Here is a 107,782-nt window from a genome sequence, read left to right on the forward strand (position 1 = left end):
TGTTTAGCTCTTTGTTAACTTGAATGCGGATGCTGGATTCAGACTTTCTCAACTGTTATCACACCAACCACTTTAAACTGTTACAGCGAAATAATAGCTTTTACTGTGGTTGTGAAGCTCAAAACTGTAACGACTATTTTACAGCAGCCTCTTTTACGCCGAAAGCCCGTGGAATATTCCAGAAGCAGAAGGGTTCCTCCGCCGCTAATAGCCGCAAATGACCTAGAACAGGCTTCAGATCTACTAATCGATCCAAATCACCTCCAAAATTAATCACCTAATTCAATCAAAATACATGCATTACTTTTTTAGATTTCCTGCTAATAAACACACATGGATGGTCACATGACCTCAGCAGAGGCGGCATTGAGGCTTCTCCATCTGGCTTTTACTCTGTGAATGAGCCATCAAGTCTGCTGTTAATATGATCTGTTATTATCTGTTCAACTGGAGGATCTTCCTGCTGTAGCTTAAGTGAAAGCAGCTGCCAGACTTAACTGATTTGACCTCAACAACCAAGTAGTTGACCTCATCAATGCTTATGACTGATCACAAATATCACACGACTCTCTCAGTGACCTGCAAGGTCAGTTATATTTTAAAGGCATTCAGTGTCACGGAAGACTGATGAAGCTGACCATAGCAATCCTATCCAGCCCAGAATCAATATTTGTGTTAGTCCATGGCTCTCAGACTGATCACGGCATTGACGAGCTTATTTGGGACCAATAAGACATGAGACCAAACACTTATTTTGATTGCGATATTGCTGACCTTTGACATTCCTCTCTAAGGGAATTGTACAGCACAACCCCTCACAAATGTCCCCGTTGTGGGATCAATAAAGTTCCATCTATCCCTCTTCAACACGTATTTCTCTTGATGAATAATTAAAATAAGAAGGGGTTTTGATATTAACTTTTGATTGGACATGTGATCTTTCTCACTATCTTCAAGTACATCTGGTGTGCTGTCAGACTGCGGGGTCCTTGAATGTTTTATGAACGTGGGTGTAGTTCAGTGAGGAATTTGAATCACATTATCCATTCTCTCTCGCTCGTGTCAGGTTCTCCAGCGTGACGCTTGTAAAAGGCTGCAGTTCGCTCCGAGAAGGGTAAAAGTTTGCCGTCCAGACATCCTGTCCGAGGTAGCGCATTCATAAAAAACAGGCTTGCTTCCTCTTCAAAGAAGAAAATCCTTTCCCAGATCACACAGTGGTGTTGAGTTGTGCCCTTGATATCATCCAGTATTCAAGAATTCAGAGATATAACGTGATGATTTTAGTTGAGCAAACCAGCAAAACTTTATTTATAGTACATTTCATTGCAGGTAGAAGCACATTGTGGTTGCAGCATCAAAGTTAAATTGGACGATCATCCATCGTCATCTTCCGCTTATTCCTACACATTAAGGGTCGCGGGGGGGCTGGAGCCTATCCCAGCGTCAACGGGCGAGAGGCGGGGTTCACCCTGGACAGGTCGCCAGTCCATCGCAGGGCCAACATAGAGACAGACAACCATTCACACTCACAGTCACACCTACGGTCAATTTAGAGTATCAATCAGCCTCGTCCCCTCTTGATGTCTTTGGCCTGTGGGAGGAAGCTGGAGTACCAGAGAGAACCCACACAGGTACAGGGAGAACATGGAGACTCCACACTGAAAGATCCCGTGCCCGAGCCAGGACTGGAACCCGGAACCTTCTTGCTGTGAGGCCACAGTGCTAACCACTGCACCACCGTACAGCCCTAAATTGGGGTGTGTACATTATAAATATTAGCTGTATGAAATAATAATCATTAAAAAAACAAAAACAAACGTAAAATGTAAATTAAAACCCGTGTAGAAAGCAGAAATAAAATCTAATTAGAAAAAGCACTGTCCACTGACCAGTGAATACTCAAAAAACTGTACCTGGAATCACTGTCTCCAATGAAACAAAAATGACATGATATGAAAGGAGAATTGTATTATAATAGGAATAAAATAACAAGTGTCACATGCGCTCAGTTTTTCTTCCTGAGATGGTACGAATCCAATTCCCAAAATGTTCTTTTACAGCCTAAAATAATATACCTCGCTCATCTTTTGATGACATTTTTAGTCATATAATCAACAAAGAAGATCATTTATGGTGTAAAACGGTCAGTAAAACTGCAAACAGAAATCTGCCTATGAGTCCGTTGGATTTGCTGCTGCAGAGACATGCAACCATTGGTTTGCATGTAACGCCACCTTATGGAGAAGATCCTAATTGGTTAGAGGCTGTTTTCAATCACGCTCATTGGTAATATGGGTATTATGTAACAAATATCCTGCACATTTTATTCAGTGGTTAATCCCCATGTATCATGTTAGCATGGGGGGGGGGGGGGGGGCTTGTGGTTTTAGTTCTGTGTGCATCTTATTTCATTTTGTGCAACGTTTAACTCGGTACAGCAGCAGGAATCACTGGCTTTGATTGAGCTGTAATGGACCTTGAGAAACCTGCAACCATCGATCACATGTCAGGAAGGGTTGTTAATAGGGATGATTGATGCCATAAAGGTCACATCTTGTCATTCCTGTGTAAAATCAAGACGTGTGTGTGTGTGAGTGTGTGTGTGTGTGTGTGTGTGTGTGAGGGGGCGTAATACAGCTGAGATGATGACATTTGACCTGATGGGTTTATCTTGCGGGAGGAATGAGTTGCTTGTTTTCACAAAGACGATGGAGGAAGCAGATCGAGAAGATACCACATGGTGTATTATTGATCAGGACTCAGATATTTGCAAGGGTTTATATGAGGATTGTATCAAATCTGCTTCCTCTCTAATTCAAACGTGAGGAGACTCCAGAGGAACCAAGATGATCCTGCATTCCTCACAATGCGCCTGAGAGAAGTAGGTTGGACCACAGAATCACAATTTTTTTTTTCCTGAGATGAAGTTGCTTTGAAAAATAACACAACTTGACTTGGTTTGAGGCAGTATTGAAAATTGAATTTTTATTGCTGTTAAAACACATACGGGTATTCTTATTTCATTTTATAATACAATCTGTCTTGCGTCCTTGAATTTTTAAGAAAATTTTGCCATGACACTTGACCTGGGCATTTATTTGTGTCAAAATGAATTTTTTTTTTTGGTAAAATTAAAATTTCCTCCAGTATGTTTGTATCTCAGTGTGATCAATTACGATCATTTAATGTAATTTGTTGTAATAATAGAATTAAAAATTGCTTTCTTACAGTATTCAGCAACTACATTTGTGATTGTCTTAAGATCCACTATTAATTGGTTTTATTTCAGTATTTTCTTTCATCACATGATTTGTTTTGCTTTCTAGCAGTATTAAAGAACTGTACACCAAAAGGAAACTGTAATTTCCATAAAGGATTATTTCATTTGTACTTTACGTGTGAGACGAATCTGCTCTTCCGTGATTCATCACTTGTCACCTGTCGCTCCGTGTGGCGAAAGTGCCAGCCCGGAGCGACAGCCCGGTTTACGTACATCCGGTGATTTCATCATTCTCCTCAACTCGTATTACGGTGGTCCATGCTTCTTCGCAGCGCAGCATCAGCCCTGCTGAGGACCAGCACTGAGATTCCCTCCCTTTGTCCGGTGTTACAGGTCCGTTTTGTTCGTCTGTCGCTCCGCTACACATCCCGAAGCAGGCCGTTTTCAACATCAGCCCGCTTGTGTAAGAAGAACAAGAAAAGCCTGTGGCTGCAGCTTGCGCAAGGACAAACCATGGACGGAAACATTGAAGAGGTTCTCGCCCCTTTGAGGCTTGCAGTTAAAGAACAGGTAAACACTCGCGACTTGGTTTATTTGGGTTTGTTGTGTCAGACACAGCCGGGGGAGCTCGGTGGGCTAACCGGCTAACCTGCCCGGCAGCTAAACAGCTGTCAATGAATGAGGGCAGCATTAGCTAGCTGCTAGCACTAGCTGCCAGGCATGTCTGCGCCCTTTGCCACGTTTCAGTGTGCTGATGCTGGCTTTGTGAGCAGGGTGCGGTTAAGAGAAGGGGCCCAGCCAGTGATGATGTTTAAAATGAAACCCAACCACGATCTGCTTGCTTTGTAAACGGAGATCGAGGCTTTTCTCGAGCTGCGTTCTAAGTCTGGGAACCTGTGTTTCAGGGGGACCTGGTGCGCAATATGAAACAGGATGGCGCTCCTGACGTGGACGTCAATAAAGCTGTGGCTGAACTGAAAGCAAGAAAGAGAACTCTGGAGGCCAAGGTAAGGCCGTGCAGATTCCATGCAAATTTCAAAAAGATCTGAGGCAGAGTCCAACGGTGAAGGCTCCTGAATTAATCAGAGTGGTCATGAGCAACAGAATCTAACATGATGCCGTATATGAGATTTGCTGCAGTCAGTTTTATTGCCCCACGTGTCAAGTAACACTGGCTGTAATTGCAGGAGCTGGCATTGCAACCCAAAGATGACATCGTTGACAGAAGCAAGATGGAGGACACCCTGAAGAGGCGATTCTTCTACGATCAGGCCTTCGCCATCTATGGAGGTTAGATTATTTGACGGCTTGATTGTTGGAGTTGGGCTTTTGGTTGGTGCATTAACCATCACACACATAGTCTTTAAGCACTCTGTTACCATGCAGTAATGCTCCTCAGGGGTGAGCGGCCTGTACGACTTCGGCCCTGTGGGCTGTGCTTTGAAGAACAACATCCTGCAGGCCTGGAGGCAGCACTTCATCCAGGAGGAGCAGATCCTGGAGATCGACTGCACCATGCTGACCCCTGAGCCCGTCCTCAAGTAGGTGCACTCATGCCTTCAGCCCAATATTGTTTTTATGAAAGAAGAAAGTGCCTGGTGGTTCCTAGAGTCGGCTCCGAAGTGCCGAACTGTGGGTTTTGTTTAACAGGCAAATACGAATTCTGCGATTTTATGCATGGAAGCTGTCACTATAGCAGATTTCCATAGCCCGGTTGCAGGTACATGTTTGTCTCGACAGGATTGTTTTATGAGAATGGAAGCAGTCCTGACAGATTTGCTGTATTCTTTTCCTTCTAGGACATCAGGACATGTGGACAAGTTTGCTGACTACATGGTGAAAGATGTCAAGAACGGCGAGTGCTTCAGGGCTGACCACCTCCTCAAAGGTAACATCCCCCTGCTCTCCTTGACGACTCTAGAGCGGTCCGCTTCCACTATGATGTCATCGCGGCACAGACTTGTGTTGACAGTGTCTCAAAGTATCCCATTTGTGCCTGAGGGGGAGTGGAAGTGGTCGGACCAGCAGAAATCACAAAGAGATTTCGTGGAACAACAAGCTGCCTGGGTCAGGCGGGAGTTGAGCCAACAGCTGGGAGCTCAAACCAGATGAGAGAACCTGTCAGGCCCTGAGAGACTAATTAGCTCGGAATACCAATTGAAGCTGACATGCCGAAACGTGTCAATGGCAGTCAAAATGTCAAGTCATGCTCTGATTTTATGAAGTTATTATTTAGCAGGGCCAGGACAGTTCGTCGACACCTCCACCATCATTAGAAAGTGAAACTAGTAATCAAATGTTGTTCCTTTTTCCATCCTGTCAGGCCTGATCCTGGATCAGCGCCATACATATGTGACATTGTGATCACAGACATTGTTACCTTCTTAAAATAATTGCCTAAGTCATGTTTTGACAAAACTTTTTTTTTTGTTCCTTATGATGTTTTGTCTCCAGTTTTTGTGTGTGTGTGTTTTCTGAAAAACTTGAAAAAATGACGGGCGATTATTTTGAGACGGCGACGACCTGTGAATAAATACCTCCAACATGTTGACTTCACATCTAAAGAGTCTGAACTCTGTGTCCCGCAGCTCATCTCCAGAAGCTGATGTCTGATAAGAAGTGCGCTGCGGAGAAGAAGGCAGAGATGGAGGGGGTCATTACTCAGGTCAGCGCTGACTGACTGAAAAACGTGCTTTTGTCCCTGACGAAGCTGCGAAGCATTGATTACGTTTTATTTTAATATTATTTTCAGATGGACAACTACACTCAGCAAGAGCTGACCGACCTCTTTGTGAAATACAACGTCAAGTCGCCCATCACAGGGAATGACCTCACCCCTCCAATTTCCTTCAACCTGATGTTTCAGACGTCCATTGGACCAGGGGGGAACATGACAGGGTAAAAAATACAAAAACAACACCCACCAACCTACTCGTCGTGTTGAATTTCTTGACTCGTGACTGAACAAATCTTCTCTTTCTAGCTATCTGAGGCCTGAAACCGCTCAGGGAATCTTCCTCAACTTTAAGCGTCTATTGGAGTTCAACCAGGGAAAGCTTCCCTTCGCTGCTGCTCAGATAGGAAACTCATTCAGGAATGAAATCTCTCCACGCTCTGGACTCATCCGTGTTCGGTGAGCAATCCACTCGCACGCATTTTTCCCAAAGTACTTCAGATCACCTCTTGAGATCTATAATTTTGCCCCCACAGCGAGTTCACCATGGCTGAGATTGAGCACTTTGTGGATCCTTGTGAGAAGGTCCACCCAAAATTTTCCAATGTAGCTGACCTGGATATCATCTTATACTCTTCGAAAGCCCAAACCAGCGGCCAGTCTGCACGGGTCATGAGGCTGGGTGATGCAGTGGAACAGGTAGGAACCTTTTTGTTTTTACATTTAAAGTGGAGCTTGTCTGGTCTTTAATTGAAATGTTGCCTCATGTAGGGTTTGGCTCAAAAAGAAGCGTTAGCTCACTGTTGCTAAAGCAGGAACTGGTGAGGTCAGGTCAAGGCCTCTTTGGAGATGATGGCAGAGAAAGACGGAGTACGAGTAGCTGGCAGCTGTAATGGAAGACTTTAGCATTGCATTGTGTTGGTCTTACGTTTGAACTCTGTGGTTAAGCACCCTTAAGTTCGACACAGTTGTATATCTGGATACATATGGATTCTTCCTCAGCACACAACAAGCGTGTGCTGAACAAATTTCCCTGTTGCAAGATTAAAGAATAGCTTCGACTCAGCAACAGTTTAAGTGTTTTGTTTTTTTTCCTCATCTAACCAGAACTTCGAGCCTCTTGGGACAATCAGTGTGTCTGTCTTCATAATTTTTCCACCACAGCAGCAAAACGATGTTCTGATGGCGACACGTCCTCTGTGTGCACGCGGTCGGTTTACTTTGGTTCCAAAGTGCTGGAACTGACTTCTTAGACATTGCAAATTAAATGCTTACAACTGCAGCAGAGTGATTCCCTTAAGGCCCATTCACGCTCAATGTAAAATACACATACGGACATGGACGGAGCCTTTTGTCCGTACCCTGCTTTTATTTCTGCACATTTCCATGAAGCTAATGGATAACGGAGCAGTACCACCAGAAATTATGGGGGCAGTGCTGCTGTCACTACCCGATGTGTTGCTCTAGCGCGACGCAAAGAAGAAATGGCAATGGCGGAACTTTTTGAGGAGAGATTGTGCGAGTTTATGTCTCATTATTGTTTCTGTTTATGTCTTTTGTGCAAGACAAACATTAGCAATTCCTCCTCCAGTCGCCACGTTTGTTTTTGTGTTTGTCATCTTAAACTTTTGACTGTGGGCTTCGCCCTGGCTGATGTATTTGTTAACATCCATGCCACTGTCAAGGATGCATGGAGGTATGTGAGCGGTGACGCTGACATCATTTGAAATGGACGCGTTCATATTCGTACGTACACTGAGCATAAATGGGCCTTTAACGTTGTTTTGTGGCGCACATGAAGTGAGAGACAGTAATGATTGTAGTGATTTTGGCTTTTTGATATGAATGCGTTTACATGTAAACTGTGAGTGAAATAAGGTCTTCGAACACATTTCAAATGGCTGGCAGGTTAGAATTCAACAATGCACCAATTTTATGGGAATCAGGTGAATTACGCCGGTCATCATGTTAAATCAACCGGTGCCAAATTCTGGCACCTGAGACAGTAACTTAGTGGGAAGTGAGAAAGATGGAGAGAGGGAGTCAGGCATCATTCAGCTTGATGAGCGCGGAGCAGACGTGACTTTACAGGGAGTGATGTTCACACGCTCCTCTCAGCGCTGTCCTCGCCCCGTCAGCATTTACGCACAGAGAGAGTGAGGGAATCAATGTGCTGCACGTAGCTTTGCTGTAACACAGGAACCTGAGCGATGCAATTGCACATCGGCTGATATTGATAATGAAGAGGGCATCAGCGCTCAAGATGACAGCGCTCGATGTTTGTGTGTTGGTGTGAAGTTAAAGGTGACGGAGAACTGATTTTGTCCTCCAAGATATTGTGACAAAGGGCTACAAGACTTAACATGCTTTGATTTTTTTGTTTGTTTGTTTATTTCCTGGACCCTAAAGTGGAATTAAGATAAAAACAGCATGAAAATGTAATTAAGCACATCAGTATGAGCAGGTATTGGTCCTATTTTTCTGTAAATATATCGATATCTATACAGCCCCGTGTCTTTTTCTGGCCCCAACATCAATGATGGGCTTTTTCAAATGTTTTAGAATGGAAGAGACTTTTCAAATTTACAGTTTGAATGTCATATTAACCTTGTTTGCTACAGAATATATTGCCGCTGGGAATTACTGGCTGGATCAGTTGTAAATGTTATCGGCAATCAATCCAACATCACGCGCCCCCATGGTGACCAGTAACAAGTGGTCACTATACCAGTACACATTGGCCAGCTGTAATGAAGTTAGTAGTGGTTTTGACGTGGCAGGAAGGTTTTACTACTAAATATCCAATCAAAACTGTTACACTGAAACTCCTCTTTTCTCCTAGGGAGTGATCAATAACTCCGTCCTGGGATATTTCATCGGGAGGATCTACCTCTACCTTACTAAAGTTGGTATTGCCAAAGACAAGCTTCGCTTCCGTCAGCACATGGACAATGAGATGGCCCACTACGCCTGTGACTGCTGGGATGCCGAAGCCAAAACGTCCTATGTATGTTCCCTGGCAGTGGTTCTTCACATTCTAGAGCTCCATTGGTTCTCAGGCTGTGGCTGATGAATGAATTATTTGTCCCTCGCAGGGTTGGATTGAGATCGTGGGGTGTGCTGACCGGTCTTGCTATGACCTGAAATGCCACGCCCGAGCTACAAAGGTCCCTCTGGTTGCTGAGAAGCCTTTAAAAGAACCCATATCCTTAAATGTTTGCTGCTCTACCTTTGCAAAATAAATTATTTGATCCGTCACAAAACAAAGACAGCTACTGGTCAGTCAAACTCCTTAATTTCCCCATACAAAGTTGTAAATGTCGTCCAGTTTGAGCCCAACAAAGGAGCTATTGGGAAGGCATATAAAAAAGATGCCAAACTAGCCATGGAGTATTTGTCTGTTTGTGACGAATGCTTCATTTCAGAACAGGAACAACTGCTCAGTGAGACTGGGTGAGTGCTGAGAGCAGACTGGGCGTGTCTTAGAAAAGAATTACGGTGTCTGTGACGAATGATGTGTTTTATTTTGTTCTATTTTTTGAACTCTTCAGAGAGTTCACCATTGAGACGGAAGGAAAAACATTCAAACTCACCAAGGACATGGTCAGCGTGAAGCGGTTCCAGAAGACACTGCATGGTGAGCTTCATCCTTCCGAGACATAATTGATGACGCTCCTGCTCAGAGCGATGAATTTTGAAAGCTCGCTCGTCTGTTCTTGTTGTCCATAGTGGAGGAGGTTGTTCCGAATGTAATTGAGCCTTCGTTCGGCATCGGGAGGATCATGTACACCATCTTTGAACACACATTCCATGTCAGGGAAGGTGATGAACAAAGAACGGTGAGTTCCTCGTCTTTCAGAACTCGCTCACTAGCGCTCTGAAATACCATGGGTACGTTCTCATAATTAATGGAGTCGGTCCTAACATTCTCTTATGACAAAGGCTCGATGAACCACTCCTGAAAATGACAGACTCCTCAAAGTCCAGGTCCTTCCATATTGTTTAATTTTCCATTTTTTTAAAGCTTGCTGTTGTGTTTCTTTCCCTACAGTACTTTAGCTTCCCTGCTACTGTAGCTCCATACAAGTGTTCCGTCCTTCCTCTGAGTCAGAACCAGGAATTCATGCCCTTCGTGAGAGACTTATGTAAGTACCCACATAATGACAAAGTGCCATTTTTAACCGAAGAGAAGTAATGATAGACTCTGCTCCTCTTCACACTGTTTGTGCTCTTCTTGCTCTTAGCGGAGGCGATGACCAAAAACGGTGTGTCTCATAAGGTGGACGACTCCTCGGGATCAATCGGGAGGCGCTACGCCAGGACAGATGAGATCGGGGTGGCCTTCGGCATCACCATCGACTTTGACACTGTGAACAAGACGCCTCACACAGCCACCCTGAGGGACCGTGACTCTATGAGGCAGATCAGGGCCGAGGTAGAGCGCAAGTTTCTTTTACCTTTTCCTCCCCTCTAGCAAGGTCCAGTAGTGTCACACTGCATCAAGTCACATTTGCAACTGCAAACCCGAACAATGACCTTGTGATAGAAAATGTACGGGATGGTCATTTTAGATTTCGGACTTTTAAAATGGTGTGACATACAAGAACTGCATTGGCTCTGGTTTGTCTTTAGGAAGCAGGGCTGTGAACTGCTGGATGACATTGCTCACTGGTTGTGTGTCCAAACTGACTCTTTCTCCAAGCCCCCACACCAGCAGCAAAGTGACTCGCGTTGCCAATGTCCATATTTGTCATTGCTCCTTACGTGACACATCCGTGTGACTGTATCCTGACAATGGGGGGAGGGTTCACACCTGCAGTCTGTCCACGTTTGTCAGAATCAGTCAGCGACTCACTATGTTACGTTTTAATCCGGCCCAATTGGGACTTTCTGTATTTTTTGGGATCCTCATTTGTAAGCATGATGCGTCATCCGTCCATGTCTGTGAGGCTCTATGCACCTTGTCCAAAAAGAAGGAACAAAGTCTGCTAATGTGCACCATCCAGGATTGCTCAAGTAAACATTAAAGAAGCACGAATCAAGGCTCTATGCTGTATGAGGAAGCTGGTGTGTATTGACCATGTGGTTTTACACAGGTGATGACATCAGACCTGTCAAAACCTGTCTAACCAGCTTTGCCTTTTAACAATAAATTCACTTTAACTTGACCACTTCTACCAACACTCTGAGAAATTAATTTGCTGGGGTTGCCCCAAAAAGATTTGTTCAGTCTTAACTGATCCACACCATTTAAATTGAGTAAATCTGTCCTCAGGTCAGTGAGCTGCCTGTGATTGTTCGGGATTTGGCAAACGGCACGTTGACCTGGGCGGAAATGGAGAGCAAATATCCCATCTTTGAAGGACAGGAGACCAGCAAGAGGGACACGGTGGAGGAGTAAAGTCACCCATCATGGAACCCCACGGACTTAGTGCGTTACGCATCACCAGGAAGATTGTTGCAACTGTTTTGTGATCTACAGTGGACAGTTCAGTCACTAAAATGTCATGTACTCATCATATCTAACGGCTGACAAAAACTTGCACAGGACTTGAGCACCATTTCATCCATGTACGGTCATGTCAGTGTGTGAGGGGCAAACTGTAATCAGGTAGTTGGGTCTTCAGCAAAAGGAGGATTCCGCCATTCTGCTTTTCAGGCAGCTTGGATTGAGATAACTTAACAATTTCAATAAAAACAGCCAGCACTTACTGGGCACGAGTATCCCACATGCAGTGTTTTCTCTTTGAACATGGTCACTCCAACAATCCCAATGCTAAAAAAATTTAAAAAAATACAATTCTTCTCAATGCTGTCCCCCAAAATTTACTGGGTTCTTTCGGGGACTGTGTTACACGGCTTTACCAGGTTTGGTGAAATTCAGCTGCATGGTTTTTGAGTAGATTTGGTAAAAAGTGTGGCTGCGCGACACAACTTTCACGGTCCTCGCAATTATGAAAAAACTGGGAGTTGCACGAAATTGACCGCCGTTTTACGGCTGCCGAAAAACTGGGGCTGCCGCATTTATCAACTGGGCCAGGTGAGGGATCATACACTATCAGACCACTAGATGGCACTGGATGCTCCATTATCAGTAAAAAAGAAGAGTCTCCTCCTGTGCTGGAGCCCTGAGCAAGGCACCAAGCTCCACCCGCTGTAATTAAATGTTGTGTGTGACCAACTGAGGTTTGAGATTTGAACCAAAAGGAAAACACCCTAAGCTGGACATGTTCTATATGAAGTGGGGTGTGAAGATTAAATGCCCTTCTGCAGTTTAAGTTCTGTTGCAAAAGCACGCCAATGAGCAGGTTTTGTTGTCGGGTGTATTTTTGCACAACTGTAATTGCTCTTCATCAGATGAACAATAATGCTACTAAAAGTTGGATGATCAAAAGGTTCCCAGCAGTTGGATTCAGCCTGTGCCCCCTCATTGAGTCGGTCCGCCCCTGCCACCCTCTCCCCAGTTTGTAATCTCTATTGAGAAGTGAAACCTTCATTGTCTTTGTTGGGAATGTAGTGAATGTAACACTGAGCTTCCTGGATGATGCAACTCAAAGCCTCGGTTTCAAACAGCATTGCCGGTTAGTGAGTAGAAGCAAGCACCTCCCCTTCTACTCCTTCTCCCTCTACTTGAGGACAACACAGGCAGAGCTGCACAGCTGGCAGCCAGGAGAGACCTCTCATATTCGTGTCACCATGGAAGAAGTGCTGGCGCCTCTGAGGGAGGCTGTGAAGGTCCAGGTGAGTCTACCTGAATACACACCAGCATAGTCATAGGGATTAATTAGTGTCTTTGACATGGAGGTAACACTGTTGGGAGTTCATTTAAGTGACTTTATCATTAAAATTAAAAAAAAAAAAAATTCTCAACTGCAGATGTTTCAGAGGTATTTTGCAGGAACTAGGGCTGCACAACTTAAATGTATGAAATGACATGTTTTATTTTGTTGAACAAAATTAATTGTTAATTAGTGGCTCTGTGGTGCAGTGGTTAGCACTGTCGCCTCACAGCAAGAAGGCACTGGGTTTGAGCACAGGATCTTTCAGTGTGGAGTCTCCATGTTCTCCCTGTTCCTGTGTGGGTTCTCTCTGGTACTCCAGTTTCCTCCCACAGTCCAAAGACATCAAGAGGGGACGATGCTGATTGATACTCTAAATTGACTGTAGGTGTGACTGTGAGAGTGAATGGTTGTCTGTCTCTATGTGTTGGCCCTGCGATGGACTGGTGACCTGTCCAGGGTGAACCCCGCCTCTTGCCAGAAGGCTGCTGGGATAGGCTCCACCCACCCCCACACCCACCCCGCGACCCTTCATAGGATAAGCAGGAGAAAATGGATGGATGGACATTGATAGATCACATCAAAAATCACACACTATTCAAAACATTCATATTCAAAGATGTTTTCTGAAGTATTGAGAGGATGATTTATGGGCAGGATGTCACTGTAGCACCACAATATTTAAGTTTAATAGGTATTTTATAATATTTATTCTAGGAGCTACTTCCTATAACCCCTATCTAGGAGTTTAAGACTCAGGCTTGGTCAGTCCCCACAGTAACATACAGCTAATGCACAGAGATTTAAAACCAAATTGTCTCATTGTTTGGATGTGTTGTTGCAGAAAGACATTCAGGACTGTTTCGTATTTGAATGCAGGCTGAAGGTCTTGATGGTAAAAGCAGAGCCAAACATGCTAAACCGAAACTGCAACCTTTTGCTGCACCTTGGTAGCTCTTTCCAGGGTGAGTCAGTCCCCCTTGGGTTTGGGCATGTTTAAAGAATAAAATTTAAAAAAAAAAAAACAACAACAACAACAAAAAACACCTGACTATTAAAGCACATGCGGCTCGGTGGCTCACTGTGCATGTTTCTGTTGTATCGTCATTGTGTGTAATCAGTGTGACTGGGATCCAAACGTGTGTGTGTGTGCGCAGGGTAACTTGGTGCATCAGTTGAGGGGACAGGGCGCCTCAGAGCTGGAGCTGAACAAAGCTGTTGCAGAGCTGAAAGCACGCAAGAAAGCTCTTGAAGCAAAGGTCAGATTTCATATTATCCTGATGATCTTCACTTTCAAGAGGACTGTTTTCTTCTTGTAAGTGAATAAGAAAACTGTGCGATCCTCCCCTGGCTTGTAGGAGCTGTCCCTGCAGCCTAAAGATGACACAGTTGACCGGGTGAAGATGGAGGACACCTTGAAGAGGAGGTTCTTTTATGATCAAGCTTTTTCCATATATGGAGGTAAATTACCATAACTGGCCATGTAGAGAGGAAAGACAAAGCACCGAAAAGTCTTAGGAGTAAAGTTCCAGACTTGAATACAAGATGTGATGGTGACCAGGCTGTGTGTGTGTCTCAGGGGTGAGCGGTCTGTACGACTTCGGCCCTGTGGGCTGCTCTCTCAAGAACAACATCCTGCAAGTGTGGAGGCAGCACTTCATCCAGGAGGAGCAGATCCTGGAGATCGACTGCACCATGCTGACCCCTGAGCCCGTCCTCAAGTAGGTGGCTCCTCAACACCAACACCGGTATCCGTCGTTTAATCCAGACTGAGAAAATAAGGATTAAAGCCCAAAAAATCTTCCTTCCAGGACGTCGGGGCATGTGGACAAATTTGCTGACTACATGGTGAAAGATGCCAAGACAGGAGAGTGCTACCGCGCCGATCACCTCCTAAAAGGTGAACTCAGTCAGAGAATTTAAATAAGCCCCGAGCAACTTGTTCATTTATTTCGCAGCAAGGTGTCAAATTCATTTGTCAGAGCAAGGATGACCGCAACACTTCCTCTAAAATAATTAGCATCTGAGCTGTGAGGTGCCACAGACACACTTCTGGGTTGTTCTTTTTTTTTCTGTGCAGAGCAAATTAAGAGAGAATATTTTAGAGAATTTTTAAGGACAGGCTTTAACCTGCCTGACGCAGTGTGTCCCTGAGGAGAGGTCTGGGTGGGGCTCAAATTCTTTTGCTGAACTGGGTTTTCAAGCGTTTCTTGTCGAAATTTTTGTCTTCACAAGATTCAATTAAGAAGAAGCCTGAAATAAATCACTGTCAGAGTGGATTTTTGCAGTTATTAACATTTACTGTCCATGTTTACTTCCATTTCTGAACCATTTAAGATGTAATGTCTTGTAAGAATAAGTCAGCAAATTAGAAAATATCTGTTCGGTAAATCACCCGTCCAGGGTGAACCCCGCCTCTCGCCGGAAGGCAGCTGGGATAGGCTGCAGGCCCCCCCCCCCCCCCCCCCACGACCCTGAACAGGAGATAAGGGGCAGAAAATGGATGGATAGCAGATTCCTTTTCCTAATTTCCTAATATAGCTGAACAAATAGCATGTTCAGCGCTGAACAAAACAGACCGAATTTGTTTCATCCCTGAGTGAGCGTACAAACTGAGTTTGTGGAAAACCCAAAAGCTCCCTCACGTGGCTCATTCGGGTACTGCAAAAATAATTCAAACTATATATTGTAATGTTTTATTAAACTGAACTCTGGAAAGAAGTTCTGCGTATTTATTTAGCAACCCAAACACCCAGTTTTTTTTAAAAGATTAAAATTTAAAAACAAATTGAACATTTGGTCTTTAAAATTTGAATAAATGTTATTTGAAAATACAATTTTTAAAAAGAAGAAAATATAACTCGTATTTTTAGATTTTTTTAATGCACATAATGCTAAAATGTTTGTATTTGTTTACATTCTTGACACTCATTGTCTTACTGTTTTTTGCGCAAATTCATTCAAGAAGTTCTTGCACTGAAATGAAGCTGCTGCTCACAAAATGAACATCGTGTCTTCAGAGGCAAATCTCCTCGTAGAAGCTGCTAAATCAGATGTTTGTCTCCTCGCAGCTCACTTGAAAAAACTGACGTCTGACGAGAACTCAGCAGAGAAGGTCGCTGAGATGGATGACGTCATCACTCAGGTGTGCGTCCGACATTTCACGCGCTCCTTTGGTTGATGAGGAAACTGACGCCTGCTGGCTGAGTTCAAGGCTGCTGTCTGTGTTTCAGATGGACAACTACACCCAGCAGGAGTTGGCCGATCTGTTTATCAAGTACAACGTCAAGGCTCCCTCCACAGGAAATGACCTCACACCCCCCATCTCCTTCAACCTGATGTTTCAGACGTCTATCGGGCCTGGAGGTAACATGCCTGGGTAAGGATCAACATCTGGGATTGAAGTGTTCATGTGTAAGAAATATTTGTTTGAAGTAAAATGATTGGACTTCTCAGGTACCTGAGGCCTGAAACCGCACAGGGAATGTTTCTGAACTTTAAGCGTCTGCTGGAATTTAACCAGGGAAAGCTTCCCTTTGCCGCCGCTCAGATAGGAAACTCCTTCAGGAATGAAATCTCTCCTCGCTCGGGACTCATCCGTGTTCGGTAGGATGAAACTCCTTTAAATCAATCATCAGTAAATGAGGATGAACGCACGGTGAGGTCGTTAACTTCTCCTGCCTGCAGAGAGTTCACCATGGCTGAGATCGAACACTTTGTGGATCCAAATGAGAAGAATCACCCTAAATTCCATCACGTGGCTGATCTGGAGATCCTCTTGTTCTCCTCCAAGGCTCAAACGAGCGGACAGTCGGCTCAGATCATGAGGCTGGGCGATGCTGTGCAGCAGGTAGGAATCTTTTGTTACTTTGTGTGTTTGTGGGCACTGATGCTCTCCTAGAGGAGCTGCTTTTCCTGTTCCATGCAATGTGACTTTTTTTTGTTAATTAATCAATGCATGAACAGAAGAAAGTTATAAGTTACATGCAGATTTTGTGGAGTCTCCATGTTCTCCCTGGTCCTGTGTGGGTTCTCTCTGGTACTCCAGCTTCCTCCCACAGTCCAAAGACATCAAGAGGGGACGAGGCTGATTGATACTCTAAATTGACCGTAGGTGTGACTGTGAGTGTGAATGGTTGTCTGTCTCTACGTGTTGACCCTGTGATGGACTGGTGACCTGTCCAGGGTGAACCCCACCTCTCGCCTGAAGGATCATGAGAGAGGCACCAGCCCCCCCCCCCCTCCCCCCCTTTGGTTACATCATTTATTAGGGCCTGAGCCTGAAGGTACTTCAGGCGAAGACCCTGTTATGTTTGTTACTATTCTTATATTTCCACTTATTTCTCTTTTCCTCATGCTTTTATTTCTGTTTATGTCTCTATATATAACATTTTGCTACTCCTTTGCTGCTGTGAATACCACAGGTTTCCCTTTAGTGGGGCTAAGAAACAATTACCTCAACAAATTGAGTAGAAAGAGTAAAAAGTAATGATACATTTGTGTGTGTGTGTGTGTGTGTGTGTGTGTGTGTGTGTGTGGGGTCTGCTGAAGGGAGTCATCAACAACTCTGTGCTGGGTTACTTCATTGGAAGAATCTACTTGTACCTGATTAAAGTTGGTCTGTCCAAAGACAAAGTTCGTTTCCGTCAGCACATGGAGAACGAGATGGCTCACTATGCCTGCGACTGCTGGGACGCCGAGTCCAAAACTTCCTATGTAAGTCCTTCAGTTCTATTCTCTCTCTCTCGTTGAGGAAGGAACAGTCAGGAACAGTTCTTGGTTGTTTTCTCCTTCAGGGGTGGATCGAGATTGTGGGCTGTGCTGACCGCTCCTGCTTTGACCTCTCGTGTCACTCCAGAGCCACCAAGGTTCCTCTGGTGGCAGAAAAGCCCCTGAAGGAACCCATATCCTCCTAATCTGTTAGAGCCTGAGATTTCGTATTCCTACTGTTACTTGTTGTTTGTTCGGCAACACAAAATGACTAAATGTGAGCCACTAGGATGATTTTCATGGTGCACAAATCTTCCCCACACTGCGGTCAGTGTTGTGGTCTGCTGCCTCTGTCTGGGTACCCCAGCCTAACCTTCCTCTTTGTTTTGAGTTTAGTCTTTTGTTTTGTCTCTCATGGTTAATAGCTTCAATACGAGAGGATGGAACACAAACCAAAACCCAAACCAAATGTCTCATTTCAACTTTTATACACTCGTACCACTAATAAAAAGATAAGTCTAAGGGCCTGGGCTTGGGTGAGCAGCTGGGAGGTTTGGGGGAATGCGCTTGCTGATGTAAAAGCTTTATCAGAGAGCAAATGTCGTGTATCGCAGTGCAAAATTATAACTTTGCTCCACCTCAAGAACTGCAGTGAAGGGAAAGGTCCATTATGTTAAACTATTGACGTGGCTTTTCTCCATATCAGAATTGTATATCACATGGTTTGTTGTGGCAGGAGAAAAATTGCAATCATTCTATATTTGTAAGTTGCTGCTCCGTGTAATATTAGGTTTGGTTTGGACATTCATCACTTTACACTTGAAATTTTTATTCAGAAACTGAAAGTAAAAGAGTGAGGTTTATTTATTTTTTACCAACAGTACCTGTCAGTCACATTCTGTGTCACTGGTTTCCACTGGCTCCCCCTTGTATTGTGACCAGGGTCAAGTGAAAGTCAAGGTGATGCCTGTGATGCCTGTGAAGTTGTGAAATCCCTCTGAAAGGGTCCTGTGATCTGTGCTTGATGTCTGTTGCTGGAGAAAGGAGGCAGTGACTGGCTGATGGCAGTTTGTTTTCAGTTACAACGACGTCATCACGACGAATCATTAACGTGGAAGAGGATGAGTTATTTCTGAGGCCTAAATGAGTCTCTTTGCAAAGTAAGGACGCCTGAGTACCACATGATGACATCAAATGTTTGCTTGGTAGTGGTTAAACATTTTTGGTAGAAAATAAAGGAGGTACAGTGCTGTGCCATCAGTGTCTGATTTATTAAAGTTAAACAACTAACAGCAATGATTTGCTAGCGTTGGCTAATTGCGCCCCGCAAAAAAACACAGTGCCTTGGGTGCCTACTTCCGGTACTTCGTCAGCTCTGGTTCCGACTTCTTTTTCACTAGTTTCTCGGTGTTTTCAGCTGCATTGCTGCTGCGCTTTAGCCACATCTCCATCGTTACAGTGTGTCGTCATGGCAGGTTATTGACGAGTGATGCTGGATCAATGGGTAAAACTAACTTGGTTTTGGGAGAGTCCGTTTTTTTTAAGGATATTAAAATTGAACACTGAGAAAATACAAATGTATGTTCATACACTGAATTTTATATTGAAACATTTTAAAATATAATTATTTCTCGAGACTTAATTATTATTTGGATTACTGCTTTTTTAAAAATATATATATTTTTGTAAAGCTTCATGTACCCCCTGGAGTACCTCCACGTACCCCCATTTGAGAACTAGTGAAATAGGCTGTCAATACACAACATATTCCTCCCCCTTCCCCTTTACTTTGACATTCCCTTAAACAAAATATGCATATGCATGTAACCTTAACTACGGAGAGAGGGTAGACTACCTCAATCCGGACTGAACCCTGGGGATTATTCTGCCCCAATGATGATGGGTTAGTCGCTACACTATCATACCAGTTGCATGTAACCTTAACTACGGAGAGAGGGTAGACTACCTCAATCCGGACTGAACCCTGGGGATTATTCTGCCCCAATGATGATGGGTTAGTCGCTACACTATCATGCCAGTTGCATGTAACCTTAACTACGGAGAGAGGGTGGACTACCTCAATCCGGACTGAACCCTGGGGATTATTCTGCCCCAATGATGATGGGTTAGTCGCTACACTATCATGCCAGTTGCATGTAACCTTAACTACGGAGAGAGGGTGGACTACCTCAATCCGGACTGAACCCTGGGGATTATTCTGCCCCAATGATGATGGGTTAGTCGCTACACTATCATGCCAGTTGCATATAACCTTAACTACGGAGAGAGGGTGGACTACCTCAATCCGGACTGAACCCTGGGGATTATTCTGCCCCAATGATGATGGGTTAGTCGCTACACTATCATGCCAGTTGCATGTAACCTTAACTACGGAGAGAGGGTGGACTACCTCAATCCGGACTGAACCCTGGGGATTATTCTGCCCCAATGATGATGGGTTAGTCGCTACACTATCATGCCAGTTGCGTGTAACCTTAACTACGGAGAGAGGGTGGACTACCTCAATCCGGACTGAACCCTGGGGATTATTCTGCCCCAATGATGATGGGTTAGTCGCTACACTACAATGACAGTTTTTCAGGAGGTCGTCCGGCCTTGTCATCAGTGCAGGCCTTGGTGAGCCTGGAACAGTGTCGGCTTCTGCAGGTTGCTTCTGCGGCACTTCTGTTGATTGATGTTGTTCCTGAAAGGAAGTGGATTTCTGTTTGCATGTTGTTGATGATGGTGAAGCAGAGAGGTCTTATACATCCCCTGTAGTTTCAGTCATTGTGGAACTTGATTGGGATCCCAGAACCCTGATCTCATTCAGAACTGGATGATCAAAGACAGGACGACTGAAGTCTGTGATGGCTGTGCAGGTCATGACTCAGAATTGGTGTGATGTCAGGAGCTCCAGTGGTGGCTGCTACCATGTGGTCCTTCTGAGTACAGCTTCTGTTTTTTTTAACGTTTAAATTTGCTCTCAGGCTTAAATAGTGGGGTTTCTACAAATTGTATTCTGAACTACGTTGACACTTTTGTTTTCCTTTTTTTATTACGGGTCCAATGGCTTGGGACAGGGAAAAAAGCCAAAACTTGGAAAAGAGTTGCCATTTTTGGAGAACTGGTTCCCTAATGCATAAAATACATTAATTCCCACACATATGACATTGGAAGCCCTGCTGTGTTTTAAAATGGTGGTTGCTAAGAAGGGGCTGAATTGAACACTGAATATAAAATTCAGTGTATGAACATACATTTGTATTTTCTCAAACATTTTAAAATATAATTATTTCTCAAGACTTAATTATTATTAGGATTACTGCTTTTTTAAAAATATATATATTTTTGTAAAGCTTCATGTACCCCCTGGAGTACCTCCACGTACCCCCATTTGAGAACTAGTGAAATAGGCTATCAATACACAACATATTCCTCCCCCTTCCCCTTTACTTTGACATTCCCTAAAACAAAATATGCATATGCATGTAACCTTAACTACGGAGAGAGGGTAGACTACCTCAATCCGGACTGAACCCTGGGGATTATTCTGCCCCAATGATGATGGGTTAGTCGCTACACTATCATGCCAGTTGCATGTAACCTTAACTACGGAGAGAGGGTGGACTACCTCAATCCGGACTGAACCCTGGGGATTATTCTGCCCCAATGATGATGGGTTAGTCGCTACACTATCATGCCAGTTGCATGTAACTTTAACTACGGAGAGAGGGTGGACTACCTCAATCCGGACTGAACCCTGGGGATTATTCTGCCCCAATGATGATGGGTTAGTCGCTACACTATCATGCCAGTTGCATATAACCTTAACTACGGAGAGAGGGTGGACTGCCTCAATCCGGACTGAACCCTGGGGATTATTCTGCCCCAATGATGATGGGTTAGTCGCTACACTATCATGCCAGTTGCATATAACCTTAACTACGGAGAGAGGGTGGACTACCTCAATCCGGACTGAACCCTGGGGATTATTCTGCCCCAATGATGATGGGTTAGTCGCTACACTATCATGCCAGTTGCATGTAACCTTAACTACGGAGAGAGGGTGGACTACCTCAATCCGGACTGAACCCTGGGGATTATTCTGCCCCAATGATGATGGGTTAGTCGCTACACTATCATGCCAGTTGCATATAACCTTAACTACGGAGAGAGGGTGGACTACCTCAATCCGGACTGAACCCTGGGGATTATTCTGCCCCAATGATGATGGGTTAGTCGCTACACTACAATGACAGTTTTTCAGGAGGTCGTCCGGCCTTGTCATCAGTGCAGGCCTTGGTGAGCCTGGAACAGTGTCGGCTTCTGCAGGTTGCTTCTGCGGCACTTCTGTTGATTGATGTTGTTCCTGAAAGGAAGTGGATTTCTGTTTGCATGTTGTTGATGATGGTGAAGCAGAGAGGTCTTATACATCCCCTGTAGTTTCAGTCATTGTGGAACTTGATTGGGATCCCAGAACCCTGACCTCATTCAGAACTGGATGATCAAAGACAGGACGACTGAAGTCTGTGATGGCTGTGCAGGTCATGACTCAGAATTGGTGTGATGTCAGGAGCTCCAGTGGTGGCTGCTACCATGTGGTCCTTCTGAGTACAGCTTCTGTTTTTTTTAACGTTTAAATTTGCTCTCAGGCTTAAATAGTGTGGTTTCTACAAATTGTATTCTGAACTACGTTGACACTTTTGTTTTCCTTTTTCTATTACGGGTCCAATGGCTTGGGACAGGGAAAAAAGCCAAAACTTGGAAAAGAGTTGCCATTTTTGAAGAACTGGTTCCCTAATGCATAAAATACATTAATTCCCACACATATGACATTGGAAGCCCTGCTGTGTTTTAAAATGGTGGTTGCTAAGAAGGGGCTGAATTGAACACTGAATATAAAATTCAGTGTATGAACATACATTTGTATTTTCTCAAACATTTTAAAATATAATTATTTCTCAAGACTTAATTATTATTAGGATTACTGCTTTTTTAAAAATATATATATTTTTGTAAAGCTTCATGTACCCCCTGGAGTACCTCCACGTACCCCCATTTGAGAACTAGTGAAATAGGCTATCAATACACAACATATTCCTCCCCCTTCCCCTTTACTTTTGACATTCCCTTAAACAAAATATGCATATGCATGTAACCTTAACTACGGAGAGAGGGTAGACTACCTCAATCCGGACTGAACCCTGGGGATTATTCTGCCCCAATGATGATGGGTTAGTCGCTACACTATCATGCCAGTTGCATGTAACCTTAACTACGGAGAGAGGGTGGACTACCTCAATCCGGACTGAACCCTGGGGATTATTCTGCCCCAATGACGATGGGTTAGTCGCTACACTATCATGCCAGTTGCATATAACCTTAACTACGGAGAGAGGGTAGACTACCTCAATCCGGACTGAACCCTGGGGATTATTCTGCCCCAATGATGATGGGTTAGTCGCTACACTATCATGCCAGTTGCATGTAACCTTAACTACGGAGAGAGGGTGGACTTCCTCAATCCGGACTGAACCCTGGGGATTATTCTGCCCCAATGATGATGGGTTAGTCGCTACACTATCATGCCAGTTGCATATAACCTTAACTACGGAGAGAGGGTGGACTACCTCAATCCGGACTGAACCCTGGGGATTATTCTGCCCCAATGACGATGGGTTAGTCGCTACACTATCATGCCAGTTGCATGTAACCTTAACTACGGAGAGAGGGTGGACTACCTCAATCCGGACTGAACCCTGGGGATTATTCTGCCCCAATGACGATGGGTTAGTCGCTACACTATCATGCCAGTTGCATATAACCTTAACTACGGAGAGAGGGTAGACTACCTCAATCCAGACTGAACCCTGGGGATTATTCTGCCCCAATGATGATGGGTTAGTCGCTACACTATCATGCCAGTTGCATGTAACCTTAACTACGGAGAGAGGGTGGACTTCCTCAATCCGGACTGAACCCTGGGGATTATTCTGCCCCAATGACGATGGGTTAGTCGCTACACTATCATGCCAGTTGCATGTAACCTTAACTACGGAGAGAGGGTGGACTACCTCAATCCGGACTGAACCCTGGGGATTATTCTGCCCCAATGACGATGGGTTAGTCGCTACACTATCATGCCAGTTGCATGTAACCTTAACTACGGAGAGAGGGTGGACTACCTCAATCCGGACTGAACCCTGGGGATTATTCTGCCCCAATGATGATGGGTTAGTCGCTACACTATCATGCCAGTTGCATATAACCTTAACTATGGAGAGAGGGTGGACTACCTCAATCCGGACTGAACCCTGGGGATTATTCTGCCCCAATGATGATGGGTTAGTCGCTACACTATCATGCCAGTTGCATGTAACCTTAACTACGGAGAGAGGGTGGACTACCTCAATCCGGACTGAACCCTGGGGATTATTCTGCCCCAATGATGATGGGTTAGTCGCTACACTACAATGACAGTTTTTCAGGAGGTCGTCCGGCCTTGTCATCAGTGCAGGCCTTGGTGAGCCTGGAACAGTGTCGGCTTCTGCAGGTTGCTTCTGCGGCACTTCTGTTGATTGATGTTGTTCCTGAAAGGAAGTGGATTTCTGTTTGCATGTTGTTGATGATGGTGAAGCAGAGAGGTCTTATACATCCCCTGTAGTTTCAGTCATTGTGGAACTTGATTGGGATCCCAGAACCCTGATCTCATTCAGAACTGGATTATCAAAGACAGGACGACTGAAGTCTGTGATGGCTGTGCAGGTCATGACTCAGAATTGGTGTGATGTCAGGAGCTCCAGTGGTGGCTGCTACCATGTGGTCCTTCTGAGTACAGCTTCTGTTTTTTTTAACGTTTAAATTTGCTCTCAGGCTTAAATAGTGGGGTTTCTACAAATTGTATTCTGAATTACGTTGACACTTTTGTTTTCCTTTATCTATTACGAGTCCAATGGCTTGGGACAGGGAAAAAAGCCAAAACTTGGAAAAGAGTTGCCATTTTTGAAGAACTGGTTCCCTAATGCATAAAATACATTAATTCCCACACATATGACATTGGAAGCCCTGCTGTGTTTTAAAATGGTGGTTGCTAAGAAGGGGCTGAATTGAACACTGAATATAAAATTCAGTGTATGAACATACATTTGTATTTTCTCAAACATTTTAAAATATAATTATTTCTCAAGACTTAATTATTATTAGGATTACTGCTTTTTTAAAAATATATATATTTTTGTAAAGCTTCATGTACCCCCTGGAGTACCTCCACGTACCCCCATTTGAGAACTAGTGAAATAGGCTATCAATACACAACATATTCCTCCCCCTTCCCCTTTACTTTTGACATTCCCATAAACAAAGTATGCATATGCATGTAACCTTAACTACGGAGAGAGGGTGGACTACCTCAATCCGGACTGAACCCTGGGGATTATTCTGCCCCAATGATGATGGGTTAGTCGCTACACTATCATGCCAGTTGCATGTAACCTTAACTACGGAGAGAGGGTGGACTACCTCAATCCGGACTGAACCCTGGGGATTATTCTGCCCCAATGATGATGGGTTAGTCGCTACACTATCATGCCAGTTGCATGTAACCTTAACTACGGAGAGAGGGTGGACTACCTCAATCCGGACTGAACCCTGGCGATTATTCTGCCCCAATGATGATGGGTTAGTCGCTACACTATCATGCCAGTTGCATGTAACCTTAACTACGGAGAGAGGGTGGACTACCTCAATCCGGACTGAACCCTGGGGATTATTCTGCCCCAATGATGATGGGTTAGTCGCTACACTATCATGCCAGTTGCATGTAACCTTAACTACGGAGAGAGGGTGGACTACCTCAATCCGGACTGAACCCTGGGGATTATTCTGCCCCAATGATGATGGGTTAGTCGCTACACTATCATGCCAGTTGCATATAACCTTAACTACGGAGAGAGGGTGGACTACCTCAATCCGGACTGAACCCTGGGGATTATTCTGCCCCAATGATGATGGGTTAGTCGCTACACTATCATGCCAGTTGCATATAACCTTAACTACGGAGAGAGGGTGGACTACCTCAATCCGGACTGAACCCTGGGGATTATTCTGCCCCAATGATGATGGGTTAGTCGCTACACTATCATGCCAGTTGCATATAACCTTAACTACGGAGAGAGGGTGGACTACCTCAATCCGGACTGAACCCTGGGGATTATTCTGCCCCAATGATGATGGGTTAGTCGCTACACTATCATGCCAGTTGCATGTAACCTTAACTACGGAGAGAGGGTGGACTACCTCAATCCGGACTGAACCCTGGGGATTATTCTGCCCCAATGATGATGGGTTAGTCGCTACACTATCATGCCAGTTGCATGTAACCTTAACTACGGAGAGAGGGTGGACTACCTCAATCCGGACTGAACCCTGGGGATTATTCTGCCCCAATGATGATGGGTTAGTCGCTACACTATCATGCCAGTTGCATGTAACCTTAACTACGGAGAGAGGGTGGACTACCTCAATCCGGACTGAACCCTGGGGATTATTCTGCCCCAATGATGATGGGTTAGTCGCTACACTATCATGCCAGTTGCATGTAACCTTAACTACGGAGAGAGGGTGGACTACCTCAATCCGGACTGAACCCTGGGGATTATTCTGCCCCAATGATGATGGGTTAGTCGCTACACTATCATGCCAGTTGCATATAACCTTAACTACGGAGAGAGGGTAGACTACCTCAATCCGGACTGAACCCTGGGGATTATTCTGCCCCAATGATGATGGGTTAGTCGCTACACTATCATGCCAGTTGCATATAACCTTAACTACGGAGAGAGGGTAGACTACCTCAATCCGGACTGAACCCTGGGGATTATTCTGCCCCAATGATGATGGGTTAGTCGCTACACTATCATGCCAGTTGCATATAACCTTAACTACGGAGAGAGGGTAGACTACCTCAATCCGGACTGAACCCTGGGGATTATTCTGCCCCAATGATGATGGGTTAGTCGCTACACTATCATGCCAGTTGCGTGTAACCTTAACTACGGAGAGAGGGTGGACTACCTCAATCCGGACTGAACCCTGGGGATTATTCTGCCCCAATGATGATGGGTTAGTCGCTACACTATCATGCCAGTTGCGTGTAACCTTAACTACGGAGAGAGGGTGGACTACCTCAATCCGGACTGAACCCTGGGGATTATTCTGCCCCAATGATGATGGGTTAGTCGCTACACTACAATGACAGTTTTTCAGGAGGTCGTCCGGCCTTGTCATCAGTGCAGGCCTTGGTGAGCCTGGAACAGTGTCGGCTTCTGCAGGTTGCTTCTGCGGCACTCCTGTTGATTGATGTTGTTCCTGAAAGGAAGTGGATTTCTGTTTGCATGTTGTTGATGATGGTGAAGCAGAGAGGTCTTATACATCCCCTGTAGTTTCAGTCATTGTGGAACTTGATTGGGATCCCAGAACCCTGACCTCATTCAGAACTGGGACGTCAAAGACGGGACGACTGAAGTCTGTGATGGCTGTGCAGGTCATGACTCAGAATTGGTGTGATGTCAGGAGCTCCAGTGGTGGCTGCTACCATGTGGTCCTTCTGAGTACAGCTTCTGTTTTTTTTAACGTTTAAATTTGCTCTCAGGCTTAAATAGTGGGGTTTCTACAAATTGTATTCTGAACTACGTTGACACTTTTGTTTTCCTTTTTCTATTACGGGTCCAATGGCTTGGGACAGGGAAAAAAGTCAAAACTTGGAAAAGAGTTGCCATTTTTAAAGAACTGGTTCCCTAATGCATAAAATACATTAATTCCCACACATATGACATTGGAAGCCCTGCTGTGTTTTAAAATGGTGGTTGCTAAGAAGCGGCTGAATGAGAATGCAGAGGCTTATATTGTGTAGTGCAAAAAAGTGGAGCATTGTATTGCATTCTCTGATATGACCACTGGGTGTCGTCAAAGTCAGTATTGTGGATACTAAAGTACAAAATCACTGGGCAAAATGTTGCCTACTTGAAATGTTTTCAGCCCTTCATGAAGACTAAACTTCAACTAAGGACACTGCAAATGCGACTGTAGGAATAGTTGGCTTTTATGCTTTCTTTATCTGCTTCAACTGTAAAAAAGAATCTACATTTTTCTGAAAATGCTCGATGTGAGCCTTTACTCACAGGTTCTTTATCACTGTCAGCAGAACACATTTATGCTGTTACCCCCTCCTGCTTTATTCCTTAATGCCTTTACACAAAGTAGTCAATGTTGTCAAGTTTGAGCCCAACAAAGGAGCCATCGGAATGGCATTCAAAAAGGAAGCCAAGTTGGTTCTGGAATACCTGGAAGTCTGTGATGAATGTTACATCAGTGAGCAGGAGAAGCGTCTCAATGAAGCTGGGTAAGTTTGAGCTGGTAACGACAGGAACAAAAAAAGAATTCAGCTCATTTTATTGAACGGGATTTTGTCTGCAGAGAGTTCCAGATCGAGACCGAAGGCAAAACATTCCGACTGACCGCGGACATGGTCAGTGTGAAGAGGTTCCAGAAAACGTTGCATGGTAAGAGCCTGGTTCAGAGCGGAACGGTTGAGTCTGTGTGTCATTCTTCAGGGAAAAATATTCATCTCTGTTTCCCCACAGTGGAGGAGATCGTTCCTAATGTGATTGAGCCGTCGTTTGGCATCGGTAGAATCATGTACTCCATCTTTGAGCACTCCTTCCACACCCGGCAGGGGGACGAACAGCGGACAGTAAGACAGTTTCAAGAAACAAATCTTTTTTTTACCCCAACTGAGTCATAAATATTGACTGCAATTGTGTTTTCTATTAATGAAGATGATTTATTTCCTGTCCAGTATTTCAGTTTTCCTGCCGCAGTAGCTCCTTATAAATGTTCCATTCTTCCTTTGAGCCAAAACCAGGAGTTTATGCCATTTGTCCAACAACTATGTGAGTATGCTCCTGACTTTCACATTTCAATACGAAAACATTGAGTATAAAAGCGAGAAGATGAAACTTTTTGTATTACAGTGTCTATAAAGCTACACTTATGTTAGATATTTGGAGAGTTGCATTGATTCAGATGTTTCCAACGGTGTTTGCACTCTGAGAAATCTGTACCGCGTGTTTGATTTGGTTTCTTGTCCAACTTGTTCTATCCTCGTGGCCTCTTCAAGTTGCTAACACGTTCAACATGCTAATAACACTGTTAGAAGGATGGTTTTGACTCCACAATTTAATTTGCCACATATGTAGATTAAGTACTTCTTACTTTACACAATTTAACAATATTCAATAATGTTTTCATACCGGTAATTCTCTTCATGGGCTCAAGGTGTGAATGGAGGGCTGAAGGGGTGACACCAGGCTTCTCGTCCTGCTCTGTCACACATAAACAACACAGCAGTGCTCTCTTGTGGGAAAAACATGTAACTGCATGTCTAAACGACAATACAAGTGTTTCCATCCATCCATCCATCCATTTTCTACTGCTTATCCTGTTAGGGGTCGCGGGGGGGGGGGGGGGGGGGGCTGAGAGGCGGGGTTCACCCTAATTTATTCTTTAAAACATCCCCAAACCGAAGGGGGGCCTGAATCATCTTGGAAAAAAAACTAAGGAGGTGCAGCAAAAGGTTGCAGTGTCGGTTTAGCAGTGCTTCGGTTTAGCTCTGCTTTTACCATCAAGACCTTCAGCCTGCATTCAAATACGAAACAGTCCTGAATGTCTTTCTGCAACATCACATCCAAACAATGAGACAATTTGGTTTTAAATCTCTGCACAGTCGCTGTATGTTACTGTGGGGATTGATCAAGCCTGAGTCTTGAACTACCAGATAGGGTTTATAGGAAATCGCAATATTTGTTAAAGTCTATAGCTGGAGCCTATCCCAGCAGCCTTTGGGTGAGAGGCGGGGTTCACCCTGGACGGGTCACCAGTCCATCACAGGACCAACACATAGAGACAAACAACCATTCACACTCACAGCCACACCTACAGTCAGTTTAGAGTGTCAATCAGCCTCATCCTCTCTTGATGTCTTTGGACTGTGGGAGGAAGCTGGAGTACCAGAGAGAACCCACACAGGAACAGGGAGAACATGGAGACTCACACAGACAGATCCCGTGCTGGAGCCGGGGCTTGAACCAGGAACCTTCTTGCTGTGAGGGGACAGTGCTGACCACTGCACCACTGTGCCGCCCAAAACATGTTTAATAACATAATATTTCATGTGGATTACACTAGCATTGCACGTTAAATAGGACTACAAATAAAACATACTTATTAATTACTTCCACATCATTTCCTCCTCTGTGAACATTTTTTCTGCTTGGGGTGCGTCATACATTAGAGTCAGCCATGATCCTCTTTGACAAGGTCAAAGGTCAGGAATCTCAATGATTGTATGCGGTTATACGTGTGAAGATGCCCCCTAGTGGCAGAAATGAGATAACATTTTTGTTGTTCTTCCTCTCTCTGTTAAGCTGAGGCGATGACCAAAAACGGTGTGTCTCATAAGGTGGACGACTCCTCTGGATCCATCGGGAGGCGCTACGCCAGGACAGATGAGGTCGGGGTGGCCTTCGGCATCACCATCGACTTTGACACCGTGAACAAGTCGCCTCACACAGCCACCCTGAGGGACCGTGACTCTATGAGGCAGATCAGGGCCGAGGTAGGGCGTTAAATCACATTCCTTCACATTCCTCTGTTTTTGTTTGGACAATAATTCACATCATTCTACCGCAGGTCACCGAGTTGCCAGGGCTGATTCGAGACCTGGCTAACAGCAGCTCGACCTGGGCTGAGGTGGAGTGCAGGTACCCCATCTTTGAAGGACAGGAGACCAGCAAGAAGGACTAACTAAACTGGGAATCCACGACACCAATTAAGATTTAACGTGAAGTGAAGTGATTTCCTCAAATATCACTTTAGGTATCTTATATTTTAAATTCAGGAAATTCTTTGTGGATTATTTCTGAGGATAAACATAGGCTTGTTCAGGGACTGTATCTTCATCAGACATTTATTCTAGTGCATATTTTAATACTCTGTGATTGCTTGACCTTTTTCAATAATACACATGTGCTTCTACAATCTGGGCTTGAGCTGCGTTGTGTTTTCAGCTGCAGTGTTAATGATGTATTTCACTGTGACGTATCTTTCGACTGTATTGTTTTGCTGCTCAGTTTTCATGGCAGAATGCGAAGCATGGACGTCTGGCTTCAGCTCTAAATTGCAACAGGCTTAGACCCTCTCCCAAAACAGACCTGGAAGCCGGGATTATGGAAAATAACAATGAGAGTACAAGACAGAGGGTACTTAAATTTGAAAATCACAAATAAGAAAAAGAAAGTCATCATTTGCTGCTCAAACCCCATTTAATTCGTCGGGTGACGTAAAAAAAGAACAATGCAGACAAATGTAAGAGTTTCTTTGGTAGGTTTGCTTTTTTCTTTTTCTTTTTTTTTTAGGGAAGCAGAACATGTCTAAACACTCCAAGTGATCCTAATAAACCTAGAATGTTGAGTGCATTGTGGTTGAATCACACTGATTCAACAGCCCTCCTGTGCCGCCCCTTTTTGTCAGTTGTCAAAGTATAAATACATCAAGTCACCTTTAACCAGTGGCAGCTCCCTCTCAGGGAGTCAGAGGGACCTGCAGCCCACTGTTCACGTGCAGCAGATATACTTTTTATTTTTCTTCTTACATTTTTTTTTTTTTTTTGTAAAGTGACATCTGAATTTGCAATCTTCTTCTTCTTCTTTTTTTTTTTTAAACCTTGAAAAGTTTTGTTTCACGACGTCTTCGCGCTTCCAACTGCTGCGCTCAAGGTCAGTATCACAACAGGTGCCGCAGAGGACAAACCGCCGGGCATGACAGTGTGGTATTTGTACTGAGGGCATCTCAGTCAGCCGTGGGAAAAAAGAAAAAGACCATTTTTAAAATTTTGGAAATAAAAATATCAAATAGTTCACTTTTAATCGCGGGTAAGTGGAATCCTTCAAAACTTAAAAAACCATAAATGCCTTTGGTCTGTCAGGGAGCACACGAGCGATTCGAACAAACCCAGTGGAGAGAAGCAGTTTAGTTAAAAATAGCGAGCAGCTGTACTTTGTTGATGTCTTCACTTCTCATCAGTGGAGACTTGCCACGCCACTGTTCTCCTCCTGATACATGCTGAATGTGTCCGGCCAGATAAAACTCCTCAGTGATAGATGAAGAAAATCTACAGACGCCGAAGAGGGAGCAGGCTGAAAGATGTGTTCCAGAACAGCTCATATGACAGCCAGCTTGTGCAGTTTGAATCACCAAAGATATGAATAATTGACTCAAATGCACATTAATTCTTCGTACAAGTTTCGTGTGTTCGACTTGAGTTATTGTATCTCATGTAAAGTGTGTTTTTCTTTTCACTCCACAAACTTATTAAAAAAAAGTTTCTGTTGCTTTTTTAATTGCCGATTTGCTTTATAAGGCGAAAGAATCTGAGAGCGAGAGGAGGAGGGTTTTTTCTTTTGTATGTCAAGAGTAAAGCGTGATTGGGTTTATCGTCAAAATTGTGACTTCATTCTCAAAATCTCTGAATATTGTTAGCAATATGATAACATAACACAATGACAGTACAAAACATTTATTTTGGCTTTTTTTCTTCAATATTTCCACTCAAAATTCCACGTCGCGTCACTTAATACAGCTTCCATCGCCTCATTTTCCCCCTCCAGATAAACGATACCAAAAGAACCAGACTTTAAAAAGTGTTCTGCATTAAACTACCTTTGTAAGAATGTGGAAGACATTTTCAGTTACAGATGCAAACTTAACATGCTGCCTGCACATGAATGCTAGAAATTATGATCCGACACTGTTAAAGTTTCCCCTTTAATCAAATAAATGATGCGTCCCAGCGCAATCAGCAGCCAAACCTTCACGATGTCTTAGTGATGACCTTCTCCATAGAAACATAATTGCAGTAAAAAGCAAAGTCCCAGAGAGAGAAAAGTTAGTGCAGTTGGTTTTCACTCAAGTTCACACATGACCTGAATTAAACAAGACGGACAGGTTGAGAAGTCTATCTTTAGTTAGGGTTGGAACAGATGTCTATCATTCAATTACTGAAATAGAAAGGTTACACCTTCCTTTCTTCTGTACAGCTGCTGCTGCAGGACAGCGTGCTAATATTTATCATGGTGGCTTAAGGAGCCCGATGGAGAAGGTCACAATCAGACCTGATAAAAGTTCACGGAGGTGATGATGGTGACCATGTCAAGATAGGTCGCCCTGATCTGGAAATAGGAAGGCTGCTGCCTCGTGTCACTTTAGAAGTGAAACCTGTTTTACACTCAAAGAGAGGGGTTGTGTGTGTTCAGGTAGCCTCCTGAGCTCTTCCTGTTTCTGTCGCCATGGGGATCAAAGCTGCACTTCCCAAGTATGAGATATATCTGTACAACACGGTGCTGTGTCTGGCCATGCTGTGGGCCACCAGCTGGATTGTGGAGGTGTCCAGTTGTGAGTATGAGAGGACACACACACACACACACACACACACACACACACACGCTGAAGCTGAAGGATTGTTTATCCTGGTTTTTAAATGAATCAGTCTAACAATAAATGTCCTGCGTTGAAAACTACTCATGGAAAAAAGGGCTAAATCAAATCATTTGATAAGATAAGATACTCCTTTATCAGTCCCACGATGGGGAAATTCACAATGTTGCAGCAGCAAAGTGGATTAATTAACAATACAGACACTAACAATAAGAAGATGAAGAATATGGCTTTAACATTTACCAAAATAAAAATACATGGAACAGACAAACTCACTAATCAAGTGAGCCACCTCAGAGGTACAGCGTGGCTGAAACCTGGTTGGTGAGTTCCTCTGCGCTGATCAAGGAATCACTTTGTTGAACGCCGACATGTTCCTTCGTTGCAGTGAATGCTTCAGTTAAACTTCACGCCCTGAAATGGGCTTCAATCCACAACTGAAAGCCCTCCACACAGTACATTTTGGCTGTGTTTGAATTCTAATGAATATAATAATAGTTTAATAGCATTTATCAAAACCAGGGGTTTTTACTCTGATGTAATAAAATAGGCAGACACCATAAAAGAGAGAAAAAAAAAACTATTTGAAAAATTCACAAGTAGAAACTTGCAATTTTACTGCAGTGATAAACTATAACGTGAGAGTGAGGCCCCGAATTATAAAGCTTCATTATGAGTTTAAGCTCACTGTTTAGTTGTCTGGTTGCAACTTTATTGTTGCTTTTGACTCTCATATTGTTGTTTTATTGTTGCTGTTATTAAAGAAACTTCCCTCAAAACCAAGAATACTCTAGGCTAACTGGTTAGCTGCAAACACGCACTGTTAGCAAATTGCTAGTTAACCTATTTGTCAATGGTTAAGCAAATAAAATACTGATATTCATCAGCTGACCAAAAATATGATTCAAATAAATGCATGATAGGCTAATGTTGCTCTGTGACTGCTGGAGATGTAAATAAGTACGTAAAATAACAGTGCGCTAACAGGTTTTCCATCATCTGAACAAGTTTAAGCTTGTTCATGATGCCCCCATGTGGCCAATAAAACAATAACTCAATGCAAATATACTTTGTGCTGAAAAATACAGTATATCGACGTTACAAGAAGTGAATTGCCAACTTAGAAGTTAACAATATGTTGATAAAGTGTTCAGTTATTCGTGGCTGCCAGTGGCCACAACCCCTTTCACATGTCACCTCTCCTTACCTGATACTAACTGGTGAGGTTGAATCCAGTGCTAATATTTGTCACGCAAATGTTACACGTCAAACAAACTCGTCTTATAGACGTTTGAGGTTGAATCCAGTGCTAATATTTGGCGTGCAAGTGTTATATGGCAGTGTGCTTGTCACATAGATGTTTCAGTTTAAAACCAGTGAACATTTAATCTCTCAATTATCCGGTTGTGTAAATCAGTCATAAAAAAAATTCCTGCTTGTTACGTAAGAAGAAAACTAATTCACCATTAATTGACGAAAACATCGATTAAGTCTCTTTTTGATCGTAAGTTAGTTCACCTTTATTTGTTCAGGGAGGGCCAGCTGAGGGCAAGCTGTCTTTTCCAAGGACGCCCTGATCACAACGTAGAACATTAGGAGTAAATAACAATTTTTGGGGACAGAAAATTACATTTTAAGAGGGTGTAAAAATGATCAGCTCAAAGCCCACGAACACTGCCATAGCGTAAAATTGTACCGAAGGGATTTAAAATGATGAAAATGAATCCGACTGTAATTTTAGAACATTTTGCAGGCATTATATGTGGGGGTGTAACATTTAAAAGCATTTTTTTCCACCTTCAGTGCTAATGAAATGAAATATTAAAAAAACAACAACAACAAAAACCGCTTTGCTTTTGCAACTCTACACAAATTCATTTCATGAAGTCAACATGAGTCAAGGAGAATTGCAATGAAGACAAAAACATTTGTTAACTCATAAAAGCTTTCGTTTCCCCTGACACAGGCTGATTTGAGAAAGTCTTATTATGCCTTCTAGGGTGGAGACACACACACACACACACACACACTTAGAGGCAATGTCACACATTTCTGAGAGGTGAAGAGTTGAAGTCATGCAGACCACGCAGAGATCAGGTGTCAGTATTAATACCACGGAGCGGAGGAGGAAAATAGGCCCTGCATTTATTGTCAGTGTCACTGTCACAAAAGATTTTCAAGGGCAAAGTAAAGACAATAGAATATGAACTGAAAAGAAAGTAATAATGTTTGTGTACTGATGCCGAATGAAAGAAATATGCTTATGTATTTCATCTGATCTTCCTTGATTTGTTCGTGTTCCAGCCAATGCGAACAGAAAGACCTTCAGAAGCAGCGTGAAGCCAGGATGGTACTATTTTGGAAGAAAAATGGTGAGAGCACATTCGTCAGTGCATCAAGACGTACAGCAGGTTGTTGATGCGCTCGTTTGCCTTCTCCTTTTCCCTCTCTCTGATTTACAGGATACGGCTGATTTTGAGTGGGTGATGTGGTTTTCCAAGTTCAGGGAGCACATCCTGTTCGCTCTCTCCGGACACGTGCTGTTCGCAAAGATCTGCTCCATGTTGGCGCCGCAGGTGCTTCTACCAACACGTCCACGTCCTCATCGTCTGATTGATCATAATTAGAGTGATTTCCTGCTCACTATGCGACTTTACAATGGTTTTGTGATTTTTACTCACTAAAAACCTTTAAATTTCACACACAGTTTCTTCTGAAAAAAATGAACGAAGTGAAATTTTTGATAAATTCTTTATTCTGAACATCTAAAAAGAATAAATACAAACAAGAATAGAAGAAAGGGGAAACTTAAGAGTTACACAATAAGCACAAAAAAAATTACCTCATCAACAAAACAAACAAATGCTACTCGTTTGAAAAGGAGAAGGAAGTATTTTCATTTATTCCTACTCCTTTTTCAACCCCTTATCAACTATAAACTCATATACATACGGAAGTTATACAGCAGTTCTATTTATAAAAAACCCATCCAGTTTCTAAATATACACAACTATCCCACTTCTATAGCCACCCTATTACCATTTATAAATATCAGTGGCAGATGAGGACTTGCACCAGGTGGGATGAAGAAGAAAGAGGAGGAGGAGTCAAAAGAATAAGAGCGCCACAAATATCAATGTTCTATATTTAGTACGATTATTTCTGCCGCTTCAGTTAACGCCGTTGAACCAAATGTCATGCGTCAGGAGAGTCTCGGGGTAAACGGACATTTTAGAGCAGCACTGGTTTCCCGGTGTAGCCTGCGTTGATGCTACAATACACTCGTTGCCCCGGGGTTCCAAAAGTTCTTGTTGTTACTCCGAAATGAGGTAAAGCTTCATGTAAATGTGGTATTTTGACCCTAAATTCCAAAAATGTAATGGAAAACTTATTGCAATGAGATGGAATGAAAGTCACTGAAAGGGCGCAACACAAAATTTGGTGATATACAGGATGTGCTTTGTCTTATAAGCAATCATTGGAGGAACAAAAACTCAGATAAAGTTTAAGAAATAAAAGGAACATTTGATGAGGAGGTCTGTGTTGACCCCCCCTGTGTCTCTGCCCTACAGTACAGGTCCCTGGTGTACATGGTGTACGGCGTCCTGGCCGTGTGGACCAGTATGGGCTGGACCTACGTCACTCTCATCCTGTCGCACTGTATTCTGCTCTACAGCATCTCTTTGGTGAAAATCCGCTGGCTGTGCTTCGTCACTGGTTTTTGTACCCTCGCTACGTTCAAGTGTGAACCTTTCGTGTCCTGGCAGGTAAACCGACAGCGCAAGGTCATTGTTTTTAGTCAAATACGCTCGCTTTCTTTGATGCGTTGATTTTCTTCCCCGTTCAGGCAGGATTTGTGGAGGGGGATTTTGAGCTGCGCCACGTTCTGTTCTACGGAGGTTGTGGGTTTACCATCATGCGCTGTATGAGCTTTGCTCTGGAGAACTGTGAAAGAAAAGATGGGAACTTCAACATCCTGGAGCTGCTCAAGTACAACTTCTACCTCCCTTTCTTCTATTTCGGGCCCATCATGACATTTGATAAATTCTGTGTTCAGGTCAGTCAAACCGCCAGCAGCTCCGTCATCGCTGTTCTTGATTACTGACTTTTATATTTGCTGTTCATAACTAGTCACCAGCTGTGTGTAGTAGTGGGTCATGACCAGACCAACTGAACACTTGAGTGAAATAGAATAATCAAAATTTTCTTGATTAAAAAAAAAAACCAAAAAGCAAAATTTGGTAGAGATAAACCTTTAAGGGAGACCACATAGTCGCCCTGTTGTTTCTGGAGTCTGGGAACATCTCAGAGCTTTAAAGTCTTGTGTCTGCTGCCCTCTGCAGGCCAACAAGTCAGACCTGACCAGGAAAGAACGTGAGATGTGGAACATCAACGTGCAGGGCCTGGTCCACCTGAGCGTCGTCCTTGTCGTGGATGTCCTCCTCCACTTCATGTACATCATCACCCTCCCAACGGACATGAAGCTGCTGAAGCACCTCTCCGACTGGGCTCTCGGTCAGCATAGTTTTTTTCTTTCGTTCTCTTTCATATTAAGGAAAAACTCAAAAAGAGTGAACTGAAATTGGTTTGACAAAGACAGACCGACTCCATTAGACAGAAAAAGTATTTCTCTTTAATCTCTCTAATCCTTGTCTCCAGTGGGTCTGGCCTACCTGAACCTGCTGTACGACTGGGTAAAAGCTGCTGTCATGTTTGGCGTCATAAACATGGTATCCAGACTGGATCACCTGGACCCACCCAAGCCACCAAAATGCATCACTCTGCTCTATGTGTTTTCTGAAACGTGAGCTCCTTGTTTTTCTGTTGGCAGATACTCTACAGGTTTCATTCTACGATGCTAAACTTGCTCTTATTCTCATTTCTTAGCCATTTTGACAGAGGAATCAATGACTGGCTGTGCAAGTGAGTATCTTGTTCAGCAGTATTCTTGTCAGCCCTTAATCCAGGTAACAACTACTCTCCCCCCTAAATAGAGAGCACAGGGATTAGAGGGCAATGTAACTGTAATAGAGCCACCGCTGCTGTGCAGCTAAAGACCAGGGGAACTTAACAACCCAATCTAACGAGTTCCTGAGCAGGTAGAGCAGGAGAGAGAACTCGGGGTCAAAGGTCAACAGAATACATCAAGCAGGGAGGAAAATGATGGTTGAGACAACAGGGGAGTCAAGTCTTTGTGTGATTCACACAAGAACCAAGACACAGGGATGTTTCCTCAGCTCTGTCAAAGAGACAATGAGCCACCAGAGCGCTGGCTCATTGGGTTTTCTGGAACCTTCCCACACCTGAACCTGATCTTGGTGATCAGACTCACCTGCCTCTCATCAGGAGTCATCAGTCCACGGAGCCGACTGCAGTCCGTCTGAACCAGATTCAGGGGACCCCCACTGGTAGTTCGTGTTGGCCACAAACCGCAGTTGAATTCCCATCCAGCAACCCTGTATGCAGTGCACGCAAACTCCCGAACACACGAGTAAACCTGTATGTGTGTGCTTATCGTTACCATACAGCTTCAACAAGGTGAAAGTACATCAGCTGTTCTCCAACAAGACCAAACAATCACAGCAACACATCATTTTAAATCTTAACTTCATTAAACTCTTTTTCAGTAAGCTGGTGTATTGTTAGACAACTACTGACAATGATGAAGGTATTATTTAAACAGTTCTTTTTAAGAGCATTCTTTTACTCATTTTTATTATTGCGTGGGAGTTCAATGACCTTTCTAATAAGCTATAATAACATTAGTAAGCTGTTATATTCAGTTCTGATCTGGTGATTTTATCGACAGGTACGTGTATAATTACCTGGGTGGAAAGCATGACAATGTTCTTGAGGAGCTGGTGGCCACGCTCTGCACCTTCGCCGTCACCACCCTCTGGTTGGGACCCTGCAAAGTGGTCCTGATCTGGGCTTTCTTTAACTGTTTCGGCCTCAACTTCGAACTGTGGGCTGCCAAGCTCTTCTGCATGGAGCCTTTTGCTTCTTTTGAGGTTAGTTAAGAAGCGTCTTCATGCTTCAAAGGGGATTTTAACACAGAATGCTGTTTGATTACTGAGTATTTGTTGACAGATGGCGATGTCGGAAGCAATGTCCCGCCGGATTAGAGCCATTTTCAATACTTTCAACTTCTGGAGCATCGTCTTGTTCAACATCCTGGCTTTGAACAGTTTGGACTTTGCTAAGTTGGTCGCCAAACGTCTGCTTCTCAAAGGTGACTGTTTTTTTCAACCATGAAAATGATTTAGCTTTTTAAAAACTGTATTAACAGCAGCGTCGCCTCTTCTCATCAGGCTTCCCTATAACCACCATCATCGTCATGTTTGTGACCTACTGCCTGATCCAAGTAATCAAGGAGAGAGAGAGAAGACAGGCTCTCATTGACGATCCGGACCCTCTACCGCCTGCTCCCCCTCCAACTACCACCACCACCACCACCACCGCTACCACCACCAGCAGCAGCAGCCCGCCCAGCCCTGCAGCTGCACCTGCTCAGCCAATCGTAGATCCCAGCAAGCAGAAAGCAGAGTAGATGCTCTGAGTGAATGACGATAAAACCAAGTAGTATTATCAAAACATCAGTCTTGATTTTATAATGTGACTCATAGATGCTGTTTCTTTTCATGTGTAAAACAGCATTAACTGTAAATAAAGATGAACATCATTTAACTGTGTTTACATATAACGAGCACAAACAAACCTTCAAGACAAAATGACATCTTTCTGAAACCTCCACAGAAAGAATTCTTCAATGTTTTCTGTGTTTATGAAGCGTTTTGGACCTTTCTGATGCTTGTGATTGAAGAGAGGGGCTGCTGAACCACGTCAGCCCGTCGCATCGTGAGGGGTATCTCTGTTTGGTTACGTCTTAATTCCCGTTTAATGCTGGAACGTTCTGTGCAGGGTGACGGTTCTGCTGCGGTTGCACCTTACCAGTGTGAAAAATTGTATTTAGTGACAGGTATTTAGGTTTAAACGCAAAAGCAGTATTCAATGTTCACTGCAAACACATCTACCTACATGTATACAAACTTCAACAGATAGATTTTGCCCATGCAGGTAGATTTACCAGAAAAACAATTACATTCTTGGGCTTTAAAGTTACTTAGTCAGGTCCGCGGAAAAAAACAAAAAAAAAGCCCAGTGATGTAATCACAGGTTTGGCACGGCTGTGGTAAGCTAACAGTTTTTGGTACACTCTCCAGCCATGATAATGAATGCAACAGGATGGCTACATAAACACAGCTCTTCAACCATTCCATGGCCTTTGACTTCACTTTTGTGGGGAAATTTCAAACTTTGGGGTTTGATAAGCGAAAGCTAGTTAGCTTAGCTTTGCAATAAGAAAGAGGGAAGAGCTGGCTTGGTTGTGCCAGATACTACCTACAATTTTACACAGTTCTGTTGAGTGGGTAGTTTGAAAGACATGTTAACAAACGTTTATTCGGTTGGACAATAGAAATGAACTAATCAATCGTTTCTTTCAACTTGACCTGTAACCAATGCTAAATGCTATGATAGCACACTCCTTTAAAAGTTGTCCTTCTCTAATTCATAAGCTACATCAGTGCCATCACTCATTTATTGAAATAGTGCTCTTCCATGAACGATAGTTTTATATTTGTGGAATCACATCATGTCAGTCGAGTATATCTTGCTGTGCCTCCAAAAACTCAAGGGCACAAGTTAAGCTCCTCAACTGCATCTCTTAGCTATGACAATCTAAAATTAATATAGTTGTAATATCATAGAAATATTGTAATGTGCAAAATTACACCGTGATGTCGTTGCTGTGATGACTCAGAGGGGGCAGCCTCCTGTATGGTCTATTCTGTGCCCCCCCCATGACTCATGAGGGGCATATTTCCTAGGAACCAATGTGTCAGCTGTCTAAGAGTGGGTGGATGTGGTTATGGAGTGGCAAGGGAGGGACTATAGGGGGTAGTGGTGGGGTTATATTGCATTTCATGTTCCAGAGTGGAGCCCATAGCTTCGCATCAAGCACACAGACTATAAATAACCCACCAGTTGGAGCTGGGCTGAAGGGTCATGACAGCTGAGGAAGCAGGCTGTCCCAGGGTTCAGCTGGTGGGGGCTAATAACAGGCTGGCCACACTCCTTCCTCCTCTAGCCTGACTAACTTTATTGAAGAGAGAAGATCCAAAAATTTGATTTTAATTTGCCAGGAAGGCTGTCCAACCTCCTCTCAGCCAGGAACAATGGCTCTACCGATCAACCCCATGGACGAGCCCAGGATGTACCAGCAGACGCTGCTCCAGGACGGCCTGTATGACCTGCTGGAGAACGAGAAGCTGGTTGACTGCGTTCTGAAGATCAAAGACAAGGAGTTCCCTTGCCACCGGCTGGTTCTATGTGCATGCAGCTCGTATTTCCGCTCCATTTTTCTATCTGACCTAGAGGAGAGCAAAAAGCAAGAGATCGTCTTAGAGGACGTGGAGCCAGGTGTCATGGGACTTGTCCTCAAGTACCTATACACCTCCAAAATCAACGTGACGGAGCAGAACGTTCAGGACATTTTTGCAGTGGCTAATGTTTACCAGATCCCCTCTATTTTCACTGTATGTGTGTCTTTCCTACAGAAGCGCCTGAGCCTCAGCAACTGTTTGGCTATTTTCAGGCTCGGCTTGATGCTAGACTGTCCCAGGTTGGCAATTTCTGCCCGAAACTACGCCTGCGAGCGCTTCCAGCTCATCTCCAGAGATGAGGACTTCCTCCAGCTGCTCCCCAGCGAGCTGGCAGCCATTTTATCAAACGACAATTTGAATGTAGACACAGAGGAGGCAGTATTTGAGACTTTGATGAACTGGGTGTCCCAAGACCCAGAGAACAGAGAGAAAGAACTGCCAAGTTTGCTGGACTGTGTTCGCTTGCGTCTGGTTGCAGAGGATTACCTGCAAGAAAAAGTGGAGAAACATAAACTGATCTCTTCCAATCCTGAGTTACAGGAGAAACTCCAGATGGTTAGGGATGCTCATGCTGGGAAAATTCCCGAGGTTAAAAAAAGCAAAAGCAAGAAAGAAGAGGGTGGAGAGGAGAAAGATGGCAAAAATGAGGAGACCGAGGAAGAGGAAAATCTTCTTCCTGGCATCTTGAATGATAACCTGAGATTCGGAATGTTCATCAGGGAGCTGATCCTGATGGTGAATGACTCGGGTGCGGTGGCCTACGACCCAACAGGGAATGACTGCTTCCTGGCGTCGCTTTCCACACAAATTCCAAAGAACCACGTCAGTCTGGTCACCAAGGAGAACCAAATATTTGTTGCTGGAGGACTATTCTATGATGAACAGAACAAGGAAGACCCACTGAGCTCTTACTTTCTCCAGGTAGGAGAGACGTGAGAAAAAGCTTTCAGGATGTAACAAAACAAATATGGGTTAACTTTAGGCTAGGATCATGGTTTGGGTTCAGTTACAGTTAAGGGTTAATCAGGTATACCACCAACAGACCCTTGGCGTTTGCTCAAGTTTAAGTCTCCTTTTTGTAAAGTTTACTTCCACAAACAGTTCCCGTCTTGCATTTTAGCTGCATAGCTAATTAGTTGACTAGCTTAGATCATGGTAATGTAAAAAAAAACATTTATTGATCCAATTAGATGTTTTGACTATGACCTGAAGCTCAGTCTACTTACCGACCAGCGCTCTAGTAGCCTGCTAGCTGATGTCCTGGCAACTGTCCTTTTAGCATGGATGTGGGCCAAATAAAAAGCAAATATGTGGACCCAATGTGGAGGTAATAGCGGGCCTAGAATCTGGCAAAGGGCACCATTGTGAAGGTATGGTGAAATTTTCTTTTGATTCTGCAATTACAGGTTTGTATGACTTTAAAAATCCATCCTTTCGATGAAATTTGGCCACGATTGACTTCCAAACAAGGGTTTCAATTTGATGTTAAAAATTTTTGACTGTAAAATGACATCACAAAATGGCATTTCAGATGGACTTTAAACCAAATTCACCCATTGGCAAACTGGTCCTTTGTGGTCAACAACAGAACTTAAGGCCAAATTATAGTTGAGATGCAGAAGTTCCCAAAGAATAAATCTACACGTGTTTCTCTGGATGTACTTAAGTGTATCAACCTCAGGAGGTGTCGCCTTCACCGTAGTGTGACTAATTCTTGACTCCTGTGACCATCAGTACGACCCGGTCAGTGCCGACTGGTTGGGAATGCCGCCGCTGCCGTCTCCTCGCTTCTTGTTTGGGCTCGCCGAGGCTGAGAACTCTATCTTTGTGTTGGGAGGGAGAGAACTGAAGGAGCAGGAGTGCACGCTGGACTCCGTGTTGGTCTACGACAGACAGTAAGTACAGCAGGTTTATCAAGTTCCTCAAATGAGAAACAGACAAAGAGAGTTGCTGTGATTTCCCCTTCACAGATCTTTCAAGTGGGGCGAGTCGGAGCCTCTCCCTTCCCCAGTCTATGGACATGCCACGGTATCCTACAATGATGTGGTCTATGTGATCGGTGGAAAGGGAGACGACAAGTGAGTGCACGGTGCTACAACATACTAGGATTCACCTGGATAAAGTTTCAAATTATAACCCCAGTTATACCTTTGGTGAAGGCATTGTGCGAATGTCACCTAAACAGTCTGTGTTTCTGGTGTGAAAAAGGACCTGCCTGAACAAGATGTGCGCCTACAACGCCAAGAGGTTTGAATGGAAGGAGCTCGCCCCCATGAAGACCGCACGCTCTTTAGCTGGAGCGACAGTTCACAAGAACAAAATATACGTGGCAGGAGGAGTCACCGACAGTGGCCTGACGGACTCTTTGGAGGTGTACGACATCACAACCAACAAGTGAGCAAATGTATATTTGACCAAAAATGTCATCAATAATCCAAGTTGAGGACCTCAAGATGATTTGAAGAATACAAAAGGCCTGACGCTGACACGCTCGTGCAGTCATTCCTTTGCGAACGCCATCTGGAGATAACAAATTGATTTGTGTTCTCTTGACATCACCGCACTTGATTTCTTGTGATAAGGGGATTAGTTTTTGCTTATGAACTTATTTTTGCCTCGAATTAGCAAAAAAAAATGTTATTATTTAGTCAAAACAAGTCATTTTCTTGAGATAACAAAACCCAAACATAACCCCGACCCTTAATTAACCTGCTTTCATGAGAAAGTGAGCGTTTTTATCTTGAGGTACCACAATAATTAATTTGTAATGGCAAGATAACGCCACAACTGGTTTCCTGGATTGATGTGTTTTTTCTGCAGTTGATTTATTCGCAGGTAGTTTGTTTTTTTTTTTGGTTTTTTTGTTTGGTTTTTTAAATATAGGCTATCAAATCACTGTATATTTGTGTGTGTATTTCCACTTTACAGGTGGTCGGACTTCGGAGTGTTTCCCCAGGAACGTAGCTCCATGAGCTTGGTGTCATCAGCTGGCTCGCTCTATGCTGTCGGAGGCTTCGCCATGATGCCTTTGGAGGACAGTGAGGACTTTGCCCCCAAAGAGATGAACGACATTTGGAGGTGGGTCATAATCACGCTCATAATTCTGTTATTACAAATTTATTTTTCACCCATAGAACCCCAGGTACTTCTTCTAAATCAACTGCTGAAGTGATGGTCAGGCAGTAGCTGCTATTTTCATGTACTTTTACTAGCAGTAGTCAGATTTAGTCCCTCTGTGTTAAATCAGTCACTGTACTAAATGATACTTGAACCGTGTGTTATGATACGATAGGTTATAAATCACGTCTGTTGACCTCATCAGGTATAATGACACGGAGAAGACGTGGAACGGGATCCTCAGAGAGATCCAGTACGCTGCAGGGGCCACTATCCTGGGGGTTCGACTCAACACGCTGCGACTCACCAGGATGTAACGTCGAACCTACGCCTGTAAACGGCTTTGACAACAGTAGCTCACAGCGGTCCAGGTTACCGTGACGATGAATATTTATGTTGGTGTCGTTTTCTATGACACAATAGTTTCAGTTCTGAAGCTGAATAGGTGTTTGTTGTTTTAACCTTTTTTCTTATGGGTTCCAATGTTTTAACCCGATTGGTTGATATTATAAGACAATCATTAGCCCGTTGACTTTTTTTTTTTTAAACAATTGCAATGTCTGGAATAAATTTAACACCAAAAAAAAAAAAAAAAAAAAAAGCTCAAAGTGCACTTGCAAAACCACGATACTGAGACCATGAAATAGTTTTCCGTAAAGATTATTTTTTACAATGTTTACACACAGAAACAAAAATAATTGCAATCATATGTCTTTGAATTATTTTCTGCTTTTTTCCAGTCAAATAATATAGAAATACAGTACAAACGTATGAGCTACATTTGAATAAATGTTGTGCATTCCTGCAATAAAGTATAAATGAAACCGAAACAAAAACACAACACACAGGCCAATGTGCAATAATATATCTATACTGTTTAATATTGAAATGATTTCATTATGCTCTGCTGTGATACAGACAGTACACACTAGTCAATAATACAATAAAAGACAGAAAATACAGTCTAATGTTATTAGCACCTCTAGACACTATTGTCCTTGTACTGTTTTAGTATTGTAATATAGCTGAACTGGACAACTACTGCCTACACATGGTTTTTGTACACCAGTTAACTAAGACATAGTGTTTACATTATAAAGTAGAGGATCAGTAAGTAACAGTACACGTTATGATCTCTTAAACACAGCTGAAGTATGAGTAAGTATGGGAAATGTCGAGGGTACGTGAAGAATCTAGCTCAGAATTATTGGTGCCTGGTTATTGTCACATTTCTTTGCCCAAAAACTGGATTGAACAAAAGTTAGCTAAACATGCAAAATAACCAACAACACTCGTTTTAGCCCCCAAAAAGAGGGCAGATACAAAAATTCTCCTCCACTCTTTATAAAACAAACAAACTCATGTTTCTTTCATTGCTTCTACAATAACATCAATAGGCCCACAAAATCAGTTCCTTTTGGGTACAAAACTTTCGATGCTAGCAGCTATTTAACCCCCCCCCCCAAAAAAAAGTCTCAGAGGAGACACTCAATCTCAAAACAGCTCATTTCCATTCTCAATGCTTCATCATGTGACAAACATTTGCCTCGGGTGCAATGCAGAAAGCCCAGCCACTGTGGCGGCTCGACACCCACTTAATCACAGGCAAACCTTTATTTAAGGACAAGGGCAGGTCCACCTTTGCCTGATCTAATAAGCCTTTGGCTGCTAGCCTCAGTAAAGGAGAATTTGGCTAATTATTAGACATACCTGCCTAGAATATAAGAACTGTGCAAAATGTCCCCTCACTCTCTCTCTCTCTCTCTCTCTCAAACACACGCGCACACACACACATACACTAGAATCTCTACTTTTACTGCCATTTCATTTTATTAAAACATTACACTTCAAAATGGTGACTGATCTGTTTCACTAAATAACACCATACTAATAACACTTAGCTCATCCTGCCTTCTACAGGGCCAGTTTACTAACTGAACCTCTTTGAAATGCAGTTCCATGAGCAATATATTGTGTTCTGTCATATCACGCAAATAATTTGGGTTTATTTTTTCAGTATATATGTGGTTTTTTTACATTACTGCTTTATTGGCTTAATTATGGTAAATGATGATTTGTACAGCAATATTTTTAGGAACAATAAATCTTTATCTTCATCTCTATAATGCAGGCTCATCACGTAACATAATAATATCCTTTAGTTATAGGATACATTTTGCTGTCCGCAGATTTCCAGTATCATATTTTGATCTGCGTAGGAATAATTTTTGTAAATATGGTCTAAATACTGCTTTAGATTACTGCCAACGATAAATCTATTTTCTATATTCGCCTGAAATATAAGTCAGGTTAAAAAAAAGAGAGATCAGCATCTTCCAACTTGTATCAAACAAAACAACACGAGCAGAATTGGACTATAAAGTGCTCACAATGATTAATAAGTCTGAATTAATCAATCACTAATAGGTTCCTTTAGAACAGTGACATATTGAACCCCGTATGGAGCGACTTCAACCCAATTCCTTCCTAATTAGGACTGTGATTGGAATATATAACGATAAATCACGCGGCCGTAGCTGGACTGGCCCTCGAGCGGGAGTCATAAATACTTGTTAAAGAGCAGCACAGTGCAGGAATCGAACATAAGGGACGCAACACCTACATGTTCAGGGTGCCACGCCACAGCTAATGAAAGTTATTCGAGGAGGCAAAAACACAGGCGGCGTCCAGATCTGCCAACTACAGACCACAACTTTTGATTTATTTGTAAAATATAACATTTTTCTGGAAATGTTACAACTTATTTTTACCAGTGCTTAATGTTTCCTCTTGTTTTTTTATCTGGGCTTTTGTGGTAAATTGAAAGTGCATAAATCAGTAGCATGAACTACTATTCCTCCTCCAGCGTTACCATCATCTCTACGATCAATATCCCAACACAAACATTCACTTCCCCCCAAGTATAAGGCAAAAACAACGCATCACTAACTAGAACCACAGTACGTTCTCTTGGGCTAGTGCTTTTAAGTGAAGTGGGATTATTTCTTATAATCCTAAAGTAACATGGGCTTCTTTTATAATAACCAGAGACCTAAAATGAAAGACAAAATCTATCATCAAATGAAGGCTTTTCTCTCCTTTTTAAGTGCAGGAAATGAGTGCAGTTTACTAAAGTTGCCACAAGAGAGCAACAGTCATTTGTGTGACACTGACAGGTTGTTGTCATTACCTCAACAGAGGTTGTGTTTGTGGTTTCTTCATTTGTTAAAATGATGACACTAAAACATCCAGGCTGATTTTCATGGAATTTGGTGGAAAGGTGGAGCAAAGAAGAACTGAAGGAAGTTGGGGGTAACTTTTTATACATTTCACAGGAAATTGACCTTTAGGAAAGCACATCTGGCATATTTATAGTGATAATATCCAGTAATATTTAGTATTTAGCGCAGGGCTTGAAAGACGTTTGAACACAGCGGACAAAACTAGTGTTCCCGTGGATGAATTTTACTGAAATCAATGTACGAATTAGGCTTTTAACATGCAACTGTCACCTTTCATTCATTTTATGAATAAATTAAGATACATATGATGATTTCAGTTTCAGATTTGCATTTTAATAGAAGAGTGGTGCTCTCTACTGCCCTTCTAATTCCTCTCTGTGTTCGTCACGATCGACCACAGTGAACTCGACGGTTAGAAAATGTGTACAACTAGTCTACGCCCCCAAACTGCTCAAAACGTTTAGGTTTTAAAAAAATCAGCTGATTCTAAAAGACTAAATTGACTTCATCACAGCCATAATAAGTTAAATAGCTGCAGACATGTCATTTAACGGGCAGTCTCAGACTGGACCCTGTACAAAAGCAGCAAATCAAAGTACAAAAACACATGTTGGACACATGTCACAAGAAGAAAACGTACCATTTTCAAATACGGCCCACACCATGTCACCATGGTTGTTTAAGATATGGGGGGGGTTAGGGTGAGTGGGGTAGAACTACACCAAGGTGCTTTGTCTTTTAAATAAACAATAAACAGCTTATTACGTTAACAAAAGCTTATCCACTAATTTTCCAACTTTTGGCAGTACCAGCCAAGACACACATGGGGGGAACATTCAACTGACTTTCTGAATGTAAACATGTGGAACGAATCACGATGAAGAGACATGTATATTGTAACGATATTTACAGGTTAGTGCTACGCTACTAATAGGCTATCGATAGATCGTAAATGGGAGTGCATTGATCTTTTTTGGATAAGAAATTTAAATGGCACATTCAAAAGAACATCAGTATTTTGGGAGCCTTTACTTTCTTGCAGGCAGTTGCAGAGGGAGTCCAATTTCATATGTCTGTTCAATGTACAGCTGCAGCCAGTTAGCTTAGCATAGACTGGACCCTAACGGAAAAATAGCCCCCTTAAAAACAGCCTCGAGGCACCCACCAGGTTCCATACGTGCAAAAACCTTTTGATTGGTGAGTTTAAGTGAATCTGAGCTTGTTCCTGACCTGTCAGTCAAATGTCAACTTGGTCAGGCCTGGTTTGGTGTGCAGCGTATACGAGGGGGGATCAGCAGCTGCCAGTCAAATGTTTGAATAACATTTCTTACATGTCACAAATATTGGTCGGCCAGTTTCAGGCATTTTTACATTTGAAGAGGAGCTAATTCCCGAAGGTCCATGCCTATTTTTTCTTCTTTTTTCTCACTGCACCTGTGTGAAGTGACAAACAGAGGATTTGAAAGTGTCATGGCAACATGTCTCATGATGTGGACGGAAATACAGAGGCCAGGTTGGTCTCTAAAGTCCAAACAGCCGTGCTTGTTTATGTGAGAGGTTTTGGCACAGAAGATTGCACAGAACACCTTGTTAGCGTTATTGCTATAGTAGTAAACAGACTTGTATGTCTCTGACCTTTCAACGGAAACTTCATTGACCACTGTCAATACCAAGAGTGGCCTGTAGGGGTCGACAGCCTTCACGGTAGAACGTGAACATGTACATAACTCCTGAGGTTTGGCGGTATATCACAGAGGATTTAACAATGTTTATCGATGGATATCAGGAAATGTTTTGACTTTTTTCGATGATTTCAACTTGTTGACCTTTTCAGTGCCTTTTTATTTGATAAACTTTTATTTCAGCTCTACTCAGAGACATCTGAGGTGGTGAGTAAGCTACATTTAAGCTTGCCTCTAGCAAGCCAAAAATAGCGTGCCAAATAAAGTTACATTAAAATGAACTGCAGATGCACTTCGCTAATTACGCTAGCTAGCTAGCGAATTACCTCAACATTCTGACAAAATCCTCCAATAAATAATTGGAGGTTTCAAACAAAAGTGCACAAACCTACACATGATATCATAATGACTATGTAACTGTTTTTTGGTGTTTAAGTTGTAGGTTTTTATTTGGCCGCATCAGTAGCAGTATCAGCAGTAACTGCAGCTGTGTTTTTGGACTTCCTTTCCCAGAAACCTCAAAAAAATGACACCTGTGAGACGTTAGTCAGTTCACACTTCTAGATTGTATTATTTTCTTTGTCTGTTTGAACTTCGTAATAGTTTACTAGCATCTCTTTCACTCTCTGGCAGAGTAAGAACTTCTCTAGCTGAACCAAGCTAGCATGCTAATACATACAGTTAGCCTATGAAAAGCTCCAGGAATGTCGCCACTGACACTCAGGTCCTACAGTCCAGAATACTGCAAATGCAACTACAATTTCTTTAAATGAAAATTTTTTGAGATTCATACTTTTATCCTAAGCTAAAATAACCGACTGTAGCTTCACATTTACCAGACACATATTGGTGTGATTTCCACCTTCTCATGCAACTCTTGGCGAGAAAACAATTCCCAAAATATTAAATGAATGCATTACGATATTTCAACTACTTGGAATTCATTTTGGTTCCTCTGCAGTCGATTTAGGACAAACTAAATGTCAAAAGTGCACATACAGCCACAATTTTTTGACAGTTATTACATACTGCACATACCCAACTTTGATTAAGAAAAATAAAGATACAAAAACTATCTATTAATAGTGATGTAACAGTAAGGAGCCCTTTTAGCGGTGAGCTCTGTTGTGCCAAACGTAATCACCAACAGCGCTCTTGAAGAGATTTAGGCATTGGAATATAATATCTTATACTATGAATCACATCTAGATGAAAGGTGCACAACTCAGCGACACAATGTTTTGAATATTTATAATCCTACGCTAATTATACATATTGGGCTTTGTCAGGAAATGAACTGTAACATGAACATTAGATTAAAACCTATTTAGGGTTGAGTACATCAGGTTTTACTAACAAGTTACAGGAAAAAAAAGTGCGATATTGTCTCAAAGCCAGATCTACAGGAGATAAGAGCACTTGCTTAATGTAAGCAAATGAGAGTCAACACATCTCCTGAATTCGGGAAGCTCAAGCATTAGATGGAGTGTCGATCTCATCTCCCACAGCACTTTTACTCATCTCTGCCTTAGATCTCTCTCTCTTTCTCTCTCTCTCTCACACACACACACACACACACACACACACACACACACACACACACACACATATACTGTCACAAACACCACTCACTGCATTGCACGGCCGACTCCTCTTATGTCCTCGGAAAAAAAAGAAACCCGACATAACGTGCCACAAATTACATACTATCACGATTTAAAAAATGGTGACAATTAGGAGTACATTTTAAATATCACTAGAGTTAAATGTAAGGTGCCAGACTAATTATAAATGCTAGCTAGAACATGTGAGCGGACAAGATTTGGTTATTGGCAACGCCGTATACATGAATATGCTCAAAGACAAATCAGCATTTGGTTATTGCTGGGTCAGACAAGAACCACTCGCTACATCTTGGCAGAGAACGAAAAACAAAAGATCTTTCTCATCACAGTGGGTTTCGCGCTCGTAGATATAAGGAACTCCTCCCACTTTGCAAAGATGCTACAATCAATGCGTTGTGCAAGGCTCCAGAGAGATGTGTGTGTGTGTGTGTGTGTGTGTGTGTGTGTGTGTGTGTGGTAGGAAAATCCCAAATGAAACCAGAGCGCGGTTGTGGAAAAGTGTAGTGATGAGACGTCCGGCTGGACTCTGAGGTTAGCTATTGTTTCTGAGTAAAAAATAACTTTTTATTATTGTGGTAGGTGTGTATGTGTTAAATGAGGCCTTCACTCAGCTCCTCCCCTCAGTAGAAATGTCTCTGAGGTGCATCACTATCCATCTCAAAAGCTTAAAGAAATATAATAAGTAGAGCTTTTGATGCTACAGATAAGTTAGTTGTTGGAGTTCATCCTACCGGCAGAGAAGAGAGGAGGTGGAGGGGGTAAATGTTGGGTGGGAGGCAGCCCCCCCATGGAGTGCAGCAGTGGGAGAGACAGCTGGGTGCCATGGAGCGGGTGGGGACTAGAGGCAGCAGCGGGCGTGGTCACAGAAGTGGCAGGGAGCGCTGTCCCCAGCTGGATCTGCCCAGAAGAGTCCACAGCCCGCGATGATAGAGGCTGATCCAGGCTGAGGGGGTCGTTGCCATCGGTAACAAGGGGGTTGCTGACGTGGAAGCACTTCTCCCTGTGGGCCTTGAGCATGTTTGAAAAGCGGAAGCGTTGACCGCACACCTCACAGGGGTAGGGTTTCTCCCCGGTATGGGTGCGGCGGTGGCGCTTCATGTTGGGCCGACTTGTGAAGCTTTTCCCGCAGATCTCACAGATGTATGGTTTCTCTCCTGTAGACAGACGGGAAGGACACAAAGGCAAAAAACACTGTTGTATTTTTTAAAAATATCTTGAATCTCATATTATACACAACAATGTTTGAAAATTATGAATTCTGAATTAAAAAAAGTTGCATGAAGCCCCAAATAATAATCAGGAGGCACATTTGACATCATGTTTCAACTAATTTAAGACTGTTTTGTAGACACTTTGATACATTTTAACTATGAATTTCAAAACCAACACCCTTTAAAATCATCACCTCTGCAAAGAGTGACTCACCAGTGTGTGTTTTCATGTGTTCGTCGAAGTACTGCTTCATATTGAAGTCCTTTCCGCACCACTGGCACATGAACTGTTTGTGTCCGATGTGGATGCTCATGTGGGAACGCAGCTGGTATTTGTACTGGAAGCGCTCGCTGCAGTTCTGTAAATGACACACAGTGAACATCTTTACAACAAAAAAAAAAAAAAAAAGGAGAAGAGAAAAAAAAAGAATCCTCACAACAGAACTAGAAGAAAGTGCAGGTCTATGTGAAATCAATGTTTAAAAAAGCAGATGTCACTCAGAGATTTGAGACTTAACTCAAATCTCAGCCGTGAGAAATGATGCTTCTGTAAAATACATTGTGACAGATTGCAGAGATAAATGTTAAATGTATTAGCAGGAAGCAACGGCTCTGTTTTTGTATCTGAAAGTCAAACTGTATTACAGGTATCACACGGTCTATCCTTGTTGATACTCCCCCTTATTTACAAGTGGCTAAGTTTAAACTTAAACCTAATTTTAAATGCTTTTTGTTTGTTTTTTTGTTGGGGTGATATACTTCTTTGCATTCTTGCTGAGCGTTAGGTTAGAAGACCAGGCCTCATCGTGAAATGGTTTTATGCACAAATTTGTCCTGACACACCGCATTATTTTTTTTTAGCCCTAAATTTAGACCTACAGACATATTTGAGCATGAAAACCTTTACTGAATGTGACCACTTGATAACATTCATGTTTATATGCGATATTTGAAGCTCCTGCTAGCCTCCAGACAGCTAACCTGGCTCTTGTGAGGGTTTTGTCTGATAAAAACTTAATGAGTTCGTATCTGAGTCTGTAACGTTACCTGGAGGTGGTTAAAATGAGGAAATGGATGTGAAAAGTGATTCACTGCGAGCAGCAGTAAGTACGATGCAATGCACCACGGCCGTCTCCAGGAAGTGAGACAGGCTGCTGTTTCCAACTTAGAGTTTGCTGTTATTTAATGGAAGTCAAGAGACGAGATAAATCAGAAAGTCATGACATTGTGATGCTAATTTGTACAAAGCATCACGCTTTATCATGTCTTTTCACAAGACGAATAGCAAACAATTTCTAAAATGCTTGTTTTTCTTTGTGGGGTTTAGTTTTAATCACCTACAGTTGCATTCACATGCATTAAATCCTAATTTTGGTCAAAGAGCAAATGTGACCTTCATAAGAAAATGTAAGAAGGTCAATATAAAATACTTCCACATCACACGAATACAGCAAAACTACAGTCACATTCACAGAGAGTGCGGAGGCAGAAAAATGCAGACAAATTCCATATGACTAATTGATCATGACTATTTAACTTGCTATTTCAAGTGATCGTTAATAATATTAATCATCTTTCCTGTTTGTATCATTACATCTCGTCCTGGATACTAACTAAGGCATTGAAGAGATTCATATCTGCACACTAAATTACATCCCATTAAAAAAAGAAGCTTTTCAAACACCACATATTTCTCCCCGTTTTTCAATGGAATTCTCCATGTGAGCTGCAGCAGTGTATAAAAAGAACTCAAACCTCACACTTGAAGGGTTTCTCTCCTGAATGCTGCAGGGAGTGAACCTTCAGGGACATGCTGCGCTTGAACGATTTCCCGCACGTCTCACAGGTGAACGGCATGTCCTTTGTATGGGCTACACACACACACACACACACACACACACACACACACACACACACACACACACACACACACACACACACACACACACGATTAGTTAATGGAGTTCAATATCAAGTTTACTTTGATCAAATAGTAGCAAGAGGAGAAATGAGACTGGGATGCCTTCAATGTTGAGTTACACTGCCGAGGACAAATGACAAGATTTTTCCCCGAAAGTCTTTGCATAAAAAAAAAAAAAAAAAAAATCAAATCAGTGTTGCATTGAAACTTGGATGAAATAATTTTCCAATCACTTCTTTTGCTGGTGAAATAGCAACATGTACAGGAAAAGGAGGGCTGTGAAATAACACGCTTATCTCAATAAAATGTGGAGAGGGAAACAAGTCCTGAACAATCAGTGAGATGTAGAAAAGGAAGCCCAAAATGACGCCCGGAAATAAAAGTGACCGGCCGGGATTGCAGCCACTCACCAACCATGTGCTTCCTGACATGAGCCATGGTGTAGAACTTCTTCTCACAGATCTCGCAGGAGAACTTCTTCTCGGCGTAGCCATGGACGATCTTGTTATGCTCATGTAGCGACCACAGCTTCTTGAAGGCCTTACCACACGTTACACACTTGGGGGAGACGGGAGAGAAAGAGAGAGAGAGAGAGAGAGAGAGAGAGAGAAAAAAAAGCAATGGAAGCTGTTTGGGTATGAACTTGAACAGTCTTAACAAACACATGAACACATCCAGGTGTGTGTGCTTGTAGCGGTACTTGAGCGTGCACTGTAGCAAAGAAAGCAATTAGAGTCAGCAGATTAAAGCAGCAAATGATCTTCAAAACCACAGCAGGAGGCCGGCTGCTCACTGCAGAGGGGTTTAATGGCAGAGGCACTGAGGATTTATCATTAGCATTTAATCTATTGGATTATATTTACATAGTTGGAATGTGCATGCACCGATCAATGACTAAATCATGGTAATATACTTAATGACTATGTATTTTAAGGGGGGGGGGGGTTGGAGGGGGAATGTGGCTATAAAGGCCCCGTGACATCATAGGGCTTCCTGTTTGTGCCTTTTTACATTTTCACGGTAAAATCACGAAGCTAGGGAGGTACTTGTTGCAAGTTTTGAATAGCCCTCTGCTAAATAATGTTAAATATTTTAAGAATGCACGGACTTTGAAAAAGTAGTTCAAAATTACAGAGCTGCGGTGGAGCCAGCAACTTCTGCTAACCAAAATTAGCCCTCTACTTTTTTAACAACCCAAGTCTTTTTGAGGGGAAGAGCAGAAGTGAATCAAGCGACCGAAAAATCTAATAAAACATTTCATTGCATGCAAAATTAAAAAACACACCTGCGTGCACCCGGAGTCATCAGATGTTTGAAATGTTGTTTGAAAAATTCTTATTTTACATATAATTGGCATATATCAAGAGATAAATTAAAAACCCAATTAAAACTCTGAAGATATATTCCTCATTTAAAAAGGACCTTAACTCCAAATTTGGTGACATAATCCACAGTTCCTCTGGCATCTAGCAAACAAATTATATTAAATGTGATAATAGTGCCTTCCATAATAATGACTACAGCAATAACAATAAGATACGCGGTGTTAATTTTGGTAAGACCTTGCAACAAGAGCACTGTCCTTTGCCGCCTCATGTCAGGTCTAATGGTTCATTTTATCACCTTTTGTAGGACCGAATTATGATTACATATTGTGAGCAGTCAATAAAAACAGAAAAAAATGATGGTCGATGACATGAAGAGGATGAGTGTGGTCATTGGTTTCAGCGCAGCGTCAAGGAGTGCCAGGTTCTTGTTGGAAGTATTTACAAAACCTGGAATATTTAGATGTTGTTTTTAATTAACAGGCAGTCATAATAATAATTGAAAAAAATAATAAATAGATTAAAATGGAATATTAATTCAGAGTGACTTTCTAGCTTTTTTCAATCATAATGAAAATGTAGAAGTAGCCCCTTGGTGGCATTCACCCATCTCAGCACACTTCACTTCTCATCCAACAACTTTTAATGGTAGAAAATATTGATCCTGGTATTGATATTAATCACTCTGCTATTACTTGGTGGTTGATCATAATTTACTGTGAATCTGCATACAGGCTCCCAAAAGCTCCACCGGTTCAACGTGTAGGAGACCCAAGATGTATCCTGAGAGGCAAAAGTCAAGGCAGAAAACATCTTCACTGCTAAAAAAATATCTTATTGCATCTCACTTTTGTTAAAAAACTGGACATAAGAAGCCAGATTTTTTTTTTAAGACCCTTAATTTCAACGAGTTAAAGCCATAGATAATTCTTCTTCCTGTCTGGATTGTACCTGGATGCTCTTCTCACAGTCGGTCTGTTGGTGCAGCAGCAGCTCGCTCTCCAGCAGGAACCGTTTTCCGCAGTTATTGCAGATCTGCATGCGGTTGTGAGTGACGTTCATGTGCTTTTCCAGGTACCAGCGGTTGTTAAAGACGCGAGGACATTTCTTACACGAGAAATGCTGCTTCTCCTCCAGCCTCACTTTCTGGCCCACGCCCTCTGTGTCCAGCGTCCTCTTCCCTCCCAGGCGTTGGTTAGCCAGGGTGGCTTCTGCGAGCGTCTGCCGCATGGAGGCAGTTGTGACGGCCATGGCCAACGCCCTGGTGCCCCGGCGAGGTCGCTCCATCATGGCTGGCTGCTCCAAACCTGGAATGCTGAGGGTATTCTCCTCTTCTTCCTCATCTTCATCTTCCCCGTCGCTGCTCTGCCCCATTATGTCTCCTCTCTTCAGGTCATCATCACACTCTTCTCTACCTACATCGTCATTCTCTGCCTCATTCTCCTCATCATCCTCTGAATCTCTCTCGTTGTCACGGCAACCACCAAACATAGCGGCTGTCTCTGTTGCACTTGCTGATTTGCCCTCTGACCCCTTTGACACATTGAGGGTCTGGTTGTTGAGATTGACTTCAACAATGATCTGGTCTCTGTTGAAGGAGGTGTGGCCCTCCGTTGACTTTGACTCCTCCCCACTGCCCTCGACTTTGCACAAAGCAGCCACACCAGTGCCGGCCCCGCCCCCTGACCCCTCTTCATTCTGATAGTACTGCTTTTGCTGGGAAGCTTTGCCAACCTCTTCCACTCTGACAGAAAATGGGCTGTTACCCTCCCGTGTATACACCCTGCCCAGCTCTGACTCCTGTTTTATCTCCCGGTAAAGCTGGCTGGGGGGCATCGCTACAACAGCTGGGTCACTGCCGCTGAGCCCTTCTTGATTGGCCATATCTGTGCAGGTGGCTCTCAGCGAGTGGCTGCTGATGAGGTCGCGACAGGAAGCTGCGATGTCACTCATCTGAAGCAGGGTAGCAGCATTCAAGACGTCGCGGACAGTGCGGCTGCTCACCAGCAGTTTGGAAGTGTAAATAAAGTTGAGGATTTGCTGCAGGCCTTGTGACGTCAGAGCATCCAGCGACAGGTCCACCCGTCGCAGCTGTTTGCTTTGGGCGAAGAGGGAATGGAAAAATGGGCTGTAAGCTGCCAGCACACCTTTGTGGGCCGGGAAGGTGCTATGTTGACGCACCAGAACGATGTCAACGTCGCACAAATCAGGCTGGAAGAGGCGCTGCTCGTTCAGCCTGTCCATCAAACAGGTGAAGTGCAGAGCCACATCCTCCACCAGAGAGAACTCAGCAGAGGGGAAGTCTGTGGTCTTCTCCACTATGAGCTGAGGAGGAGGACAGACAGAGGACAGGATTATCATCACGGACATCTCAGCATTCCTCGATCCTGATAACATCTGATTACACAGTCCATTTAGTAGCTGCTTGGAGCTTTCAGTCACATCAAACGATCTTTGTGGATGATCAACATGGACGAGACATCTTTAAAGTGCCAATAAAAAAAACACAGGACACACTTCCTGAGGAAAATGGTGTCATATGATTGAAAGCTTTTAAACAGCCACTAAGTAGACTTTGTGGCAGTATTGCTCCCTCCATCTGCTAATGTTTGGTGATTGAAATGAAACATTATTCCATAAATGCCAAGCCTTATGTCTCTGTAATTTCAGGTGCTTCCACAAGATACCCGTCTCTCCTGTGTGTGTGCATTAGGGCACTGAGACCCACTGAGACTAGCTGATGGCTAGTTAGCTAAACAAAATAAATGGTGGTAGACGGTAGCTGTTAGCATACTCCAATTCATCAAACACTCTTTCTCCCCAAAAGAGCTTGCATTCTTTAATAGATGCAGGGTTATGAAATAATTCAAATGGGTGAAACGTCGTAATTTTTTAATCAGGCACATAGTTGGAACTACTTTCCTGAGTGGGAGCAGCGATCTCATCTCAAAAGCTTCATTGGAACTTTGGCCAATAGGACAAAACGTTTGTTGACGACTACAAGAACGGCTGCTGCTACTAATCACGGCAGAAGGGAAGGATGAGGAAGGGTACTTCTGGACGAACCAAGATCCTGACCCCTATCTATTCGATGACGTATGGGGGAGGTATGCTACCACTTCCCATCCACAACCACCAAATCAGACATGAAGAGCTGGGTGATCAGATGTCCTTACATATGCTCTTACTTTGTGATGTAACTCTTTAAGTTGTTTTGTTGTGTTTGTTTTCATGATTACATGAGCGTATTTAAATAAAAGCCCATCAAGAGAAAGAAAAACGGTCTTAGGTCATTAGTGTTCCTGTGACTAATGAAATGACAAAATTCATAACTTGAGTTCCAATTAAAAAGTACTTGAAAAACGGCAGATTTTAATCAAAAAGTTGACAAATACACGCATGAATAACTCTGAACTTAATTGCAAAATGCACATATTCTTGCAGAAGTTCTCATCTTCTGTGCTTTAGCATTTGCAGTCTGCACAGAGCAAAGTCACCAGCGCTATGCTCGCTGCACAACACGGGTCAGAGAAAAATCAAAAGGTGTAACAGTCAGCGCCCTGTGTGAGGCCTTCAACTTCCCAAGGTGGGTTTATTTTAGCACAGGAAGGGCAGGGTTTCGATCCAGACGGGATGTGAGCGGGGACATGGCAGCAAACAGAGCAAACACACATATACACACACTAGCATGTAATGAGCAACAGCGTACAAAAAAAACCCCCCACACACTCACACGCAACAACACAACATAGACACACACACACGCACACACTGTCTGGTCTTTGCAAGGACTGACTGGTGTGTGCATTTGTATTCAGTGCCATCTCCCCCCCATTAGCCGGCTCTCTCAGCACACCCACTCACTACACTGTCCCCGAGGAGCCGCGAATTATGCACAAGACAAAACACGTCCGGAGAAATAATTAGGGAAACCATGCTGAATAAATACTAACTAACCCTCCAAACAATTAATGGAATTTATCATTCGAAGCATCACTTGCAGGCTGAATAAAAAGACTATTGCTATTTTTTGGGGGGGCAAATATGCTGCTGGAGATGTGAGCGACTCAGTATTTACACTTGCGCGAAAGCAAAACTGGGACACACAAAGACAAGAAAAAGTAGCAAGGGATTGAATTGGTGCTAAATTTAGCTTATGACAAACATTTATGTGGTACATCGTAGACTTTCAATAGGTATCAATCACATTGCTGTTAATTTGATAGTTTCTCTTTAAGATCAATGAAAATGAGTTTTCATTGTTCGGGCTGGAAAATGGATTTGCATTCGGGTCTAACCTTGAAAATCTGGCCTGTTTGAAGAATTCAATTACGGAGTGTTAGATTTATTCATAGTTTCCAGCTGCTAAATTGGAGCCAGAGATGAGTGGAGATCGGGTTATCTCTCACAGAGCGAGGCTACAGACATCGCCCAAGGGCAAAATGCCACAGCCTTAATCAGATCAAATATAAGTTGCAAACAGGAAGTTATGCTACTTTAGCGATAACGATCGTCTTCTGGAATCTAAAAAGCAGTCAGATTAAATTCTACTAGATGAATGTTGACAAATGAAAGCAGTAAAAATGAAGGACATTCCCAAAATCATGCATAACGTGATGACTTTCATCACGTTATGCTTCTCAATTTTGATGTTTAGACCATTGCTAACAGGTCAGGATGATGATGATTTTAATTTGGGGATTTAATTTAAAAACTAGTCATGCAGCTATAAGTAAATGTGACCAACAATGTTTCCCTGTCTGGAAAAGTTTACATGTTTTATGGGATTACATTTGTGCTTAGTGCTAAGCTTATGGTGGAGAATTATGAGTGCAGGCAAAAACAAACAAAAAGCACAACTGGTAGACACCACTAAGCTACACTAGCGTCACAGGAAAAAAACAAAAAAACAAACTCTTTAAAACTCCACTCCAGCTGCTCTGAATTAGAGAGCGTAAGAGTGAAAGAATGACTTCAATATTATACAATTATAGTATTTAGAGAACTATGCAAATCAATTTACTTGCAGGCATATGGCTGCTCAAACAGAAATAGTATTCCTTTGTGTAGCAAGTGATGTACTGGGGAAAAAAATAATTCCGCTACAAAAATAATTCAATTTTTGCATTTTGTAGTGCGTTAAAGAAAAAGTTTTAAAAAAGTAGATGTTTTTTTACTTCACTGTTTTTATCCAGAATCATGCTTGAAAACTGTTCAATCAATCCAATGGATGGTGTCACATTTCATCACCAACAGGAGGTTATCGCTTAAACAGGCTTCACTCAAAGCTGTCCAGGCAAATGCTTTCATCATTTAACAAGCACAACTGTGAGCCCCTCTCAAGCTTGATGTCTTTCAGTCCAGCAACAACTTTATCTCTTTGCTGTTGCGCAATTTGTCCTTGACGTGATGCAACGTTACGCAGCACTTCAAGCTTAAACTAACACTTTGAACATCATTTTGATGGGACACTGGCTTGTGATAGGCAGAACGGTGCCTCTTTAACGTTTCCTTTGAGCTCCGCATGTCTGTTTCCTGCACTATGTAGCTTTACCGAACAAAACTTGAAACCGCTTTCAGGTACTGGAAGCTAGCTCGGAATTTTCAGCACAGAAATCTTGAAAGAGGTGAAAGGAGGAAGAATGGGACATTAACGGAGGAAGCTGCCTGTTAATGCACACACAACTGTTGTACTGAATTAAAAAAAAAATATTTCTGTTCTCTATCCATTCTTGTAAAATTCTAATGTTTCATTTCATATCATGTTATAATTTTTCAAACAATCAAAACTTCACAATGATGCTTTAAAACTGCATTAACTAACAGTTTTTGGTCTCTTTTGTTGTTAGCTTCTTTAGCTTGGCTACTAAATGTTATGCTGTGCTTACCAGCTAGTTGCTAAAGTCGTCTGTTGCTACGTAGGGAGTGAGCGATGTGTTGTTAGAGCTTACAGCTACCTGTTGTGATCAAATACAACATAACGAGAGAGGTTATATTCGAACAAAACAACAAGAAAATTCAAGTTGTAGCCGGATAGCTTAGCAAACTTGAGCTAGCACCACTGATATTAACACATAGCTATAAAAGTAACACTAAAGCAATTTTAAATATCTAAAAAACTGACAGGCTCACCTTCCTCTGTTAAAATTTGTGTTTTGTGGTAAACTGCAAATCTTGGCATGCTAAAGTAGAGTGGTGAACATGATTGACACGCTAACGAAAAGAGCATGGTGGCATCGACGTTACGGTCCTGTTAGCTCACAGCTAGAGTTTGAGCATTTTAAAAGTGGAATCCCTCTTTCTTATTGGAATTTCAGGGGTGAGAATGGCCTTTCTCTCCCACACCTCGGCGCTAGATTTATTACTCTGTAAAGTCTGCATCTGCCTCAGTGTGACCTCCACAGAGCTGCCATTTTAAAAGTTCCCCTGTCAGTTCTCTGTAATATAGTGGAGGCTTTAAAAATAATAACTATGGCTTCCTGTTAGGACAGGGCATGTAAATCTTGAGTGAGTTGAAGTACACAATGTCTTATATGTTTATTCTTGTGTTGTGAATCAGCTGCCCACATGTTTTATTATTGCGGTACATACCTTGTAGCACAGCAGATTTACGAGTGTCTACCTTGACTGTGCTGTTTGCTTGCTGACCGGTGAACAGAAAGAACCATTAGCCGGCCCAGAGTCACGGACACATCAATAGTGCCGGGGAGGGCAGGTTGCCTGCATGCAGGAGGGAGTCCCACTGGACAGAACTGTCTACCGCCAGCCTGCTCAGAGTCTACTCAGGGTCCTCCTGCATCACAATATCAAACGAGTGCATCAGATTCCAGCTGGAATATGGAACGTAACTGTATATTCCTGCGGATTATTGTGAGGATTCAGGTCTCAAGGAGTCTCACACTGTTCTACGGATTGATTTTACTGGGTTGTTTTGGATGGCAAACTCACTTTACAGCAAGGAGAGACATATTAAACTAAAACAATCATTCAGTCGAAACTGTTACAACAAGAAGCAAACACGGCCGTATGACACATCAAATGTGTTGAGATTTGTTCTATTCTGTCGCGACTCCATTTGGAAATCAATTCACTGTAACTCACTCTTTGAGAATTGTTTTTCTTAATGGTTATTTTTTCATTTTTTTTGTCAATGCTTTAAAAGATTTATACCTTGCCTTGCCTTATCGTATCTATTTATTTTTTCTTGCAGTTTATCTTGTAATTTATGTTATTTGCCCTGCGTAAAGCATTTTTCAAGTTATTTTAAAAAGAGTCCATATCTGGTAAAGTTCAGACTCCTGTCAGATCACTTATATTAACTGAATGAAGAAAGTTGTAAAATGTTTTGATTACATTGCGTAATTTTTTTCCCACATCATTTCATAATCTATCATTTGCGTGCAAACTTTAGTGTCCATGACTTTTTTAAATGAATCGGTTAATCAGCTGAGTATTATAAATATGGTAAAACAAAAGTCAAATGTACTGTTTGACCATTTATGGTCTACAACCAACAGGAATATCCTCACATTTGAAAAACTAGAAAATGTACAATAATGAAATAATTCAAACTTTTAACTTAAAAATAATGAACAAACACATTTTCTGATTTAGTCAATTCATAGTTTGTACCTCGTGCTCAGAATAGAGATGAATGCAATTTGTGGACAGCTCAATTAACCGACTGACTGATTGATCATTAGTTATGTACCGTAACTCCAGATTCTACGACAGGTGTAACCCACGAACAGCTGTTGCTATTAGCGGTACACCTTGAGGTAATTTCTTCAAATTTGGCGCAAATTTCAAATTGGACTCAAGGATGTAGTAAAAAAATTCTGGTGGTCAAATTTCAAGGTCAGTGGCATAGAACATAAAAATAATATTAGTCAGTTTTATAGTATTATTTATGATGATATTATCATATTATTAGTTGCTTCCGCCTCCATATGATCCAAAGATTGTTTCGAAAACCCATTCAAATTACAGGTCGAGTCTATTTTTCATCTCAACTGTATCGCAGAGCATCTCCCTCAACACAACTGGACATAACTCCACTTCTAGTATTCTTTCAGCCCACAATCTTCTCATTAAATGAATAATTAAAACAGGTGACACTCCCACATGCACAGTGATGTCATTGTACTAGGAACTGACCACCTGGAGACAAAAGGAGAACACCCAACCATCCACAGATACGGCTAGAGCCTTCTCATGAACTCGTGACCCTGCCCTCATGTCACCCAGCTGGATTAGGGGCTGGGATTCTGCTGCTTCACCCTCAGAGCACACAAACCTAGAGTAAAGAGCGCACTCAGCAGCTATCGTCACAGCGAAGCAGGCCTCCTGCTGAGGGGCCAGGCAGGGGGCTCGACGTGACTGACACCCGGAGGAAGGCGACTGGGCACCACGTCAAGCCTCATCTCACTCACTGGTATGGAGATGGTAGGAGAGAAGCACCCATCCTCACTCTCTTTCTCTCTCTCTCACACTCTCTTTCTCTCTGTCTGTCTCTCTCTCTCTCTCTCTCCCTCTCTCTCTCTCTCACACGCACACACACACATATCCCTGAGTCATCATCAGCGCAGACGCGAGAGGAGTATGCGTGACAGGCTCGAATACAAATTCTCTCCGAGATCACCCAGTTACAAGCAGCGTGTTTCACAGTGGTGCTTTTGCTTTTTACTTGGCGGGAAATGGATCGGCTCTTGTGCAAACACAACTGACAGGACAGGACAAGGACATGTCACTTTAGGCGGCGTCCAATCAGACAGCCATTAAAAAGTCATCAGGATAATGACTGACACTATGTCCTCTGTGCTCACCAGACCCTCCCTGCTGCTGACGCCAAACCACAGACAGGTTGAGTCGAGCCACAGAGGTGAATTCTGATTCTTTGGGTGACAAATGGCTTAATCCTCGGGGGTGTTATGGGGTCCAGGCTACCCGTAGGACAAGACTGGCATGCTTGGAGAGCAGTCTGCCAAGTACTTTCAGTATTTGTGTCTGGTGAAAGATTTCTCCTCTGTCCCCTGTCTGCCTCTAAATCCAATCAGTACGGAGACCTGGAACTGACCTTGAGGGTGAAGAATCATATACAGTAGCAGCACATCCACCCTCGAGTGCCTGCACACACACACACACACACACACACACACACACACACACACACACACACACACACACACACACACACACACACACACACCTGCAATATAATCATGCATTAAGCCACATTACTAAACAGGAAATAAACAGGAGATTTACAGTGCGATGACACTGCTGAACACAATTCTATGCACCCAACAGCCAATAGCACAAGTGAGAAGCTTTTAACAAGCCCGGCAGTGATTATTACAGCGCCATGATAAAAACATAGTGATAAAAATCAATGTTGCACGCTCACAAGTGAGGTCACATGTTGTACTGGTCACATGCACAGACACATTCAAGTTAAATACTCACTAGGATGGCAGGGTTTGTTGGATTATAATAGTGTCAAGGTTGAGAGTTACATTTCGTGGTATTAGGATGTGGGATTATATAATCCCATAGACCCATGATGCATGAGAAAAGGAAATTACTGACGAGAGAGTCGGAATTTTCAAACCTAACAACTGTGTGGCGCCTGGACTTGGGGTGCCGGTTAGTATGTGATGGATGGTTCGTACCATTCTCACGAACAATACAGCGACTAAATTGGCGGTTTAGTTGCATTCGAAGATGTTTACTAATCAAGAGAAGATCTACTCAGTTTGTGAAAGTACAGAGATTCATCAAGTCTGAGAAACTGCCTCCTAGGTGTAGATAAAAAAGCTCCAGAAAGTTACAAAGTCAAGGGACACTGAGTTCGAAAGATGAGGGTGTTTACCAATGAGGGCTGATCCAATGAAAGACCAACAAAGTGAATTATGGGGAGTGTGAAAGAAGGATTTTGGACGTGATTATTTAAAACTACAGCTGTCGCTTTGTGTAGCCTCACACCTTCATCAACAATGGTCTGGTGCAGGTTTGGCAAATGTTTTTAGTCTGCTATGTCTGACTGCCTTTGAGAAAACACTTAAATCTGAGATAGTATCCTGCAGGGGAATCAATAATCAAAGTAATTGTTGAATCCAGGTTAAATTCTGATAAATGCACAACAACCAGAACCACCTTAACATTTAAAATTAGCTCTCAGGTAAAACATACAGCTGGATTGAAAAAAACAACAACAACTAAATCATTATATGCTGCTGGTTACTCAGTTTTCTCTTTCCACCACTTTAGCTAATTATTTTATTCCCTGCAGCCTATTAAAACATTTAGCTTACTTAACCGCAGCATTCACTGCTGGCTGCAATTAATAAAGACAATATTATCAGCATTAGTGCTGCTCTAATCCCAGACATCCAATCTCCCCTCCACGCTGTGAAGACAAGGCTTTCCTCTGTCCTATAATCTCAGTTTGGACCTGGCCAGCCTTGCCCCGGTGAAGCCACGCCGCTAGATTTAAATACATTTCCATCTATATGTTAATTCAACCACAGGTGACAAGCCAATCTACAACTGATACGAGCTCATCCGAGCATGAAATTGGGATGCACAAACAAAAATAAGGATGAGAACGCAGCATGAGCAGCATCTTGGCGACATACAGTACATTCAAATTTGACAGCGTGAGCGGGATTACCTCAGCTGCAGGATTTGTGAACAAACTGGACTTCAGTGTTTTATCAGGTTGGCAAAGATGGGTGTGACTCTGTGTGTGTGTGTGTGTGTGTGTGTGTGTGTGTGTGTGGTGCCCTGTCAGGAGTAATGTTGAAGGAAGACATCAAGTGCCAACCTTCAGGAGCTGAGATGACGAGGAGTAGGATAATCAAAGGAGCTGCCTTAAGGCGAGTGTGGTGGGGGTTGGTGGTAGGTTGGGGGGGGGGGGGGGGGCAGCGATGAGGTTAGAGCGTCCACACTGAAGCTCTGCCAGGAAGTTTGTGTCTGGGCCAATGAGCTGAGAAAGGAAGCGCTGAGTCAGGAAGCCCGGCCAAGAGAGAGGCCCATGGTGCTGGCATCTCCTCCTCAAACACACACGTTACTACGCTTCACACATCAGCGCTCTGCTGGAGTCATAACACACTGTTCCCAAGCCACGACGTGAGCGCACACTTGCCTGCTGTGCATGAATTCATCACAGGGATGTGACGCCAAATACCTGTGGCACCATAACGTGTGGATGATGAAGTAAAACGTGTAAGGTAGAGGCAAAATCTTAGAAATATACAGAACAAAGTGTGAAAGATGCACATTTAAAGAGACAAAAGATCATTGTGATGTGGAGCAGGTGCAGACATACCCGAGGGCTGTTACACGGGACGACACTGTGATACCTTTATTATCCTTTTCATAGCGTGACACAAAGAGAGAGGAGGCTAACACAAGACTCTACAGAGCATCTTATCAGAGGGATCTCTGGCGCTTGTGTGTGTGGAGGCAGTTGACATGTTTGATGAGAAGGTCAGAGAGGACGGGGAGCAAAAGGAGGTGGAGGAGGAGCATCCGATGCAACTAATCAGAATAATAGTCAATATGCAATTAAAAGAATGGTTGGAAATACACTTTAGCACTTTCTGCTTTAACATTAGATGAAAACAGTCATAGCACTACTTGTCCATTAAATACAAGCCTACAGCCAGTCAGCTTGAGGCTAGTGCTGCACTGTGTGTTGAGGAAGTTGTTATTGTGTACAATTCAGCGGCATACTGAAGAAAATTTAACATGAGTCTACTGCTTGTTTATCAAAAAAAATGTACGCACACACAATATTGATAACAGCATTTTTTTTGCGTTAAGAAAATCCCACAGGTCGTAACAAGTATTGATGCAAACAAGGCCTCAAAACAGGGATGCTATCGTCCGCTAGCCATAACTTATGGTAAATATTGTGAATGCTTAAATTTAAGTGTATAATTACAATATTTAAAATATACTCTTGACAAAACTTCACCACAATCTTTTCTTACACTATAACCAACTGTTTTTTTATACCTAAAAATTCCTACACCTTTATCATAATATGTAACTCTGTTAGCAGTGATTTAGCAACTCTTGGGAGGGAATGAGCATCTGTTTAGCAATGTTTATGCTAACATTATGACCATCTGAAAGATGGATGAGGCAATAGTGAAAATTATTATGGTCTGCATGTGTAGTTTTGCTCAGTCCTCCAAGTGAAATTAACAAATTTATAAGGACTTCAATTTACGATTGTCCAGTTCTTTGCTAGCTTGACTGTTTATTAGCCCGGACAAGTAACTTCCTCAGATTGCATAGCAGTCAAGAAGTAATACCAATGATCTCCATAAAACAGTGACTTGAGATTTTTACAATTCAGTTATGTATAATTTAAGCATTACTTGTTGCTGGATGTCACCCGCATTATACATTTTCGTTACCTTTGGAGTGGACTGAACTAAGCTAAATTTCCCTGGATTTTTTTTGGTTTTTTTTTACGACTAAGCTAACAATAAGCTAACCAGACTCATAAAACTCAAACTAAATTGAATGTCTGTCCAAACGTGTCAAACTATGAACGTGTATATCAAAAATATAATTTGGGGATTTAATTTTATTTTTTAATAGTTTTATGGAAAAGCAGTATCATTTCAAAGTATTTTAAATCTTTTGTGTGTTATAACTCTACTCTTAAAATTAAGAATTACGGCAACTTATAATATTGAAATAAACAAAGAAAGATGTACTGTAGCGGTACTAGCAAATTTCAAGGAATATGAAAAAGCCGTGCACACTCAGCTCTGTTCAAGTTCTTGGAGCTGAGTGAGTAACTATGGTTACATCAGCATGAACGCCCTCCTAACTCTCTCATGTCCAGCATTCAACCAAAATCTGCACAAAATACATTAAAAATGTGTGATATCTGCAAGTGCCTGAGAGTAAAAGCCAAACTAAAACCCTTCCATCCAGCTGTGGGATCAGAGGCACCTGTGAGCGTGATCTTAGTGCTGTAGACGTCAAATTAGTGTAAAAGGCCAGAAACAAACGCATTCAAGAGGCCGCTAACAAACTTGTGCCATTTGAACGAACAGGAACAAAATCATCCTTACATAAGCCTAGTGGGTCTGACCTTGCTGCCTGCATGCCGTTGACCACTGTTCTTAATCTCAGGGGCATAAATTAGCAGCACCTATGGTTTTAGTTTCTAAGGAGAGCGGTGACCTACTGGGGGCCCGAGGATGTCTGCTGGACTTTGTTGCCAGGCTCTGGAATGGCTGCACTTTTCACAAGAACTAAAGACAGTTCTTCGCTTGGCACCCGGAGACAGTGAAGCCTCAAAGTCAAGGGTGGGCAGGAATGCCCTGAATAGGCAGTTACGTAAAACTCACAGCATCCTGCGAGGATAGAGGAGCAACTCAAGACCTGACAACTGCCATCATCAGAGGGCCCACACACACACACACACACACACACAAATGAACAATCTTTTCAAATCTAATCTAGTTCAAGGTGGATTGATAAAATAAAATCTGCACTGACTAATCCACATTTGAAGTCAACAAAGTAATTACAGGGTTTAACTGGGGCATGTTTACCAAAACACTCAGAAGAAACACGGTCTCTGATCATCGGGATTCCTTCACTCTCTAGAGTGCATGCAAAGAAGAAGAAGAAGAAGGAAAAACACAGCAATCATCAAACCTCTCTTTCCCTCTTTGCTCCCACCAGAAGCCACCCAGCGAGCACCAGGGTTAACCCCGCTGACCTGACCCAGATATTAACCCAAGCCTCCAGATGTGAATGCGCCGGGATTACTCCACCACTGCATCAAGCTCCACATGCTTTTCTAATGAGGCATCCTAAAATGACCCTGGAGACAGAGCTTACTGTCTGCCTCACTATCTGCCTCTATTCCCAGACCTCAGTGTGCGTGTGTGTGTGCGTGCGTGTGTGTCTGTGTGTGTGCAGAATCTTTGCAGAGGGAACACCAGGTTATAGCCATTGTCACAAAAACACACCTGATATACATTTAAATTGAGTCCCAACTTATTGAGACATCTCTAATTTATGCGTGAAACTTGCAGACATTGTCACTCACGCTGTCCACACACACACACACACACACACGCACGCACACACACGCACACAGTCACGACCCTTTTGCAGAAGCGCCCTGATATGAAAGAATTTAACTCCTTCTCTGCATCCGTGTAGCCATTGCATTCTTTGAGCAGCTTCAATTTCCAACTTATGCCATGTCGGCAAGTTACAAACTTCACCGCAAAAACATACGTGGAAGCAGAGACACATGACAGATCAGCGGTGCAGAAACTAAAGTGTGGTAAGTTTGATCGGCCTGTTAAGTGGTTGAAATTTGCAAGAGATCAAGAAGGGAAGCAGGAAAAAATAAAAAATAAACAAAAAAAATGTAGGGCTCCTCTGTAGCCTACCATTTTGATCCAGCGTTTAGAGGCTCAAAGGAGTCCCAGAATAACTCCTTTCGCACCAGTTTTCCCGTCGCCATGAAAATGACCGTTGGATTGTCACATTTCCCCAGTTTGTGCCTTATCCTCAATCTTTTCCCCCCCGTGCTACTGTAGCATTCAGACAGACAAAAATGCAGAGGCTGCTTTTGCAGGAGGAATTGGTGATTGGAGCTCGGGGATCATATGGGCTTTTTGTCAGACGGTTTTAAAGGGACACGGTACTGTTTAATGTAGAGTCGAGAGACACGTCTTTGTACTGGACTTTATTGTTTTGTTTTGTTTTTTTCGGTCTTATTTTTCGCATGTGGAAGGACGACCGGGAAAGGTATTGTGGCGCAAAGCACCTCAGTGCGCTTCCCCTCGACTGTGCGCTCCCATGACGTCAGACGAGTTGACAGATGCGGAGGTCAGAGAGTTCGTTCGTTTCCCATCGAACAGAAGTCAATCATTCATTGGCTTCCTCACTGGATATATTTATATTTTCATAACTTTTTTTTTTTTGGTAAGAATGTTCAAAATTAATTTAACATATTATCTTGTATACTTACGGGCTCCAAAGAGAAAAAAAGGGCCTGAAAAACCTGTTATGGTACCACAGAGACTCGGTGCCCTCATTCATTGTGATTTTATTTTATTAAATGTGTGCTGACAGTAGCAGAAGAATAATTGTACAGAAGCAGCGCGTTATAATAACATATTTCAATGCGTTTCTTAAAAGAATATTAAAAGAGCACCTGGTGTATTTCATCCCAGTACTTTCCTCCTCAATATTTCTTCAGTAGTCCTACTCACAGACATGCTCCAAGGAAGATGAAAATGACACTCACTGCTCATTTCAAAAGATTAAATTCTCAATATTCATCATGAAATTTAATAAAAAATACTTTTTATAGCAATAAAATATCTGAAAAAGATCCCAAAATTTCCATTATTCAATGAAAAACAAAAGAAGCATTGGGAGCCATCAGATGTTTGATGGATCATACATTTTTCTTTCCGACGTCTCAAACCGAATCTCAATTAAATTTAAAGCTCATCAAAACATATACATGGATTTTATGACAATCCACTCATCATTTCAGCTCTACTCGCCTGCGGATCCTGATAGTCTTTGGCCTCAGAGGTGGTTTTGGTGATTTGGAGGCCCAGGGCAAAGACTAAAAACTACTTGGGGTTGTCAACTTTAGCTAGCTAACGTACACCTGTCAAGACGTTAGATAATAGTTGCTGCTAGCATTAGCTAGCACAGGTACACCTGTTGTCAGCTCCCTGTTGCTGCCAGCATTAGCTAGCACACTTGTACCTGTTGTGTCACCAGCTACTTGTTGCTGCCAATGCTAGCTAGCAAACCCTAGACCTGTTATTACGTCAGTTACTTTTTGCTGCTCATGTTAGCTCGCACACCTACTCATGTAGGTTCATCAGCTATTTGGAGACTGCTAACGTCAGCACCTTCACCTGTTGAAGTGTTGGTTACTTGTTGCTGCTAACATTAGCTAGCAATATTACGCCTGTTGGGTCATTAGCTAATTGCTGCGGCTCACGCTAGCTAGTACACCTACTTGGGAAGGTTTGTCAGCTACTTAAAGACTATCACTGTACGTCAGCTCCTTCACCTGCTGAAATGTTACTTACTTGTTGCTGCTAACGTCAGCTAGCTAAGTTGCTCCTAAACTGAGGAGTCTCTGACCTTTCCTCTTTTTTATCAGTGAAAGTTGCACTCCTCAAATTGGACAGCATCCTTTTCTTTCTTTGTCAAATCCACTTCAGAACACTTCAAGCTTCTAACTATCACTCTGTGACGGCAACTCCCACCGCTTCGCCATTAGATTTTGTGCAGTTGTAGCATGCAAAGTTCTAAAAGTTCAGTGGACGAGTTCATCAAACGTGAAATGTGAGTCATTACAAGTTAATGCTTATCTGTTATATATTTTCACTTGTTTGGAATTGTAGAAAAAGAAAACACTCTTTAATAAATTAATAAATCAATGAGGGAAGTGACATTTTCACGACCCTTTGATGGACAAGCTCCCCAAGCAATCACCTTCTGATGACATGACTTTGTCTGGCCAGGCCATCAATTCAGCAGAGCAGAACTACACCCTCCTCCTTAAAGATTCCTCTGGACCAGGCAGCCATCGTTCACCCCTGAGCAGGTGATGTGGGGCAAAAAAAATATGTGATAACCTATGTGGGAGGGAAAAAAAAAAAAAAAAATCAATCTCAACATGAAGCGATTTCATTTATCACTTGATGTCCAATTGAGCTCAGGATGCAGTCAGACTCTCCAACGAATAATCTAACAAAATAAATCATGAAAACATACAGAATGTAGGGATTTTAGCTTTCAGTGTATAAACTATAAATAGAATGAAGCCTGAGTTTTTGGCCTTTCCCAAACAGAAAGAATTCAGTGGCTCACAACATGCAGTTTAATATTTCAGACACGAAAAAAATTGAAGGAGACTCGGTGAGAGAGAAAAAAAAAAAAAAAAGGAACCATCGATTTCTACCCCCAAAAAGTGACAGAAAGCCAATTATTTTCCTCATGAAACCTTGGGCACTTAGATGAACCTTCAATTCTCTGAAACAATCTAATACAACACCTTCGCCTTAATATGAAGGTAACCATATGAAGTAATATATTTACAAAATATACATCAGTAAGCACTTGACATCAAGCTTTAGTAGCCTGCTGTCACTTATGATTATCTTCTTTTTTTTAATTTTTGGAGATGGAAAGAGGTAAAATATCCAGTATTTCATAAAAAGAAGGGAAAACAGAAAGAAAATCAACATTTTCCACACAATTTCAGCAGAAATTTGCATTGACTCGTATATCTTGTGGTATAATACTGTCGTCTCTAATTTGGCAGGTTAATTTGCAGAAATACCTTCTTCAAATGACCTCTGCTATCGGCAGCATATATGAGACTACACGAATGCAGCAAGTTCCTCACGGGAGTGTAACCAGCTGCCTGGTGTTGTTTAGACCTCCACTGTGGCGCTTTCTCCCAGAGGCTTTTGAAGGTGTCGGTCATCAAGCACAGGAAGTCTTCTGTGGGATCAGACGGGACGAGCTCTCCTTCGCTCCCGCAGCCATGAGCCTCAAGTATCTATGACCCGGTTCAGTAGCTTTCCTTCTTTGGATCACATTTAGGAACCAGGAAGTCACCAGAGGACTTGCTCTTCTGGCTTCGACCCGCTGTGGCTGATTGGAATATTATACCCCCCCCCCCCCCATCAGAAACTTGGCCTGAACAGAATTATTCACATCCTGCACTAGAAGATAAAACTGAAACTGACAGTTCGATAGAATCTCTATCTGATGGGCAGGTTTCTGGTCTCCAGCTTTCCCTCAAAAACCTCCCGACACGAGACACCAGTTCACACAGCAGCCCGGCTTTAAGAGTATGCAAATATTTGCAAAGAAAGAACCAAATTTTCAATTAGTTCTGAGCGCGATTAATATTTTAATAGAGTCGTCACTTTTTCTTTTTTTTATTGCAATGAACTGCCTTTCTCTGGGAGTGGGATTTTAGTAGTACATTAATCTAAATGTGTAATAGAAAAAAAAAAAAGAAAAGAATTTCTTTAATCAGGAGACTCCCTTCTCTCGTTGACCACTGTGGTTTTTATAGTGTTCTCCATAAATACGCAGTATAAAGACATTAACTGGCATGATTTAGAACTTGCTGCAGTATTAGAGGAACCACAGGAGAGTTTTTTTTATAAACCTGTTATTACTACCGAATACGTCATGAGGAAGAAAAAAAACAAAACAGTTCATAGAGTGGTATTTATTGAGTGTAAACATTCATAACTTTTAATAAAGCTGACATACTGTACTTCTGAGTACAGTTTTAACAATCATAGTACAAATTACAGCTTGAACAGAACAACAAAGGTTATTTTTCATTCAACAAGGACTTTTCCAGATAATCTAATCTTGGCTGGATTTGAGGTACGACCTCATTACTGACTCACCAACCCCTCGAACACATGAGAATTACACACGTTTGTGTTTCTGCGTATAAAAACAAACACGAGTAAAACAAGAAACTCAAAAATATATGTAAAAAAAAAAAATATTCACAGCTAAACCCGCTAAATCTGCATTTGTGTAAGCTCGTTTATCATTGGTTTATTTACATTCTACATACATGACAATCATTTCCCAGATGTAGGGAGGACATATATTAAAAGAATATACACATTGGAATATAAATTTAGCTTTAGCTGCTGATCTGCAATAAAAAGTATCAAGTGTGTACAGTGTCCGGACTTGGCGGTCGTGTTCCTCTCAGCTCGGAGGGTTCGGCTCAACTGTACCGACTGCTGCGACTACGACTTCTGTGCCTGGATGAACTGCAACTGGAAGAGCGGTAAGATCTGCAATAGACGGGAGATTATAATTTACCTTTTAAGCAGGAGGGAGATTAATAAGTAGATTTTTGTGTCAAGGCTCGGAGTCTAAGGACTCACTCATCAATGTGTAAGCTGGACGTTAAGCACGGACAACTTGGTTTGGCACGTCGTCTATTGATAAATCTCCATCTGGGGCGGACGTTTCATTTCTGAGACAAACAGTTTATCTCAGTTTCTCGTCGCCTACGCTGCTCTCTCTTTGTGCCGCCTGCTGCTCTTTTGCCAAAACAAAACAAGGGCTCAGCCCACTTTCTCCTATTTCTGCTCTCAGCATTATGCAACTAAATGCTCACGGAGGACACGTGCAGATTCAAGTTAAAAGTTTTTAAAAGGCAGATGGAAGACGAGATGTAGCAAACAGCATTTAAATTTGAACTGCACAATGAATTGAAAGTGAATAAAAATTGCAAAATGGCCCACTGGAAAGTGCAATATTTGTGTGTCAAAGAACCATTAAAATTAAATGCGTTGGTGCTGCAGAGATGTCCTGACAGCACATCACATTCTACAGACATTTGATTGCAATTAATAGCACATTATCAACTGAACATGATTTTTCAATGGAGAGAAGAAAAAATTAAGTGGTAAACACCTCCTAGCATTGAGAATCATATCACACTATCAGTCGGGAACAACCATAAGTAGGTATTTTTTTCAAATCTGAGCAGCCTTTGTTCAAATGCAGCGCCACAGAGGCGCAGCGCCTGCAGCTTCAAGCATGAAACCTTCCGCCTTCCTCGCCACGGTCGGATTCTGCCGCCAAAACTGACAGTAAGTTTTTGAAGTTACGGGTTCTTGTTTACAGAAACTTCTTGAGCTACCAAAGAGAATCCTCATGAACACCACCGGAAATGTCCCTGCTCTCTCTCTGCAGTTCTAAATCAGGGTTTCATCTTGACAAAGTAGAAACATTAATTCCGTATGACTGTTAACTGTATGTTGACTGTATGTTAATTATTGTTTGTTGTATTGATTCCACTGCTGTGTTGCATCGTCGTCGTTACATACTCAGTCGTTAGCCACATATCGAATCGGCCTCAGTGGAGGAAATTTAAGCAACGAGTGAATGCAAATTTGCAGCAGTAACAACAACAACAAAACTAAACATGAAGCTAATTCCATCAGTAAGGGTCACAGGGGGGCTGGAGCCTATCACAGCATCTACGGGCGAGAGGCGGGGTTCACCCTGGACAGGTCGCCAGTCCATCGCAGGGCCAACATACAGAGACGAACAACCATTCACACTCACATTCATACCTATGGTCAATTTAGAGTATCAATCAGCCTCGTCCCCAATTGCATGTTTTTGGACTGTGGGAGGAAGCTGGAGTACCAGAGAGAACCCACGCAGGCACGGGGAGAACATGCAAACTCCACACAGAAAGATCCCACGCCCGAGCCGGGACTCGAACCCGGAACCTTCTTGCTGTAAGGCCACAGTGCTGACCACTGCACCACGTGCTGCCCACATGAAGCTAATTGATAAATAAAACAAATCTGTGAAAAAAATCCAGTGAATTTGGTCTAGAATGTATTTATTACTTTCAGGCATGGTTGGACGATGCACGCGTGTCAGTCGTCAACGACATCCACAAGGCTGAGCTGCCATCTTGTTTCGCGCCTGCTCGGGCTCACCTGGGAGCTGCGGGTCTTACCGGGATCTGCGATCGTAGCTCCTGTAGCTGGCACTTCGTCTGCGCCCTCGTCTTCTGCTCACGCTGCGACTCCGACTGGAATAGCTGTCAGAGGAGTCTGACCTGCATTAACACAGAGATGGCCGACGATGCTGATATTATTCTGGGAGCCTCCCGAGTGCTGTTTTATTCATTTGCTTGCTATGTGGATGATAAAAGGAGACGGCATCTCTAACTAATAACTTTCAGTGGCTCAGCTTCTTCTCACATGATGCTACTTTGTCATTCTTCAAAGTCATCTGAACACCCAAATATCACATTGCTTGTGTATAAACACTGACACGCTTCAAGTAAATGTATACAACACTGCCACTTAATAGAGTTCAGTCCTCATGCTTGATTTTAATCTGATTAGGATCAAATTAAACAATGTTTTAATTATTATGCTAAGGTATACATAATTACCTGTGCATTAGGGTGTTCAATGACCCTTAATATGAACAATTAACCAACAATATCATTTCAGAATAAATAAACTACAGACCTGGATCTCCTTCTGCGATTATAGGAGCGACTTCTGGAGTGACTCCTGCTGTACGTCCGACTGACAGAGGAGAGGAAACACACACACACACACACAAAAATGAAGCCCCACTGAGAACAGCGGCTGAGATAATGAATACTGGTGACGATTAATTACAAGTCCAGGAATGTAAACAATACATTATTAACATGACACTAAGATTCTAGACTGTTCCATCAGCTTGAAAAGACACTAAACCCCCAGGAGCTTTAAGTTTTCGGTCCATGTTATTTAAATATTTCCATTCTGTTGTGTATAAATAGTTTAAGGTCTCCGCAAAAGATTCCTAAATTATTTGTAATTGTAGAGTTCCAAATTGTAGATTTCCCTCAGTAACAAGAACATACACAGTCTCATAGAGGAATGGAAGGTTTTCTTAATCTATGTGGTGGATAATTGTAAATATCGAATCAAAAATAGCAGCATGATTGAGAATAGAGAGAAGTTCCTGATAAAATACTCCCTAAAAACTGTTTAAATATAATATTGCAGGGGGGAAAACAAAAGATAGAATGTAAAACTGGGTGTTTTTTGAGTAATGTTTATGAAACGTGAAATTAAACGTCCTAACATGTTAGCAGTTCTCATTGTTGTTGTGTTACATGTTGGTACTCCACACCTTGCTAGCGGTACAGAGTGCTGCGTTTCGGGGTATACCTGTGACTTCTGTAGCTTCGGTATGTGCTGCTGCGCGACCGTCCCCTCCCACACCTCCGTCGACTCCTGCTACGACTCCTAAAAGAGTTAGAAAAGCTCTAGATATTCTTCACCACCTTGAATAAATTCACAGGTTTATTGAAATAATCGTAATCTTTGATCAAGGACGATTTGGCCTGCACTCTAACCTGGACGAGTAGCTGGAGGATCTACTCCTGGACCTGCTGTAGGAGTGGGACCACCCTCTGGTACGGGACCGGTGACTAGAAACGGAGCGAGACTTCCTGGCTGTGGACCTCGACTTCTTTGGGGACTGCGTGCGTGACTTGGCTCTGGTTTTCTCCACAGAGGGGGACCGTTCCTCGCTGGAGCTCTCTTGGTTCCGCGGCCTCTGGTTAAGCCGCACAGTCTTGCGAACTTCATCAAAGAGGGATCCCGGTCGGACCCTGCTTTTACTTTTTATCTCCATCCTCACTCCCTGTGCGTTTGGGGTCTGGTTCTGTGCAAGTTGGACATTTTTCACAGTAATGGGGGGTGCAGCCACATTCTGTGAGGACATTCCTTTCAAAGGCCTCCATTTGAAATTAATACCAGTGCCTGCAGGTTTACCAGTACCTACTTCCTCCTTCAGCTCCCCTGCTGTTGTGGTGGTTACAGTCGATTTTTCTTTGCCTTGAAGCTGAGGCAAGGCACCATCTTTACTCCCTGCGTCTGACAGCTGTGAGGTAGTTCTGGGGGTTAATTCGGGGGTGTTATTAAAAGAGTTGTGAGTGACTGAAGCTTCAACGAAAGTTTCAATGTTGTGCTCGGGAGTGCAAATGTCCATGTCGTCTACCATCTTCTGCTCAGTGGCACTAGGTGAGTTAGCATTTGTGGGACCGTTCTTGTTGGATAACTGATGAGCTTCAGCTTGTTTGGGGTTCCTACTGGTACATTCTTTAGCTCTCTGTTGACCTCGAATTTCTTCTCTGGTAGCGTACCTGTCTAAAGAGGCTACGTTTTGGTCATCCCTACATGCTACAGACTTGTCTTTGCCGACTCTACTGGGACTGTGTTTCTCTCGTTTGGATTCATCTTCATCTTCCTCCTCGCCGAACTCTAACGGCGGCTGCCAGTGAAACGTCTCTTTCAGCTTCTGGTGTTTCTTCTTAGATCTTTTTGTCTTGCCTTTACTGTGATGGCCTGTTTTGCTTTCGCCTCTGCTCTTGTGTTTGTGTTTACGTTTGGCCTTCTTCTTACTCTTGTGCTTCTGCGGCTCTGCGGCCTTCTCAGAAATTTCCTCAAACACACCAGAAGCAGCAACCTTGTGTCTCACTGCGCTCACTTCCTCCACCCTCTTTCCGGAAGCTTCAAAGTCCGATTCTGAGCTAGCCTCCCCTTCCTCTTTCTCAGATATAGCTAGAGTCCTGGTGGTTACATTTTCAGGATCACTTTCAGAATTCCACCCAGTTAGACCAGACATTTCTCTGTCGAGTAACTCACTGGATACCTTTTTCTGCTTTTTTGTCAAGGCAGCACTGTTGCTTTGGCTCACTTTATCACTGTCGCTATCCCATTCAGACCTATTATTAAAGCTCTCCAACAGCACTGAACTGTAATTCTTTGTCTCCTGATCCTCTGAGTTGCCCATCTCTTTTAAATCCTCCAAAGAAGCACTTCTCTTTGAGACACTGATATCAGAACTGGGCTCGCTGCCTGCTCCGTTTTCTGATTCTGACTGAGCATCTTGACTACTGCAATGTAATATGTACTTCTCCAAATTTCTTATCCTCTTGACAGAACTGTAATACTCTTGCCATTCCTTTTCTAATGACCTCCTCTTGCTGCTGTTGTTTTTTGGGGAATTTTCAGAGTCTGATCTGCTGTAGGATGATGACCTGCTGTGGCAGCCGTGTGGAGACCTGGACCTGGACTTGCTGTAACTTCTACTTCGTGAGCGACTGTATGATCGGCTGTAGGACTCGCTTCTTGAGGACCGGCTGCGTGAGCGCTGTGCGGGTTTATGTGCTTTGTCACTCTCAGACTCAATTGCCGGACACTTTTGGGTAACTGAGGTCTGCGTTTTCTCTGTTACACTGGGAGTGGCTTGTCCAGTGGACGAAATGTTACTGGACGACACTTTAGCTTTGATTTCCTGAATATGGATGTAGGAGGGTTTCCACGGCTTTTGACCAGGCTTCCAGCGAGATGGGGGAGGACTATCACTGAGTGGGATCACAGGGACACTTTCTGGGGCCTGGACGGCAGGAAGTCTGGGTGCCACTTTGCCATCTACAAGATTCTTGGGCACATGGATCACTGTGTCTGGTTTGGGTTTGCTGGATTTTCTCTTTCTTGGGGATCTGGATGAACTCTTCTTTTTTCTGGTTGCAGATAAGGACCGGGATCTGTACCTGGATCTTGATCTCGACCTTGACCTGGATCGGGAATAGGAGTGAGATGTGGATCTAGACCGGGAACGCCTTCTTGACCGAGACAAGCTCCTGGATCTTGAAGAAGATCTGGACCTCGAATAAGACCTGGACCTCCTGTGAGATCTGGACCGACTGGATGTATAGGACCTGGAGTAAGACCGGGACTCTCTGAAAGACAGCGAGGACCGCTGTCTCCTCTGAGGAGACAAGTATCGCTGACCTGAGGAGGAACGAGACTGAGAACGAGATATCCTCAATTTAGACCTTCTTCCTGAAGATGGTGACCGTTCACCCTCTGACATGGAAGGCTCTGTGGGTTTGTTCTTTGAGCTCTTCTTCTTGCTGTGTTTGCGTTTTTTGGCCTTCTTCTTGTGTTTCGCTTTCTTCTTCTCTTTCTTCTGTTGGCGGCGCAAGCTGGACTTCGCCGAACTGTGGTCCGATGAGCGCTCTGAGGACCTGGACCATGCAGAGTCACTTCTGTTGTCCCATCTGCTTGAGGAATGTTCATTCAATCTGTTAAGTCAAAAGATGCATGAAGGCAAAAAAGACAATCTTGGTATTCACATTGGGAGTTAAGTTTGGAATCATACTTGTCTCCTTTGCTCCATCTCTCTACACTTGGTGGGTGATACACTTTAGTTCGTTTCATCTCCTCCTTCCAGTGTGGTGGAGTTTCACTGCTTCCACGGTCTTCCACTGATGCAGAGCGGGATTTTGACCTGGTGGGAGTGCGGTATCTCTGCCGACAAATGGAAAAATTCTACATGAGCAATTAAATCCAATTAATATAAATACTCCACAGTTTATTAGGCTGTGCTTTAACATGCATTAACTGATTAACAGCAGCAGACATACCAATAAAGGTGAGATCGTGATCAATTGCTGATTAATGCATTAATGTTTATGCTCTAGTTCTGGTCTAAAATATCTAAATATGCCGGCTCCTAAATGCCCTGCGATGTTCACCAACTCATTGCAAGCACTGCTGTTAGACACAGTGTACAGTGACTTTTCAGGACTTTCTCTGAAAACAGTCTGATGCAGCATGACAGGACAAATAAATTACAAATAGTTATATAGTTTGACTCAGAGGACAATTCTTTAAAGCAGTGTTTTTGAATTGGTGAACCCTTTAATGAAGCAATGTCTTCTGTCTTAATGTTTTCAAATTACTTGTGTCCACTGGTTTATTCAGCCATAAACTGATTTTGCATTTGTTTTTAGACTCCTGTAGAATGTGAATTATCACGTAGTAAATCAGTAAAATATGAAATTCAGGTTTGTGAAAATGAGGTCATGTTTTGTGGGACAGGATGCACATTGAGTGCAGCATGTATGCTGACAGACACTAAGTGGAGCAGACTTGTATTGAGACTTTTTATGATTGATACATCAAATTTGATTCTTTTTTAAACAAATCTTTGCTCTTGGGTCAGGTGGACATACCATTGTTCCTCTGCCTTTGATCTTCCGTCCAGACTTTGAAACTATTGGTTTCTGTTCAGCTGAGAGAGACAATTCTTCTTTCTCCACTCTGGGGAAAAAAAAAAAATCAAATCAAATAAAAACAAAAAAAATCAAATCAGATTTCAAAAGGATCCACAAGCTACTGAATTACCAAAGTGTGTAAACACCAAAAGTATTGAGTGCAACTTAGACTGACATCTCGGTTTTAGTCTCCTGAGAGGGCATGTCTCGTCGCAGCAGGAAGCGGTTCTCTGGCACTGGTGGGATTTCCTCTGGCCGAACTACAGGCTTCTCTCTCTTCCCACCCGGTTCCTTGTCTTCGTCTGCTTCAGTCTCTCCTTCCAGCATCTCTCCTTCAACAGGACTGTAAAAGCGTAAATAATGATGCAACACAATATTTTGTTCATGCAAAACACACCTCTCATAGCTCTGAGAGCTGCCGGAGACTCTCATCAGTGTTTGTGTTTATACTTGGATATGCGGCTCAAACTGGCTATGAACGGAGACATGGGTGAATAATTCAGCCAGCATGTAAAAGTGACCATGAAGAAGATGAAAATTACCTTTTTTTGGAGGGTAGACTATCAATGTTCCTGTCCCTCTTCGACTCTCTCCGTTTCCTTTTGGAGCGTTTACCCTTTGCATGTCTCTTGTGCTTGTGATATTTAGGCTTTTCATCAGATTCACTCTCAGATTCCTCTGAAGAGGAGGTCTGAGAGGATGAGTCAGGGGTACAGTTGGACGAGTCAGCAGAGTAGGAGTTTCTTTTCCTCTTGCCCTCAAGAACTGAGGAAACAAAACAATGTGGCGTGTTGGATTAGAAATACATACTAAACTATCCCATCCATCCATTCATCCATCCATTTTCTACCACTTATCCATTAAGGGTCATGGGGGCCTGGAGCCTATCCCAGTTGACAATGGGCAAGAGGCAGGGTTCACCCTGGACGGGTTGCCAGTCCGATGCAGGGCCATCAGGAGCAATTAGGGGTTCAGTATCTTGTTCAAGGATACTTTGACATGGTCACCAGGGGAAGTGAGGATCAAACCAGCGACCCTTTGGTTGCTAGACGGACACACTACCTCTGAGCCATGCCGCCCCTCTAAATACTAACTATTGGGGACAAAATAGCCCAAATATTAAGCAAATGCTATGATAAAATACCACACATTTTAGGCAAAGTGGACTTTAAACATCTTTTCACAATCAGAAGCATCCAGTATTATTTTGGAGGCTTGTTCCATGCACTAAATTACTGAAATCCTGGATTGCTCACCTGAACAATGAAGACTAAAAGACAAAAACAGTCATTTTAGGTTATTACTCCGCTACCATCAAGGCTTGGTTTTCTTCCCTGAATGATCAGACTCACATTTATCCAAGTTGCCTGGAACGAGGCTAACACACAATTGTCCCTTCTTACCACTTCCCAGCTGGCCTACGCTCACATTGCTCTGGGCCTGAAAACTTGCTTCCATCATGAATGAGATGAACATGAACATGAACATGAACACACACACACACACGATACAGGGTTGGGAATCCTGTTGGTCAGGATTTTATATTTCACTGAGTCGCAGGAGCAGGATTGAAAGAAAGGACGGGATGGGAATGAAACTTCTGTGTCAGGTGCCTATCTGCTGGGGTTCACTCGATTGTTGTATGTCCGGCTGAAATACACAAGTCGTTTGTCTATGTTACGTGCAGAGACCACCTCTTCCGATTGTGACAGGACCAAAGAAGTGCACCCTTCCTTGGTGTGGCTAAGAGCACTCACACTTGCTGTGTATCGCCCAGTGTGAATACGCCCTATAAGCAGATGTAAATAGGGTTAGCAACACGAGGGGAGCAGATTCCCATTGAACTCCACAGAAAGCCTCTGTGTCAGAGGACCACTCTGTCTCATCGCTAGTGATGGAAATATTTTACATTGAAATGTAAACCTCTAACAGAGAAAACAAAACATGACCCAGTTACAATCACACACAACACATTATTCCCCACTGGGAATGAAAACAAAAGAACAATAATATTTGCTCAGAAAATTGCTAATATTAGAACGGTTTGAAAAGGGTCATACTGAGTGCTACTAAGCCTGCAGTTATATAATGTCTTTTTGTGACCAATGAGCTTTTTCCAAGTCTGTGAAAATAACCCCTGATGATGTAATCGGAGTAATCTTTGGACTAGAGTTTGAAAGCAGTAGGAATTCCAATGATGAGATCAAATGAAAAAGGAGGGATATCGACCTCTGCTTATTTGCTTTCACCTGTAAAAAGAAGCCTACTCAGAGAAAACAGTCCATGAAGGAATTATTTGATAAGACAGGCCATTAACGAGAGTTTGACCTTCACATGACGGGCATCCATGACTTAATTTACCATCATTGGCAGACTTGGTGATCAGCTGTCCACAGTCCACCACTCTGACATCAGCGTACGGTCTGCTGGCTGAATCAGTCTTCAGCCCCTCAATCTTCTTGATCACTTCAAAGCCGGAGATGACGAGGCCGAAGACCACGTGGACTCTGCAGAAAACAAAACGCTGCTTGATTAACACAAAACGGTTCGAGATTTGCTTCACAAATCATTTAATCTTTAAAAATTCAGGCTGGATGAAATCATTCATTTGGACAAAGCATTAAGTACCGGATATGTGAGGAAAACTAACTGATGAAAAGGGTTTTCATTTTCTTGCTTTGGTTCTGAAATAATAAAACAAAAAACTTTTCTGGTGAGCCATTGGGTTTTTCATTTTAAAGTGTTTGTGTCAAACTTAACTCGAACAACCAAATTGAAGTAAAATGAAAAATCTGTACTGGAGTTTTGGATATCTAATTCCATGACATTGGAAGAAAGAGTGTTGAGTTTTGTTGTGTATTGTTCTCATTTTGGGCTTCAACTTCAGTGTGAACAATTGTGTATGATTTATGCGGTTTGTATTTGATTGAAACATTCATAACCAAAACAAACTTTCTTGAATGCCAGCAGAAAGACTTGGCCTGCACCCCAAAGAAAAATCGAAATAAAAAGCCAAACCTTTATAAACTTACCCATCAAGATGAGGCGCTGTCTTGGTTGTGCTGTTTTTGGAAAATCAAGCCAGGACGGTCAGTCAGTGGCAGACATTGGGACCATGAAAAAAGTAGAAAATGGAGAACGAGAATGAGGATAAACAAGAAACTCCAAAAAAGGTTGGTCCTACTGTTTCATGGGAACATCGGCAATAAAAGATACAGAATTTGGAAGACCCTTTGTTCAAAGATATCTGATTGAAATCCAATTAGGGAAACAAATTCTGGCTGTTAAATTAAGAACAGCCACCAGCAGGCAGTGAAAACAACAATCATATGATTAAATAGGGATCATGTGAAGAAAGGACTATAGCGTTCATCCTTCGTGACTTTTTGTTCATGGATGGCTTTTATGTGAGGGTGACAACCAAAGAAAGTCACCTCAAGCCATTTGTGAATACTGTTGCAACACATCCAAAAAGAAACACTGTACTGCTTTGCAAATATAAACTAGTGAATGATAAATACAGTCAGGAGAGAGAGAAACACAGCCTTGGAGACACATTACCTTGGAAGAGCAGGATGCTAGAGTTTCTGTAAATTTTACACAAAAACGGCAAGAGAAGAAATGTAACACATTTGTAGGTAAAAGAGATTGAATCCATGTTTCCCTGCATTCTGAATTCTAACTGCACACAGAGAAGGGGATGTTGATGGTGACACAATGACAATTTCTACTCTATCATTTCAAAACAAATGAGGGGACAGACAGCAAAAAACAAAACTGACAATTACTCAAAAAAGCAAGCCGATAATACAAATGACCTTCCAGTTTATTAATAAAAAGGTTTGGGGTGATTCTGGATGATGAATGTTGACTCACATGAAGAACTGTGAGGCGTTGGTGTCCTTCCCACGGTTAGCCATCGACAGCAGGAAGGCCCTGTCATGTTTGAGAGTGAAGTTCTCATCTGTTGGTAGGAAAATACACAAGCAACCATGTCTGAGAGTGTGTCCTGTAATCAGAGATAAATGAAATATTTAGCGAAGAGGAGGAAACAAAGCGTCAACCCTTAACACAGTCTCACCAACCTGCCACTTGTTTGAAAAGGTACATTTTCTTTGCCCAAAGTTTTAATTTTTAGTCCTTTTAGCAAAGCAATGCACCGGTGGTTTGTTTGATTGTAGCTTTCAACTACACATCTCACTTTTCTATTCCGACACGATCCCACAGGATACTGTATTCGTTTCGGTTCATTTTAACTTGCGAATTGCTTGGGAATTTCAGAGCTTCAACTTGAAACTTGCTGGGGACAGAATACCAATAAATGGGAACTGCTCCTCATTTTTAATTTCCAAATAAATTATGGTTAAATTATGGCTTGATATTTTTGAGAGGAGATGAGAAATTTTGACGTGATGAAAGAATAACATGATGGACAAGAAAGAGCTAATCTTCACGACAGGGCTCGTCCACATTTCTACCAGTACAGTTGTGTGATTTTTCTCTCTCTCTCTCTCTCTCTCTCTCTCTCTCTCTCCACACATTTGAGGAAAATATTTATGGCAATACATTCGCTGTTATATATCAAAAACTTTTTATGAGCAATTTGCCGTTTTCCAATGTCCTGACTACTCCAGGTTTACAGTGACCGGATGAACCCTGTCAGTAGTGTTGGGATGGGACGACTGTCATTAAAGCCGCAGCAAAAATGCTGACATGGGGACGAGTTTTTTAAAGAGACTGTACTCATAAATATAAATGTGCTATCTAAAGCAAGTTTCAAGTCACTGCAGGAAGATTTACATACCTTATACTAACTGAGTGCAGTGTGAACGACATCGTGTAAACGTATATATATATATATATATACACACATACATATATATATTTTTATGAAGCTGAAAATATGGGAATATCTTAACAGTGAACATACATGGGCGATTCTGAAGCAATTTCAGTCAAGCATTAAAATCTCTTTATCAAAGTATTTGCATATATGAAATTAATAAAATGCTTGCCAGTGGCTAAACATATTCTTTGCTATTTATATACACGTCTAATTATATCCAAGCTAAAGGGCTAACTCTCCATCATCACACAACTTACTGAGCCAAGAAACCTGTATGTGACATGTCATGGCAGACTTGTTAAAGGCACTGGGGCTTTAAATATGACATGTGACATATAAAGTCATTTGAGCAGCCTGGAGCGCTGGAGGTCTAAGAGGGCAGCTGTATGAATGGAAAGAAAAAAGAAGAAAAAAAACAAAACCTGACAGATTCATTCAGCACACATTTGCGTCTGCGCCACTGCAAATGTTTGCACTGTTTTGACTGACTTAAGAAGGTGGTGGGTGGGGGTTGGGGTGGGGGTGGGGTGGGGGGGGGCAATATTGATATGGTGTAACTGAGCTGTGTACAAGTCTTACCTTCTCATTTTGCAAAAGACCGCTCTACAAATAAAAGAATATGTTGAAAATTTAGGCAAGAAGATTGTAGCTTTCAATAAAGAGATATGCCTACTCTCCATGCCGATTTGATTAAGCCCACAAGTGATAGTTAAAGACAGCACTATAGGAAGAGTGAAGGTCAACAGAGTCATTAAGACCACACGGTCAAACATTCTAGACGAGCTGTATTTCTCCAGTTTTTACTGAATGATATTGAGAGTATGATTATTCGCAGATGCTGTGGACCTATTTTTTTCCCCTGAACTTTCAAATTTGAGCAGAGGTTTCCCTTAAATGCTGCACTACATTCCTGCCAATTTTGAAAAGGATTCTTCACCTAGACAGACTTAAGATTCCATTGTCTCAAAATCACAGGGATTTCACTTACAAGCCAGGGATTAGTTACATTTTGGTCTAAGCCATTAAAATATGTCAAAGAATATCGCACTTGCAAATCGAAAAGCTTTCTGTGTCTCTTAAAAACGGTGGTTGCTAACGAGATGCTAAAAGAGTTGAGTATTTATTTTTTCAGTGAACAAGTAAATCAGTTCTGGGTTTCTGTGGTGAGGACGTGTCTGATGCGTGTGATTAGCTAAACCTCACCTTACCTCTTTCTGAAGGACTTCACAAAGTAAGATAGTGATCCATTTGGGGGCCTTCACCTCCCACTTTGTAAATACGATTTTTAGTTTGGCGTTTCTGTGCTGTCGGACTACTTTTCTATTCTGAAATGCAGCTGAAACATCCAGGGAATGTCAGCTGTGGCTTTAAGAGAGCACTTGATTATTCGATGTTACGGAGCACAAGTTTGACATCATGTATTTTCAATACCGCAGTTGATCACACTCACTGACTTGCGGGGAGCTAAAATAAGGATGAAGATTGATATTTGATTAATTGTACAGCCCTGGTGGAAGCCGATAGCTGCTGACACGGACGCTTCTGTCCTGCGAGCTTCCGACCACATGGTCGTTGGAACCTTGATTTGTGATTGTGTTGTGGCTTGGAGTATACAACATCTACCTTCCTGTCTGATTGCTCTAGCTTCTCAGTACATTTTGATAGCGGGGCCATGATGGCGCAATATACAACTTTTTATAACTGCGGTTTTCATCATTTCTGTGCCTGCAGCGATAAAAACATTTTACTGCTTACCTTTCTATCATTTCAACTATTTGCTGGATTTGACCTGCTTAAATTTCAACAAAAACTGGAGAAATGGGGCTGTTCTACAACTTCTGACCGATTGCGTACAAAAGAAAGTCCACAAGTCCATGATTATAATAATAATAATAAGGAATGTATAGGGAATTTTTGAGAAAACAACAAGTACTGAACAGCCACATGCAACATTACACTCATGCAAAAAAATAAGGTCAAATTATTCAGATGGAGATTCATGAGGTATTGGAGATCTAATTTACCTTCAAAGTAGCCACCATATATGGACTCTCCTCCTCTTCCATTTCCTGTTGATTAAAATTGTAAAATAATTCAACGATACAGAATAAATGGGACTTTAAAATACAGGTCTGTCTCTTAATTACAGACATGAATCGTGCTGTGTGCCTGCTTGGTTCCTTCCTGGCCTAGAGAGGGAGATGAGGAAGGGTTTGGTTTTATCAGTTTATGTAAATCAGACAGAAGTTTGATTGTCATAGTACATAGATGACGAAACTGGAAGACTAATATGTTTACTTACATGCCGGATTTGGACTATGATGCTAGCTATACGGCACACATGGCACCAGAGTTTTTTTATTTGGACTGTTGACTATTCTCCATGTCAAACATTCATCGGTGTGTTTTGTTCCATCTGGTGGGTTCTTTTTAGAGCACTGCAGGCTTGGGACACACTGTATTCTGCCTATTTTAATCTGTTAACAGTGCTGCTGCAGGCGTGTGATGATGTGACAATGTGTGAATCCTCCCAGCTCATGTCATGATGTTGGTTTTGCAGCGATTGTGAAATGTACAAAACAAACCCCTTCTTTTGCAAAAACAGCTGCTGTTGTAAAGGTTTTTTTCTATTACTGGTAACAGATGATCTTCTGTTAATAAAGGGTACATTTTAATAATGTTCCTCAACAGTTGGTTAACGTGAACTAATGCCCAGAGAAGAGAACGTCTCACTCACTAATAACTTGTTCTCTTACTTTCATTGTCAGGACGATCAATCAGAAACAAAATAAAGAACCGTATGGGAGAAAATTAGTCGTGTTGACGCCACCTCACGCTGCGTTACGAGACCACATGCACTGAGGGGGTACTAAAAGGTACAGAGGAAAAAGAAGTCTTGGCATCAAAAGCGAGCTACGCCGAGACAAGCAGAGCTGATAGCGTGTCATGGAAAAAGGTCTCAGGTTACGTGTTGGACATCATTACCTTCAGTGAAGTCACCTCCCTGGATCATAAAGTTCTTTACAACTCTGTGAAACGTGGAGCCTTTGTAGCACAGCTTTTTCCCTGTTATTTTGCCAGTTCCCTTTTCACCTGCAAAGATACACATCTATCAATGAACGATCAATGAGAACACACATCAACGGGCCCACTGTTGTACCACGTTTGTGTGTGTGCGTGTGCGTGCGTGCGTGCGTGCGTGCGCACCAGATGCCTCGGTGTGTCGAGAACTGTTTTACACTGATTTTAGTCTGAACAAGGCAATGAAACCGCAGTTGGGAGGGTTTCAATAAACTAAGAGCTTGGGTTAAGGCATCCTGTTGTTGCTGCTCCGGTGCAGGACTGCAGCATTCATTAAGAAACATTCTGCTGGAGTAATCGTAGTAGCTGGGGACAGAACTTTGGCCAGAAGCTACTAGCCCTTGGATTTCTCCTCCCTCAGGGTGACAGTGGGCAGAAATTTCATTAGATGTGCTTTCACTGGACACAGGGCCGCCTGTTCAAATTGGCAGCTTAGGTTGCTAATCTTCCTGTATTATGCTTCACTGGATTACTGTTCCAGGGGGTTGGTTTGCAATGGGAAGAACTACTGCACCCCCTCCAAAGGATACATTAGAGACTTTGAGAAAGCCACAGCAAACTGCCCAAGTAAATGGTGAATATTACTGTGTAATGTAGTGTTGTCTGTGTGTATGTATGCTCAGGAGACTAACCAGCCCTCTCCCGTTTCTGCCCTTGCTAGCATCACATTTCCATTAGCCAGGTGGGTGAAAAATGAGTGGGGGCATCGATCAGCAGTCTGGTCACAGATTTATATCCATCTCTAGGCACACCACTGCTCCTACAGTACATTCTGGTCTGCTCAACGAGAAGAAATATTGAGGGATGCCGAACGGGACCCTCGATCCATCCAGTGACTCTCCATCTGTCACCAGACAATTTACGCTAGGGGCCATACCGCTTTCCTCAAGATATTACCTGACCAACACGGGGAAGCATCTGCAGCTCATATTTTCACATCTCAGTTAGGTATGCACGAAAGATTAGAAGGAAAGGGATGCGAAACAAGAAAGCGAAGTCCATTGAACATTACTCACCAGTGCACAGACACAGAAAGTTTTTGCTTGTCTTGGGACAAATATCCGAAAAAAGTTGAAAGACAATGCGCCCAACTACAAATGAAGAACATAGACACACTTAAACTTGCAGCTACTACTCCATTCAAAAACTGTTAAATCAGCAAAGCAGCTGTATTATTAATTTACCACAAACATCCAAGTAGTGGAGAAAATTAATGAGTTAGGCTAAATAAAGTACCAACACCTAATTAGAACAATCCTGTGGTGAAGCTCAGAAACTTTCCCATTGTTGAGCTCTTCTTACGAGCCTGATGAAGGTTGCCTCCCCTCACACCCAGAAATTAGTACATACTTTAGCCTGAGGTCCTTCCATTCATATACATACCTTTATACATTTAATGAATGACTTCTCAGCGGTAGGTACAGACTTCAGTTCACATAAGCCATGATTAATGCAGTCAAACCAGAATTACACATCAGAACTGGATGTTTAACATCCATTATATACAAGGAAATACATCTCCTAAAGCTACAATAATGACCCAGATACATATCATTTTAACATTCTTATAATAGAAAAAAACAGTTCAAATAATCATCTATGAAAAGTTAGTTGTTTGCTGATGATAAACTATACTCATTATACCGAAACTAGTTTTGAATTCTCTTACCTGGCTCCCGGTTGAGCTCCACATCAAAGTAGCACTGAGGGCGGTCTTTCACCCCCATTGTGATCAAAGTCCAGGTGACCTAAAATGTACAAGAGTACAGAAAACACTCAGGAGGAATAATAACGTATGTTGTTTCTTCAAGCAGCAGAATGCACCCTTTTCATTTGCCAATGTGATCTAGCAGAGTCGGGCATAATGAGAGGAGCAAGTTGGAGAACAGTTGAGAGACCGGGACAGTGAGGGAGGAGGGAGACAGAGAGGGGAGGAGTCAGAGCAGTGGAAAGAGGTCCACAGGGGAAATGTACTGGCTATGCAAATGGAAGCAGCCAGTCCTCGCTGTACATTTTAACTCTATTTCCAGTCTGTTACATCGTCTGGACATCAAATTATCACACTGCAACTGAGCACGGTAACACCATGAAGCTGGGGGAAAGGACGGGAATGGTGCAGAGTTAAAGTGGAGCAAGTTGAAAGGTGAACCAAAGCACTGCAGCATAAATCAGGTGGAACATTTACGTTGTTTTAAATCTGTATATTAGTAAGGGTTAGTATTTGTATATTTGGGTTTTATATTTTGGATTTAGCATTTGTATATTCACTGATGTTAGGTATCTACAGGCTCACTCCAAATGTATTTTGTTGTACTTGTACACTGACAATAAAGAAAATTATCTATCATCTACCAATCTATTGTTTTATTTCATTCATTCAAGGTATAAAACCTTAACTCTAAGAAATTTCTTCCAACTTTTCTTTTAAATTAATTAGAGCAATACGAGCACACGTCTCCCACCCTATTCTTTTGTTATCCTTTTTTTAATAACAGAAAATATCCCCAACGGAGAGGTTTAGTTTAAAAATCAAAGAGTCCTGTGTGACAACAGACTTCAACCTGCACACAATTAAAGGAACTCACGAACTTTTCGGGAAATACACTTATTAACCATCCTCCCCGGAACCGGACAAAAAATACAGACATCCCTCTCTCCTTTGTGTGCGCATTAGGGAGCTGAGACCCACAGAAACTGATACTTAGCTTAGCTCAATGAAGTAATTGTGGATGTGAAGCTGAAGTACCTCGATCAAAAGTCGCCAAATACACAATTCTCAGATGGACGATGGTTATGAAAACCTTTCAGAATGAAATAATTATAAATTGGGGGACGTTAGAATTTTACAATCAAATACTGGTACTACTTGCCTGGCTGGTCACAGCAGGTGGGGCACCTCAAAAAGAGATGAATGATAGCTGCTATATCTCAGTCGAATTTTAAGAGAGGACAGGGATGATTATTTCCAAACAAACCAAAATCCTGAACATTGTCTGTTTGAACTGGATTACGCAGAGCAGGATCTACAAGTTTCGCAGGCTCAGCAAGTAAGACTGAGAAATGCTAGTTTGTACTGAGCTAATTAGCCCTCAGCTGTGCTCTGCTCCCTCTTACTTTCCTCCCAGGAGACTCAGGTATCTCTTCTTGTCTGAAGAGGATGACCAATAAGCATTTTTCCTTAAATGTTGGTGTCTTCCTTTGACATATAAGAGATTTCTTAGTTCAAATAAGGTTCCAAAACCATTTAAATTGTCCAACCTGCTGTACACCAAAATAAGCTAAACCATCCTTAAGTAAAAATAGACATTAAATTTAGTCTGCGAGCAGTTTGAGAACATGATTCACGTGTTCCACCACATATAGCGCAGGCTAATTTGTCACACATAACTTAAGTCGTAACACACATCCAAGCTAAGTGTCCCATAACGACTTGTCATCAGCTGGTAGATTCATACAATATGTTCTCATGTGAATTACACAGCCAGCACATCGGTAGACATGTTGACATATAACATTTATCTCCATTTTTGGTGTGTTCATATGTTGGAGGGGAGTACCTCTGATTCAGAGCTGGGGGTGGGGTAAGGTGGGAGGTGTCAGATCGGATAGAAAGCATAATTGACATTTAAAGTATCCGACAGCTGCACACGAAGGAGGCAGACACATGGCTTTGAATTATGAATTATCATAATTATACATCAGGGAATTATGGGGTAGGGGAGGAAGTTTCAGCAACTTGGCCAGCACAGGAGCACCTGCTATCCTGCTGATACAGAGCGGGAAATGTCACAGTTTTGAATGTGAACTTAAGAACATCCAATGATGCTTTACTGTTCCAGATGTTACATGGGATAAATTCTACTTTTAAACATAATAATGAGTGTTAAAACATTTGACAGCTAGGGCTGGGAGATGCATGAACAGGTTAATGGTAATAATCACAGATACCTGTCTTTATAACTGACGTTTGTAGCTGAATGAGCACTAATTTGAAAACAACAACAGACACGCATTACATTATTAGCCACACCTTGACCTTTACTGGGTTGATTTGCAGAGCCTAGATGGCATTGTCAATCTAAATCCTACATTCTATTTATAGCAACAACAAACCTGTTCAAGCCTTCTCGTGTAACCTCACATTGTTAAACTCTATAAGGACGAGAGGGTGTGAAATAAGTCATATGTAATAAAGCTCATGCACAACATCTTAAAAGAAGCAGTTACGCAAGCTCTCCGCAAAGGTAAACTAGAGCTTTGATCATGATATCGTGAGCGATATCAAACCTGATCAGGAAATGCGGCTACATTCACTAAATCGGCATATTATCACCCGAGAACGCCCACAGTCACAATTAGACGTGGAGCTATCTTGCAAATATAATTCCAAGATAGCTTTTATGTAACGATAAAGCCCAACACACAAAGCAAAATAAACAAACGTGCACAAAATGGGATCAAGCTACCGACATAGCTTTGGCTAACAGCCACAGGGCTACCTTTAGTTAGCCGACTACTTTACTTTTCCCTCAAGCGCAATACCATTTACATGCATTGGAAATATGATACTTAAATATTGGTTTTGCAAAGGACAAAAATACTTAACAAACCTCTGTTCAGTAACGTAGCTAGACGAGCTATCAGCTAACGTCACCGAGGGCCGCCGACAATTAGCTTGTGCTAACTGATGCGCTAAGAGGCAACTGAACAAATACTGTTAGAATTTTGTCCCTCTCGCGTTACCGTATTCCGTAGCAGATTTGTTGTGAATTTGTTGTATCAGGAAGGTTTGGCGTTAGCTTGGTTACCAAATTAAACATAACTTAGCTATCAGGAAGTATAGGCTTCTTCGACTTTTTAAATTGGTGAGATAACATTAAATAGTGTGCTACAGTACTCGTAAGAAGCGGGGGCTGGCAGTTCGCATATTTTCACTGCTATGATGTTACAGTCAGCTAACCTACGGTAGCTAAGTAACAAGGAGCAGGATGAAACCCATGATCATGAGGTAAGGTGCAACACGGTGTTACAACTACATTATTAATCTTAAACTGATGTTTTACCAATCTTTAAGTGGTACTGAAAGAAACAAGCAGAACTGTTCGAAATTGTATGCATACGCAGTTAACAACATTATGTGGGATGTTTCGAATATTCTACCCGCCCACTTTGGCAGAGAAGAAGGGACAAAACCTCCCCTGCCATTTCCCAAGGTAAAGTTACACCCAGCAAATGAAATGTGGTAACTTAAGATTGCAAGATCCCTGCAATAAATCCTCGTTTCGATTGGATAACTAATGTTCAGTTATATTGAAGATGGTTGTTGAGAGATGTTGATTTATTCTAGTATGTGGAGCAGTTAAACTTTACTAGGTTATACTGGGGGGTGCTTCTAAAACTTTGTTTACAGTAAAGAGATACACACAATATCATCAACCCATTTACACTATACCACATCAGTGTAATACCTGTGTATTATTTGGAGGTATTTCACTTACAAGAACAAACCAAAGGAATGCGGTCCCCCCCCCCCCCCCAACACTCACACAAAAGTTGAATTCTTCCTGACCATTGTAGCAAAAATATTTGGGAAATATGTTTCATTGAAGGGGGAAGCATGGCTCAGAGGTAGAGTGGCTGTCTAGCAACCTAAGGGTGGCTGGTTCGACCCTCACTTCCCCTGGTAACCACGTCCAAGTGTCTGTGAGCAAGATACTGAGCCCCTAATTGCTCCTGATAGCCCTGCGACGGACTGGTGACCTATCCAGGGTGAACCCCGCCTCTCACCCAACGTCAGCCCCCCTGCAACCCTTAACGAATTAGCAGTATAGAAAATGGATAGATGTTTCTTTGAAGTTGCTGTAAAACCATTTCAGTTCAATATAAGAGTAATAAATGAATAACTCTTTATATACCATTTGGAAAATTAATAACTTGCCACTTAATCAACCAAGTGATAATGCCAGGGCTGTAATTTTCTTTCCAAAACAGGTTATTTGGCAAATTCTAATAATTTTTGGAGGAAATTGAACCCTATTTTGAGCTGATTGCATCCGATCACATCTCATCCCAGTAGTACTTTTCTAAACTCATTGTTTTATACATTTTATACAACAACAAGAGGTAGGTATTGATCCATGTTGTTGACATTACGTTGGTTGTGTAAATGCGGTAATACACATTTGAGATGAACTCATTTAGCTAAATCGATACATAGACAAGTTTTCAGGCATCACAAAGACAAGTTTTATTGGTCTTTTATATATTGTCTGCTCTTAACTGCCTTGTAAAGTGATCTTTAGAGCTCTGAAGTGAGTAGATAAATCAGTGTTGCTCTTATTATTATTATTATTATGACTAAGACATTTAAAGGTTTCACAGATTTGATGGCAACTTGACACTTTGTTTAGTTCAAGATTGATTAAATATTTGAGGTAAAAACGGTCACATTGCTCATCAGTTGCTCGCTCCGTGTGACGTGAAGTGTCTTGTTACCCACTTAGGCCGCGTGTTCTTCATGGACTGGGAAGATCATGTCTCTGATCCTATTTGCCTTCGTGGTTCGGGTCAGGGATGGACTCCCTCTGTCAGCCTCCACTGACTTTGAACACAACCGAGAGCTCCAGGAGAGAAAGCAGCAGCTCAGAACCCTTAGCAAGACGCTGGCACTCTTCCCCGACCGAGCCGCTGTCAAGGGCCGTGAGCTCAACATATAGTAAGAACCCAGAAAACAAAACAAAACAACATATGTGTGTATTAAATGTGGCGATGCGGACAGTGGACAGTCTGCCGTTCGTCACGGCGGCATCCACATCACGCTGCGCCCGGCTGTTTGTTTACTAAACACCTTTTTCTCTTTTATCTGTTCAGCTTCGTTTCCTCAGAGGGTGTATCCTACATGACCGTGTGCCACTGCAGCCTCCCCGTTGCTAAGGCCTTCTGCTTCCTGGAAGATCTGCGGTGGGAGTTCACAGCATGCTACAATCATGCTGTTGTTGCCTTGGCAGCCAGGCCCTATCCATTTTTGGAATTTGGTGAGTAAGAAGAGGAATAGCGTCACCTGGCCTCAGAGATGATGGTTTTGGGGTTTCTGATTGGGGAGCTGAATAGCACGCACGTCATGAACTGGACTGAACTAAATGTGTTTTACATGACAGACGGCAGCATCCAGAAGCTGAAGCAGCAGTACAACCAGAGCGGCGGTCCGACCCTGGAGGTCACACTGGCCGAGGTCCAGGAGGATCTGAGGACACGCCCGCTACAGATTCTTACCTTGGAGGACCTACAGCTCACCAACGGCACCGCAAATGGTCACATGGAGCAAGTTCCCGGATGCGGTGAGACTCACACAGCACCGGGTTCTCCTTACGTGGACGCAGCTACGCGAGTGTTGGAGTTGATGCGTTCTGCACAGCCACCTAGTGGTCATTACACATTTGTCATCACATTTTATTTTGCATCTGCTAAAATGAGACTGTTTCTAAGAGTTTTTAAAGTTGTTTTAAAAAACTTTTTTTTTTTTGTCCTCCAAAAACCCCCTGCATTGCAGTTGTTCCTCACTCCTCGAGTGTGTAGCAGAGGTCAATATGTGAGTCGTGTATGGAACGGGGCGAGATCTGAGTATGCTAGAAGTGGGAAAGGGGGCTCACATTTGATCCAAGACCTGATGCATCACAGAGCTGTTGAGATCAAAATGGTACTCAGGGGTCAGGATGTCAGACATGTTGACAGACGTCGCGGCTGCAGCAATCCAGACTTTGTCTGTGCTTACTTGATGACTTGATGATTGTTTGTTTTATCTTTCAACAGGTCAGAATGTAAAACTTGAACCGGTGACCCCTCCTGGCATCCTCTCATTGGTCCTCAACATCATGTGTGCGTCTTTGAACATCATCCGCGGTGTGCACCTCATCGAATACACATTTCAGGTACAGGCAGGATCTTATCACGAACACATTACTGGTAGATGATTTATTATAATTTAAAGGTGTCTTCATGTGCTTGAACTCACCAGTTTTTGTAAGTCTGCTTATTGTTGAATTTATTTGGAGGTTTTGTGTGGAAATACTGCGGCGGCTGACATTAATTATAGATGAAGACGGGGGAAGTGGCTGCTGCGGATTAACATTTTGCTGCCGAAGCAGAACGTGGCTCCCGTAGATATTGATGAGTTGCGTGAAGCGGTCACCCTTGTGTGATTCACTTTATAATCTCAAAGAAACGCCGTCGTCCGCCTGAATGACAAGTATGTTTATGTCCTCACGCAGGATGACTATGAAGGTGTGTGGAACGTGGTGGCGTTTCTTCTGGCGTTCGTCTGCTGCGTGTTGCAGGTAAATGTCCTTTTTGTTTTTTTGGGTTTTTTTGGGTTTTTTTCTTGTCGCAAACTGCAAGAGGCTCGTGTCCAACTCACCTGTGCGATCACCCGTCCGCAGTGCCACCTGTACCTGTTCCACTCCTCCCTGAAGAAACTCAAGTCCTTCACTCTGCTGAGCGCCATCGTCCTATGCAACGTTTACCTGCTCGGCTTGAGAAACGTGTGGCAGCTGATTTTTCACATTTCCGTCGCCTCCCTCTCCACCTTCCTCATCCTCAACCGTAAACTCCAAGACAGATGCAACGACTGTGGCGTCTGAGGAGTGCCGGGCTTTTTATTGTGACGCTCCTCGTGACGCGCTTCTCCAGGTTCAAGCAACAAACTAAAAGGATCCATCCGCCCGGGCGATGAAGATGCCATGAGTTCTTATGTACAGTGTGTACTTGTACTTTGTTTGAAGGGTTCTCACTGAAATCCTTTCTGGTAATATCTAGTTAACCCTTTAAAAACGAGCAAGCAGATACTGATGTCCAAAAGTTGATTTTTCTTTTTTTTTCTTGACCAAAGTTTCAGTGTCATAGTTTCAGCTCATGATGGCTGTGATGTATCTTCAGCTCAGTATTATTCCTGCCATCACAGGCCGTCAATACAGGCGTCAGGTTCAATTTGACTTAGAGAATAATAATATTAACAACAATAATAATAATAATAATAATAAAAGGAGCTGTTAATTGTTGATGAAGGAAAATATTTTCATATTTCGGTTGGCATCAGTGATGCTATTCATGAGTTTCTCATGGGGATCCAGCAGCGTTCCGGGTTAAAGACATATATGGTGTTTCCTGCCTTTCTGTGTGACAATATAGCGTATCGCTTTAGCCAGTTTGTCTTTAGCGGTTATTTTGGTTATTAAAACAGCTGCTGAGGAGGGAAATTGTGGCCGCGAAGGTCACAATGTCGAACATTTTCATATTTATGGTCAGAGGAAAATGGTCTCATATCAATTTTTTTTAATTGATCCAAATGGGTTTATATAATTTAATGTGTCTGTTCTGTTTGTATCTACTGATGTTTGCATTGGAAAAATGTAAATCGCGGGTAAGAAGATGAAAGCACTGATTTATTGGGTAAAATGCTATCGATATTTGGACTGCACTAATAGGTTTTACTGTTTTTTTTAAGTGTGAGGGTATGACAAGTATTCTTGAATGTTTTTCACATATCAGGTTTGTTTGGCTTTGTCAAAAAGGTCAGCACCTGCACTTCCTAAGGATAAAACCTGAATTTGGGTGTAGAACACTGTCGTCCTGCTGCTAGTTAATTTACTAACGAAAGATGCTACTCTTACTGATTCGATTTTCTCCGTTTTTGTGTACTTTTGCTTCAATATTAGTTTTTAATAGTTCAACAAGGGTAGTAAGTTCTTGTCCAATATACACAATTTCTGCTGGCTATTTAAAAAAAGAGTCGTAAGTTTGATAGAAAAAATGTGTGTTTTCGTCTTAAATGGGATTTTATTTGGTCTTAAAAATGTAAAGGATTGGGAAGTTACTTCTATTTTGCGACGTCATCTTTTCTCTTCTTCTACAAGCAATACGGTAATAGCCTCAATGCCCCCCCCCCCCCCCCCAAATCAACCCAGGCACCTTGAGCTAATATTTAAAACCTTTTTTAGCCAGTATAGTTCTTGAATAGGTCTTACACTTAATTTTTTTCCATAAGTTTAGTCTTAAAGTCTACTGGAACCTACAGGAACCCTGAGAATAGTCCGTCCTTTTCAAAAACTCTTCCCTCATTTTATCCAGAGGAATTTTTAAGGAAAGTAAAAGGGTTCTGCACAGGCAGTTCAACCTACAAGCAGCTTCTCAGCTTTTAATATATAAAACCGTCTTTTCTTTCGGGGAGGGGGGGGGGGGTTACATGATTTTAATAGTTGATTGTTTTTACATTTTTTTAAAATGTCACAAAGTTGTTTGTTCCGAGTATTTTTGATAGAGGGAAGTTTTCACTGTCATCAAGTACTTCGACTTTGCTTTTAACCAAATAAATTGTAAAAAGAATCCATGAATATCAGATGCCGTCAATGTTCTTAAGGTGTAGAACGCCTGTCAATCAAAATGCAGAACGATGATGATGAAGATGATGATGAAGGCTTGTCCAGTTGAAACAACCGATACAACCGTTGTTAGTTGTAACTGCCAAATACGCTGGTGATTACAGGGCTTGAGGTTTTTTTTCCTGATGTGTTCAAATTCACTTTTGATTAATAAATTGTGTCGTTTTCGCACAAGTCAGCTTTTTGATTTTTTTTTTTTTTTGTGAGTGTGTGTCAAGGAAATTCAAGCTAAAATGAAACAAATAGAAGACAAAATCATCTTTTAATCTGCAAAAAAAAAGAAAGAAAAAGAAATATCTCCCGTGCGTCTATTCGGGATCCAGATGAGAGATTAGAGTGCGTGATTTAGGTTGATATTTTAGTAGCAAATCCTTCAATTTCACCAGAACGGCCACGATCACAATGAAAACTCAAAAACTTCATAATTCAAATTAAGATTAAAAATGGTGGACTTCCTCTTGGGTTGAGGTCATGACACCAACAAGAACTTTTTTATTGGTCTGGTCAAGTTACATGTGCAAGGTGAGAAACTGAAATATTTTGCACAAGATCAATTTCTCCAGGTCTGTCGCACAATGTTTCATTCGATTTTTGTTTACGGTACCAAAAAGATGACACATTTAGGTGAGAAAGACAGTAAAACCATAACAGAAATTCATAGCGCCTTCACATTTATTATTTTTTGAACCGTTACAGCAAGCAAACCTCAGAGCCCCAAGTGTAGTGTTTTTAATTTATAAGTTATCCCAGTTTTCCACTAGATGGAGCCCTTTCACAAAGTACTTCAGGTCATTTTACGCCTTCAGTTCTACAGAACAAACTTTTTTATTTATAGCAGCCTCAACATGTGAATGCACACACACTTAAATGTGTGCTTAACACACATGGGTCAAATCTAACCTGATCAATGCTATGACATTGACACAACAAACATCTTTAAACTCTTCTGTTAATAAACATGGATTTACATATGGCTAATCAATTGGGCATCAAAAAAATTTCAGATTATGTCGTGTTCAATTTTATTGAAAGCGCCGTTCATGTGATAAAATCTATCTTTACTGTAAGAGAATGGTTAAAACCCTGAGGGTGGATAAACAGAACTCAACATGGACGTGTTCTACATGTTCTCCCTCTGTGTGCAGGTGTCTAACGACATGTTCGTCCCTCCAGTAGCGATTAGAAGATAGAGACACAGACAGTCACATCAGATGCCCATTACCCTGTCACGAACCCCCACCGCTGATCTAGTGTCCAACAACGTCACTGATAAGCTTCTGATTAATTTCTGATCCCTTATCTTTGGTTCAAATTATCAGTTTCATCTTCGTTCACAGGGATTAACTAATCTGCAGGATCTCGTTGCTTCTCCTGCTGCTCCTGCTAAATCTTTACATTTCTTCTGCTCACACCTAATTACCGCTCTGGTGCTGATGCTGTTCTTCATCAGCACCGGCTAATGTGACGTGATGATTTAATCTAGCGTTTGCTCCCCCTGTATCATAAAAGTGATGCATGCTAATGCGTCTTATTAACATCCATCAAATGGCGATGTAACAGCGGGGGTTAACCGCCTCTGCTGACAGGCGATAAATCCCATCCCTCCACTCATCAGTCACGTCTGTGACGCTGAAGCTGAGCTTCACTGGAGAGCTCAGGTCCGACTAACGGGAGGTCGCTGTCTGCATCACTGGTTGTCAAACAGAGGTGTCCATAAAATGTTCATCAAAAATATATCCACCAATCATATTGAGAAGTTTGACCTGGTGCAGCCTTGGGATGCTCCACCTTTAAGGCACTATTTAAGTTGTCTGTCCAAAAAAAAAAAGATTATTATTGAGCATATAGGGTGAGTAATTTAACATTAAGCCTAAATGTCTACACTTTATTTTTTATATTTCTGCTCTAAATTATCATTGTGATTCTGTACTATGGCGATAAGGCCACTCTATTCTGTTCTAATTTCTTTTCTTTATTGAAGACTTGAACTTGGCTGTAGTTCAATGGGCGGCACAGTGGTGCAGTGGTCAGCACTGTCCCCTCACAGCAAGAAGGTTCCAGATTCGAGCCCCGGCTCCAGCACAGGATCTTTCTGTGTGAGTCTCCATGTTCTCCCTGTTCCTGTTCTCTCTGGTACTCCAGCTTCCTCCCACAGTCCAAAGACATCAAGAGGGGACGAGGCTGATTGATACTCTAAATTGACTGTAGATGTGACTGGTTGTCTGTCTACATGTGTTGGCTGGCGGCCCGTTCGGGGTGAACCCCACCTCTCACCTGAAGGCTGCTGGAATAGGCTCAACCCCCCCAAGAAAATGGATGAATGGATGGATGGATGTTTGGAGTTCAATGATATGACTGAGCCTGATCCTCCTCCCTCTGGTCCAGCTCCTCCTCTGTCATCAAGTCTCCCACCACTACTTCTTCTTCTTTTTCTTCATCATCTTGTTGATGCCCTCCTCCACCACCCCAACTCCACCTTCAACTGGAGGACTCAGGAGACCTCCTTGCTGGGGCAGGCTCAGACCCCCTCCTGCAGAGCTGTCCTCCAGGATCTGTTCCAGCCCTGTGCGCGGAGTCTACATCAAAACCTTCATCCTAATAGAGCCTGTCATTTTGTATATGTGTGGCGAACAGTACATTAGAGAGCACTCAGATGTTGTGCACTCCACCAAACACAGCGTGAAACAAGTGCAGGAGCAAATATCGTAGTGTGTGTCTCCTGTGGAGTGAGAGACAGCAATGAGAGTGCTGAACTCTGGTGCAAATACCACTTCCTGGTTTCACTAGGTGGCGCTGGAGAACACACATAAACTTTTGCTCGAGAATTTAATGGATTCTTCTCCTCTCCACCTTTTTTTCCCTCTCTCTCGGTGAAAATCTGATCTAGATGTGTCGGCTGAATGACGAACATCTCCTGATATTTTACCGTGATGGTCTTGACAATGAAATGCGACAATGAGCTGTGGTGGGTGTCATCAAGGTGAGCCTCTCTGACACCCACTCTTATCCATTTCATCTTTGTCTCAGGTTCATTGCCCGTGAAACATGCTGGCGGCCCACACTCATCCTTTCATTTCAAGTGCATCATTCATTCCTCTCTCTCACCTTGCTGCCACGAGTGCTGCAGCCTCTCCGTGCTGGAGGTTTCCACTAACAAAAAGTTGAGGATAATGATCACGTAATACCTGCCCCTGCGAACGCTGTGGTCGAATATACGAGGCAGACAAACCTTTATTTAGGTGGGTGGTGGCATGGGAGTAGAGAAATCAGGCTGGAAAGATACACTGTAGCCATTTAGCATAGAAACTGGAAGCAGAGGGGGAAACCTGGTTCTCCACAAACTCTTTGTTTACATTAATAAGATTTTTCAAAGTGAGCCCCTTGATATGTTTGAGGAATGCTAGTTTAGAGACTTACACAGACTGCAAATGACAATGAAAAAAAAAAAAAAAGGACGAAAATTGCGCTCTGTGGGTTCAGGAAAGAGGACAGTCACTTCTAATTCTGCCAAAATGATAAAGAAGTAGGCTCACTCTCCGAAAGGAACCCACGCCAGGTAATCTAACAAAGACGGAAACACACTAACAACTAAAACCTGAACAGAAATCCAGACAAACAACTGAGGGTGTTTGAGCCTCTGAACGCACAAAGGAGCCGGGAACATCTCCTTCAGACAGGTTGATTACCAGCAGTGGAGGGACAACGTCACAGGTGTAACCAATAGCTCCCATAACACCTTTGTGACCCTAAGATACTTAAAAACTCCATTAAAGCCTCACAGGAACTTTTTCATCATAACTGTTGGAGAAATGACTCCCTTTTTTGCGCTGTGGGAAGTGGAAACCGTTTTGAAGAACCTTTACAGCTCCTATCTTCAGGGAGGGTTGTTTCTTTATAGGAACCACGAATGACGTAACTGAATCGGTGGAAGACGAGGTGATGGAGCACCGGTGACCACTGCAGACAAGCAGTCCCGCCTACAGGCACATTTGGAGTCTCCAATCAACCTAATTTGCATGTTTTTGGTATGTGGAAGGAAGATGGGGGGCACACAGAGACGGGGAAAGCATGCATTCAGTCAACCGTCAAAACTTGAACGTCCTTGCCATGAGGCGACAGTGATAACCACTCCACCACCGTGCTGAGCCCATAACCGCCATTTAAAAAAAAGCCATTTGGAAGGCAGCAGCTCACTCGTGAGCAGCGACTGTGCCGTCAGCTGGCTTACATCACATAACCTGCAAATACACAGTGAAACAAGGTACTAGTGGGAAAAAGGAAGATAAAAAATAGTTCTCATATTGGTCCAAAAGCGCCTGATAAGTTATGATCCGACTGACCAGTTCTTGAGGGAGCCACTGGAAATAAATGATGAACTAAAAAGATTTTGGCGGCCAAAGGTCCCTCTGTGCTCGTGCATTTTAGGAATATCTGATTTCTGAGATTTTTCATTTCACAGACTGTACTATAAGATAGTCTTTAAAAAAAACCAAAACAACTAAGAGATTAATTTGGGAGTATTGACTTAACTTTAGCTAATGTAGGTAACAGTAAACACTCATTTTGGTGAATTTTAATGATAGTATTGTGCAGTCACAGAAGGTAAGCATATCACACATTTCTGCTGGTAATTGTTCTGTATCTACTATGAGATTTACAACAGAAGATGCTAATGCTTCTTTTGTTGTTTACTCTCAACAATGCATCTTATTACATTCGGGATCCAGCTGGTTTATTAATTTTGCTAAACGCTCCTTTGAGAGCTCGCTCCAGAGCGATAGCGCAGGGATATCAGACGATCGGATTATAGCAAAGTCAAGGTTATTTACATACTTCTGTTCAAAATCATTATTTCAGAACTCAAAAGAGTTTTTAAACTTGACAAGAGAATGTGTGGTGACAGAATTCTTTTCCGTCGTCGCTCTCGGCAAAATTGATAAATGCTTTCTTCTGATCAACAGCTACAGAAAACTTCAATTACTTTGTAGTCATTTGATGGGGGGGGGGGGGGGGGGGGAACTATTATATCAATGTCGAGGCTTGGTCTATGTGTTCCTGTACAATATACACCACCGGATCCCAAAACCTCAAGCAAGAACTCTCAGCACAAACCAGACGTAAACACACCACAATCACTTCATCAGGCGAGGTGGCGTGCTTTACATTCGTCATATTTTCCCAACTGAACTGGATTATGCATTCATGTCAAAAGCGAGATCAAGCATCCTGTCATTGTATGAATACGTGGAACAATTTCCCAAGCTTGTTTACGACCTGGTTATACATGAATCAAAGCTTTATGAAAGTCTCTTCCATCTCAACGGCAATGACGAATCACCTTGCATGTATATTGGGAATAATGGTCCTGTAATGAATACAGTGCGGCGTGCATTCATCATCACCGAGTGTGCCTTACAAATCAAGATGAAAGAGCGGCAACAACAATGCATAAGGATCTAAAGATAAAACTAACATAAACATCCTTAAAATGGCTTTAATTCATCTTCAGCAAAAACAAGCTGGAAGCTAAATTAGACTCTTACACATCCAGAAGGTATGAAACATTTTGTGGCCTCCTGATGAATGTAAATCAAATAGTTTATTTTTGATTTAGTCTCTGATCCTGAGGGAAATATGTGTTAACACCAGCTGGTGTATGAAGGTAGAGTCTGCTGCATTTTCTATTTAAAAAAAGAAAGAAAAGACTTAATCAACGTAAAAAGGCTTCTAGACATAAGTGGCTGTGACTGTGTGTGCGGAGCCGCTGCACTTTGACTGTATTTCATTGTTTTTTTGTTGTTGTTGTCGTTTACTTTGTTTTCTCATTGTCTCAGAGTGGAAGTTTTGCCACCTGGCGTTTAGCTTGTGCTAAGTGGGGGTTAGCTTGTCCTTGCTGGCATTTAGCTTGTTTTAACCATCTTTTAGATTGCGCGAACTGCTGTTTAGCTCATGCAAACTGCATTTTAGCTTGTCCTAGGTATCGTTTAGTTTGTGGTAGCTGACTTTAATCGTGGCTAGCCATTGTTTAGCTTGTGCTAGCCATCATTAAGCTTGTCTCATGTTGCCAGGGGTCCGGGTGGTGGGGTGGGGTGGGTTGTACACTGCTAGTGCCATTGGGTCTGGGAGGAGGGGCCCAATTTGAATGAATGTTGTGTGTAAAAGCCACGATTAACTATGAGACTTAAGACGTTTTGGCTGCCTGCAGTTCAGCAGATGCAGGCCAGTATTTGCCACTGGATTGTGGCGGGTCAACTCCGGGCCATATTGTCCTTTAATAACTGTTGACATCAGCTGACAAGAGTGGCTTGAATGCTAATATGAGCAATTCAGACATTTATCATCATTCCCTTGACTGGAGCAAATTCCAACCTCAAAGGTCAACATCCAATGACTTTTTCCTGTAGCTCTGCCTTTGAAAATGAGTGAAAAGCTGTGACGAGATCAGAATTGGCAGACGACTTCTCTTGGAATCAGGGGTCTCGTTGAGGAGGACGGCGGAGGTAAGAGGCTGAGGTACGGCGGATCAAAGCTGGCTCTCACTGCTGTGGATGGAGCTCACTTGTTTGTTCTGTCACTTGCAGTTCCATTATTTGTCACATGAATATTTAACCGCTATCATGAATATTTAAGAACGCTTAAAGGGAAGACACCTGGCTCATCTTTTCAGAGTCAAAAAGAAACTAAAAAGATCTTTTTTTTCAGCATCCAAAGGTCTGATTCTTATGACTTCTGACAGCCGTGGAAAAACCAACTGGAATTCTACTGGAGGGATAAACACCATCCCTCCAAAAAAAAAAAAACCTCCCTCATTTCGATTAAAACTTTGATAATGGTGGAAAGGGTTTTCAAACAGATCTCTGTCCTGAGTGTGAAGGCCGTCGCTTATGCAGAGAATATTCCTGGAAGAGCCCATCAGAAGAGAAATGTCTCACTCAGAAGAACTTTCTATCGATCGACTCTTCCTTCTTGCTCAAGAGTGGGTGATCCCTTTACACCCAGAAGGCCAATTTGTTCAACCTTTCATTGATCAAAACCACACCCTGGCGTGGAGTTCTTCGACTTGGCCAGGTTAAACGCGATGTGACTGTTGAACAAGAACATTACATTACATAATCTGGCAGTTTACGATGGAGAGGACAGAGTCTCGCACAAGGTAAGGATTTGTGGACCTTTTAGAGTCTAAATCTTGAATGCAGTATACTCAACTGAGTAACGCTATGGAGGACGTTAGCGTATGCTAGCTCTTACTGACATCCCAGGTAGGTAGGTACCAGGTCGGACTCAGAACAATGCAAACGCACGCCATCATGAGAGCCTAGAGAAGGAGGGAAATCGTGCTTCAGAATGGCGCCAAGTATGAATGCATTTGAGGGACCCTAATCTCATCTGTTTACCATTTATCCGTTGATGTGACGGTTACAAGTGAGGTGTTTTCAGAAAGCTGTCATAATCGGTGCATTCTCATGACCGACTGTCGTCTCGTCACTTGCTTTGCTTCAGCTGCTGCTCAGCGTTTACTTGCCACAGAGCAGGAGCAGATTTGAGCTTCCTGCTTGAACCAGGCGGCGTAAAAGCATCAACGTCCGGCTCTTAGCAAACGCTGCTCTGAATGTTTTATACGTCGATCACGTAATGGAAAAAGTTGGTCAGAATATATTTCTAAACATCGATCAAAGGCTTTTTATACATTCGCAGGCAGTTACTTACAGCGACCTTTAACCTCTCTGAAATTCGGCTACATAACATGATTATAATTCCTGTGACTAGTTCATATTTATACGTGGGCAGCTGGTTCATTTCCACTTCAAGGACTTAAGAGTTAATGAAACATTAGATCCCTGCTCGTCTGAGAAACCTGCCGCAGCACAGGTGGTTTGTTCATCTTCTTACACAACTGCTGAACACAGCCACGTGTCTGCACCCATGAAGAAGCTGGGGGGAAAATTTCTGGACTGACTGGGAGTGATGGAGCCGAGCGTCGTCACACCAAAGCGGTGGGTCAGTCGCACCTGGCAGACTGATGAGGAACTGGAGCCGCTTTGATCCGTGTTTGAAAGAACCCCAAGTACAAGAGTCCAGTTTACTTTACGCAGCGGCAGTGGGAGAAGTGTTGAGGGGGAGGAAGGAAAAAAAATCAAGACAAGTAGAAGTCAAAGTACAACATGTACTTGTAAAGAAAGCAATCAAGTAGTTTCTGTTTTGTTTTTGCCTAAACTTAGCCAGGCGGAAGAAAAGTTCATAAATA

At 42.5% G+C, this 107,782-nt stretch overlaps 7 protein-coding genes and 1 non-coding gene across 11 annotated transcripts; 6 read left to right on the plus strand and 2 right to left on the minus strand.

The window, feature by feature from the left end:
- The first annotated feature begins 3,484 nt into the window (after positions 1-3,484).
- On the plus strand, positions 3,485-11,636 carry LOC147241578 (glycine--tRNA ligase-like). The gene is made up of 17 exons (XM_086190884.1): positions 3,485-3,790; positions 4,126-4,227; positions 4,408-4,510; positions 4,620-4,761; positions 5,020-5,108; positions 5,809-5,885; positions 5,973-6,118; positions 6,204-6,353; positions 6,431-6,593; positions 8,737-8,901; positions 8,990-9,096; positions 9,201-9,347; positions 9,446-9,531; positions 9,624-9,733; positions 9,946-10,039; positions 10,139-10,329; positions 11,170-11,636. The coding sequence occupies exons 1-17, from the start codon at positions 3,539-3,541 to the stop codon at positions 11,293-11,295; spliced, it is 2,250 nt and encodes a 749-aa protein (XP_086047010.1). The 5' UTR covers positions 3,485-3,538; the 3' UTR covers positions 11,296-11,636.
- LOC147241579 (small nucleolar RNA SNORA84) lies at positions 4,814-4,948 on the plus strand. Its single transcript, XR_015111092.1, has one exon. It is a non-coding gene; the product is annotated as a small nucleolar RNA SNORA84 (small nucleolar RNA).
- Positions 11,637-12,529: 893 nt separating the features above from the next.
- On the plus strand, positions 12,530-30,466 carry LOC147241580 (glycine--tRNA ligase-like). The gene is made up of 17 exons (XM_086191069.1): positions 12,530-12,635; positions 13,831-13,932; positions 14,032-14,134; positions 14,253-14,394; positions 14,485-14,573; positions 15,745-15,818; positions 15,907-16,052; positions 16,130-16,279; positions 16,361-16,523; positions 17,225-17,389; positions 17,470-17,576; positions 27,636-27,782; positions 27,857-27,942; positions 28,024-28,133; positions 28,239-28,332; positions 29,866-30,056; positions 30,131-30,466. Exons 1-17 carry the CDS (start codon positions 12,591-12,593, stop codon positions 30,242-30,244), a joined length of 2,028 nt encoding a protein of 675 aa, XP_086047195.1. The 5' UTR covers positions 12,530-12,590; the 3' UTR covers positions 30,245-30,466.
- Positions 30,467-31,109: 643 nt separating this feature from the next.
- hhatlb (hedgehog acyltransferase like, b) lies at positions 31,110-39,619 on the plus strand. The gene is made up of 12 exons (XM_086191070.1): positions 31,110-31,215; positions 32,752-32,890; positions 35,237-35,304; positions 35,395-35,508; positions 36,505-36,699; positions 36,780-36,989; positions 37,276-37,447; positions 37,592-37,736; positions 37,820-37,855; positions 38,742-38,943; positions 39,023-39,164; positions 39,244-39,619. The coding sequence occupies exons 2-12, from the start codon at positions 32,785-32,787 to the stop codon at positions 39,480-39,482; spliced, it is 1,629 nt and encodes a 542-aa protein (XP_086047196.1). The 5' UTR covers positions 31,110-31,215; positions 32,752-32,784; the 3' UTR covers positions 39,483-39,619.
- A 1,467-nt stretch (positions 39,620-41,086) lies between these two features.
- Positions 41,087-45,058, plus strand: klhl40b (kelch-like family member 40b). The gene is made up of 6 exons (XM_086190890.1): positions 41,087-42,297; positions 43,111-43,271; positions 43,347-43,454; positions 43,585-43,770; positions 44,305-44,454; positions 44,699-45,058. Exons 1-6 carry the CDS (start codon positions 41,170-41,172, stop codon positions 44,808-44,810), a joined length of 1,845 nt encoding a protein of 614 aa, XP_086047016.1. The 5' UTR covers positions 41,087-41,169; the 3' UTR covers positions 44,811-45,058.
- Positions 45,059-45,355: 297 nt separating this feature from the next.
- Positions 45,356-71,713, minus strand: zbtb47b (zinc finger and BTB domain containing 47b). Of its 2 annotated transcripts, none has more exons than XM_086190889.1 (6): positions 71,609-71,713; positions 56,451-57,824; positions 54,585-54,732; positions 54,009-54,124; positions 52,468-52,612; positions 45,356-52,196 (listed from the first exon to the last, which is right to left on the minus strand). In XM_086190889.1, the coding sequence occupies exons 2-6, from the start codon at positions 57,741-57,743 to the stop codon at positions 51,751-51,753; spliced, it is 2,148 nt and encodes a 715-aa protein (XP_086047015.1). In that variant the 5' UTR covers positions 57,744-57,824; positions 71,609-71,713; the 3' UTR covers positions 45,356-51,750. The 2 variants fall into 2 exon arrangements, with proteins under 2 accessions (XP_086047015.1, XP_086047014.1); XM_086190888.1 differs by lacking the exon at positions 71,609-71,713 and adding an exon at positions 69,938-70,101.
- Positions 71,714-73,764: 2,051 nt separating this feature from the next.
- On the minus strand, positions 73,765-93,847 carry nktr (natural killer cell triggering receptor). Of its 3 annotated transcripts, none has more exons than XM_086190812.1 (17): positions 93,715-93,847; positions 90,774-90,852; positions 90,121-90,195; positions 89,009-89,116; positions 88,048-88,092; positions 85,054-85,141; positions 84,210-84,239; positions 83,539-83,684; positions 81,720-81,942; positions 81,353-81,520; positions 81,136-81,223; positions 80,280-80,428; positions 77,464-80,178; positions 77,276-77,353; positions 76,580-76,639; positions 76,057-76,158; positions 73,765-74,365 (listed from the first exon to the last, which is right to left on the minus strand). In XM_086190812.1, the coding sequence occupies exons 2-17, from the start codon at positions 90,829-90,831 to the stop codon at positions 74,296-74,298; spliced, it is 4,203 nt and encodes a 1,400-aa protein (XP_086046938.1). In that variant the 5' UTR covers positions 90,832-90,852; positions 93,715-93,847; the 3' UTR covers positions 73,765-74,295. The 3 variants fall into 3 exon arrangements, with proteins under 3 accessions (XP_086046938.1, XP_086046937.1, XP_086046939.1); XM_086190811.1 differs by having other exon boundaries at positions 77,464-80,202; XM_086190813.1 differs by lacking the exons at positions 90,121-90,195; positions 90,774-90,852; positions 93,715-93,847 and adding an exon at positions 86,603-86,626 and having other exon boundaries at positions 77,464-80,202; positions 89,009-89,088.
- Positions 93,832-99,710, plus strand: sec22c (SEC22 homolog C, vesicle trafficking protein). The gene is made up of 7 exons (XM_086190814.1): positions 93,832-94,112; positions 95,608-95,819; positions 95,975-96,138; positions 96,262-96,441; positions 96,914-97,032; positions 97,372-97,437; positions 97,540-99,710. Exons 2-7 carry the CDS (start codon positions 95,638-95,640, stop codon positions 97,738-97,740), a joined length of 912 nt encoding a protein of 303 aa, XP_086046940.1. The 5' UTR covers positions 93,832-94,112; positions 95,608-95,637; the 3' UTR covers positions 97,741-99,710.
- Positions 99,711-107,782: the final 8,072 nt, after the last annotated feature.

This window comes from Aulostomus chinensis, chromosome 21, assembly GCF_037954235.1.
Source record: "Aulostomus chinensis isolate RoL2024-O1b breed Wild chromosome 21, RoL_Achi_v1.0, whole genome shotgun sequence".
Taxonomy (NCBI): domain Eukaryota; kingdom Metazoa; phylum Chordata; class Actinopteri; order Syngnathiformes; family Aulostomidae; genus Aulostomus; species Aulostomus chinensis.

Coding starts and splice junctions, on each gene's coding strand:
- LOC147241578 (XM_086190884.1), top strand. CDS start 3,539: ATGCTTCTTCGCAGCGCAGCATCAGCCCTGCTGAGGACCAGCACTGAG. Junction 4,762..5,019: donor ACCCCTGAGCCCGTCCTCAA/GTAGGTGCACTC, acceptor TTTTCCTTCTAG/GACATCAGGACATGTGGACA. Junction 9,532..9,623: donor GTTCCAGAAGACACTGCATG/GTGAGCTTCATC, acceptor TGTTGTCCATAG/TGGAGGAGGTTGTTCCGAAT.
- LOC147241580 (XM_086191069.1), top strand. CDS start 12,591: ATGGAAGAAGTGCTGGCGCCTCTGAGGGAGGCTGTGAAGGTCCAG. Junction 13,933..14,031: donor AGAAAGCTCTTGAAGCAAAG/GTCAGATTTCAT, acceptor CCTGGCTTGTAG/GAGCTGTCCCTGCAGCCTAA. Junction 16,524..17,224: donor TGGGCGATGCTGTGCAGCAG/GTAGGAATCTTT, acceptor GGTCTGCTGAAG/GGAGTCATCAACAACTCTGT.
- hhatlb (XM_086191070.1), top strand. CDS start 32,785: ATGGGGATCAAAGCTGCACTTCCCAAGTATGAGATATATCTGTACAAC. Junction 37,737..37,819: donor CTCTATGTGTTTTCTGAAAC/GTGAGCTCCTTG, acceptor CTCATTTCTTAG/CCATTTTGACAGAGGAATCA. Junction 38,944..39,022: donor AGCCTTTTGCTTCTTTTGAG/GTTAGTTAAGAA, acceptor ATTTGTTGACAG/ATGGCGATGTCGGAAGCAAT.
- klhl40b (XM_086190890.1), top strand. CDS start 41,170: ATGGCTCTACCGATCAACCCCATGGACGAGCCCAGGATGTACCAGCAG. Junction 43,455..43,584: donor GGTGGAAAGGGAGACGACAA/GTGAGTGCACGG, acceptor GGTGTGAAAAAG/GACCTGCCTGAACAAGATGT. Junction 44,455..44,698: donor GAGATGAACGACATTTGGAG/GTGGGTCATAAT, acceptor TGACCTCATCAG/GTATAATGACACGGAGAAGA.
- zbtb47b (XM_086190888.1), bottom strand. Junction 54,125..54,584: donor TGTCAGGAAGCACATGGTTG/GTGAGTGGCTGC, acceptor GTGTGTGTGTAG/CCCATACAAAGGACATGCCG. Junction 52,613..54,008: donor AGAAACCCTTCAAGTGTGAG/GTTTGAGTTCTT, acceptor TGTCATTTACAG/AACTGCAGCGAGCGCTTCCA.
- nktr (XM_086190811.1), bottom strand. CDS start 90,831: ATGGGGGTGAAAGACCGCCCTCAGTGCTACTTTGATGTGGAGCTCAAC. Junction 85,142..88,047: donor ATATGGTGGCTACTTTGAAG/GTAAATTAGATC, acceptor TCCTACCAACAG/ATGAGAACTTCACTCTCAAA. Junction 76,159..76,579: donor AATCGCAGAAGGAGATCCAG/GTCTGTAGTTTA, acceptor GTGTTAATGCAG/GTCAGACTCCTCTGACAGCT.
- sec22c (XM_086190814.1), top strand. CDS start 95,638: ATGTCTCTGATCCTATTTGCCTTCGTGGTTCGGGTCAGGGATGGACTC. Junction 96,442..96,913: donor GGAGCAAGTTCCCGGATGCG/GTGAGACTCACA, acceptor ATCTTTCAACAG/GTCAGAATGTAAAACTTGAA. Junction 97,438..97,539: donor TCGTCTGCTGCGTGTTGCAG/GTAAATGTCCTT, acceptor ACCCGTCCGCAG/TGCCACCTGTACCTGTTCCA.